Source organism: Acinonyx jubatus, chromosome C1, assembly GCF_027475565.1.
Source record: "Acinonyx jubatus isolate Ajub_Pintada_27869175 chromosome C1, VMU_Ajub_asm_v1.0, whole genome shotgun sequence".
Taxonomy (NCBI): Eukaryota; Metazoa; Chordata; class Mammalia; order Carnivora; family Felidae; genus Acinonyx; species Acinonyx jubatus.
This window is the reverse complement of record NC_069381.1, coordinates 196097941-196242119: the sequence shown is the minus strand read 5'-3', so window position 1 is coordinate 196242119 and position 144179 is coordinate 196097941. Positions and strand designations below refer to the sequence as shown.

The following is a 144179-nucleotide window of genomic DNA, read 5'->3' as shown; positions in this document are numbered from 1 at the left end:
AAGGACCTTGAGGACCTAGCTGCTGTAAGGATCAGGTCATTTACTACTACCTAGTAAACCCTCAGTCATGAGACCCTTCAGATGTGTATCAGTGGGCCATATGCTTGGAGGATGATTGCTGACGTGTATCTTGTGGAGGGCAGGGTAGAGATAAATGAAGTTTCCAAAGAGATTTTTTATATGTTAAAGACTTAGAGGATTCTGGAGGTCCTTTTGCCTCCAGCAAAGCATTCACATTGACAGTTGAGGTCCTGGAGGAAGGTCACTCTGCCTGGTCTCAAGTACTTGTCAATAGGCTATAAATTGTTTTTTGTTTTTTTGTTTTTTTATTTTTTTTTGGGGGGGGGGGTACAGAGAGAGACAGAGCATGAACGGGGGAGGGGCAGAGAGAGAGGGAGACACAGAATCGGAAACAGGCTCCAGGCTCTGAGCCATCAGCCCAGAGCCTGACGCGGGGCTCGAACTCCCGGACCGCGAGATTGTGACCTGGCTGAAGTCGGACGCTTAACCGACTGCGCCACCCAGGCGCCCCATCAATAGGCTATAAATTGTAAGGAAGTTTTATTTTTTCTGTATTTCTTTTGCCTTTGTTCTCCACGTCAGTTTTGTCTTTTCCAGAATGTCATATAATTTGACTCATATCGTATGTAGCCTTTTCAGATTGGCTTCTTTTCTGTAGTAATAAATATTTAAGATTCCTCCATGTCTTTCTGTGGTCTTGGACTATGATTCTCGTCAATGATTTTTGGTTACAAGGAGTCAAAACGTATTCATACTTGCTAAACAAAAGGTGTCAGTAGTGTACTGGGAAATGGTAACAATTAGCTCTCTAACGGAGAAAAAAAAAACCAGGATTTGTTTCCATGGTGTAAATACTTTTTACCTTTGGCTGATTTCAAATTACCAGTGGTGATGTCACTGGCTGCAGAGTTGGGAAAGATGTACACAGCCTGCAAGTGCAGGGAAGCACGGCTCTGGCATCCCACTGGGTGTTTTGAAGTAAGGACACAATAGGCAGCCTCAGGGATATCCAAGGACAAGAAACAAATAATAGCTGGGACTTCTTTCAAGATATTTGATGAGGACTCTTGTACCCTTTTTGTGCTTTGCTTTGGACAGATTCACTGATCTTAATCATGCCTCTGGGAAGTTTATCTTGCTAACGAATGACTTTCAGAGTCCAAAAAGGGCGGGGGGGGGGGGGGGAACCAAGAAGTGGAGAGCTGAGTCATTTACTATGGTATCTTTCTCTTTATAGAGACTGAGTAGGGGCAAGTTGCTGCTGTTAATGGAGTACAGAGGTGGAAAATATCAATGCTCTCCTGCATAACCCAGTGGTGTGCCATGAAGGACAGCCATCTAGTGAAACACAGGTCAGGATCATGCAGCAAGAGGAACTAAAGTTCAGAGCAGACTATTTCTCTTTTCTAAGTTCTGCAACTTTTATCACAGCCATGGTGACAATTCTCTAGTAAAATCCTTTTGGAATCTCCTAAGCCATGGTGGTTGGAAAAGCCAAATAAATTTCTGAAACTACCCCTGCATTCAGCTGACACAGTCAGGGACCTCGGGAACTGAGCCCCTGTGCACGAGACACTCCCTGCTGGCTCTTATCGCTTTTCTTGCAGAGTGGAGGACAGACCAAGGAGCAAGCCAAGGCTGGCTCAAATTAGTCTGAGACATATTGGCCACAAAAATTAACCTTTAACCACCTTTCCTCTTAATTATAATGCTAAAAATCACACCCAGAGGTGGAGACTTAATATGCAAATGAAGCATAGGATGTACAAAGAAGCCAGTTCCGTCAACTGCACCTACATGCCCAATTTCCTGTATTTCCCAACATCTCCCTGCTTAGAGTCCTGCCCACCTTGGGTCCTTTAAAACTTCCCCTGGATGTTGTTCTGGGAGCCAGTCTCACACCTTTGTCGTGGCTGTATTTTCCTTCAGCTGCAGGTGTTGCCCGAATGAAGCCTTGCCTGCACCTTTACATCTTGAGTCCAGCCTTGTTTCAACCATTGTGGGTCCAAGGACCTGAGTTCAGTAACAAAAGCCCAAAGAGTAAATTTAAAGCCATCTATAGCCCAGTTAGAATAGTGGAAATTTGTGCCATCCTCAAAAGTCTTAAAAGATGGACCCCATTATATTCTCATTTAATTCACTGGTATGGCTCCTACAAAAATCAGGTTGATCGCAGCAAATGATAGTGAACTACCACGAAATTGACCAAGTGGTAGCTTTATTCACAGCTGCTGTGTTGCATGTGGTGTTGCTATGAGAACAAATCTGACCTGGAAAATGATTTTTTTTTTAAATCATTATCAGAAAAGAGGATCAAAAACACTCTGCAAGCACTTGGATGGAGAGCAGTGCACATTCTGAGTCTTGCCCTAGGTCTTTGTTAATCCTCCTGCTCACTATGACAATAGATTCTAAAGGCACACTGCACAGAACATCATGTTGGTCCACTGGCAAATGACATCATATTAATCAAACTAGTGAGCATGAAGTGGCAAATGCTCTGGATGCTCTGGTAAGTCATATGTGAATTGGAAATTAGATAAACCTTAGAAAAATTCATGGTACATCGGTGATATTTTTACGGTCCAATGTTTTGAGGAATGCCAGGACATTCCTTCAGTGGTAAAGGACAAGAAAGCATTGTCCAATAACAAAGAAAAAGTCACAACACTTAGCCTTCTTTGAATTTAGGAGATATCCTATCAGTTTGGTTAACTAGCACAGATTCCTTGCTCCCTGGTGGAAAAATTCAGAAACACTTTCCACTTGGTGTCTCCAAAGATCCCAAGCAGGATTGATCCCCATCGTCCACAAGAGTAAATCTTTTATTGGCTTTTCTCCTTTCCCTTCTCTCTGCAACATGCCCTACAATGCTTCCTAGCATCACCTCCTAGAAAAATTACACCCAATAGTAGGATCTGCTATTGAAGGGACCCGAACCAAGACAAGAGTAGAAACAAGGAAAGTAGTTACAAAGCCATTGCAATAATCCAGACAGAAGATGATGATGGTTCAGAATGGTAGCAGTATAAGTAATTGGATATGATCAGGAGTGGTTGAATTGTGGATGTATTTTGAAGTTTGATGAATAAAGTTGGATGTATCATATGAGGTAAAGAAGGAATCCAGGATGTCTCCAAAAATGTTGCCTGTATTAACTAGAGTAATTGAATTTCTTTCCAGTGAGACAGAAGAAACTTCAGGAGGAGTAGACTTTCTGGGGAAGATACAGAGCTCAATTTTCATCGGCTTAACATTGAGATAGCTAGTAAATATTCAAGAGACGCTGTGAAATAAGCAGTTGGATACATGAGTCTAGAGTTCATGAGGAAGGCTCACAGAAGAGATATAACAAGAGAGTCATTGGTATATAGATGCTATTTCAAGCAGTGAGATCACCAGAAGAGTGAATATAAAGAGAAGGAGTACAGGAACAAGGCATAAGTACTGCATCCCCTCAGTGTTAACAGGCTATAGAGAAAAGAGAAGGAACAAAGGAGATTGAAAAGAAGCTATTAGTGGCCTAGAAAGGAAACTCAGAGAATGAGATGTCCAGGAGGACAGTGAAATTAAAAAAAAAAAAAAATTAGTACATCGAGGAGGAGAGAATGATCACCTATATTAAATCCTGCTGGTAAGTCAGGGAAAATAAGGACTGAGTATTTATGAATGTGTTTAGCAATGGGAAGATCATTTTGAACCTGATGACAAATTTTTGATGCCTAAAACACTTCATAAATTCAATGAGTTTCAGTGGGTATCTGAGCATTCCTGGTGCTGAATACAATCCAGCCTGCCTCAGGAAAATGGGGAGGATATGTATGAAAAGAAGGAAGGAAGGATGCAATTTTGCCTGGGGTCAGCCACGCCATTGACAATAAAACGTTGGGAGGAATATGAATGGCAAATGAACAAAATCCCCTCGGTGCCCTGGGGGACTGGGGCAGGGGAAATACAATAATACTAGAATCTCCTGGCAGTCAAGCTAGATTAATTTACTGAATGTTTTTGTGATAGATTTTGCTGTAAAATAAATTGGATAGTAGATTCTATTGAACAGTGGTACCTACAATTTCTAATCTCAGAGTGGTTTTGGCTTATTATAATCAATGGGAGGCCCCTAGATACTCTGGAAATGATGGCTTGGTTCAGGATGGTACAGCTCCCTGATGATAATGCTGGAAGTCATCCAACAGTAAGCCTCAATTGTTCAATGAGAATCCAGGAGGAATAATGCTAACAGGCCTCACTCATAAAAAGCAACTGACTCTCAGAAGGTAGGGGGCAAAACAAGACCACGTGATCATTTTATCCATTTTCTACATGGCAAAAAGTTGTCCTGTGTCTAGTTCTAACTTTGGTTCAAAGGATGGATTTTTCTTTCTCTTGTGATAGCATTTGAATTTGGTCCAGGAACTCCCTTTAGCTTACTTTACCAGTGCCCAACATCATCTCTCCTGATGGAAAATGCTGCCTACTTGATGTTTGCATTTCTTCCTCCACTATCCTTCTCTTGACAGTAGTTGCACTTGAGATAAAAATAGTATCTACCTCTAGGGTTGTGAAGGATCATGTGATTTAATCTAGGAAATCACTTAGAAAAGTACCAGGGAACGAATGTGTGCTAAATGTTACCTCTTATTTTTAGCTTTATATAGCAAAGGTGCCATCTTTTCATTGCCTACCTTTACATGGATTCCTAGGACATGTGACGATGACCAATTGTAAAATATAGAACTTATCAAATCATTGTGATGATGAATACTTCTAATTCTAAAATGTATGAATGTGCCGGAAATGATGATCCTGCAACTGTCAGAAACCCTACAAATTCTGAAGACAAAGAGGAGCATGAGCCATTCTTCTTCCAAAGGCCTGAATCAGACCTTGGAATCTTAAGATCTCTGAGACTAAGATAAGCAATGACATATGCTAAATGAGTCATTATGGCAATTGCATACTTCTAAGAAAAGTAAGATGAATATCTTTCTGCCAACTCCACGCCATCTCAGACTCAACAGGTCATGCTTGGTTCATGTGGGTCAATGCTTACTGTCCACAGCTGAATTTTCTTCGTAAGGAGGCTTTGTTGGTGTGAGAAGGGAGAAGGTTCATTTTCAGAAATACCAAATAAAAGCTGTGCTGTCTAGTTAACAATGTATTGGAAATGTGTACAACCCCCCACCCCCAATAATGGATTCCCAAACCCTTAGACACTTCACTTCCGTGTTCTTCTTCCCCTCTCCATTTCACTGGCTTATTTTTGCGGGCTTTGCAATGAGCATGTGCCAAAGAACAAAGGGAGGAGGGACTGAAAGTCTCTGCATCACCTCAGGGGATGTACATTTGTTCCAATCAGACTATTTTTTACCTTACGTGGGCATAGGTGGTATTGGGGTAAGGCTATAATCTCTGTGGCCAGTGAGAACCAGGGGAGGGACTTGCATGCTAGGAAATAAATTGTCTGCTGTAAGTGCCCCGAGTGTGCCTGTCAGACACCTGCTCTTGCAAGAACATTGATTAAAGCCTCACTTCACTGTGCTCTGAGTCTCTGTGTCCCTCCTTTGATGGGGTCAGCGGGCTTATTTCTCACAGTCGTTAACATGAGCACTGAGATCCTAAGGGAGCTTCAGTGATTCAGTCACCAACCCTTCTAAGAGCACCTTTCAGTTTTTGTCACATCTGGTTCCTGATTGCAGAGTCTCAGAGCCCATTCTCCTTCTTGGACTCTTCCACAAAAGAAAATGTCCTTAACTCTGCATGACAAGCCCCTTGTCCCCATTCCACCGAAAACCTACCTGTGACTAAGAAAGATTTAAGAAGAAATAAAAATAGCTCTTATGCTTCTGGTCCATCTACAGCTGTACAAATGAAACTCAAGTTTTTATCTCAGTGAATTATTCCAGCACATCATCAAATGGGCCATACTGTCTCTTGCCTCTGGCCTTCACACATGTTGCTTTCTCTGCCTGGAATATGCATGTTTTCCCTTCCTCCTTACCTGGCAAACTCTTCCTACTCACTCTTCCTCTCTTAGTTTAAACAACACTTAGCAAACTTAAACTATGCCTTGATTCTTTATTTTTAAAAATCAACACACTGAAAATTTCAAGAACATAAATATACTTTCCTACGTGATGCGCACTAGCATAACTTAAAGTGAGGACAGTGTGGCCTCAGATGATCTGTGAATAAGGTTCTCTTCATGGGCTCCAGCTTCCTTCCTGCAACTTCCTCCACTGAAGGACAACCACCTTGTCAAGGAGCCTTCCTTCATCCTTTCCCAAGGATCTGGAATCACTGGTTTACATCTAAGAGAAAACGTAAATTGACGTGTTAAGTCTCCCAGGTCATTTGCAGATTGAACCTAGGTACCCTTGTGGAATGACAGGAAAGTGATGTTATGCAGCAGAGAGGATTTTACTTATTTCAGTACAAAACTAGGGACTTTGGGGCTGCCCTCACTTCTCCCTGAAAGGAACAATCCAAATGACAGCCCTGCCTTAGTTTAAAGCTAGGTTCTCTTTTCTGCTTATTATGGATCTTTGATAAGAAATACAATTGCTGAGAAGTCTGTTTTGCTTGCTGTTTGCTACGAGCATTGTGAGGCCTTTCCTGAATGTAACCCGCTGTGTGGTAGAATGGGTTGTAAACCTTCCTAAATGTAGTCTGATATGTAATGGAATGAGTGATTGTACCTAAACTAACCGGCATTTCTCGCTTCTGTAAACCTGCTTGCTTAGCACATTCCTCACCTACCCTACCCTCTTCCCCCTACCCCCTTCTTCCTCCCGCCACAAGTAACGGACAAAGCCTTCCCGCCAAAGGACAGACAAAGGACGCCCAATCAGAGAACAACAAATGTCCTTACTTTAAAATCAACTAATCAGGCCCCTTATAATTTGAAACCTCCCCTGTGCTATTTGTCTCTGTCTATAAAAACGCTGTACCAACCCTGATCGAGGCCTCTTGCGTCACCGGCGACGAGTGCGCAGAGGACCAGGTTCGAACCTGCAATAAACGACCCTTGCCGCTTGGCTTTGACTTACGACTCTGGTGGACTTTTGTGGGAGGTTTCGGAACTTCGGGCATTACACTCCCTATCAGTAAAATAACACTAAATGTATTCCAATTTTCCCGACGGTTATTTTGCAAACCAAATGAGATAATGTATTTCAAAGTGTCCATAAACTATAAAGTATTACACAAATGTTAGTGCTATTATTAGTAAGTTTTACAAATTAACTATTCATTGGCATTCAAGACAAATTTGGAGATTTGTTATTCATAAGTCCCAGATCTCTCAAAGTTGCTGAGTTCTGTTCTGCATTCAGTAGAGCTTGGAGTTCCAGGTAGATTTAGGGACAGGTTCTGAATATTTTCATAAAGCAAGGAAGCATTTTTCCTTAAGGAAAAAAAATGATATAGGGGTGCCTGGGTGGCTCAGTTGGTTGAATGTCCGACTTTGGCTCAGGTCATGATCTTGCGGTTCATGAGTCTGAGCCCTGCATTGGGCTCTGGGCTGGCAGCTTGGAGCCTGGAGCCTGCTTTGAGTTCCATATCTCCCTCTCACTCTCTGCCCCTCCCCGTTTGTGCGCATGCACGCGCGCTCTCTCTCTCCCTCTTTCTCTCTCTCTAAAAAATAAATAAATAAACATTTAAAAAATATTTGTAAATGTTCTCTTTTGCCTCATTGAGATTCTTCTGAGCTTTCTTCACTTTTACCCCGGAAGAACATTTTATTTTCCTATGTGACTTGAAAAAAAAATTTTTTTCTGCCTGATCTAAGAGCTGAACTTTGGTATTTATTAAAATAATTCATTTCTTCATTTTCAGTAAAAATTGATTAGATCCTCCATTACCTCCTAATTAATTTTTAAAAATTTACCGTGTCTTATAAGTGAATTACACAGGTCTATAGATGCTTGTCTTTAAATTTTTTTAAAGTTTATGTATTTATTTTGAGAAAGAGAGAGCATGAGAGGAGGAGGGACAGAGAGAGAGGGAGAGAATCCCAAGCAAGCTCTGAGTGGCCAGCACAGAGCCCGATACGGAACTCAAACTCATGAAAGAGTGAGATCATGACCTGAGCTGAAATCAAGAGTTGGAAGCTTAACCAACTGAACCACCCAGGTGCCCCAAAGCTTATCTTTTAAAAAACCTACTTTTTTTTCTGCCAAGCCAAATGTGTGCAGTTCAAACATTAGCATAAATTTAATGTTTATCATATCACTAAGGCACTATATTTTTCCATTTGTCAAGTATTATGAATTTGCATGATTAAAAATGATTATTGTCTACCCATATCAAAAATTAAAAAAAAATTTTTTTTCCTGTTTTTTTTTTTATTTTAGAGAGAGAGAGAGACACAGAGAGACAGAGAGACAGAGAGACAGAGCATGAGTGGGAGGCGGGGGACAGAGAAAGAAGGGACACAGAATCCCAAGCAGGCTGCAGGCTCTGAGCTGTCTCCACAGAGCCTGATGCAGGGCTGTAACCACGAACCGTGAGATCATGACCTGAGCTGAAGTCGGACGCTTAATGGAGTGAGCCACCCAGGCGCCCCTTAAAATTTTTTTTCAAAGATTGGTCATTGTTTAAAGTGGTCTTTGTCTTTGTGAATCTGTTTTTCTCTGAAGTCAGAAAACAGTTTCAAAAAGAAGGCAGTGAATTATGCTAGTTTGAAAAAAGAAACAAAAGCATCTGTTTTTTTTCTGTTAAAAGTGATATATACTAGGTAAGCGTTTGGCTGCTCATGTGCCTAGGCCAGAGGCAAGGCCCTCTCAAGCAAAATCAAATGAGCCACTGAGGCTTGCTCACATCCATGCACTAAAGCACAGTAACCAAACAAACACATAAATAAACAAACCCATCCATCCATCCATCCATCCATCCAAACATCCACCCATCCTCAAACTCAACTACCTACCTCATTTGATCACTTATGTAGTTCATTGTTCTCAGGATCAGAAAAGTAGACTGCAATTCCCTCCATCAGCACTTTTAGACTCTGAGAGTGTTGGCCATTTTTTCCTTTATTTTCATTCACGTATTCATTCACCCATTTATCCAATAAATATTTTAGAGCCCTTCTGTGCTGGGTACCCATTTAGGTGAACAAGTTTTTAATCCAGGCATTCAGATGACTAGGAAAGACAGGATCCCCTGCTTTCACGGAGATTATGATCAAGTGGGTAGAAGCAGATAATAAACAAGTGTATAAAATGAGATCATGAAGGTTAATGAGTGAGACTGATTAGCATGGGAAGGGAGGGCCACTCATTTAGATTGGCTGGCCACGAAGCCCTCTGTGAGGACATGAACTTTGTTTAAAGATCTGAGGAATAGAGGGAAGCAATCATACAAAGAAATAGGAGAAGAGTGCTCCTGGCCCAGAGAACAGAAACGCAAAGTCCCTAAAAATGGACTAGACTTGGCCTTCTCAGTATTTCTGCAAGAAGCCAGGGTGGCTGCAGTTTAGTGAGCAGAGGGAAAAATGGTAGGACATGCACTCATTTCTTCATTTTCAGTGAAAATTGATTTGATTTAGGGGCTACCTCATGAATCTCAAGAAGACCAAATTAAAGGGTTTGTGTTTTATTCCAAGTGGAAGAAGAAGGCATAGGGGAGTTCTAAACAGTGAAGTAAAAGGGTCTATTTTACATTAAAAGTACTGCTCTGGCTTGTCTGCAGTGGCCGCATTAGAAAATTGCAAGAATAGAAGTAGAAAAGCAAATAGTGAGATTACTGCACTTCTCTAGGTGAGAGATGCCGAAGGATGAGAGTAAGGGCAGTGGAGATAGAAGTTAATGGATCTGTGGTACATTTGCAGGTGTACATTTGTGGTATAGTTAGCAAACAGTTGATTAGAGTAAATACCGAGGAAAGGATGAGGGAAAAGAGACATCAAGGATATCTCCTAAATTTTTGAAATGGTGCACTGTGTTGATGGCAGTGCCATTTACTGACATTGAAAGGCTAAGGGAGGAATACACTTTTTTTTAAGGTTTATTTATTTTTTGAGAGGGAGTGTAAGCAGGGGAGGGGCAGAGAGAGAGAGAGAAGGAGAGAAGGACAGAGGATCCAGCAGACTCTGTGCTGACAGCTGCGAGCCCAATGCTGACAGCTGCCAGCCCAATGCGGGGCTTGAACTCACAAACCATGAGATCATGATCTGAGCCAAAGTTGGACGCTCAATAGACTGAGCCACCCAGGAGTCCCAGGAGGAATACATTGTTGATGCACAGTTCTATGAAGAGCATGAAGCCCAGGTAGGAGAAAGTAACATATCGGAATAATGTATTTATCAGGTTACATCAATCAATGTTACTGAACTGCAATTAACGAGGAAAGAAAAATGTTCTTCTAGAGTTACCTTTTTTGTACTTGGAAGAAGACTAAGCAATAGACAATTTAATGAGCTGTAGCTTGGGGAGGGCAGTGATTGTATTTAGATGCAGAACACATGGATTTACAGCACTTTTTATAGAACATTACAAAATATTGATATATTTAATTTCATCATATAAGTTAGAAAACACCTTACTAGCAGATTTACATATATATATATATATATATATATATATATATATATGTAATAGAACTTGAAAAGTAGTTGCTATATTACTATACTATTACTATAGTATAATAATATACTATACTATAATACCATACTATCTTATGCTTAAGAAATATCTGCTGGAATGAATGCACTTATAACGACATACAGTAATTATGTTACATGTGCTTTTGAAAAAAAGTCATCACAAACTGCTTAAAGATGTGTTTGTAGACACTTGCTTGTTAGACAAATGGTAGCAAAAAGCAAAGCTGAACACATAACAGCCAGGTTCCAGTAGGCACTTAGTTTGAGAACCCCTGGCATAGTAGACTTCATTCTGAATCATGACCAAAACTGAACCCTGCTATCAGCTTCTGCACACATTATTCAATGTGGGACCCTCAAACACATACTTCTACAGTAGCCAGGCATCAAATCAGTGAACAAAAGGGTCTAGAGCTATCAGGAGTGGTGGTCAGGGGATAAACTTGAGGATACTTACCTGTTTCCAAGGGGCGGCCCTTTCTCAGCTCTGACACTATTGCTCTGGAGTGAGAGTCTCATCTTGACAGATTTTTCAATTTTTCAACACTTATAAATGTTGGCAGTTACATTTTTTAGAAGATGCTGTGGGGGGCAAACAAAACATGTCAACAGGCCAAATTTGGCTCTGGGGAATCTTAATTTTGACCTTGGACTTAATTTCTGTGGGCCTCAGATGATATAATTCTGCGATAGTGGCATGTAAACTTAATAACATTTTCTCAGTGGTTCTTAACATTTTCATTCACAAGTTCCTTTAAGAAGGTAAGAATCTGATGAAATTATGGAAACCTTCCATAATCTGCATATGAATGATATTTTACAAAACATGTCAGTATGTTCATGGACTCCCTGAAAGTTGTTCATAAAGGATTCCATGGACACCGTTTAAGAATCCCTGGCTTACACTCTGAAAAACAGTATGGAGTTTCCTCAAAAGATTAAAAATAGAACTACCCTATGATTCAGCAATTGCACTACTAGGTATTTATCCAAAGGATACAAAAATGTTGATTTGAAGGGGGACATGCACCCCAATGTTTATAGCAGCGCTATCAACAATAGCCAAAGTATGGAAAGAGCCCGAATGTTCATTGATGGATGAATGGATAAAGAAGATGGCGTGTGTGTGTGTGTGTGTGTGTGTGTGTGTGTGTGTAATGGAATACTAATTGGCAATCAAAAAGAATGAAATCTTGCTGTTTGCAATAACATGGATGGAGCTAGAGTGTATTACGCTAAGTAAAATAAGTCAGTCAGAGAAATACAAGAATCATATGATTTCACTCATATGTGGAATTTAAAAAACACAACAGATGATAATAGGGGAAAGAAAGGAAAAATAAGATAAAAATGGAGAGGGAGACAACCCATAAGAGACTCTTAAATACAGAGAACAAACTGAGAGCTGCTAGAGGGGAGGTGTGTGTGTGGGGGGGATAGACTAAATGGGTGATGGGCATTAAGGAGGTCACTTGTTGGGATGAACACTGGGTGTCATATGTAAGTGATGAATCACTGGGTTCTACAAATGAAACCAATACTACACCGTATGTTAACTAACTTGAATTTAAATAAATTAATTAAAATTTTGAAAAGAGAATCCCTGGCTTAAACAAATGTAAAAATTAAAATGTTATAATGCTATCTCTTCTTCAACTGTCAGAAAGCTCAAATCCAGGTCTAACTGTAAAATTTTATGTCTACTTTTCAGTTTGGTTTTTCTCCTTGGTCTTGACCTTCTAAAATGTCTTCTATTTCTTTTTCTTCTCTCATTTTCCCCTTGTTGGTCACTCCTCTCCCCTTGCCTCCTGATTGTGCTCATGCTACCCTGGCTGCTCAGAAACCTCTACAGCTGCCCTTTCCCAAATCTGTTGTCCACCCTAGAGGTCTGTCTTGAATCTGCCTTGGGCCAACTCTCTTAGACCCCTGAGGATGTCTTTCAGCAGAACTTCAAAAGCACTTACAGACTGCATATCTCATTTTGACACTTAATCATACTCTTGCTTTTTAATGTTATTAAATGTTTCACATGACTGTGCCACAGGGCTGCATAAAGTCTCATGTTTTGCCCCTCTCTTATACACCCCACAGCATTTAACAGAGTAGTGAGAATAGATACAGCCTCAGTAGAGATAGATTAAGTTCAATTGTACTGTTCTTGATTTCAAAGCCCTCTATTTTTCCATTTCTTTTTGTAAATAGGGAAAATCACTTGAAGCACATGTCATTTTTAAAATGAGCTTTCACCTGGTGATGCAATGAAACCCAGATTCACAGGGGAGCATGAGGATTTGGGCGGATGAAGGATATTCCTGTCTGGAAGCTGTAAGAACTAATATGGTAATTGATTTGACTGGATTCTAAGGCCGATTAAGCGGTCATAGATCTTTAGGACATAGAAGAAGATTAACCGGAGAATATGTTCTTTGCTATAGAGTAATAAGCTGTGAGTTTATGGTTTTTGATAATTTCTCAATCCATTTTACATTTTTATTAAATCTGTTATTGGAAAACATTAGCAGACTTTAGATGTAGCCTGTTACTCATTGCAAAATATAGCCTTTAAATAAATGCTAAGATGGCTTCTAAAGGTTAATATTGCCAGTGTCAGATATTTCTAGGCAACAGTTTAAAAGGCTTGACATTTGCTGGGTAGCCCCTGAGAAAGTGCTCCTCCTCCTGAACATAGCACATGTAGACACTAGACTCATTGAGCAGACATTAATTGGGTGTCTACTATACTAGGTATGCTGGTGTGGGGGCAAAGGAGTCCCTACCTTTGAGACAACAGAGATACGGACATTAATAAAACAAACACCTGCCCTTGCCTTCTCCCCACTGTTGAATGGGGAGACAGCACAGCAAGAATAGGCAACCTGAAAGTATGAAGGAATAGTACTGTGCTTACCAGGGGGCACCAGGGGCCCATGAAGCCTTCCTGGAAGAAATAACAAAGCAGCTGAGTGTTCAGAGATACTGAGTAAGACTTCAGGGGTTTACATTGCCGACATCAATCACCATCTATTCACTGTCCACGGTTTCCTACTTGTTTAATTTGTATCGTATAAGTTGTCACCTAAGGATTAATATTGTCTTAACTGAGACTGCGTATTCCAACTTACAAGAGTTCTAACCAGAGTGAGTGTGTGGTTATGTTGAAAACTGTGCTTCAGCTCCTCGGGCCGGCTTGGAACCTGTGGAGGCCTGCTGGGAACAGGACTCCTGAAATGACAAATATGTCTGGAAGGCTGTGGTCCAAAGCCATTTTTGGTGGCTATAAGCGAGGTCTCCGGAACCAGAGGGAGCACACAGCTCTTCTGAACATTGAAGCTGTTTATGCTTGAGATGAAACTGAATTCTATCTAGGCAAGAGATGTGCTTATGTGTACAAAGCAAAGAGTAACACAGTGACTCCTGGTGGCAAACCGAATAAAATTGGAGAGATCTGGGGAAAAGTAACTCGTGCTCATGGAAACAGTGGCATGGTTCGTGCCATATTCCGAAGCAACCCTCCTGCTGAAGCCACTGGCCACAGAATCCGTGTGATGTTGTGCCCCTCAATGATTTAAACTAACAGAAAAGTAAATAAATAAAGGTGTAGATTTGTTCTCTTGTAAAAAAAACCAAAAACCAAAAAACAACAACTATGTTTCACTCACCCAACTGGTGAATTTGGTATAAAGACTGCATTTGTCTCATTACATCCCAAAATATCAGGAAATACCTTTAATGATAAGGTGTACATATGTAGGGGCATTATGACATATCTTAGGCTTCAAGAGACATATTCTATTTCTGGAAGTTTATTGGGAAAGTATTGTTAAATTAATTAAGCAGGGAGGCCATTAGACTGAGTGGCTCTGATGCCAGGATTGTCTACGTAAGCAAACCGAAATATAAGCCTATAAATGCCTTGAGGTTATGAAATGAAAACACTAAGAATAACCAGTCACAAGCAGCCAACTAGTCTTTGAGTTTTAGCCCATCAAATAGTTCCCTTTCTTTGCTTCCACGCCTTCTTATATGAGTCTTCTTGGTTCCTGGTGGTGGAGGGCTCCAACCACTTCCAGCCTGGCACTGCTTGGTTGGAAGGAATCGCTCTTTGCTCAAACTCTTGAAATTTTAATATGCCTCAGTTTCCCTTTTTAAAAAGTTGGTTTATTTATTTATAGTGTTTGTTTATTTTTGAGAGTGTTTGTTTGTTTGTTTATTTATTTATTTATTTATTTATTTAGAGAGAGGCAGAGCGAGTTGGGGAGGGGCAGAGAGAGGGAGACACAGAATCTGAAACAGGGTCCAGGCTCTGAGCTGTCAGCGCAGAGCCCAACATGGGGCTCGTACTTAGGAAGGGTGAAATCATGACCGAGGCTGAAGTTGGATGCTTACCTGGCTGAGCCACCCAGGTGCCCCAAAGTTTCTTTATTTTGAGAGACACACAGAGAGAGAGAGAGAGAGAGAGAGAGAGAGAGAGAGAGAGAGAGAGAGATTATGTGTGTGAGCCGAGGAGGAACAGAGAGAGAGGGAAAGAAAAGAAAATCCCAGTTTTCACACAAGGCTCCATCTCACGAACCATGAGATCATGACCTGAGCCGAAATCAAGAGTTGGCTGCTTAACCAACTGAGCCAACTGGGCACCCCTGCCTCAGTTTACCTTAAAAAAATTTTTTTTTAATTTTTTACATTTATTTAGTTTTGAGACACAGAGCACTAGTGGGGGAGGGGCAGAGAGAGAGAGAGAATCCAAAGCAGGCCCAGGCTCTGACCTGTCAGCACAGAGCCCAACACGGGGCTCCAACCCACAAACCATGAGATCGTGACCTGAGCCAAAGTTGGACACTCAACCGAGTCACCCAGGCACCCCTCAGTTTACCTTTTAATGGTATGAGGGGATAGAAAGCCATTGCCTACTAGTAAGCTTCACAAAGTTTTGAATAATGTTTCTCACTCTAGTAGCTTTCATTTTTTTTTTTTTTAATTTTTTTTTTTCCAACGTTTATTTATTTTTGGGACAGAGAGAGACAGAGCATGAACGGGGGAGGGGCAGAGAGAGACGGAGACACAGAATCGGAAACCGGCTCCAGGCTCTGAGCCATCAGCCCAGAGCCCGACGCCGGGCTCGAACTCCCGGACCGCGAGATCGTGACCTGGCTGAAGTCGGACGCTTAACCGACTGCGCCACCCAGGCGCCCCTCTAGTAGCTTTTAAAATAGAAGCTTGGGGCACCTAGGTAGCTCAGTTGGTTACACACCTGACTTCAGCTCAGGTCATGATCTCACAGTTCATGAGTTCAAGCCCCACATCTGGCTCTGTGCTGACAGCTCAGAGCCTGGAGCCTGCTTCTGATTCTGTCTCTCCCTCTCTCTCTGCCCCTCCCCCCTTGTGCTCTGTCTCTCTCTCAAAAATAAATAAAAACACTTTAAAAAATAAAAAAAAAATAGTAGCTTAACTGGGGCACCTGGGTGGCTCAGTCAGTTAAGCATCTGACTTTGGCTCAGGTCATGATCTCAGGATCTCATAGTTTGTGATTTCAAGCCCCACATAGGGCTTTCTGCTGTTAGCACAGAGCCTGCTTCAGATCCTGTGTCCCTCTCTCTTTGCCCCTCCCCTGCTCACACTCTCTCTCAAAAATAAATAAACATTAAAATAGTAGCTTGAAAAAAAATGTTTCAGAGTCTGATGTTGACTTAAACACATACAAAGATAAGGAGGAGAGGAGAATAAACCTACCCTCCTCAGGTTAACAGCTCCTATAAATTTAAATAAATATATAGATAGAAATTAACAAAATTTTGGGGCACCTGGGTGGCTCAGTTGGTGAAGCATCTGACTCTTGATTTTGGTTCAGGTCATGATTTCATGGTTTGTGAGATCAAGCCCCACGTAGGGCTCTGCACTGACAGCATGGAGCCTGCTTGGGATTCTCTCTTTCCCTCTCTCTCTGCCCCTCCCCCACTTGCACACACGTGTACTCTCTCACTCTCTCTCCCTCTCTCTCTCTCAAAATAAATAAACTTTAATGAAAAAGAAAATGAACAAAATTTCAAGTTAAATATAAATCAGTATAAAACTAATTTAAATTAAAACATCAACTTAATGTGATTTGTGCTACTATTTTGGTAAAACTAAGTAATGAAAAGATTTCAAAGATATGGTCTCAGTCAGATTTTATATTTATGTATACATTTTTTTAATTTTTTTTAATGTTTATTTATTTTTGAGAGAGAGAGAGAGAGAGAGAGAGAGGTTGCGTGCAAGTGGGGGAGGAGCAGAGGAGGAGACACAGAGTCTGAAGCAGGCTCCAGGCTCTGAGCTGCCAGCGCAGAGCCAGATGCGGGGCTCGAACCCACAATCCGTGAGATCATGATGTCTGGTGCTTAACTGACTGAGCCACCCAGGCGCTCCTATGTATACATTTTTTTGACCTCAATAATACTAATACAGAGCATGCCAATTCACATTAGTATTAATAATTTCAAGAAATTACTTGTTAGTTGAAGATAATCAGATGTCATACTTAACCACAATTTGGCCAGGAACAATGCCTAATTCTCAATTTGTTGAATTTTACATTAAATTGGTATGTGAATCTAGTTATTGATGAGGAAAAGAAAAAAAAATCTTTAGTGTGTATCTCCTGTTTACTACATTCAGAAATGGAATATGCACACACACCTTGATGCTAGTTTCTTACTGCCCAATTCGTGGCACACTTGGTGACATAAAACAACTCCTACTTACTCTCTTACAGTCAGTTCTTGGAGTCAAGAGTCCAAAATCAGTTTTGCTGGGCTGAAAGAAAGGTGTTGGCAGGGCCATGCTCCCTCAGGAGGCTCTAGGGGAGGATCTATGTCCTTGCCTTTTCCAGTTTCTAGAGATGCATTTCTTGGCTCGTAGCCCCTTCCCCCATCTTCATGGTTGGCAATGTTACATTTTCAAATCTCTCTTTGCTTCATCATGTACCATCTTTTCATCTGCCTCCCTCTCAGGACACTTGTGACTGCATTTAGGTAATCCAGATAATCTCCCGGTCTCAAAATCCTTACTTTAATCACATCTGCAGAGTCTCTTTTGCTCTGTAGAGCAACTTTCACGGGTGCCAGGGATGTGGACCTGCCTGTCTTTGGGGGCCAGTATTTAGCCTACCACAATCTCCTCACAACCCAAGTATGGTGGGACTGATTGCTGGGCAAAGGCTTTTCTTGAGTTCAGTATGTTGTGGGATCACTCGATATTCCCAACACTGTTCTCAAGTTCCATTACTGAGAAGCTGGTATTTACTTTAGTTGGCCTTTGCTTGGTACATAAAATGCAAATGCAGTATAGACACAAGCATGGAATAGCATGATGGCATTCAGATATTAGATGGCCATTCCAGTGATCCGTGCAGGTGTCATGTATCAGTTTATTGTTTCAGACAATCACATTTTTTAGCACACAGTATCTTTCTGGTCTACTTGTCCATCTTCATGGTGATTCAGCTCTTTCCAGCTTGAGTGTTGACTTCCCCCAAGGAAAGGATCCAATTGGTCAACGCTGAAGCTTCTTACGGGTCATCTCCTTTGGACAGAGCTTTCATGGCAGGTTCCCCAGCCCTTGTCAGTCAGTTATGGGAGAAGCATCTACAGGTCCAGGGATGCATAAGGCACTTCCTACAGAAGCTCCTCTCAAAAAGAGGCTCTGGGCATGGTAGGCAGTTCCTCAAAGGGCACCCTAATTGCAAGTTTAACTGCATAATTTCTTTAGTAAAAGGAGAACAGATTCCAGGATTCTATGAACTATGGAATAATGACAGTAACTACATAGCTATAATTGAGGAGATATGGTACATTCAAGGGAGACTATTCAAACTCATTAAGTCATTTTCATTATCAGTCACAGCTGTACACAAAGCTAAAAGGATTGCTAAATGCTTAGGATAAAGGGGAATTTGAGAAACCTGCCCATGAGTTCTTCTATCTTTACTGATTTCTTGCATGAGAAAAGGTTCTTCTGTTTGGAACAAAGGGGGTGGAAATAAACGTAGAAGGAGTCAAAGTGAGAGAATCACATATGCAAGACCAAGCAGCAATTTGTCTGCCTTAAGCAGACAAGTTAAGTTGCAGCAAGCAGATGAGGGGATTCAATTGAAATTGAAATTTACGAGTATTGTGACTTCGCTTGTGAGTGGGAGCCCTATTTAAAACTCTGGCAACCAGACTCACAATTCAGGGTTTTTCTACCATAATTTGATGTCTGTCATTTATATTGTCATGAGTTTGAAAGCTTCAGAGAGGTAAGATGACAGATGATGTTTGCAGTTTCCGCAGAGATTGTTTGGAGGAAAAATACAGCAGTTACCATAGTCCAACCTTTGTATAATCTTTTTTTTTCATGCACTTTTTGCAGAAATGTATAACTTTTAAAACCTCCTTGGGAAATTTTAAATCATTTGGTAATTTTTACATACTACTAAGTTCCTAGGAACTTACTAAATTTTGATTGTATGAACTAAAATTGCTATGTAACTGGATTTATTGAAAATTTTAATTCAGGGAGTCTGGGTGGCTCAGTCAGTTAAGTGTCCAGCTTTGGCTCAGGTCATGATCATACAGTTCCTGAGTTTGAGCCCTGTATCAGTCTCCATGCTGACAGTGCAGAGCCTGCTTGGGATTTTCTCTCTCCCTCTCTCTCTGCCCCTCCCCTTATCATTCTCACCCTCTCTCTCAAAAATAAATCAATAAACTTTAAAGAAAAGAGAAATTTACTTCAAAACAAGACTAACAATAATTGAGAATCATCTTAAGACAGGATTGCTGTTTATAGGATTTCCCTGACCCAACCTTACATGATGACACTTCTTTGTTACTCATTAATTGAAAAATGAGAGGAGTAATGTGTATGAGACATAAAGTTTTTTGTCTCTGCTGTAGACCAAGATCTAAAAAAATCTTATGGCCACTATCCTAGGAAAATTGGTTGGCCACTTCTCACAATTGCTACAGCATGTTTGCGGCCAACAGTAAGGGAAAAGTGAAGTCAACAAGTCTGTTTTCAGAACTGGCCCTTACTATTTACAGCGATGGGAAGGTTCACAGAATTCTAAATAAAGAAATGATTAAAATGGATGTTTCAAAAGGAGCACAATATGGACCAAATTACTGGAATAGAAAAGCATTAAAGATGGCATAAAGGTGGTGCATCTCTATCTATAACTTTTCATTTACTGATTGCCTCTTGGACACTGACTTGGCTTCTAATACAACCAAAGGCAAAACAATACGGACAGCAAAGATGCTTCTTCAAAAAGCAAATCTTTTTTGCAAAGCCAAACAAATGAATTTTATGATGCATTATGATTTTTCTCCCTCCCATACCAGTAGTAAAAATAGAATGTGGAGATTTAAAAATAAGAATGGAATTTTGTCAAATTATTTATTATTAATGATATTTTGAAAACCATTGAATAGACTTAAGTTTGATTTATATTATCATCTTAATTCATTGTGTTAACCTGATTTGAAAATTCAAATGAATCCAGAGAAACTTTATTTTTTTCCAGAGAAGCTTTCTACATGAATCAATACCTGCCTTTATATAGGAAATTTCTGGAAATACAAATTGGTAGAGATAGCTTCATTTCCTAGTAACAAGTCTCATACCAATGTTATATTTTTCTGACTGTGAATATGCATTGTATCATAAGATTATAATTACATTTCAAACTGTCATAATGTATAGCTATTTTCCTACATATACAAACAACAAAATTAGAGTCAAACCAACAAACTGACTAAAAATTTTTACCAATTTAAAATGCCATAGTGAAAAGCAATTAAAAGTAGAGAATCTTTCATTTTTTTTAAGTTTATTTATTTATTTTCGAGAGAGAGAGGTATCAAGAGAGAGTCAGAGAATCCCAAGCAGGCTCCATGGATAGCCCAGAGCCTGAAGCAGGGCTCGATCTCACCAACTGTGAGACCATGTCCTGAGCCAAAATCAAGAGTCAGACATTTAACCAACAGAGTCACCCAGGAGCCCCTTTCATTATTAATAATAGCTCACCAGTCATACTTAGACAATGAGTAAGCAATTATTATTTTTGCTTTTTCTTTTAAGTTAATTTTTTTTAAAGTAATCTCTGCACCTGTGGGCTAGAACTCTTGACCCCAAGATCAAGAATCACATGCTCTACTGACACAGCCAGTCAGGCACCCAGATTTTTTCTAAGTTAAATTTTAAGATGAACAGTTGTCTTGCTAAAGACTAGGCGTATATTTCCCAAATATATTATTATGGCTGAAGGATAACACAACAAGATTTCAGAAGGTGAAATAAAACACATTTCTCAATGGTTATATTTCCTTTGTACCAAAGTTTAGTCATCTATGGGATGTTTGGAAAGACAGGCCATTCTTGATTACTCAGAGGTCAGAGAGGTCTTTCGTCTGAGCTTTCATGATCAAATTCCTGCTTTATATTAGATCCTATAGGAAAGCAAAATACAAAATATTTACAAACACGTAATACAAAACTGGCCATTTCTAAAATTAGTCCCCACTCAAATAATACAGAATCCTCGATGCCTAACATTAGCCTTTATTTATTTTTACTTTTTTAAATTAAAAACATTTTTAATTTATTTATATATGAGAGGGAGAGAGGAGAAAGAGAGAGAGAGGGAAAGGGAGAGGGGGAGGGGCAAAGAGAGAAGGAGACACAGAATCTGAAGCAGGCTCCAGGCTCTGAGCTGTCACACAGAGCCCAACGTGGGCCTCGATGAGCCCAAAATCATAATCTGAGCTGAAGTTGGACTATTAACCAACCGAGCCAACCAGGCACCTCTAACATTAGCCTTTATATTCCCCATGACTTAAAGCATCAGTATCTGGACAGTATGATGTAAAATGTAATGCAAAGCAAAGTGAAAATGCAAATATCCCCCAAGATTCGAACTTTCATGAAATTGCAGAAAGTGAAGATGGAGAATTTCTAAAACAACAGGGAAATGCCAGTTAAACCATTCAACTACCAGAGGAGGCAACAACAGGGGGAGTGATGACAAAGTCAAAGCTTCAAAAGAGAATTCTTTGAACATAATACAATTTAGAGGGACCTGAGGGAAAATGTGGGTTGAAGATATCAGGTCTTACTCTCGAAAACATTTGTTTGTAATGTTACACCCCAAAGCAATGAATTTTTGGCTCATTCTCTGTTCATTCTAAAGATCAATACACAATTACAAGTTGTAACCTAAATGTTAACTGTGATCATTTATTTTCACAATTTCTATTTCATTTTTCATGCTAAAGATCCATCGAATCTCTTTGACTTTCTCCTTTTCCTTCTCTTCTTCCTTTTCCTTCTCTCTCTCTCTCTCTCTCTCTTTTTCATTCTCCTTCTGGAGTGTGTGTTATGAAATTTTGGCCTCCTGGGTTAAGAGGATCCACCTTCAGTGGATTTTTCCTCCTACCAAATAATGTCAGATCATGAGAACCTTTTGAGCAGAAACAAAAAGGAATAAGCTGGGTCATTTCAAATCTCAGTAATCTGAAAAAGAATGTAATAGAGGTAATGATACTTGTTCTGGAATGTCATCATCTTTTGGGGGCAGATATACTAATTCTGTGAACTTTCTAGGTCCTCAGGCCTTAACCTCTCAGTGCTGGAGGAGAGTCTTTAAAAAGAATTTTTTTTATTTATTTATTTTGAGAGAGACAGAGACAGCACGAGCAGGGGAGGGGTAGAGAGAGAGGGGGAGAGAGAGAGAGAGAGAGGAAGAGAGAGGAAGAGAGAGAGAGAGAATCCCAAGTAGGCTCCACACTGTCAGTACAGAGCCTGATGTGGGGCTCGAGCTCACAGAACCGTGAGATTATGACCTGAGCCAAAACCGAGAACTGGATGCTTAACTGACTGATCTACCCAGGCACCCCTGGAGGAGAAAGTCTTTTAAAAAGCAGAATGTGATCAATTAGAATTTGCAGTCTTTTCCTCCCTGTTTCCACCTTATTCACTTAGATTCCTAAATATAGGTGTTCCCTAAGGTGCCTATTCCTCTTCTCCTCAGTGCTTTCCCTTGAATGTTCTGGAAATTAGGGATCATGTTTTTAAATTGCTTTCTTTATTACCTAGTAAACAGGTATGTTTTCGAGATCTTCCCAAATACTTTTATGGCCCAAAAATAAATAATTTTTTTTTCCACATGGAAATCAGGCTCTACCACACGGGACAGGCAAGATGTAACATCTCAGGAGGTTGTTCTGGTATTACTGTTCTGCAGTGTTTTATTCTGGATTTGAAACTGGATCTCTTCCTATGTAATGTATTCTTTTTGTTAATTCCAACTATCAGATAATGCCATCACCAGAATAAAATTTCAGTTTCTTCCCTGCTTCAGTAATTGAAAAGGAAATATGACTGAACTGTCTTGCTCATTATAATTCAGCCAAGAACATCCATGCCAGTGAGAAATAAGAAATATTGGTACTTTCCCTGCTGGTGCATTCTAATGAATCTCAGGTAATTATTTCTGGATCTTTGGGTCACCCCTAGTTCTAGAATAGGTGCACAATAGAAGTATTAGGTGTGTGTTATAGGTTGAGTTAGAATCTGAAGAGGCTATCCATATTTGCAATGATCTCGGCTCAGATCAAGATCTCACAGTTTGTGAGTTAGGACCCAGCTTCGGGCTCTGCACTGACAGCTTGGGATTCAGTCTCTCCCTCTCTCTGCCCCTCCCCGGCTAGTTTTCTCTCTCTCTCTCTCTCAAAATAAATGAACTTAAAAAATTAAATGTGAAATGGTTTTTCTTTGCAAGAACATGCTTTATACAAGATTTTATTATATTTCACTTAAATAGGTATTAGATAAATTGTGGTTCATTGATTATTATAAATTTTATAAATTATTTCATGATATTCTTCATTTCATTTACACAGAGTATGAGTAATATATTATAGTAAGGAGCTGTTACCCCTCTAAAGTCATGTTGGGAAGCAATACAAAAAGGCTTACTATTCTATTTTTTAATTTGTATTATTGTTTTTTTAATCTTTATTTATGTTTGATAGAGAGAGAGAGAGAGACACAGAGTGTGAGCAGGACAGGGGCAGAGAGAGAGGGAGACACAGAATCTGAAGCAGGCTCCAGGCTCTGAGCTGGCAGCACAGAGCCTGACATGGGGCTCAAACTCAGGACTTATGAGATCATGACCTGAGCTGAAGTTGGATGCTCAACCGATTGAGCCACCCAGGTGCCCCAAGGCTTAGTATTTAAAAAACAAATTCACAGGGTGCCTAGGTGGCTCAGTCAGTTAAGTGTCCAAGTCTTGGTTTCGGCTCAGGTCATGGTCTCACGGTCAGTGGGTTCTAGCCTTGCATCGGGCTCCACACTGATGGCACGGAACCTATTTGGAATTCTCTCTCCCTCTCCCGGTCTCTCTGTCCCTTCCCAGCTTGCACTCATGCTCTCTTTCCCTCAAAATAAGTAAGTAAATAAAACTAAAAAAAAAAATGAAACTAAAAACAAATTCACAATTTTAAAGTTGTTCTTCCTGCACTTCTTCTATTCCAGTGAATTAAAATACTGATTTTCACAAACATGAACATTTTTAACTTTCACTGTATTACAAAAAAAGAAAGAAAGAAAGAAAGAAAGAAAACATACCAAACCTTGCAAAATAATTTATTATATTTTGATTCAAGATTTCTTCTTGGCAGTGTGATATACAAACCGTTTGTACTAAGTAGTACATGGAGAAGGAGAGAACATGTTAAGGTACTTTAAAATACAGAGGCTGTAGTCACATCTACTTGGAATATGATTGTGCTTCTCTTCCAAGAAGCATGGTGCCATTTTTCACCTTAAGTTTTTCCTTTAAGGAGTGCATTGTTTGGAATTCATATTATTCCCTTAGCAAGGTCAGGTTCTTTGTTGTTTTGACAGGAGATGGAGGTCTTGATTCATGTTTGCATAGAACTAAACTATCACAGTATATCACACCTCTACTGAAACTATTTTACTGGCTTTCTGTCACATTACAAATTGATTTTAAAATACATTTGCCTTATAAAGGCAAAAACTGCATTGCCTGTGTTTAAACACCGCATAAACCAAATTTAGTGATCTGTTTATTCTTCATGCTTGCATGGCCCAACTTGTTTGCACTTCCCAATGTCCAATTGTCTGCAGTAATTTACTGCTGAAAAAACTCTTTCCTCTCTTTCTAGAATCTGTAACTCTTTTACCTTATGAATTTAAGAGTGAGTCAGTTTAAGCTTATATCTTACGACAATAATTTATTTAATGTATGTGCTGTTATATTCATAGACATTGGATCTTAGTTGTAATGTATAGAGGTTTGTTCTACGCTTACTTGGTTGTAAATTTAAGTACAGCACAACAGAGAAACGCATACACATCCTGATTTATTGACAAAGACTGTAAACATATTTCAGTTTAAGGAAGAGAAGATGATGTATTTTTCTATTTTATTGTCTTATGAGGTCTATATGGGTATCCTTTGTTTTCAAAACTTAATGGCAACTTTATTTAGGAAACCAATGGATCAAATACTGTTTTAAGTTGGTATTACCACGACTTCAAAATGGGTATGCTTATGAACAAACAATACTTGAAATACAAGAAATATTTCAAGTAATACTTACGATTTTTGAATAATTATAAAACACTTAGCAAAGCTGAGTCAAGATTGCATGTCAAGATTGCTTTATCTGTGTGTTAGTGCTAGAATTTTATTGAAAGAAATAGAGGATTTAAATGAGAATAAGAGGAGATATAGGGCTGTGGTTGTGTTTGATTTGATGTTAAATTTATTCTCTGAGTGAACAGATTAGTTAATTCAGTATGTAAAAATTAAAAAAAATTTTTTTTTATTTACTTTTGAGAGAAGTGAGAGAATGAACAGGGGAGGGGCAGACAGAAGGAGAGACACAGAATCCAAAGCAGGCTCCAGGCTCTGAGCTGTCAGCACAGAGCCCCATGCAGGGCTTGAACCCACACACCGCGAGATCATGACCTGAGCCAAAGTTGGACACTTAACTGCCTGAGCCACCCAGGCACCATGTTAATTCAGTATTTTAAAAATTATCTTTAGGGGTGCCTGGGTGGCGCAGCTGGTTGAGCGTCTGACTCTTGATCTCGGTAGGGTCATGATCTCATGGTTCCTGGGTTCTGCGCTGATGATGCAGAGCCTGACTGGGATTCTCCTTCTCCTCTCTGCCCCTCCCCTGCTGTGTGCATGTGTGTGCTCCCCCGAGCCCCCCAAACGGATAAATAAAGTTTTTTAAAAATTATCTTTAGGAATGCATTTATTCCTGTGTTGTACTGTTGCATAATAAAAAATAACCTGAAGTCTGAGAATATCTCTATTCAAATGAGTTTTTTGTTTGTTTGTGTTTTGTTTTTGTTGTTGTTTTAGTCTGTGGTTCAGATTCAGGAACAAGAGTAAGTGAGATTTTGTGATTCTCACCCAATGTTTCAACTGTTTATTCTGGCACCCTATGATTCAAGAAAGGAAATTTACTACTTGGAAATGAAATATAGAGGAAAACTTTCAAAGCAAGCTGCATTGTCTACGATCGTAATTAGGAGTTGGACAAAACCTTGATAGGTTTTTTTTAAAGAAGGTATTTTCTTCTACAGAGGCAATTGTGCACTGACAATTGAAGTTAATGATTTTGTTTTAATGTTAACAAATGTGGGGTTGGCTAAGTACCTGTTAATTTGAGTTTGGACCAAGAGAAGTATAATAATAAGCTCTCACATGGATGGGTTACAAACTGCTTTTACATAAACTCTTCTCATTTGATCCTCATGGCAACATGAAGAGAAGGCAATTATTATTTCCTCATTTTAGAGTCTATAAAAGAGAAGCACAGATTGTAAACTCTATGAGGACAGGGTCAGGTTGGTCTTATTCACCCCTTTATTTCCAGCACCTAAGATAGGGACTGGCATATGATAAGCTCTCAAGAACCACTTGATGCATGACAATAATTGGAAGGGTGCATTAAATGGCTTCAGTAAGGTTTAAAAAAATGTAGTAAATGGAAGGCCAGGGCATGAACATATGCCTTCTAGTTCCAAGGACACTGCCCTTTTTGTTTTTGATTTTGTTTGTCTATTCATTAGTAGTTATCCCTTCCCTCTTGTTTTCTCCTTCCTGCTCCCCGGCTCCCAATAGATGCTTATGAATTCTTTCAAAACTCTGTGTACATTAAAAATATATTTCTTCCTTTAGGTTTAAATACTCTTAGCCAATAAAAATAACTGGGAAACAAAGGGTATTTTTTCTTTTTCTGTTCTTTCTCAGTTTTGATAATTACTGCTAACACAGCATCCACATTCACCCAAAGCAATAAGGCTGAAAGATGTGAAAATCTTTGACATCAAGTCACTGAGTGTGAAAATAGAACTCTATTGAGAAGATAATATGATCAGAAAAAATTTCAGGCAATATATTTTACCCACAAGGACTGTCATTTCTTGCTCTGGAAGGAAAAGCCTGCATTTCCTGGGTTATTTGGACACTTTTGAGATGATAGAAACCTGAAATACCTTCTAGCCCTTCTAGCCCCAAGGCTTTTGCCCATCCTGTTCTGGTGGCAAAATATTTCCCCTTGGGGGGCAGGAAGTAGCTCATGTAACAAAACACAACAAAACAAAACAAATAAAAAACCCAGAAGACTTTCTTACTTAGCCCTACAGAGGAACAACAAAAGATGAGATTTCAAACCAGACTTTCACAAATCTGAGCTCTTACCATCTTTGCTAATAATTCATACATTTCTAATCATTTAAAGATCTGAGTTTGCTAACCCCCCACTGCCATACACTTTTTTTTGTCCACATAATGATGTGCTCTGGCTCTGATATATAAAAAACAGCGTGTACATGTACTTCACTACATGTTCAGACAAGAGACACCTACCTGTTCTGACAAGAAATATCTTCTTCTTTACATTCAGTTACAGAGCTTATGTGACATGTTCGAGGGAGCCAGTCCCCATAAATCCACAGACCAGGTTTGTTTCCATAAAAGTCCTACATCCAGCTAAAAGCAGTCCAGAGTTAAAGAGTTGTTCTTAAAGGTTCTCAACCACCCAACCCCTGAGACTTTTCACTGGCTGCATTTTCTTGTAAGTCCAATCTCACGACAATGTTGTTGGCTCCTCTCCCTGTCTCTTCTCCTTTTGTTCTCCCTTCCTCCTTTCCAGGCCCCAAATCTAACGTCTCTCTCCTTGTCCCACGGAAAGTAGTTTAAACATTGTCCGTTGCTGCTCTGGCTTTTGCTAATACCCCTCTCAGCCAAACACCTCATCAAGAATTTTCTCAAACTCTTTCAGATGAAATCTGGTCTGAAAATGCATTTTTACATTTTGATTTTACATACTCAAAGGTTTTATTTTCCTTCAAACAGTTCTGTTATATTATAATGTTCTAGTCACCACTTTGGGTATGGTTGGGGGTTGGTGGGGGGAGGGGAATCTAAATAGCACCCACAACAAAGAATTGAGGAATAGAGAGCTTGTGAGGCACAATTGATTTAGAGATCTCTAGGGGGGAAAGAAAAACAAACTACCTTATTTTAAGTTCAGAGAAAGTAGAGCAAGTTTGGTCCAGAAATAATGTCCCCCCATCAAAGGGTCAATCTGGTAACGACTACAACACAAGTCTGACATTTTGTCCTCATTCATTCGTTCATTCATTCATTCATTCATTCATGTGAATACTTAGTATGGCCCTAGTGCTATTCTGGATGCTGGGGACAGAGCAAAAAATAGACAAAAATCCCTTGGAGCATGCATTCCATAAGGAAATACAGATAATAAATTAGATAAGTAAGTTAAATATATAATGTGTTAGCTAATGATACCTGCTAGAAAAACATAAAGGAAGTGAAGTAGGGTCACAAGTGTTCCTCAGACAAGCTTCTCATGGACTTGTGATGTGAATTGTAAAAAGCACAGCAGAACAAAAAGAGCCAATTTCATACAATAATTCTGAGATACCTAGGGCACAAGTCAGCACCAATTAGTTCAGAGTAAGTACAGAAAAATAGGGGAATAGGAATTCTGTTTGAGTAGAGCAGTGTTGACATGGAGTGCGTTCCAAAGGCAGCAGCTAGAGTGAGTTTGGGACTTGGAAGTGTTGTGGAGCTCAAAGGCGTGAAGATCTTAAGACTTCAGAGTATGCCAGGCTTCTGAGTGAGGCAGCAGAGGTCACTGTGGGGCTCAGAATCAGAGCCTGGATGCCATATTGTAGCCAATGGCACTGGGTTTGTGAGTAAATGTCAATCACAGCCTGTAGACTTCCACAGGGGAGCAGGCAGAAGAGACACCAGGTCTGATGTCTGGTAGATGCATAGATGCATTGATGTGCTGGTATATGTTGAACAGCTGGCTTTTGAGTATAGGTCTGACACATATGTTAGTTGATACAGGTGTTAAATTCATGAGTTAGACAAAAGTAACTTGTTTGCCAATGATGTGGGTGAATTGTTTGCTGAATAAGTTTTGAATATTGGAAGAATCAAATTTTTTGTGCTTCTTCACAATATAAAAGCTATGGACTTGACATAGTAATCTGCATTATTCGCATCTTCTTCATCTAAGTATAAAAAACCAGCAAAACAATATATCAAACCCTAATTTGTAGCATTGGCCAATATCCATGGTGTAAATACTTGTAAAAATTCTCACCATGGTTGATTTCAAACTACCAAGGAACATGGAGTCAGCAAGAAATATGCAAAAACGCACTGCTATATACTATAGCATTTCCACCGTAGAGATGAAAAAATGTCAATCACATCAAGAGGATAGATAATAAAAGAAAGGTGGTAAAGTACTTAGGAGGTGATGAGTTTTTAATATTTACTACCTTTGCTTTAAGAAATAATATATTTAATTCTAAGCTTACACAATATGGTTGATTATTTATTTGTTTGTTTTTGAGAGAGAGAGAGAGAGAGAGAGAAAGAGAGACAGAGTAGGTGCATGAGAGCAAGGCATGAGAGCACAAGCAGGGGAGGTTCAGAGGAAAAGGGAGAGAGAGAATACCAAGCAGGCTTCATGCTTAGCATGGAACCTAACTTGGGGCTCAATCTTGTGACCATGAAATCATAACGTGAGCTGAAATCAAGAGTCTAACGCTCAACTGACTGAACCACTCAGACACCCCCACAATATGGTTTTTAATAGTGGCTATGTTTAACAAGCAGCTAATAAAATTTCTGCAGGGTTAATATTGGCTCTTGCAGGCCAATACAAGCCAGCTATCACACGCCACTCATAGATGGCAAACTATATAAATATAGGCTATTATTCATAATGTGACTTAATTTTTATTCTCAGGCTCAAAGTGCTCTGAAAAGTCAAGTTTAAAAAAAAATGCTTTAGTCCTTTAATTTTACTCTGCTTGCTTTGATTGCACTGGGGCTTTTCTTTGAATATCTAAGCAACAGATTTCCAAATCTCTCTTAAGGTACATAAATGAGCAGATAATAATCTCAACCATTATTTGTTGTTTCCTGCTAGCTTTCCTCTCAAGAAGGTGACTTTTCACTGATGACTCCCCAAATTCTAGGAGTTCTTTATTGCATTCAGCTAGGTAGTATCTATAATCACTACTGTCTAATATGTATTAGGTTGAGCCAGATGGAATCACTGTTATCCAACCATTTTTGACCTAGAAAAACAGTAATTTCATACGCCTCACTCTAATATCTTTGCTCCAGTCAAACCAGTGCCGATGTTCCCTGTCATTTGTGTCTGTGTTCACGCGATTTTTCCCATCAGAAATAATCTTTCTCCTCCCTCCTACTACTTCAAACCTCTCATCTTCCGAGACTTATCTCCTAGTTTCACCTCTCCCACAAACGTAGCTATGATCACTCAAATCTTCATTAAGCAATTTTAAGCATTCTCTCCCCTGACCTTTTGTGATACTTCTATGTACACCACATAATTGAACACAATTATGATCTGTATCATATTATTTGTATTGCTTCTCACATTAGTCTTGTCTGTAACTAGACAGTCAATTCTCTGAGGGGAGAAACTATAAGTTTAAGCTTCTTCTGTAGCCTTTCAATGAATAATTGTGCTGAAAATCAATATGTCCTCCGGTATTTCAACTGATTTGGACTTAACATCCTTCGAAGTTGACCTTAATTAAACCTAGGTTTATGTAGGTGCTTAAAAGTTGAACTTTAGAGTTAGGTAGACTTGGGTCTATTTCCTTGCCCTTTCAGTTATAAGATGTATGCCCTTGGGATAGTTACTAACAATATGAAGCCCCATTTGTTCCTCTGTCAAATGGAGAGATAATGATGTCAACACTGTTGGGTGATGTTAGGGCTATAGACTCTTTTTTGGAAATTTAATATAAATGCAATGTATTTTTAATATTTTGAGTGATTCCAGGAAAGGTAAGATTATCATTGTGTAATTCTGGGTTAAGAATGAAAAGTATTGTTATAGTTATTTTAAAGGTAATGCTTTTTGGTTTGACTCAACTTCCCAAGCTTCCAAACTGATACCTAAAAATGGCATAGATAGATGTATAGATAGGTAGGTACATAGATAGATAGATAGATAGATAGATAGATAGATAGATAGATAGATAGACTTCAGGGGAGTGAGGGGCACAGACATTTTTAAAAGTTGAAACACACTGGATTCCTGTCTAGTTGAGTACACAGGATGATATTATGTCTCTTATTACCTAAGAATAAAACTCTCATCATTATATCATTCTTGAACCTGGAGTTTTTTCTTTTGCTTTGATTTTGGAGAGAGAGTAGGCAAGCAGGGGAGAGGGGCAGAGTGAGAGAGAGAGAGAGAGAGAGAGAGAGAGAGAGAGAGAGAGAGAGAATCCCAAGCAGGCTCCCTGCCCAGTAAGGCTCTGGATGCTGGGCTTGATCCCACGACTCTGGGGTCATGACCTGAGCCTGAAATCAAGAAACCGACACTCAACTGACTGAGCCACCCAGGCACCCCAAACATTGAGGCTTTTGTACAGTAATAAGTGCCAGCATTTATTAAGAATTTACTATGTTCTAAGGACTTTACTAAGTGTATTAGCTTATTGTATTCATACAACAGCAATAAAATATTTTCTATTATCCTTACTTCACAGATGAAAAAATATCTAATCTATCTTTTGCTATAGTGAGAAAAGTAACTAAATGAAGGGATTTGCAAAAATATGAGGAGAGATTTAATGAACTATCTCTCACAGAGAGTGACTTTACAACAGTAACTAAATTTTAATTCAGCTTTCTAAAACTCTAGAATGTATTGCTGAAGGGCTATTAAGGGTTATTACCAATACTAGTAAAGTGAATCCACTATGAACAAGGCATAATTTCTAAAGCAGTATATATAGATGGAAAAAAATAAAACTTTGTAATGACCATTGCTTTCAGGGATAATAGTATATAGTCATTCACTCATTTATTCTTCTTTTTATTGAACACATACTGTATACGAGGCATACTTAAACATACTAGTTACCTCTTGTCCATTGAAAGAGATTTAAATTATTGTATGGATGTTGATTAAGCTGATTACAAAATTTTGAAACACAATGGAACCCAAACTAAGGCCAATGCTCATTTCCTAAATGAACATTTTATGTGCAAACAAACAGCTGCTGGAATTCAACAGAATTTAAAACAAGCTGTTTGTAAATTTTACTGACAGCTGTTTTTGGTGATTTTTGTCAACAGAATTTTCCTGCTTTGCATCGCAGCTTTTTTTTATTATCATGTCCCCTCGAAGAATAACTTGCTTGCTTTAATCACGTTTACAGAGATTTATGACTTGATGCTTATTCAGTGGTAGAGCTTCTCAACACAAAATGTCAGTGAGCCTGTTATAAATTGCTTCTGGCATTCCTACTCTATCTTTTATTTGGCTGGGAGTATTTCCACCTGAAAGTGATAAATTCCTGCTATAACCACTTTATGTGCTTCAGTAATTACACTGTACAGAAATAGGGGGTTTCTACTGAGGTGTCTCCTTAAAAATAGCAAGCAATAAAAGGCAGTGGAATGGGCTGAACTCTGAAGTCTATTGAACAAAAAACAATGACCAGTGAAATATCTGTGTCAGGCTAAATTTGATAAATGGTCAGGAAATACAGAAGATACCAAAACCTTTAAAACCACTGCTATAGGGACACATTAATGTAACTATGTCCTTAGACTAGTTACTTTTGAGCCTGTGACAGAAATTTGGCAGATGCCCACAAGAATGGAGTTAACACTCTTTCAAACACCATCTCAGAATATCTAGATGCTTCTAGAGACTTGGGTAATTTTTCAGTAAATGTCAAGGTCTATGTGACGTTCAGACTCTGTCCTTAAGTGCAAGTCTGAGACGGCAGCATGTCAGAAAAGTCGGTATAATCCATTGCAGTCAATAACTCGATCATATGCACAATTGTGCCAATCAAGAAGAGATCCACATTGGTCATGATGGCACGTATGAGTGGTGGGTCCTGATTAGTTTTGGCCACACTTTTTTGTTTGGCCACATACTTTTGTTTTTTGTTTGGCCACATACAGAACAAAAAGTGTGTTCTGTATCTATAGCACACAGAACAAAGTTACTGTTTTTAATTGCTGAGGATGTTTTGCTCTTAGAGGATGAACAAAATGTTGTAAACAATTTCCAACTTAATAGAACAAACACTATAAAGATTTTTTTATTATCTAGTACTAACATCATTCCATGGATGGTGTTAGAAATCCAGTGGACACTTCATTTGAGATGATACTGAAAGAGATTAGGATCGTTAAACAAAATTCAAGCTTCCTTTCAGAGTTATTGAGTCATATTTGCAAAGCAATTACTCCAGCAAGCATCTCTGATCCAACAGTCATGAAATAAGTGGCTCCTTCTTACTCAGAATATGCACTCTTTCTTAAGAGAATTTAAATTTTTTAATTGTTTATTTATTTTTGAGAGAGAGAGAGAGAGAGAGAGAGAGAGAGAGAGCGAGCATGAGCAGGGGAGGGGCAGAGAGAGAGGTAGACACAGAATCCGAAAGCAGGCTCCAGTCTCTGAGCTGACAGCACAGAACCAGATGTGGGGCTTGGACCCACGAACCGCAAGCTCAAGACCTGAGCCGAAGCTGGACACTTCACCGACTGAGCCACCCAGGCACCCCTCTTAAGAGGATTTTAAAGCAAGTATAACTGGCTTAGTGCAGCTCAACAATGCCAGAACTAGTCCTATAATTGGGAAAATGTATTCAATGCCTATTGTGAATTAAGCTTTGATGTATTATTAAAGCTTAGTCCAGTCCATCATGAAGGGATTTCCATTGGTTGAGCTACACTACTGGTTTAGAACATTTTCACAATTTGTAATTCCTTTCTCACCACAACCCTACCAGTGTGAGGTTGGGAGATGTCAATCCTAAATTTACAAGAGATGAAACTAAGTTCCAAAATAGGTTAACACTACGGGCCCCTGGGTACAATCGTAGGAAATGACAGGACTTGGTTTATAACCCAGTTTTGCTTCACTCCAGAGCTCTATGCACTTAATCTTTATGCCACATTGGATTCCAGAAAAAATAGCACAGAGCTTATGACTTTAACTTAGGTTAAGAGCATTTTCACGCAGGAAGGCCAGGTGAGTCAAATGTAGAGAGCACAGACCACACTCCTGGATGCTGTGGAGGTTTGTTCCATTCAAGTGTTCCTTATCGATTGTTCTCAAACTGCATTTTTTGCAGGGATGGGGGGAGGGTCTAGGTTTCATAGAGGTCCTTGCAAACCAAATTTATATCTGAAAAAGACAATGCACTCAAAAGAGTCAAAGCAGTTGATTCCACCGTGTGACACCATAATTAAAAGTCAGAGAAGAATTTGGGTACATGCTGAATTTGTGAGGTAGCTTCGCATTCCACGGGAGGAGAGCCTTGGCATTATGTCTGTCCCATTTTGCTTGTCAAATATGTTTATCCAAGTGCATAGGAGGGAGATTTACTATGTGAAATCCTTCACAACACAACAGAAGAAAGAAATTAGCATTTAGACAGTTTGTTTTCAACAAACTGTTATATTGAGCCTGAAGATCAGGAAAGAGACCAGACCGAGATGCCTTTGGAGTATAAACAGCACTACAGATGGTAATCAATGCAGTTAGGAAGGGCATGAAGAGAGAAGGATATATAAACAGGCTAAAGCAAACCATTTTGTCTGCCTCACAATGCCCATAGGACCCAAATGTTACACTGGGTGGGCTGAATAATTTTGGAAGAGTCTAAGGTACTGCTTAGCTGGAAGAGAACAGACTAGGAGCAAAATGGAGCAAGGAACCTAAACTCTGATGTACTCGGGAGGTCCTTGCAGGGACACAAAAAGGGAAGTAAGACATTTTAGTCCCTTTTAAACTGGAGACAGGATATTGCTAATACACTAAGCTAAGGCTTTTCCAAGACCCCATAGATGGAATGGATTTTCCTGGGAAGTTTTTCTCTGGAAGCAGAGTTACAGGATCTTAGGCATTCTTGGTGTACCTCATCCTGGATTGGCCCATCTTTTGTACACATAAATGCACATGGGAGAAAGGACTGGCTTTTATTTTTTATGTTTAAAATTTTTTTTAACGTTTATTTATTATTAAGAGACAGAACGTGAACAGGGGAGGGGCAAAGAGAGAGGGAGACACAGAATCAGAAGCAGGCTCCAGGCTCTGAGCTATCAGCACACTGCCCGATGAGGGGCTCGAACTCACAAACCGCAAGATCATGACCTGAGCCGAAGTCAGACACTTAATCGACTGAGCCACCCAGGCACCCCTAAAGGACTAGCTTTTAAAATTCAGGATCTAAGCCTGGGAGGAAAGGTTGACTAAAAAACACATATCCCATACCATCCCACACCTGTCAGAATAGCTAAAATCAAAAATAGAACAAAGCATAAGTGTTGGTAAGGATGTGGAGAAAAAGGAGTTCTCATGCACTGTTGGTGGGAATGCAAACTGGTGCAGTCACTGTGGAATACAGTATGAAGTTTTCCCAAAAAATTAAAAACAGAATTATCATATGATCCAGTAAGTCCACTACAGGATATTTAACCCAAAGAGTACCAAAACACTAATTAGAAAAGATATATGTACACCTATGTTTATTGCTGCATTATTTGCAGTTGCCAAAACAGCCAAGTGTCCATCCAGAGATGAATGTATAAAGAAGATTGATCTATCATCTATCTATCTACGTGTCTATCTCTATCTACACACACACACACACACACACACACACACACACACACACACAGTATGATACTACCCAGCCATAAAAAAAGAATGAAATCTTGGCATTTGCAACAGCATGGATCAATCTAGAGGGTATGATGCTAAGTGAAATAAGTAAGTCAGAGAAAGATAAACAGCATATGATTTTAGTCATATGCAGAATTTAAGAAACAGAACAAATGAACACAGAAAAAAAGAGAGAAACTGAGAAATAGTCTTATTAATTGAGAACTGGTGGTTACCAGAGGGGAGGTGGGTGGGTGAAATAAATGAACAAGATTAAGAGTACACTAATTGTGATGAGCATTGAATAATATGTAGAATTGTTGAATCACTATATTGCACATCTGGAACTAATATAACACTGTGCTAATTATACTGGAATTAAAAAGGAAAGGTAGGGGGCGCCTAGGTGGCTCAGTGGCTTAAGCATCTGACTTCGGCTCAGGTCATGATCTCATGGTCTATGAGTTTGAGCCCCACGTGGGGCTCTGTGCTGACAGCTCAGAGCCTGGAGCCTGCTTCCGATCCTGTGTCTCCCTCTCTCTCTCTGACCCTCTCCCATTCTGTCTCTCTCTGTCTCAAAAATAAACAAACATTAAAAAAAAATTTAAAAGGAAAGGTAAAGTGGGGTGCCTGGGTATCTCAGTTGGTTGAGCGTCTGAGTCTTAATTTTGGCTCAGGTCATGATCCCAGCATCCTGGGATTGAGCCCTGAGTCAGGCTCTGTGCTGAGTGTGGAGCCTGCTTGGGATTCTCTCCTCTCTCCCTCTGCCCCTCTTTTCTGCTTGTGTGCTCTCTCTTTAAAAAAAAAATTTGGGGGGAGCACCTGGGCAGCTCAGTCGGTTAAGTGGCCTACATCAGTTCAGGTCAGGATCTTGCAGTCTGTGAGTTCAAGCCCCACATCGGGCTCTGTGATGACAGGTCAAATCCTGGAGCCTGCTTTGGATTCTGCGCCTGCCCCTCCTCTGCTTGCACTCTGTCTCTGTGTCTTAAAAATAATGACACAGCAGCACCAGAGGAAGGCAATGGAAGGGGAAGCTGCAGATGAGAGAGTAACCTTGCTTATTCTCTTGATGCGTTTACTATGGCTGCCATCAACCAGCTGCTGAGAATTTCATGAGATGTAGTGAGAGGTGATGGGGCAATGGGGAAAGAAGAGGAAACTAACAGCAGGAAAACCTCACTGCCCCTGCACCACAACTCATTTAACAGCACTGTACAGATAGTTCAGTAACAACTGTTTGGTCCAAAGTGTGAAATTTGCATTTACTCTGCTCAGTTACATTATGTCCTAATTACTAAAGCATCTGATAAAAATATTCAGTGTTATTCTGTGGTAAGTAAACCATTAACAGTACTGGTTATGTATGTCTCCCTCTCTCTCCCTCAAAAATAAGTAAACATTTAAAAAAAAAGTACTGGTTATATATGTAATCATCTTCATATTACCTACCATATATTGAGCACTTATGATGTAGGTGATTTTACATTTATCTCATATAATAATCCTCCAGATCTACAAAATAAATATTCCCACTTTACAGATAGGGAAACTAATGTTCAGAGGACTTAAGACTTGATTTAAATCACACAATTATTTAGAAGAGGAAGTGGGATTAGAAGTAGGGATGTCTGGCTCCTGAAATCCCCAATTTACTCCATTATATACCATAGCATCTCTAAGTGTATTTAATGTTTTAACTTTTCTAGAGTTTGATTTCTCTGAGGCTCTGCAAAGAGTAAGCAATGGCTTAACAGGGTTAATAATCAAAATCAATTTCTTGACTGCCTGTGAGTTTAAGAAAATATTTGGTTAGTTTAATATGCTATTATAGGTCAGTTAAAACACCCTCTAAGATCTTCCTTAGTTTTACCTATTCTGTTTCCACTAACCAAGTGGTTATTTGGCAATGTTTTAGATGGCTACAGTGTAGCCTAAGGATTGGAGGGGACTTGGGTGGACACAAGGATATCAGCCACAAGGCTACAGCAACAATCTAAGTAAAAAATGAGACAAGGGGCCTGTGGTGGAGTGAAGACAGAGAAGTGGGTAGATTTGAGAATACGTCAGAGGGGAAAATGCAATGATTTGGCAGCGGATTGGATGGAGAGGGTGAAGGTGCTCAGTATGTGTTATCCATAAAATATGGTGAGCAATGAAAGATCATTGTGCGGATCTGATGAAGTTTTGGGGTGATGGTGGGGTGGTTCGAAGCCGACAGCCAAGTAAGAATTCTTGAAGATGTCTTTGGTGCAAAAATGTGATTTTATTAAAGCATGGGGACAAGACCCATGGGCAGGAAGAGCTGCACTGGGGTCCTGACAGGTAGCTCATTATATATCCTCAGGTTGGGAGGGGGTCAGGGATAGAGTAAGTCTTTAAGGAATTTTGGAAACAAGGTTTCCAGGACCTTGAGGGGCTAGCTGTTGCTAGGGAAACACTATTTATTACCATTTAATAAAACTTCAGCCATGAGACCCTTTAGCTATACATGGGGGGCGGGGCACAAACTTGGAGTATGATTGCCAGCATATATCTTGGGGTAGCTGATATAAAGGAAGTTGACTTACAGGATCCTGGAGTTTGGGACAGTGTTAATGTTCTCTTTTGCCCCCCCAAAGTGTCATCCTTGAAGCAGCTGAGCTCATAGAAGGAGGTCACTGCTGGTTTAAAGACTTGTCAATGCGCAGTAAAAGAATTTAATTTTTCATTTGCCTTAGTTTCCCACATTACCACGCAAGCACATAAACCCCTTTCCTTTGTTCTGGGTAGCCAGGAAGTGTCTGAGGATTATCATGTTTTCCACCTGCGCCGGGGGTGGGTGGTGGCCAGCCTGTATTTTGCCTTTAGCTTTCCCCAAGCTCCCTCATCATATCTTTAACAAAACAAAAAAACCTGGAAGGGGGAGGGGAAGGAGAAAGTTAACTTTGTTAGGAGTGAAGAAGGTGGCACATTCAGTGTCAGGACCAAAACTTTTCCAAGTTCTATGGTAGTCAAAACAGCACTCCTTAGAGATTAGTCTCTACTAAAAGTTCCTCGCTCTGAGGTCCCTAAAACCCACGGCTCAGAAAAGTCAAGGACTCGCTTTTTCACGTCTTCTTCCCTCCGGGTTGCCTGGACCCGTCCCCTTTCCCGCCAACTGCAAGCCCCACCCCTCCGGCCCCGCGCGCGGGACTTTTGGCGCGTTTCCGGGGCTCCGCCTCCCAGGGCCCCGCCCTCCCAGCGACCCGGCCGGCACAGAAACAGGGACCGTTCGGGCTGGGGTAGGGTCGGAGGTTGGTCGCGTCTCGGTCGTTGCCCGAGCCCGCCGAGCCCGCCGAGCCCGCCGCGTCTCCAGCTCTGGGAAGAGCCCTTCCGGCGAAGGCGGGGCGATGCCGGGGAACCGGCAGCCGAGGGTCCGGTCCGGGAACGAGCCTCGTCCCGCGCCCGCCATGGAGCCGGAGGGGCGCGGGGCCTGGGCCCACAGCCGCGCCGCGTTCGACCGGTTGGAGAAGCTGCTGCGCTGCTCGCGTTGGTAAAGATGGACCCTCGGGCGAGTTGCCGCGAGGGCGGGGGGAGGGGATCTTTTCAAACCCCCGGTTCTCTCCTTCCATTCCTGCCCCGCAGTCGGGTCGGCGAGCAGACTTTGTACTTGCCCAGGGATCTGGTGTTAGTTGTCCCCTCCCTCGCTCCCATCCCCTTCCTTTCCGCGCTGCTTGCTTGTCTTTTCTTCGTCAAACCCGACTAAGGTGGTAGTTGTCGAACTTTAGCGGGCCGAAGACTCGTCTGGAGGTGTGGTTAAAAAAATGCAGATTTCAGGCCCCGCCTCCATACTTTGAATCTGCAGGGCTGGGGTGGGGCTAAGGCATCGGGACTGTTTACTGGGCTTGGGATCCCTCCTGCCCAGGGCTGCGCAAGTTTGAAGGGGCCCGCTAAGCTTCAAGCAGCTGTCACTCATTGCTGAGCTGACCCTTTGACCCTTACTCCGTAGCAGCTCTTTCTTGGGAGAGGAGAGTTTGGGGGACCCTTGCTGGAGGTAGATTGAAGATGGCAGTGTGATGTTTCTCATTTCCTTGGTTTAGTCAAAAGGCTGTATGGCTTGGGGTTCCGGCTCTTAGAGATGCTATTTATTATCATTTTTTGCTTCTTATTTTCCTTCATGCTGTTGCACCATGGGAGCGCTCTCACTTCAAGGTTTTCATTATATCTGAAGACATCATGTTCATGACTGGTACTCCATGCTTTTCCTGTAGCTTTTCCTAGTATACAAACCAAGAAGGGCTTGTCACTCTTATCATTTCTTCCAAGAGCATTGATTGAGCACCTGCTGTGTGCACAGCTCTGTATTTCTGCATGGATATAACTCAGGTTTTCTCTCTGCTTGTAGCTGGCCTATTTCTTTTTTGGACTTTGTTTTGACCCACCCCCCCACCGCTCGATCTCCAACCCGCAGAACTTACATAAAGCACAAGTTACCGCAGCTGTTGCTTTAAAAATGAGGACTTAACTGTCACCGAGTTTTGCACTTATATTTGGTTTTACAAAAACTTAAAAAATCACCGCGCTCCTTAGAAAATAGGCACTTTTGCTAGAATACATGGAGACATTCTGAGTTGTGTGTGTTTTTTAATAACACAGGGGTCCTCCATCTGAGAATAAGAAATTTAAAACTAGCTCTGCTAGTTGCTATAATAGAAGCAATTATAATAACACCTTAGTAGTTAAACAAAAGTTAGACATTCAGATGGGACATTTCTGTATGGAAGGCACTAAGGCAACATCATAGTGCTTCACTTAGAGTGTAGAGTCAGGATGCCTGAGTTCAGGTTCCAGCTTTGACATGGCCCAAGTCATTTATTTATTTATTAACATTTTTTTTTTTCTTAAATTTATTTTGAGAGAGAGAGAATGCATGAGGTGGGGAGAAGGGCAGAGAGAGAGAGGGACAGAGAATCCCAAGCAGGCTTGTGCTGTCAGCACAGAGCCCTATGGCGGGGCTTGCTCCCAACAACCCTTTGATCATGACCTGAGCTGAAATCAAGAGTCTGACGCTTAACCGACTGAGCCATCCAGGCATACCATGTCTCAAATAATTTAATTTCTGTGCCTCAGTTTCCCCATCTGAGTGATAATTGTGCTCTGCTTATCCACCTATGGGGATTCATTACTAATAAAAGATACTATTGAACACCTGCAAAGTGCTCTTTTGGCGTTGGGGATTCATTAGTGAACAGAGCAGGCAAAAACCTCAGTCTTTAGGAAGCTAACATTCTGTGGGAGGGGGGAAACTAAATGAAATTATATGTGTAAAGTGTTTAGTATGGTGGTTGTTATAGAATAAGTGATAAGTAATAGGTGTCTTATAAAAATACAAAAAAAGCATAGCCTGCTTGCTGAATGGTTTGGTGAAGGCAAAATAGGTGCTTTACAAAAAGAAGAATAATCCGTAGGTTGTCCTGAACTATAATACAGCCAATTTCACTTAAAAAAATTTTTTTTAATGTTTATTTTTATTTATTTTTAAATTGTTTTTAAATGTTTTATTTTTTTAAATTTTATTTATTTTGAGAAAGAGAGCACAGGTGGGGGAGGGTCAAAGAGAAGTAGAGAGAGAATCCCAAGCAGGCTCTGCAACATCAGTGCGGAGCCAGATGCAGGGCTTGAACTCAAACTGTGAGACCATGACCTGAGTGGAGACCAAGAGTCCGGATACTTACCCGACTGCGCCACCCAGGTGCCCCGTAATGTTTGTTTGTTTTTAAGAGAGAGACAGAGTGTGAGCGGGCAGGGGCAGAGAGAGAGCGAGACACAGAATCCAAAGCAGGCTTCAGGCTCCAAGCTCCTATCTGTCAGCACAGAGTCCGATGCGGGGCTGGAACCCACGAACCGTGAGATCGTGACCTGAACTGAAGTCAGACGTTTAACCAACTGAGCCATCCATGCATCCTGCCAGTTTCAGTTTTTATCCCTGCCAAGTATTTTTCTAGTTTCTAACAAAAGTGAGCAGACAATAAGAGCCAGAGGACTGAAAGTAGACATCAGTAACTAGGTCCAGACTTTTATTACAACTTATCCTGTTGGCTGGAGAATAATACTGAACTCTAGTGAATTTTCTTAAAAAGTTAATATATGAACCACTGATGGAATAACAACTAAATCTCAATGGTGTCTTTGCAGATTTTCACCAGGGCTTGGCAAACTTCTTCTGTAAAGAGTCATATAATAACTGATGCTGACCACCATCTGTGTTCTTACTATTTTTTGTCTTTTACAACCCTTAACAACATAAAAAGCATTCTTAGCTCAAGGCTGTACAGAAACAGTCTACTGACTTGATTTGGTGCATAAGCTATAGTTTGCTGAACTGTTTTAATAGGTAGAATGTCTTAAGTCTAAAAATCCTCAGTGTAAAATTTTATATGACACGGGATTTAATATTTAGAAGTGATTTTGCATTCCTGTTGGTGTCTCTGTATGTCTTGGCACTGTCTACAGTGTATAAAGCGTGGCCCATTTCTTCTTACCCGGGGAAGATAACCCCTTTTTCCCCACCCGCGCCTTTCCCTGTAGCTGCCTGACGCCATTGCTTCAAAGAACAACTCAGGATGGTCTGCTTCTTGCTTTGCTACCTACCATTCCTGGCAGTGTCCTGTTACTTGAAATTGTGTGTCAGTATGCCCTTTTACAGAGTTTCAGAGTTCTACCCAGTGGACTAGTGATTACCCCGATTACCCTCACATTCAGCTTGCAGCTGTCATCTATATTGTGTTCCCAGGTGTCACCTGTCTTATACAGCATATTGCATCTGTTTTACGGGAAGCATTGCTTGTGGGTGAGGGTGGATTGGCTACATTACAGGGCATCCTTTCTTGACCTTTAACATAAGTAGGACTCCAAGGTGAAGCTGATGAAATTTTTTCAAGAGGCCAGATGTGACATTTGTGTTAGGTCCAAGCCCCACAACCAGATAAGAAGCTATTTAAAGATTTGGAAAAATGAGACAGGAAGACCGTATCATTTGAGAGGCTGACAGAAAGCATAGTAATAATGTGTTCCTAAAGGAAGTAGGAAAAAATAATAAGGGCTGTAATGTAAACCCCAAGTGTCATATGACACTATTTTGTGAGTTAAAATTAGGTACCTCTTGACATTTTTGGGTGTGTGCAGGTTGACCTCTACTATAGTGTAATTTGGAGTTATAGCATTTTTAAAAAAAATTTTTTTACATTTATTTATTTTTGAGAGACAGAGTGAGACAAAGTGAGAGTGGGGGAGGGGCAGAGAGAGAGGGAGACACAGAATCCGAAGCAGGCTACAGGCTCTGAGCTGTCAGCACAGAGCCCAACACGGGGCTCGAACCCACAGACCATGAGGTCATGACCTGAGCTGAAGTTGGACGCTCAACCGACTGAGCCACTCAGGCGCCCCCGGAGTTCTAGCACTTTTTAAATCAACTTTTAGTAAAGAGTAAAAAAGCAATCTTGTGATTTTTGGCATAGATGATTTTATTTTTCTAAATTATTTTTTGTCATTTTAAAGGCGATCAAGATTATTTTCTCTTATAGCATCGCTTAGTGATTAAGAACATTAATTTTGAACCCTGGCTTGAAATCCTGTTTCAGTGATTTTTGGGTAAATTAGTTTATCTTGTATGCTTCCTTTTCTCATTTGTGAAAATGAATTAGTAGTAGTTTCTATCTTATGAGGTTACCAGAATTAAATGAGTTAATATTTATAAGATTCTTAGAGCAGTGCCTATTATGTTCTATGTGCTATATGGATGTTTGTAAAATAAAGGATAGATTTCCTGACCCCAGCATTAAGCTTTTGTCTTCATTAGCTTTGCTCAGAAGCACTTTAATAGGCCAGTGATCCTTAAGTGGGATGATTACTCCTTTAGCTTGCTCTGATGCTGGTTCTTCTTTAGGACCATAAATGATCACTGATGGACCACATTAGTGGTGACATGGTGAGACATTTTTTACCTTTAAGGAGCACACGCTTAACTATAAGGGGTAAAATGCACACAGAGTTCAGGGTAGGCCAAGGAGATGTAGAGAAGTGTACTTGGATGGTGCCAGTGGAGGAAAGCTTCATGGCTTTTGAATTGGGCCTCGGAAAGAGTTTCGTAGATGGAGACTGGTGGAGTATGCTAATCACAATATGCTAAAAGGTACTGTAGAATAAAGGGGAAGTGAGTCAGATGGGCAGAGAGTAATTGGTAGCCTAACAACTGACTATTCAATTGGTTCACATAATTCCTAAGTAGAGCAATTTGTGTAACTTTCCTGTCACTCTGATGTCATCTATAAAATGAGGAAAATGGACAAAGGGCTTTCTAAGACTCCCTCTAGTTCTGCAGATTCCATAATTATGAGTTTCCTTTGGAGACAAATTATTGTTTAAAACTTTCTATTGACTTTTAACATACATCCAGAAAAGGGCACAAATCATTGGTGTTCAGCATGTATCCTATATCTCTTCTAAATGTAGAATGTATTTACTTATGTGGTATTTTGATTCTTTGATACACATTTCATAAAGACAGGTTCACATTTGTGGCCACAGTGCTGAATTCATGGTTTCTTAGTGTTTGTTAAATTAGTGCATGGAAGAATTTAGGTTAAGTTAGGATCACATTTAAGGAGTCTTTGCAAGTGGAAATACCATAAAGGGCCTGGTTAATTTCACTTGACTCACCTAGAATCCTCTTTGGTTCCTGGGGTTAGTTACCCATAGTAAACAATGACTAGGGTCTTGAGCAGATGTAGAAGCCAAGGTCTTTCGCCCTGGGAGGTAAAGGTAGAACCATGAGTTACACAGACCCATTATAGGCCTCCACATACCTGGTGTTCTATAGTGCTTGTGTCTGCCAGAGAAACTTACCAGAGACATTGAGCACCTGTTCCCCATAGCATTGGGGATGGTCTTACAAGTGAAGTTCTTGTTAATATGAGCCTGGGACTTTGAGGAGAGATTTTAGGCTGGGAGTGCACTCTTGACAGTCATCTGCATTAGAAGGTTTGAAAGCACACTTCTGGAAGTGAGCAGGGAAGAGAATATAAAGAGCCTTAAAATCAACATTTGAGCATTAGGTGGAAGAGGTAAAGCTTTAAGGACAGTTAGTTAGATACTGTTTTGCTTTGGAAGAAAAGAAATAGAGGACAGAATAACCAGAAGTATTTGAGGCAGGTATGCATAATATTCTCTGTGCGCATCTGTCTCATAACAATAGATCCCATTATAATCAGTCATTAATAGACAGGAGTCTATTACCCATTTGGCTTTTGGGATATTGGCTCCTTGATTTATTCAATATTTATCAACACTAAGTAATTAGACATGATTAAAAAATTTTTTTTCCCATGTGATTTACTTGAATCTGGCATACAAAATACACAGAATAAGATGGCTTTGTGTCATTATTCATATCCCTTGTTAACAATTTTTTTATTCTGAAGACAAATACAACAGATTGTTTAATTGGCTTGAAGAGCCTGTGCATTTTGGTGTTAAATGTGTTGGTCCACACTTAAAAATAACTTGGCGATTTTCTAAAATGTAAGAGCATTGTGGTAGCTATCTTGCCTACTGTTAAGTAGCAGTTTATCTCAGTAAGCTTAGGGAGCCATTCTGTTAAGAAATAGGTCTGCCTCAGTATTGTAATCACAACTGAATTTCCTTTTCTTCTTTGCAAAGAAATTTTTATATCAATAGGCCCTTTTTAAAAAAAAAAATTGTTTGTTCTCCCTACTTAGTTCTTCCCCAAGTTATAATCCTCTGACTGCGCTGATCTTTCCAAATCAACTACATGTGAAGTAACAGAAGTATGACTGCAGATTGGAAAAAGTAGAGTAGCTGAATTTTCAGGGTACAAAAATCCTGTTACCATGCAAATGTCTTTTCTTATTCTTCTGGACTTTTTTCTTTCTAATATATATGTATATCAAACAAAGAATAGGGTAAAGATAAAATAGAATTCTTAATATAAATTCATTTTTGCATGTACTCTTCCATTTGCTTCATTCACTGAGGATTTATCGAAATTCTGCTGTTCGTATAGCACCATGCTAGGGAGGTAGTGGGGAGCTCAGAAAAAATGAAAGTCAAGATCTCTTGTTTGTAGGGCTAGAATCTATTTGGAGACCAGGGGGAAAAATAAGGAATCAAGCAGATAAAATACAAAATAATTTAGCTTTCAGCATTGATTTCCAGGGCTCCAACTAGATGCCATCTCTCTGGAACTTGAGAACATTTTGTAATTCTCTTAAATCATACACTAACTTTGCTTATCAGATTACCTAGTTAGATTATAAGCTCCTTAATATAGATTGTATTGCAGTCAACCTTGTGTTCTTTACATGTATGGTGCAAGGTACAGATTTTGCATGAGTCATGGTATGGAAACTAAAATTCAAGAATTTCTGTGCTTTGTTTAGTGTCATTTTTATTATATCATCCTGTATAATATTTGGATAATGTGTTCGGCTTGAATAGTTTTGGGAGTTGTGAGGAGGAAGTGTATTCTAGGATGGGAGAACAGCCTGAGCAGTCTGGTTTTGGATCTTGGGTATTATTTGAGAAATGTTACAGACACTGGCCTGCTGAGAGCAGAGGTTTTTTTTTTTGTGGAGGAGCAGTGCAAGAAAATGTTGCTTGCTTTGGAGTTAACTGGATTGTGAAAAACTTTCTAATATTAAGTTTTTAAAAATTGAAATAATACATGCATTAAAATATTAAGGTATATGGTGATTAAATATTTAAGGGAATGACAGGTGGGCCTGAATCCTTTTCTTTAAGAACCCACTATGATCAATTTATTATGTGTCCTTTAAGAGGTTCTCTGTGTTTGTATAAGCATTGTAAGCCTCAGATGAGAAGATACTATACATCCGGGAGATGTATCATGATTTATTTAACTGTTTTCTTGTTGGTTAAAATTTAGATTGTTTCTGGTCTTTGGCTTTAATAAGCTGTGCTGGAGTGAATATCCTTGTCCATGGCCTTTACAAAGTTTTAGTTGAAATTATTTGTGAACAGCGTGCCTGGCTGGCTCAGTCAGTGGAGCCTGCAACTCTTGATCTCAGGGTTGTGAGTTCAAGCTCCATGTTGGGTGTAGAGAGTACTTAAAAAAAATCTTAAAAAAATAAAATTATGCATGACTATAATCAACAAAGTCATTAAGTCAGAGACATAATAAAAATATTCATTTGCTTCATCTGTACTCCAGATACAACCTCTTTCATCTCTTAGTTCTTCATGGTTTACATCTACATTTCCAAATAATAGGTTTCTATTGCTACCTCTTGATTTTTTCCATTTTAGACATTATTTATTAACTTTCTAACTTCCTGCACTAAAAGATCAGTTTTCTTATATTATCTATTCACTTTCTACTGTGGGAGATGACTGGGTATAAAATTTGAAGGACAAAATAATTTTCAATCATTATTTTGAAGGCTGGGTATCCCTTGTCACCCTTGGGATGTCATATGCTGTTCTGGATCCTTAAAACAAAAAATATTTATATGCATATATGTATATATATGTGTATATGTATATATGTGTATATGTATGTGTGTGTGTGTATACAGACATATATATATGACGTTTTATTCCTTAATCTCTGGAATCTCTTTATTATCATGTCTAGACAGACATCTTTGGTATATTAGAGTTTCAGTTTTGCAAGCACCTGAGTATCTCTGAAGGATAAATTCCCGACACAGGAATAGTTGAATTAAAAGTGGATGCATTTAAAATTTTGATACTTATTGTCTGGTTGTAATAGAAATTGTTTTATTGCAGAGTATCTTCTCCTCTAAGCTCTAGCCATTGTCTGAAAGCCTGGCTTTGACAGAGATCAGTGCCACTCTTTATCTGCTCTGTGAGCTCTTCATTAACAATTTTTTGAACTTGACACCACACCTCCCTCTCCCAGTCTTGGGTATAACACCCCTCTCACTGCTCCTTCCACTATGCATGCGTACATACTTTTCTGCACATGCACATACTTCTCTGTCAGTCTTCCAGTGTCCTTCCTCATCTGCTAACAGCACCAAAAAATATATTCTAGCTCACTAATTAGAATTAGTATAATTTATCAATTATTCATAGATACTGGAATCATTGCTAATCACACTATAGCATCTCATTGCTAGGGTGAAGGGTCAGAACCAGAGATAAAGGGTTCAGAGTTATCGTAAAAAGGAAATTTAAGTTTAGAAATAGAATCAAGGCATTGAGTCGAGTACTGCCATAGAAAGCCAGAAGACTGTGAACTGCATCCTGGGGATAAGCCTACAATTGAGAGACAGGAAAAGAAGCAGCTAACGAAATGCTGGTATAGGCGGATAAATGTGCTATAAGAAAATTAAAACTCAACAGAAGGAAAGGTTTCAGGAAAGAATGTGAGATCAATGTTGCCTCACAGAGAAGTCAGGGAGAACGAGGCCTAAAAATGCTTTAGGGAACAGTTTCAGCAGAGTTGGGAGTTCAAGCTAGGGAGATAAGGAGATAGAACCATGTAGAGCACTTTCTGAGGACTTTACATCCACAGAGAGGGGAAGAGCTGGGGCTGAAGGTAGAGTAAGGCAGGAGCTGAAGAAAGGGCTACTTTATAGGGTGGAGGAGAGAGTACCTGTGCGTGTTTAGTTGCAGATAGAAGAAGAAATTTTGCGGAGTATAATGATGAGAATCGACTACTTTAGGAGACAGGGAAGATACTGGATCTAGGGACAGGGAGAGCAGCACATTTTAAGAAGGAAGAATGACTGCAGGACATCTTTCCCCCTGAGCCCAGAGGGAGGGACAGGGTTATGGGTGAAGAGGAAGGAATAGGCCCAGGTGGTGAAAAGCTCACAGTCAGGTTAATGGGATTTAGGAGCATGGAGATTGTTTTGAATAGCCATCTGTTCAAGCATTTGTTATACAAAGGTGAAGAAAGTACCAACTGAATTTATAGAGACACATGTATATATCTGTCTGTATATATCTGTCTTTTTATCATTGTTATTCATCCCCTGAGAGTAGGCAAGGAAGGAGTGGACTGTGGGGCCTATCTGGTATTACTGGCATCTGTGAGTGTCTAAAAGGTCAGTGCAAATAGGGTGGTGGTGGAGATGTCCGTGAAGTAGTAATTGTGGCCTGTGAATCCAAGGAGCTAATGAACTGAATGGCCTTGTCTGGAGGCAGAGAGCAACTGAAGGTGGAGGTTTGGTCAGAGTGGTAGAATAAAAAAAATATAGGGAGTATATATATAATGATAGGAGGAAGTGAGATACATCACTTCTGAGATCTTAGAGCCAAACTTGTGATGAAGTAGAATTCAACACACTTGATTAGGAGAGATCAGATTAGATTTGGTGGGTGAAATAGTGAGCAGAAATTATAGGAGGAGCGTGAGCATTGTAGCAGAGATCATCGTCATTGCCAGAGTCACAAAAGTGCCTGGCACTTCACAAGTCATATTTTTACACTGTGATCTGTGTGGTGGGATAGAAAACTCAGACATTGTGAGTTTTTAAAAAGCAATGGGTTTTATAATGTCAGTGAGCACCATTTTTGGTATCTTGAGGATAACATTATAGGTGTGTACTCTGTTTTTAGCGTTCTTTCTGAAAGCTCGATTTCACTTTAATGTTCACATCTATTAAATGTGCTATTTGATACTTTTGATCTTTCAAGAAATGTGGAAAACTGTTTTTATTGATATGTGGTACATATACAGAGGTAATTGGATAATAATGCTGTAAATACCTAAAGGTCCTAAGGTTAGTGTAATAAACCAAGCACAAAAAATATTCATCCTTCAAAAGCTTTATTTTCTCCTGTTTGCTCTTGCTGCATTACGCTCTCTGAATACAATGACTTGATGTGTTTATTAATAAGTACGTACTGTTACTTTCTGAGGATTATCAAATGTAGCAGGTATTTTGATGCACAGTAATTGTGTTTCTCTCTCTTTCCCCAATGCCGTGACTCTCATTCAGTCCGTAGAATGTCAACCTGATGATTCCTGTTTGCAGTTGCTTAACGAACAAAACAGTCAGTTAATTGTGAACTGAAAGAATGGCTGTATTTTTGACAAGGCATCTATGTAAAATAAATTGCCTCTTAACAATAGCCAGAAACCAGTGCATTCCTGTGGGAAACCATGAATGCTTATGGTCAAGGTGGTCAGATGTTCTGATTTTCCTGGGTCAGTTCTGGTTTACACCTGCTATCCCAGTGTCCTGTTTAGTTGTCATGCCCTGTCACTCCCAGAAATGTTCTCATTTGGACAATATGTTATATGGTCATTCTGCCTTTTAGGCCTTATTTTGAAATTTATGGTCTATACTTTGAATCATTAAGCGAAGATGTATCTTAGTAATTGAAAGAAGCAGTCAGTGGTCAGTTTTGCCATCCTCTATAAAGGTGTAGGGATACTTACACAAAGTTCCTTCTTTCTGAATTCCCACTATATGCATTATAAAAAATGTTACAGTTTGTACTGAGTTTGCTAGTAGCTATTTGAATTCAGCAGATGTGTGATGATACAATATTTAATCAGGGAGTAACAGCCTTTCAAATAAATATATCCTAATCTTCTGCTTTGGAAAGAGAAATACAGTAGTGTCGGCCCTTGGATTTATGAAATGTTGGGTAATAAGTGTTTATCTCACAATGACCTAAGTCTTGATTGTCTTCCTTTCTTCAAACAGCACTAATATTCTGAGGGAGCCTGTGTGTTTAGGGGGATGTGAGCACATCTTCTGTAGGTAAGTAATTATGACTTGATCCATAGTGTAACTATATTTTTTACTAGGTCATCCTCCTGTAACCATATTAGTAATATGTTGTGTGTTATGTTTGTGTAACTCTCATAGGCTACAAATAACTTACTGTACATTGTCTCATTTTGATGCATAAAACTGTCTTACTTTACAAATAAGAGCATCAAAGCTCAAAGGGGGTGACTTGTTCAGAGTTGCATAGCTTAGCAAGTAGCTTGGGGAGAAAAATCTGTTATGTAATTGAAATACAGCTCTTTTTTTTCCCCCTTCTGGTTACTTTGGAGTCTAGACCTTCCAGATTGTGAAAATCTTGCTCTGGATTAATTTTCTGGGGCTTCTGTAACAAAGTACCAAAGACTGAGTGGTTTGGAATGACAGAAATGTATTGTCTCACAGCTGTGGAGGCTACAAGTCCAACAGCAAGGTGTCAGCAGGGTGGTTGTTTCTGAGGACTGTGAGGAAAATCCTGTCCCATGATTCTGTCCTACCTTCTGGTGGTGGAGAACCTTTGTCTTCTGGCAATCTTTGTCCTTCCTTGGATTGTAGGTCTATCACTGATTTTGACCTTCATGTTCACACAGCCTTCTCTTTAGTGTGCATGTTTGTCTCTGTGTCCAAACCTGCCCTTTTTGTAAGAATGGCAGCTTTCCTGGAGTAAGGCTCACCTCGATAATCTCATGTTAATTTGATCTCGAGAAAGACCCTATTTCCAAATAAGATTAGGTACTGGGGGTTAGGACTTCAACATCTTTTTGGGGGACACAGTTCAAGCCATAATAGTTACTATGGAATTGTGTCCATGTTATAGTATGAAAGCCCTGGCATATAGATTAGAATATTAGATTTTCATCTCATTCTATTTCTTATTCTGGAGAAATCAATTAAAGGACTGAATGTCTTGGTTTAATTGTCTCTGAGACAGGGTCCATGTAGCCTCCTTTGCATCAGTTTTTTAATGACTTCAGTAATGACGCATGACTATCTGGCATGAACGAGTTCGGCATGAAGTTTAAGCACACAAGAAAATAATTTACTGTGTGACTGCTGTGGGCTGATGTGTGGGAAGTGACTATGCTTGGGGTCCCAGTTTTCCTTCTGGAAACATGGATTTGATATATGGGGCATATCCAGCTGGAGGCTGGGATAGGGAATGGTACATGTTGCCCATCCACTCTCCGTTTGGATGATGACAAGGACTTCACATGGGCAGGGCACGTGCGTCAGTCATCCTCCTTTCCCCTGTGCCCACGTCAGGGATCTTCATGGCAATAAAGCGGACTGCCAACTACAGAGCTGCTCAAGGCAGAAACCACAAGTAACACCCAACTGCTCTTTTCTTCCTTGTCACATCATTAAGTTCTGTCCCCTCCACCTCACAATGTGCCTTGAATCTTGAATTTTCCCACTCTTCTCTGTATTTACTACTGTTTATTTGATCCAAGCCACCATTGTATTATCTCTCCTCAGACTAGTATAATAAGTTCTTAACTGCTCCCCTTCCTCATTTTCTACATTCTTAATAGTGATCTTTTAAAAATGTAAATCACATCCATATCCTTACCCTCCTTAAAGTCCTCTAGTGGCTTCTTTTACACTTAGAATAAAATCCTTACTCTTCACTATAAGGTCTGGAAGACCTGTACAGGACCCAATTCCTGCCTGTCTCTCCAGCCACACTTCCTTCTAGCTCACCCTGTCCAGCTACCTTCTCCTTTTAGTTCATTAAACACACCAAAGTCATTCCCGCCTCAGAACTTTTGCACTTGCTATTTCCTCCTTCTAGAATGTACCGCCAAATTTTTGTGAGGCTAACTTTTCATCAGTTGCATTTCAACTCAGATGTCACCACCTCCAAAAGACCTCCCATGATGCCCTTATGAAATATGCCCACTTCCTGTCCTTACTTGGTAGTAAGCAGATTTATTTTGTTTCAGCTGCTGTACTCGCTGTATGTAATAGATCGGTGACAAATTTTGATTATGTGATGCCAAGAATTGGGTAACTGTATTCTTTGCAGATTTGCAGCTGTGTAAAACTGCTAAGCAATGTTGTAAATACCATGCAGTTTTTTAATGTTTATTTACTTTTGAGAGAGAGAGAGAGACGGAGGAGGGAGGGAGGGAGGACCAGAGAGAGAGGGAAACAAAGAATCTGAAGCAGGCTCTAGGCTCTGAGATGTTAGCACAGAGCCCAACATGGGACTCAAACTCACACACCGTGACATCGTGACCTGAGTCGAAGTTAGACACTTAACCGACTGACCCACCCAGGCACCCCGTAAATACCATGCAGTTTTAAAAGATGGTTTGATATATACCAGTCTAGTTGAAGCATTGAAGTGGAGGGGTGCTGGTTGGAGGGGCACAGATTTTTATGTCATTGACAGTGTTATGGTAGTTCCAAGGTACTTTCGTGTCAATCCCTGATAAAAGTAGTCCATGTATTCTCTAAGGTAGAAATCATTTAAAACATATGGCAGACATATGCAGACTTTTTGGCTTTGGATCATTTGACACCTTTAAAAATTGAGGATCCCAAAGCAGTTTTGTTTGTATGTGTGTATTTACCATGTAAAACTGAGACATTTAAAAAATACCATTCACTTAAAAATAACAGTAATAAACACATTACGTAGTAACATAAGTCACACTGTTTTAAGGAAAAATAACCATTTTATAAACCAAAGAAAAACTAGTGAGAGTGACACTGTGTTATATTTGTGCAAATCTCTTCATTGCTTTGATGAATAGAAGACTGTAGATTCTCGTATCTACTTATGTAATCGTTCTGTTGTGATCTAATGTTTTGATTGCAGTATGTGAGTGAGGAAGATCTTGTATTATGCATATGCATAGTTGGAAAAAAGAAGGATTTTTAAATAGACTTTTTAGATAGTTATGGATATTCTTCTTTGATATGACACCATTACTTAGCAAGTGCTAGTTTCTTTAGATTTGTTACAGTGTGGACTTTAAAAGGATACCAGTGAACTTTTTGTATTCTGTTCCAATAAATTTCATTGACTTATCCTGTGCTGTGAACGAATCTTTCACCCAGCATGATTTCCTGACCACATCTGTCGGTCATTTGGAAAATACTGGCTTACTGAGTCATACAGATCTATTGAGAAATAATATCTTTCCCCAGAATTCTAGATTAATGTTTACAAAATAATTTGAGAACATTTATAAGATGAACATTATAGAATGTGTAAAATAGACTGAGTACTGGTGTGGTGCTGGGTAAGTGTCTCACCTAATTGGATCTCATTTTCTTTATCTGAAAATAAGGTAATGATTTCCTGATGAGTGGATTGTGACTCTTGTCAATCATGTTCCTCAAATACTTAAGTATTACATAACAATTGATGATTTCAGTCCCCTGTACAATCAGTTTCCCTATTTTCTCTGTTGGAGTTTTAAGTTAAGGGTTCTTAAGTACAAGCAAAGAAACTCAAAGAAGTCCCTTTCTTTGCTAAAGAAATTTGACATTCATCTGGAAACTCTCTCTTAGCCCAGGTATGTATTACAGATTTGTTTTATAACATTTATTGAGTTACTTTGCATCAGAAATCATGCCAGAATCGAAGATACAAATAATAGAACTAACCACAGGCTTTTTCTGGAAGGATCTCATAAGAATCCTCTGTGCCTACAAATGAGTGGGTCACATGAAAAGGAATGTGGTATTTGGGAGAGATGTGGTTTTTATCAGTTAGGTTACCCAGTCTTGTTGGAGCTCCTTTGGTGAGGCTAAGGGAAGAGTGGATTGTTAGGTTTCTTATTTCTGAATCCACAGATAAGCTTTGGAGGGGGATTGTGACCCCCCCCCTTTTTTTCTACAAGAGCTTATGTATATCTTCAGATTTGCAAAGGGTTTGTAACCCCTAAAGTTAAGAAAATCCCCCTAACTGTGAGACTTTAACTCCTAGACAGATAACCTGAGATGATTTGAGTCTACAGGTTATAAAAATGTCTGAAAGAATCAAGTATCTTTTCTCAGAAACTACTTTAAAACCTTTAGACACTTGTCTGCACACAAAACAAAAATTACCTTTTCCAGTCTCTTTGCAGTAATTTTCCATGAAACATAGTGTTAAGATTTAGGATAGAAAAGGTTGAAATGCATGGCTGTTATGCATTTGGTACTAAATATGTTTCTTTATGTCCCTTTCTGTACTCTTACCCCTTAGAAGCTATAGATTTATTTGCATGAAAAAGATTTGCAGAGTAATGTCTAAGTAAAATCTCTTCATATCAAATGGCCTAAGCGACTTTAGGTACAGATTTGTATGTGTGTATCATACTCTTTCAAAAACATCATTGTAACAAATATTATATGATTGCCCATTGCTTGTTAAGACAACCTTTATTTACTTCTGTTCAAACTGTTTATGTTTATCTTTTGGAATTAAAATTCTGAATGCATTGATATGTGTATATATATATATATATATATTTTAACATTTTTAAAGTAATTGTGTAAGTGACTGCATTGGAACCGGATGTCCAGTGTGTTACACCCCAGCCTGGATACAAGATGTGAAGATAAATAGACAGTTGGACAGCATGATCCAGCTTTGTAGTAAGCTCCGGAATTTGCTGCATGACAATAAGCTATCAGGTGAGAAAGATCACTCTCTCTCTTCATGAAATATCTGATGATGAATTCATATTGATCGCAGAAAGTATGTAAAGATCTGTCAGGAATTCTGATGGCATATTTCAGATTTGAAGATTGACAGCATTTGCAATTATTTTGAGAAGTGACAGATAACTTAGAGATCACTTAGAGAAAGCAGGGTCCAAAGAGGTTAAATGATCTCACCTAACATCACATGTGTAGTTAGTACTGGAAATGAGAAATAGAGCCCATTTCTTCTGATTGTCAGTCCAGACACTTTGCACCACCTACATTGTCTGCTTTTTACAGTTATAATAATTTCTGAATAATATACATGGAAAAGTGATTTTGTCCTTAAATTCACTTAAATACACTTTTACAAGATAGAATACAACCTTCTGTGCATCGCTTTTCTAGACTGAATTAATTAGATGAGCACATTTTGAAAGAGCAAAAATCTAATATTCATTTTCTTTTCTATTTAAATGGGGGTTAATGTTTTTCAAATTGTTCTTAGACTCTGTGTATTAACTATATATCTTCCCATTGTGCTTTCTGCTGAGAACTAATTAGCTGTGGAAAGAAAGTAAAAGGTTTTGAATCTTCATAATTAGATCCTGGAATTGTCTTTTTATTGATCAGATCATGTCATTTTAGCTTATGTTTATAGGATAACCTTTTCTTGATTGGCAGGATGCTGTGAATGATTGATAATGCTCGCATAAAATGGTTGAATTTCCATTTCTAAATCTTCTGATCTTAGATTTCTGACAAGCTGTGTTATTGTCAGCTACTAAAGGTGAAGTTGATTAGACAAATTAAAGAAACAAGGCAAATACTTTGTCTTATTGACTAGGTCCATATTTTTAAGAAGAATTTAAATCATAGTCTACCTATGAAAAGTTTTCTTCATCTCATCATTGTATTAGACTCTATTCTTTTAGGATATAATATGCTATGTGATAAAGTTTTACATGTTTTCAGATGTAATTATATACTCATATACATTTCAAAAAGTATTTACCTTTTTGAAAAAATAATACTGCATTATAAATCTCTTTAAGAGCATAATGAAGAAACTTCATTATTATCATCTGTATTTTTTTCCTTCTTACTCAGAGGTAGGGCTGATAGTGTTTAATTTTCTAATTAAAATGATTAGTGTATGATATGCCCCTCCCCCCCCCCCCCCCCCCCCCCCACAGATACCATTGATTAAAGAGAGTTCATGCATCTTTGGGGGGAGTTGAGGGGGAGGATTAAAATCTTTTTTTTTTTTTTTTTTAAGATTTTCTAATTTTTAAGTAATCTCTACACCCACTGTGGGGCTCAAACTTACAACCCTGAGATCAAGAGTTGTATTCTCTACAGACTGAGTCTTCCAGGTGCCCTTAAACTCTTGATTTAAGTGTACAATATGAAAAATGTTCATGTCTGCCTGAAAGTGGCTTTTGTCAGATCTTCAAGATGTGTGGTCTCTTAGGAACATTGGCCATGCATTGACATCTGAGGTGCTATTCTGAGAATTCTGTCTGTCGTGATGGTTTGATGTGATTCTTCTCCAGTTTCTGTGTAGTAATATATTGGCTTGCTCAGGCTGCTGTAACAAAACACCACAAACTGTGTGGCTTAAATAATACAAATTTATGATCTCACAGTTCTGGAGTCTAGGAGTTCTAGATTGAGGTGTTGGTATAGTTAGTGCCGTCATAGTCTGTGAGGGAAGGATGTCTGTGAGGGAAGGATGTCTGTGAGGGAGGTCTGTGAGAGGAGGGCCTCTCTGCTTGGTTTGTAGATATCAGTCTTCATGTTACATGGTGTTCTCCCTGCATGCGTGTTTATGTTAAATTTCCCCATATTTATAAAGACACCAGTCTTTTTGCACTATAGAGTCCCACTCTACTAGTTTTTACTAATTATATCTGTAATGACCCTGTTTCCTGAGGTCACATCCTGAGGTACTGGGAGTAGGACTTGGATAGATGAATTTTATGAGGAACACAGTTTAACCCATAACAATGTAATGTGTAATGTGACCTTTTTAATGCTAATAAAAAGGGAGCAGAGTAACTCTTGATGGGTAGTGAATTATAGCATAGTGGGGTACGGGTATAGTGCCTTGGGGTGCAAAGAAGAATAAGGTAGGGGACTTCTCCAGAAATTCTACTGTCATTAATGATGGTTGAGTCTTTAGTATGGTTTTCATATTTTGTGGACCATGTATGAAATGTCTCCATATTTAATCACTGCTAAGGATACTTATAAAAATTATCAGGTTTAGAATAAGTTTTTGCATGGGGCCAGAGGCCTTTTAGAATGTTGTCTTTGTCATGTAAAAATAGATTGGGAGTTTGAGGAGAGGATTATGGTGATTCATTTTTCGAAAGGCGTTTTGTGTTCATTTTCCTTATTATAGTGAGTAGTAACTACTTGAAGTAACAGACTTCAGCAGTGCTGGCTTTATCATTACTTATTTTAGCATGAATTGAAATTTCACAATTTGGATAACATACAATCAAAATTTTAGGAGCAGGAAGGTCATCCTAAATCACTTATTCTGTAGGTGAGGAAATTGAGGACTTAGGTTATGCAGGAAGGTCACAGTGTGAGTTTGTTTACTTACTTACACTGTACATTTAGCACAATGCTTTGGTTAGGTGTATAGGTGTTCATTATACTTGTTGAATTGGAGACAAATTGGCAGTGGTAAGGGTTAATTCATACCCCAGAGACTAAACTTAATTAAAGCTATTTTATTTAAAAAACTTTTTTTAATGTGTATTTATTTTTGAGAGAGCGTGTGCATGAGTGCACATGAGCGGGGGAGGGGCAGAGAGAGGGGGAGAGAGAGAGAGAGAGAGAGAGAGAGAGAGAGAGAGGAGAACAGGATCTGATGTGGGCTCTGGGCTGACATCAGAGAGCCCTGTGTAGGGCTTGAACTCATGAACCATGAGATCATGACCCGAGCCGAATTTGGACGCTTAACTGACTCAGCCACCCAGGCATCCCCAAAACAATTTTAAAACAAATTCTCAGGTTTTGATTTCAACAATTCATTTTATAATGGTAACATCTTCCTTTTCTCCTTTTACAGAAGATGGTAAATCTAGAGTGTAAACATATTGAAATATAAATCTCTGTCCAGAGCTATAATTTACATGGTGCCAAGCTTATTCTGCTGATTAGTGGCATCGCATTAACTTTTCCTCCTGAGGTTCTGCCAAAACAAATTAGCCTCAAAGGGCATTGGAGTTTTTTTGAGGGTATTTCTCTGTTTCTTTATAGTGTATTCGATATTTTATGTAGTACCTTATGTTAGTTTACGTAGCCAAGTACCTCTAAAATTAAAGTGGTATAAGGTGTACTAGGTTACTAGGTAGAGGGAACTAACAGTTGGGGACAAATTATGTTTTATCCTCTTTTTTTTTTAATGTGTGTTTCTTTGGGGAGAGAGAACACAGGTGTGTGGGGCGGGGAGGGGCAGAGAGAGAGAGAGAGGGAGAGGGAGAGAGAGAGAATCTCAAGTAGGCCCATGCTGTCAGTGCAGAGCCCAACACAGGGCTTGATGCCCCAAACCATGAGATCATGACCCGAGCCAAAACCAAGAATTGGATGCTTAACCCGCCAAGCCATCCAGGCATCCTGGTTTATCTTCTTTATAACGAGGAAATTGGAAACAGATCTCATAAAATAAGGGTGTTAGATTAAGTGATCCCAAGGTGTAGCTTGAAAATCATCTAGTTCTGTTAAATGGGTGTTGACGATGATGAATTAAGTGGGATGGTCAGATATCTACATCTCTATTTTTTTTTAAGCCCTGTAGTTCACAATTTATCTTTCAAAAGAACCTTGTTAGTTGCATTTACTATGAAATATATAATTACTGTAATTAAGGTGGGTAATTAGGACGAACTTGTCAAATCATGGACATGGTATATGATATACTAGAGATAAAGAAGCCTGATTTATAGTAATGCTTTTTAAAATGAGCTTCTAAATACTTGAACAGGTTTTCCTCAGTTCAGTGTACTTTCAAGAGAAAAGATTGTCACAAATTTTTCTGAAAACATTTATGGATAATTTTACCTTATTCTTTATAATATAATCTGTTTTCTACTAATGAAGTTAAATTTAAAAGTTTGTATTTTATATTGATTCCCATCATATTAAATCAGACCTTGCAGGTGCTGGTCAGGCTCTGTGAAGCATTTGTTGGTATTGGTGGTGACGTCTAAAAAAAAAAAACACGTTTTGATTATGCTTTCATGGGATCACAATTTCCTTTTCTGTTTTCTGGCTTCCAAAGAGATGCTTGTCTTTCTATAGTGAATTACATAGTATTTCATATATGTTATGACTTTCTTATAATAGATGAAGATGAACATTTGAATAGTTGTGTTGCTGTTGTTTTTTTAAAATAGAACTGAATACTTCTTAACTTACAAAATAATCATTCTTGCGGTTGAAGGCGTTAATGTTGCACAGATGGTAGCAAAGTACTTTCCTTTGATTTTTAATAAGGGACTAGTTTGTCAAAGAGATTTCTCAACTTCTGTTGTGAAACCTATAATAGAGAATAATTTGAAAGGCACACAATGTACATCATTATAATCCTTTGATGTAGATTAATGATAGCTAAATCACATTTTCTAATTGCCTCTTTTTTCTATAGTTTATTATTAAATTTTAAGAAAAAACTTGGCAAAGCTGCTTCTTAGCAACATGTGCATCTCTGTTCCTCGATATCTTGTGGTGTCCTCAGAAATATTTATATTCGGGGATAGAATTTTTAAAAATGTCATCATTAAGAAATTTACTATGTGGAGGAAGGACCAATATTTTTCTTCATGATATGAATATGACAGTTTATAATGCTTAGAAGCATTCACTCATAAAAATTGTTGTAGCTGTTAATATTGTGATTTATGTTCCAGCAAGGTGGGGGTTTTGCTTTTTACAGGTTAAACTTAGAAATGCTGTGTAAAATGCAGAATTTACAATCATGTTTGCTGCTGTGGTCCTTGCTTAGTTAGGACAAGATGCATAATTTCAAAAACAGGTCATTTCTGATACAATTGCAAGTCTAGAAAAAAGGTCAAAATGAAATCTTCCTGAGAGTATTTATTGCTACTGGATGATTAGTGAGATTATTGTGTATGTATAAATTACATGAATATATGCTCTTTTCATTCACTTCTTTGTAATTTAAGGGATACATAGACCTGAGTATGAAATTGTGTTTTGTTTGTTTTGTAAAGATTTTATTTTTAAGTAATCTCTATACCCAACATGGGGCTCTGACTGACAATCTCAAGATCAATAGTCGCACACTCCACTGACCAAGCCAACCAGGCACCCTGAAATTCTACATTTTGTAAATTTTATAAGCATTAAGGACTTTAAAAAAATTTTAATGTATTTATTTTGACACCCAGAGAGACAGTGTACCTGTGGGGGAGGGGCAGAGAGAGGGAGGGAGACAGAAACCCAAGCAAACTCGGTACTGTCAGCACAGAGCCCATGCAGGGCTTGAACTCATGAACCTTGAGATCATGACCTGAGCTGAAACCAAGAGTTGGACACTTAACCGACTGAGCCACCCGAGGGTCCTAGCATTTGACTTGTTTTTAATTGAAAATTTCATCATCTATCTTTAAAAGAAATTTTGGAAAATCAAATACAAGTTTTTACAGACTACCAGAGGATTAACCGTTAAGTCTTTGTAATCTAGATTCTTAAAAAGTAACACTGGTAACATTTCGTGTTGACCTTTCCTCTAGACGTGAAATTATATCAGAAATGACTTGTTTTTGAAATCTACCAATCACTGCAGAGGAAAGACCTTGTTAGAAATTAGACATTAAGTCTTCTGTGTGAATGGATACCTCACTCTGATTGTTTTTATTTCCAAGATACCTCATCTTGATTGTTTTTATTTCCAAGATCCTAATATAATAACACTTTGTGGACCAAGTGATGTTCAGCTAGGATGTAAGAAGGATGCCAGAGAGTCTGATGTTACTCAGCTACACACTCCTGGCTTCAGCTGGGTTTGTTGGCTTACTCTCTGGCCAGTATAATGCTACCATTTGCACCAGGAGGAAGGGATGGCTTCTTTGGAATAGAATGGAGTTTGACTGAATTCCTTCGTAGAGATCGTGTCTATGAAATTTCTACAGAGCTAAATACGGATTATTTGTTTTTTAAAATCTATTTTTCATTTTTCTTACCTGTTTAAAGTGCTGTTTTTACGGATCTATTTATAAACATAGGAGCTTTATGCTCACGAAATAGGAGGTGAAAGAGGAATAGAAAAATCAGTTTTGAACTAAAGAGATTGGAGATTTTAGTTCACTCATCCTCTGGTGTATTAATAATTTTAAATGATAAAATAAAAAAATGTTCTGTGTGAATAAAAAATACCTAAAAGGAATTTAAAAATAACTTCTTTCATAATTTCCTTTTCTCTTGTTAATATTTTAAGGCATGAGAATGTTGAGAAGAAATCTATTCCCAGAAACAAATAAGAAAAATGAAACTAAAATTATGTTGTATCTCTTAAGTATTCAAACTTTTCAGGAATAAGCACACTTGGCAATTTTATATAATACCTTAGTAGCATCAGACACATTTATTTCCTACATAGCAGATGTTACCAGTTCTTAGGAAAAAGATACCACTGGTTTTCTTTTTAAAGTAGCATAGTGTTAGAATGAAGTTTGTTAAAATTTTGCTTTAGAGTCTGTAATGGAAGAAAAGTCTTATAAATAAACAGTTCTCTTCATCTTGAATGAGGAGTGACTTCTCAGGAAAAAAACATTAATATGATAGCTTGCTCTTTCTTTCTTTTCTTGCTTTTCTTTCTTTTCTTTCTTTCTTAGGACAAATAAAACATACTCCAAGTACCTTTGTTGGTCAAAGGAGATTACTAATTCTGTCAATTTGGAGAATGAGTTCAGGCAGTAGGAAATTATTTGTTAGGCATTGTTAACCTTGTCAGGTGGCGGTGGTAGTTTTTCCAGTTTCCCTGCCTTTCCTGGGTTCTTTCCTATACCTGAAACAGCATCTTGGTAATCCAGTTCCTGTGGAGAGGAAAGCTGGATTGGGTGACCTCCCTGCCTCTCCTCTCTTTTTAGCTTTAATTCTTTAAGTGAGAGAATTGAGTGACTCTCAAGTTTTCTTCTAGCCTTTAAAACGTAACCTCTCTTATATAAATGCTTCTCAAGATTTAAGAGCAGATAGCAAATAATTTATTCGCCAGTATTTTTCGAGCACCACTGATTGTGCTCACCACTGTGCTGGGCTGACCTGGGTTGGTTTTACCACCCCTGTGTGGGGTGGGAGGAAAGAATTTTGAGGGAATATATATATATTTTTAAACATTTTTTTATTTTTGAGAGAAAAGGGGAACACAAATTGGGGAGGGGCAGAGAGAGAGGGAGAGAGAATCCCAAGCAGGCTTCTTGCTGTCAGCTTAGAGCCCAATGTGGGGCTTGATCTTGCAAACCTGTGAGATCATGACCTGAGCTGAAACCAAGAGTTGGAGGCTTAACCAACTGAGCCACCCAGGTGCCCTGGGAATATTTTTTTAAAGAAAAACAAATGGGCTGAAAGGCAAAAACTAAATAAGACAACTTGAAGGAGGATCACTGACAGAATCCGAAAGTAGATCACTATACAACTCATTCACTGACTGTTTCTTACTCATCTGTTAATGGGCAAGATTGGTAGGTCTAAAAAAATACAATACATATAGAGATGATAATATATAGAGAGGAAAGAAAAGCTCACTTTTCCTGTGTGCCTCCTCTACTTCACTAGATGTGTGGGTTTTCCATACATTAAGTTGTTCTCTGACACTGGCTGGGTGTCCTACAGTTTCACTCTGTTCTGACACTGCCTGTCCGGAGATAGCATTAAGAGCCAACACAGGTTAAGAGCTCAGTCCCACAAGTCTGCCCCCCACCGCCCTTCAGATGCTACCTGGCTGTATCTTGGAGGTTCCCAGGACCTCCTTGAGTTTAATTAATTTGCTAGAGTGACTCACAGAACTCAGGAAAATGTTTTACTTAACTAGATTACTGTTCCCTATAAGTCGATGTAACTAACTCAGGAACAGCCAAATAGAGGAGATTCATAGGGCAAGGAGTGTGGGAAGGGGTGTGAAGCTTTATTGCCCTCTCTGGGTGTGCTGCTCTCCCAAGACCTCCATATGTTCATCAACTTGGAAGCTTCCTAAACCCTTCCTTTTGGGCATAATTGATTAAATCATTGGCTTCTAGTGATTAGTTCAACTTGCAGCTCCTCTCTCCTCTTGAAGGTTGGGGGTGGGACTGAAAGCTTTAACTTTCTCATCTTGATTGGTTCCCCTGGCAACCAGCCTGTATCTTTAGAGGGACTCCAAGAAGTCACCTCATTAATGTAAGCTTAGGTGTGGTTGAAAGAAGCAGTTACGAAGAAAAGACACCCATTTTCTCTTTATCACTCATACTATTTTAGAAACTGGAAACATAACTAAATATTTATAACAAAAGATGCCCCTATAGGTTCTCTTGGGAAATTACAAAGGTTTTTGGACCTTTGTACCAAGAACTGTAGATGAAGACCTAATATATTTTATTACTTTAAATTACAATATCGCATGTAGTGATACTTGGTGAAAAGTTTTAATGTTTTGTGAAAATAGGTATGAGTTCAAATGCCAGCCCTTTCAGCAACTAAGTGTATGACCTTAAACAAGTTTTGTTTTCTGTTCAATTTATATAAGAAATATAAGAGAGCATTCTTTTTACAACAGATTAAGCTATATAAAAGTGTCAAGTGTGAAAGTCCTCCTCCACCGTTTTACCTCAACTGAAAAGTAGAAATTGCTTTCTTTTACAGAGGTGCTGTTTTCATTGTTTAGTTTTCTAGTTCCACGAATTTATGAAGATATTTGGACATAAATGCAATAGAATTTTTAGAACATAAATGAGATTGTGTTACACTTAACAAGTGTCTTGAAGTGGCCACATAAGATCTTGTAGTGTAAATGATCCATAGTTAATTCATTGCCGATTGATGAACACTGATTTCCCCCCCTGATTTATGCTATTAGGAATATTGCTGCAGTTAACATTCTTACACATTTATGTTTGCAGGTACATGGATATTTTCTATATTTGGTAAGATAGATGACTAGAGGCCAAATTGCTTTGTGAAAGGGTGTATACATTTAAAATTTGCAAGTATTTTACCATATTGCCTTTGAAATTCCTGGATTTGATTTGCTGATGTTTTATTTGGCAGTTTTGCAACTTTGATTGTAATTGGCAAAAGGTCCATCGTGGATTCCTGCATATACAGAGTGGGTTGCGATACAGGACATGAACTCTAAGCTTAGGGAATTGACTTTTTGTGGTAAGCCCAAATGGGCTTGCTTTTTTTTCCTGCTGGGAGACACTGCCCAGTCCCTCAGATGTGCGCGCTGCAAACACAGTCCTGAGAAGTGTCTGGGTACAGAGCAGCCAGGGCCTTGCCTTCTTGGCACACCCTGCAGACGCATGCAGGACACTCAGAACCCCTGGCAGCTCGTGTTCCCCCCTCCCCCCCATCAGCGTTTCTTCTCTAGTTGCCTTCAGTGGTGTAAGCCAGAAGCACGTGACTCATCCTTGTCACCGCCACCTTCTTGTATTCACTTCATCACCAAATTTTATAAATTTTATCTCCTAAATACTTTTCAAAGATTTCTTTTTTTTCCCTCCTACCACCTCTCCAGTCTTGTTACCTTCTACTTACACTCCTATTCTGGCCTCTTAACGATTGCCTTCTTCCAATCTCTTTTCTCTCGCTCCACTCAAGACTGATTTTGTAAAACACAGATGCACTCATGCCATCTGACTTACATAAAACATTTTATTGGTTTGAAGAGCAGCGAGGAGGTCCAGTGGCTGGAATGGCAAGTAAGGAGAGAACAGGAGATCAGGAAGGTAGTGGAAGATCAGGTTGTTTCTGGCCTGTTAGGTGGCTACTAAGATTTTGGCTTTTTTTCAGAGCCAGAGTGGAAGTCTGGAGGGTTTTAGTGACATAATTTGACAAGTTATAAAGGGATCGCTGACTGCTCTGTTGAGAATAGACTTATGGGGGAGGAAGCAAGTACAGAATCAGGGAGATGATTTAGGAGGTTATTATTACTAATCTAGTGCATGGTGATGGTGTCCTATACCATGCTGGCAGGAATGGAGGCAGTAAGAAGTAGTCAGATTTTCAATGTATTTTGCAGTTGGAGCTATAGAACTTGCATTTTGCATATAGGGCATGAAAGAGATAGGAGAGGCAAGTTTGATTCTAAGGTTTTTGCCCTAGGCTACTGGATTGATGATATGCCATTTACTGAAATGGGGACAGCTATAAGAGGAGCAGGTTTGGGAAGATGTGGATCAGGAACTCAGTTTTGGTCATGTTCTGTGTGAGATACTTATTAGGAGTAGACGTGCATGTTAAGAGTTGTTGAGTAGGCAGTTGAATATTAGTCTGAAGTTGAGGGGAGAGGTCTGGGTGGCACATACACATTTGAAGTTGTCCCTGTATATAAGCAGATATATATATATATATAATGTTCACATATATATATGTTCACAGATATATATATATATGTATATAAACATATATATGTATATCTGTTCACATGCATATATATATATATAAACAGATATATCTGTTCACATATATATATCTTTCACATATATGTGTGTGTGTGTGTGTGTGTGTGTGTGTGTGTGTGTCTGTATATATGTAAGATTACCAAGGAGGTGATTGCAGGTGAAGAAGTCTCAAGCCCTCCCACTTCAGAGATTGATGGAATGAGGAATACCAGAAGTAATACTTGTGGCTGAGCTCTTTATATGCTTTATATGCTGAGCTCTTTATATGCTAAGCTCTAGCCACGTTGCTTTTTATCCATTGAATATGCTAAACTCATTTCTACCTTAAGACCTTGGCACTTGTTCTACCTTCTACTTGGGAACCACTTTCCTAGATATTTATGTGACTGCTTCCCTTTTGTAATTTGTCATGAGGTCTCAACTCAAAAGTGAGTTTTACAGAGAGGCCTTCCTTGGTGACCTTAGCTAACGCAGCAAAGTGTTTGTACGAGTACTCACCCACAAATTGTGGCACCTTATCTACTTGGGGACAGTGATTCTTTTCTTTTTTAAAGTCTACTGATTCTTTGTGTTTTAATTTCTGATTATTTATTTTTACTTTTTAAAATTATTTTTATTTATTTTTAAGTTTATTTATTTTGAAAGAGAGAAAGAGAGTGCAAGCTGAGGAAGGGCAGAGAGAGGAGAGAGAGAATCCCAAGCAGGGCTTGCAGGGCTCAACTCATGCAGGGCTCAAACTCATTTACCGTGAAGTCATGACCTGAGCTGAAATAAAGGGTTTGGGTGTTCAACCGACTGAGCCACCCAGATGCCCCTAATTTCTGATTATTAGTAAAAAGCTGAAGAAATTCTTATAGTACATATATTGTAACTGTATAGCTTAATGAATTTTCACAAACTGAACTCACCCAATAAACAATACAAGTATCCTAGAAGAATAAACACTATTCTAGAAGCCTCTTGTTGCCCCTTTTTAGTCACTAACTCCTTTCCCCATAGTTATGGGATAGTCAGTATTTTGACTTAACACATCATATTAGTTTCAGCTGGTTTTATGTATTGTTTTGTATCTGGCTTCTTTTGCTCAAGCGTATATTTCAGTACGTAGTTAAAGTTCATTCATTTGCGTTAGGTTCTTGTTTACATAGCTCGAGATTATATGAGATGACACCTAAAGAGTTGTGACTATCTTCAATCCCCTGGATTCATTTTGTTTGAAATAAGTTGAAGTCATGTTGTGTGAGTCCTCCAATTTTGTTTTTCTTCATTATTGATTTGGCTATTCTAGGTCTTGTGCCTTTCCATATTATAGCTCCTTTGCTTTCTTATGTAAATTTTAGAATCAGCTTGTCTATTTTTACAAAAAAAAAACAACTAAGATTTTTATTGGATTATATTACAGTCTGTAGTTCTATTGGGGAGAATCAATGTCTCAAGATTGAGTCTTATTATTCATGAGCATGGAATGTCTTTCCATTTGTATGGATTTCTTTCATAAATATTTTATAATTTTCAGAACTTGTATGTATTTTGTGAGATTTATGTTAAGTATTTTATGGGCTTTTTTGGTACTTTTATAAATGGTACTAATGTTTTTTAATTTATTCTACATTTTTTTGTTATATATCATATAGAAACATAGTTGAAGTTGAACTTGGTATATTGACCTTGTATTCTGAGGCTTTGTTAAGTTAAAGTTACCTGTTAGTTTCATTAATTTTTTAAAAAAATTTTTCCTTGAGATATTCTATGTAGTGATTCAGGTTAATTATAAATAGATGGTTTTATATTGGTGTGCCTTTTATATCTGTTCCTTGGGGTGCTATCTAGGAATTTCAGTATATTTGACTAGGAGTGGTGAGAACAGACATCTTTGCCTTGTTCTTGACAATGGGAACAAAATGGTAGTTGCAGTATTTTACCATTTAGCATGATATTAGCTGTGTGTATTTTTGCCCTTCATCAGGTTGAAGAAGTTCCTTTTTATCCCTTGTTAGTTGGTCTTTTTATAAAGTCATAAATGAATGTTAGATTTTGTCATTTTTTTTCTGTATCTGTTCACAAAATCACATGGTTTTCCTTTAGTTTGTTGATGTAGTGAATTATTGTTGTAATGAATTGTTGGTTATTGATTGGTTTTCAGAAGTCTCAATGAACAAGTGTTAATTTTTTTTACTACTGCTTATTAAATCCCATATCTGCCTGCCTGCCTGTCTATCTATCTATCTGGCATATCTTTTCTCCATGGCTCTTATTGTCACCAGCATGCTGTATGTTCTACTAATTTACTTGTATGTTCTGCCCATCCTCAGTGGAATAGAAGTTCCATATTTTGTTCTCTGCTGTATCTCCAGTCCCTAGAATGTTGTCTGGAATTAAAGTAGGATTCTGTAAATATTTGTTGAATGAGTGAATATCTCCTCTCAAGAAGTTCATAGCCTAGGACAAGGGAAAGGTACACAAATGAAGTGTGATACACCTTAGAAGAACTATGAACAAAATCCTTTGGGAGCTCAAAATGGGGGAGATTAAGTTTGTGTAACAGATTTCTTTTCCTTTTTTCTATCAGATTTGAAAGAAGACACATCTAGGCAAAATGTATTCAATGATGCAGAAAATAAGAAGAATTCAATAAAAATGTGGTTTAGTCCTCGAAGTAAGAAGGTCAGATATGTTGTGACTAAAGTTTCAGTGCAAACCCAGCCTCAAGTGATAGATGATGGGAACGCTCAGCCGGCCTCAGTGTACAAATTTGTCTCTACAAGTCCTCCAACAAGTGTTCCTGAGAGGGCTAAAAAGGCTTCCACGAGGTCCAGAAAAAAACAAAAAAAGAAAACTTTAGCTGAAATCAACCAAGAATGGAATTTCGAGGCAGAAAAAGAAGATGGTGAACCTGACTCCAAAGAGGAATTTAAGGAAAAGCTGGTGTCTTTCTGTAGCCAGCCATCTGTTATTGCTAGTCCTCAGACAAATGGTGACATAGACTTACTAGCAAGTGACTCTGTAACCGAATCGGAGTGTTCTAGAAGCTTAACTGAAGTCTCTTTACCATTGGCTGAGCAAATAGAGTCTCCAGAAACAGAGAGCAGGAATGAAGACGCGACTCCCGAGAAGAATGCTTGTGTGAATCATCTTACATCTAAGCAGCCCTTGCCATCAGGTCATAATGGGCGACCTGGACGTCGCAGCAGACGGTCCAGTCCCATTTCTAAGAGATGCAGAAGCAGCATTCCTGGCACGAGTGGGCAGCAAATGCTGCTTTCAGAAAACAAACCACTGCCTGGCTGCTCTTCACCACCTCCAAGCAAACGTAAAGTTGGTGACACATTAAGGAGGAAAAACAGTAATATATCAGACGAATCCATGAGCCTTTCACCAGGTACACCACCTTCTACACTGAATAGTCCAAGTTACAGACGGATGATGTTCAGCCCTTCAGCAATGAAGCTGTCTCCCGGTAGCCTTACAGCTGTGAAAAGAAATCATAGAGGAGAGACTTTGCTTCATATTGCTTCAATTAAGGTAGGATGCTTGCTGTGAAATACAATTTTAGAATGAGACCGACTATAAGAAACAATTTCTGTGGAGCCTGTGAACAGTGACATGAGATTACTAGGATAATTAACCTGCTCATGTGATACCTCCTTTGAACCAGAGAAGCAGAATTCGTAGGGACTGTGTCCCTACCTCAGAGCAGTGGCCCCTGGGCCTGAGGAACATAATCTTATAAGAGAAAACCAGTATTTCAGTATTGCAGCTTCTCCTTTGCCAAGGGCTTTCATTTCTCTATTCCATAATGATTTTGTTCAGTTTTCACCAGTTTCTCATGCTTTAGGAATATAGACAGGGGCCAAGTTACTGCTGGCAACACATTGTTACCCAGCCAAAGAGCTAGGGACAGTGTGGGAGATGACAGACTTCTGTATGTTTGACACTTGTAGTGGGCACTGCCAGAATTTGCAAGGTTGAAAGATGTGGTCTGTACATTTTTCCAATGACCTGGAAATTTGATTATCAAAAATGGCTCCCGTGGTTGACCCTGAAGGAACGTGTCTGTATCCCACAGCCAGACATTTCTTTTAATAGTGTGTTCATTCAAGTTACCTCTCTTTATTTACTGCCTCAACCCTAGGGCTATGGCAGTGTTAGTTTTTTTGGAAACTAGCCCATTTGTCAGGCATGAGGTATACGTGCAAGGGTTAACCTTTGGAACTGACTCAAGAACTGCATGTAGAGGGGAGCAGTTAGCACCACAGCTTTACAGACTTTGTGATTTCATGCAAGTGTTATACGAATCAAATACAGGTGAGCTTAGTACTAAATTAAGATAGCTTTTATGATCTTTTAATAAGTTCACCAGGAGATCCTTGGGTGTTTTGCACAGATAGAGATCTTTGGAAGATCTGGAAGGAACCCATTGGAGGCCCCCGCATATAAGGCTGATGAGCATCAGGCAACATCTGGGAAGAATATGGAATAGACATTGAGTCCAGACATTCCTGTATTTTTGTATGGAGAAAGGGAAAAGCACAAAAACGAGCTTCCCCAACTGTTAGGGCTTTAATTTTATTTTTTTCCTTGCTTTATCTTCCAATAAATGATGAATATAGAGTACTCTGTATCTGATACCAGTGAGGAGGGAAACTGCAACATGACTACATGCCGGTTTCTGCACACATATCCTTTGAACAACTTGAATTTTCAGTTGGTCCCTGTTATATTTATTTATTTTTTTTTGCAAAGCATTGATTTAAAAAACCAGACTATATTTTTGTCCTATTTGTTATGTAAATAATAGATATGCGAATAAGCTATTATAATCTTAACTTTATATTGCTATAAATGCTTCATAGACACAAGTAACTAGCACAATAATGATGTTTTCATTTCTGACTAATATATAAGAATGTAGGCTGCTTTAGTTTCTACATTTTCCTTTCTGGGAATTATTTTCAGACTACCAGGCAGGATTCCATTTACATGGGTAGAGAATTTTTCTTTTAACCATATCTTTACTAATGAAGATCTCTAAGACCTAGGTCATGGTTTGACAAACTGTTTCTTAAAGGGGCAAATATTTTTAGCTTCCCAGGTCATGTAGTCTCTACAACTATTCATGTCTGCCCATAGTTCAGAAGCAGCCATAGACAATATATAAACCAATAAAAGTTGACATACAAAATCATGCATCTGGTCTACAGGCCATAGTTTGCCTACCCTTGGCCTCAGCAGTGGAAAAAAGACAAAGAATCTTAAGACAGGAAAAATAAGATGCGTCTTGTGAATTTTCTCCAGTGAAGATTGCTTCATACAAGTTTTGTCGTATAACTAGTTTACCTAGGAAGAGTCTTCTTGCCAGCATTAAAGTTACCCATTTGATTCTTTTGCACTTATCAAATACTGTTATTGTCATTAGTTGGCAGATTCTGGTACAGTACCTTTAAGACAAGGTAATTGATTTCTATTGTTTTTTTTTTTAAATCACTGTTATTAATAAGAGTGCTCTCTTAAAAATATGTTGAGTTGAATGTAAACCCCCACCCAGGTTGATTTTCGTAGAACAAATACGTGCGAAAAAACAGTTGATTTGTCAGTATATTTGTCTTTTTATAAGTAGTATTCATTTCATTTTCTGCTCTAATTTTCTCATTTGCGGCTGCAAATGTGTACTAGAAAACCAAATATTGTGATTCTGCTATTTTATTTTTTGTGTCCACCTACTTTAGAAAAAGATTTGAGGCTCTGAAGTTAAAACACTAAAAATGGAACAAGAAACAGGGAAATAAAAGTTACTGCTGCTGAACAGAATGTAGATTTGATGACCTTTCAGGCAGCCAAGCCTAGCCCACTGAAAATAAAATCCACAGTCCTTCCTATGGTCTACACAACCCTGTATGATCCTCCTCCTTCAGGCTTCTGCTCAAATGCCACGTCTTCAGAGAGACTTTCTCGCTTACCTAACCAAGCAGTCCTGCTTGTTTTGTTTTCTTTCAGTTATTTCCTGACATGTTTTATTTATTTATTTATTTATTTTTGAGACAGAGAGAGACAGAGCATGAACGGGGGAGGGTCACAGAGAGAGGGAGACACAGAATCTGAAACAGGCTCCAGGCTCTGAGCTGTCAGCACAGAGCCCGACGCGGGGCTCGAACTCACGGACCGCGAGATCATGACCTGAGCCGAAGTCGGACACTCAACCGACCAAGCCACCCAGGCGCCCCATATGTTTTATTTTTTTAAGATTTATTTTATTTTTTGAGTGCAAGTAAGGGAGAGGGGCGGGGGGAGAGAGACAGAATCCCAGATAGGCTCCACTCTGTGTGGGGCTCAGTCCCTTGACCTGGGATCATGACTTGAGCCAAAATCAAGAATTGGACACTTAACTGACTGAACCACCTGGGTCCCTCTATTTCCTGACATTATTATTATAGATCTCTTAGTTTCTTGCTTCTCTCTTTAGAATGAGAGCAAGAATTCTGTTTCTTCACTGTTAGATCTCCAGGATCTAGAACATTGCCTAGAACATAGCAGATGAATTTGATGAATAAATGAGCAAATTTTCCACTCAGTCATGATCTGAACCCCATTCTCCTGTCACACTGAACTTTATTTAGCCTTATGAACTATTCAGTATGTTCGTTAATGCTACCAATACTTTGCACGTGTTCTTTTCTCTGATTTATATTCTTTCCTCTACATGCTTCCCTTTTCCTTCCTGGCTCTTTGTATGTAACCCTAAAAATCCAGTTTACATCCTACCTTCTTAATAAGTCTTCCTCAGGATTCCTAGAGTTAGTTTCTCCTCTATGGTGACATTATTTTGTTTGCATTTATATTCATTTAGCTTTCTGTGGTTATCCAGAATATATTCTTCATTTAAAATTTAACTTCAAAATGAGTAATAACTGCAGGTTTCAAAAATACGAATAAAAGTATTTATAGTAGAAAACCTCACTCCTGTTTCTGCCCCTAGCTGCACTATTACTGACAAGCCCTTTTTGCTTAACCACCTTGCTAGTGTGTCCTTTGTGAATTTCTTTATGTAAATATAAGCAAGTCTATTCCATATTGGTACACAGCTTTCTGTATGTTTTTATAGTAGCATTGCCTTCTGTACATTTTTATTATTTGACTAGTCCTTACTAATGGATGTCTGTTTGTTTCCATTCTTTTGCTTTTATAAACAGTGCTGTGGCAAGGAATCTTTGTTTCATATGTGACCAGGTGTATTTTTAGGATAAATTCCTAGAAGTCGACTTCTGGGTTAATGTAGAACATCCCTTACCTTATTTACCCTGATAACCTCCATACCTGGCAATAGAAGGGTCTTGGTAAATATCCAGACTGCCTAAATTCAGGCTGCTGGATGTTAGACCACTACTATGTCACCGGCAGATACTGTTTGTACTGTCAGTTCTCAAATCCTTTTTTCCTTCAGGATCCTGGATTTACAGGTGAGCCATTCTACTTTTTGGACATTCAGCCCTGTATGAATACAAACCCTACAGACCCTACAGGATTCTTCTTGAATTCCTTATTTATACTTTCATTTTATTATACTGCAGAATTTCAAGCAGAATATTCATTAATATGATGTCTGGGATATTGTGTGTATTCTCATGTAACCAGAACAAATTTGAGATTCAGTTGGCTCTTTTTATTGCCCGTGTTTCTATTTGAATGTGGATGTCACCTATGGTTAAAATGCTACTGAGAACATTTTGTTATAAATGTGAGATTTTATGAGAAAGTGTTACTGTGCCTAGGTAGAAACTAAGATAAACACTCATTTATTCTTCTGATTTAATTTTTGAAAACTTAGTATTTGATATTTCTCTAGACATAAAGAAAATTTTGATTTGTTATTTTATCATGTAGGATTTGTGGTTGCTGGAATTAGCCTCAGATATCTAGCACAGATTCTTCAAATGGTAATGATTGCTCATAATTCATGCCACAGCATTGAATGTATCATGATATAGAAGGCTTGACGTTGGCATGTCATGATATATTTTTGATGCAGACAGAATGAATCATATTTTCAGGCAACTTATAAGGCATGATACACTTAACATAGCAAAGGTGATGAGGATCTCCTGGGTGGAAAGAACATCCCTTGTGAAGAGTCTCCTTCAGGGTCTGACTTTGTCATTCATCGTATTTTAAGGCAGTCACATTGTGTGAACCCCGTTTACTGCTCGTCCTTCATACCAGCTTCCTGAGAAAGTTGCAGAGGACTCCCGAGCAAACTGGCATCTATGATATTTTCAAGATTGTAATTTCTAGAACATCTCTTGGAGGCAGTATCCATTTTTCCCTCTGTCAACCACCACCTTTATAATACTGAACCTCCTTAATACCAGTAGCTTAACATTACACAGACTAGGTTGTCAGAAGCTTCTGTGAAGTTATTTTATTCAGTAAACTCTTGAAAAGCTAGGGAAATGTTTAATATATTTTAGAGCTTCATTCTGGATGACAAAAAAAAAATTTAAACAATATCTACTTGCCAAAGGAAAAGTTCTAGGTAACTGATTAGTTCATATATGTGGAAAAGCTTAACCATTTGGGATAAGTCATCGTCATTGTAATGCCCTGTACCTTTTTTATCAAGATATTTATTCTTAATTGTATTTTAGAAGAGCTAACCTTTATAATAAGGAAAAAAAATGTGTGTGTGTTGGAAAGTTAATATATATTGCTGTAATATGAACGGATGTGTGAAGAATCTGTTTTTGAATGAAAGGTTAGCAATTAGAAAATTCATTGTGGCACACACGTTCCGTTTGTTTTCAGCCTTTAAGGTATTACTTGAAAATACCAAATCCATTTAAAATTTCTTGTAAGCCTTGGTAAATACTTTCCTTGGATTTTTTTTTTTTTCTTACTGTGGTTTAAGAAACTCTCAGTTACTCTTTTAAGTTGTGGAGAGTCTGAAAGTGAGTGCTTATTACTCAGAATATTTTTTTAGTGAAGAAAGTAATTTAAAGAAATTAGAAGCAAAAGTTCATTTATTTTCCAGAAACCCCATATTGGTTCAAGCTTACTCCGTTACTGTGAACTCTGTCTAATTTTCATAATTTTATTTATGTGCATGACATTAAATTTACATAAAGTAGAACAATGAAAATGTGACAAACTTTTAAGTACTAGGGAAGAGAAAGCATATTGAGTATGAAAAACAAGCAGTTTGCAAATGGGCTATATGTTCCGGGGAAGTCTAGGGGTGCTTTGTAATAGAAGACCCTTTGATAGTTTGACAAGGTTACAAGAAAGAAAAATACCACTGTGTAGCATCTTTCCAAGAGAATCTGCTTTTAGTTTCTAAATGTCTCTGTTTCTATGTGAGTGTTCTCATGTGACTTTTCATTCCACAGTTGTATTTATATTTATGGGCTTTGTTAGGTTTATATGTTTTTGTGATTACTATGTAGAATTAGAATGGGGAAATCTTTCAGAAAGCTTCTTGTGTAGTTTTGTGTGTGGATACTTTCATGTTGAAGGTTGGAAGTGTGTGTGGTTCTGGCAGTTCATCTGCCCCAATAATCATGGGATTGTTTAAAAAAATTCAAGTATCTTGACAGACATTCCTAGTTTCATTGGGAATGGACTTAAATATAGAGCAAAGGTTGCTAAATAAATGGTAATTTGTACTACTAATATAGAATTTGCATCCCTAAGAAACTGTGGGAAAATATGTTTTTACTGGAACTGGGACAATTGATTTGAAACATATATAATGTTTATTTTTTAGATCCATTAAGTATTTAGGGTCATTTTGGTAATTTAGGAACTTAAAAAATATGTTGCAAATGGATTTTTTCTTAGTTTATTTTGAGAGAGAGAGAGAGAGAGAGCATGTGTGGTGGGAGGAGCAGAGAGAGAGAAGGTGAGAAAAAATCCCAGGCAGGCTCTGTGCTGTCGGTGCAGAACTCAACATGGGACTCTATCCCACAACCCTGGGATCATGACCTGAGCCTGGCTGGATCAAGTCATAATGCTTAACTGAGCCACCAAGGTGCCCAAGCAAATGGATTATTTATTTTTATTTTTATTTTTTAGAAAACTAAGTAAGCTACCATCTTAAGATTTGTTGTGCTTGAGAGGCAGCAGCCCAAAACAATCAAATGAGAGCAAATGTTACTGTTTTTAGGAGACTTAGTAACTTCTACATATAATCAAACCAATAGGGGAAAAACTCATTTTAGAATATTGAGGATGGGGGTGAGAGAGGAGAGATTTCCTTCTCCCTAAAGAAGCTCTTCACAAAACCAGTTGAACACCTATGTGTCATAGGTAACTTTTGCTGTATGTAATTTTTAAAAAAAAATTTTTTTAAGTTTATTTCGAGTGAGAGCACAAAAAGGAGAGGGGCAGAGAGAGGGGGGGAGAGAGAGAATCCTGAGCAGGCTCCTCCCTGTCAGCGCAGAGCCTGATGCGGGGCTTGCGAGATCATGACCTGAGCGGAAACCAAGACTTGGACACTTAACCGACTGAGCCACCCAGGTGCCCCATTTGCCATATGTAATTTATTTATTCAGCCTTTTTCAGAGTAAACTCTGTCAGTAATATTTGGAGAAAATAGCCTTGCTTTTACCTAGAAAAATATCTTATAGCAAATAAGGCGAATATAAACTAAATTAATGTATTAAGGATAAATGGAGTAACTGTCGATAAAAAAACAATTTGGAAGTTTCAACTGAGTGGCCTTCTTGACCTTGATTTTGTTTTAAACAGTACTTGGAAATCATTTTAATGCATGCTCAAAAAGGATGTTTTTCACAAATGAAGTGATGAGTTTAAATACTTCATTATCATCCGTTGATTTTTGGTTAGTGCCCTTTATTTGGTATTTTGAAATGACTTTTGATAAGGGTTGCTAATCTTAGAGATTTTGAACTTGATATTCAAGGATGGACCATATGACTTCATGACTTCTTGGTACCTTAGAACAGTTCATCTATACATGACTTATTATTTATTACTCATGAGCAGTAGGCATTAGAGAAGAGATTTAAATTTGATTCTATCTTTAAGAAGACAAAATTTTAAAAATAAAACAGAACTCAAATCTCAATATCTTCTTTTTTTATTGATGATTTTTAATTTCTTTTTATTTTTTCATTCTATTAGGGCGACCTACCTTCTGTGGAATACCTCTTACAAAATGGAAGTGACCCAAATGTTAAAGACCATGCTGGATGGACACCATTGGTAGTTTTCTATTTGTTTTTTCATTCTCGTTTTATGTCTTATAGTTATTATACTGTATGCAGTTGTCTATACACTCACTCTCTTTTTAATCTGAAGAACATACATTTCACTAAGCAAGAGAAAATGATTACTTTTCATCTAGCTTTTCAATTGTGACAGGGAAGAAATTGGCTGCCTTTTCACTGACTACCTTTAGATTTAGGAATCCAGTTACACCACATTGCTGAATGTAGCTAATAACATGGAGGTAACTATTGGAGCCGACATCAGGCCTCATTCTGCCACATTCCAAATTATTGGAACCAGATTTCTTGGAACAAAGAGAGGTCAGAGGGACTGGGTATAGGATTATATCATAAGGCAGTGATTCTTACTGAAGATCTATTGTAGCCTCATTTATACCCTACCCAATCGCAAATATATAGAGGCAGTAGAAATCTTTGTTTACAGTGAACATTTTAAAAAATCTGCTTATTATTACTAAAACTGCAATGTGGAGTATAGTCTGGAAAACGAATAGCACAAATACATGGGAACAAGTGCTGTGTGAGCTAATTGCATGCAATTTGAAGACAGCTATAGAAGTGTCAACAGAGGAGGTAGAAGCCCTTACCCTGTAAGCTGGAAATTTATCATAAAATTGAGAGAGTCTTATTAAGCCAGGTGTAAAAAAGGTTTAAAGTTGTAGAGAATGACTTCTCCTTGCCAAATTTTTAAGCTGGGAGGGTTTAGTCTGGATCAGAGTCACTTTGTTGTTTTTGACTCTGCAGGTTAGTTAACCTTTTCAAAGAAAGGTCAATTTTTTTTTTTTTTTTTTTTTTTAAAAGCCAGTAAGGCAAGTTGTAAAAAAGATTGGTGAGTGATTTATTTGAGCACCTGATGTCTAATTTCTGTTATTTTCTCCTGGAAATAGACCTACAGATATTTGGTGGGGTATTGCCCATTATGAATTGAATAGATGTTCTTAAAAAGCACAGTATGTCAGTGGTTTATTAGAATATAGTATAGTGGCATTTTTAACAGTTCATTAGACATAAGGAAAGATTTGCACACGAGGCATCTTTGAATGCCTTGAATGAATGCCCTGTTAACGTCAGTAAGCTCTTTTTACTCTATGTTATTTGTGTTATCATCGACACCAGCCATACAGTAATCTGTAGCTTCAGCAAATAGTCTTGTCTTGTAAATACTCTCTCCAGGATACTCACTTTGTGGGGTGGTTATGTATACATGTGGGTGCACCACTTAGGGTATGGCTAGGTACCTGATTTAGTAGATTCTATTCAGCCTTGGAGAATTTCACCTTTTATGCGTGATCTAGTTGTTAAATACTTTCTAAGTTTCTTGTTTTTAATTTTTTACTGTGGAACAGTTGAGGAGCTAGAGTTGGTTTATAGCTACATTTTCTTCTTAAAAAATGAGCAGTTGACTGAAGGCTCAAATAAATACCATCTTTTTCCATGAATTGCATACATCTTGATCATCATGTATGTCATCACTAAGATTGGTAATAGGGCTTTTACTCCGGGCCGACACTTATGGTCTGTATGAATATTTAGGTTAGACCAATTTACTGACTGAAGTTCACATTTATTTTTCTAAAGTGCAATTTTATTATGATATGATGCATTATTCTTCCTCATCACTTTTTTCACTTCTTATTTAATTAGCACGAAGCCTGCAACCATGGGCACCTGAAGGTGGTGGAATTGTTGCTACAGCACAAGGCGTTGGTGAACTCCACTGGGTATCAGAATGATTCACCACTTCATGACGCTGCCAAGAATGGGCACATGGATATAGTCAAGCTCTTACTTTCTTATGGAGCCTCCAGGAATGCCGTGTAAGTTGTTCAACTTAAAACCTGGTTTTTAGTTGACTTGTGTTCTTGAGTGAAGGCTGTGAGGAAGCAAGGACTTGAATACCGAAGTTGGTGGCTGTCTTTCTTGTCTTTCACAACTGAGGTTAGACATGACCATTATATTCTGTATTTAAAATCAGCACTCATGCTCTTTTCCTTTGTGATACTTACATATTTGAGGGAGATTTGCTCCTTTAATTCAGAAACAATTGCCAAGTTAATTTTGGACAAATTCACTTACTTAGAGTCTGTAGATTCATACTTATTAATAAGAAAAGAATTAGAAGCACAGAAATAACTGTTTTGTATGCTTCCCAGTATTTCAGAATTTGTTTTAAATATTCTATTTTTTTATGATTTTCCTGCATATTTAGTTAACATATGTAAGAATTTTGATGTTGGGCAAGTGCTATTGAGTTATTTCTTAGATTTTTCACATCATTCAAATGAAGCTGTGGGTAAATTGTTTTGCAATGTCAGGGCACAGAGATGCATTAGTGAATGCTGGCGGCTGCATTTTAAAATCGCTATCGTCAACAGTGTCACAAGCAATTGCCATATGTGGATTTTATATCTTTAATCTATAACTTGGTTCATGTCTCCCTATATATTATTTTATTCTTTTCAGTTAATGAGGTAGTTGAAATGGAAATAGAAGAATTGCCTCTTCATGTCCCCGTTGCTTCAATAGGTTTAGAAAGAGCACCTGAAAATCAGGCTTACTGTGGTTACAGAGGCAAATAAGATTTACAAAATGCAGAACTTCTAGGTTGTAATTTTTTTATAGCATAATTGAAAAACAAATAAATAATGCAGGAATGTACCATATCTTGGTGCTGTTAGTTTTGGTAAGTGTGTCTAATATCCTTTGTGTCTATCACATGTGATGAGATAGTTGGGGCAAACTCAAGGAATACATATTTTTATGTATTTTTATTTTTCCGGTTTGTGAGTGTGTGTGCTCATGCGCGTGCGTGCACACACACACACACACACACACACACACTACACACATATATATACACATGGACCTAACAGATATGACCCTCCTGGGGGGATAGCCAGCCATTTGATAAAGCAAATGGTTACTTGGGTCAGGTGAAACTGAATAGTTTCCATCCGTGGGTTCTTAAATCAGCCATGACTACTTTAATGAATGGAGCACTGGTCAGGGCATTAGGGAATTCAGCTTTTATTTGTGACTCCATTGTTGACTTTATAGCCTCAGGCAGGTTAATTTCTGTGCCTTGGTGTCCTCACCTATAAAACATGGGTGATGCCTGCTGCTTTTCTGTTTTTTTTCAGAGTATAGTGAGGATTAATGAGCCAAAACACAGGGCCTGTCTTGTGGTTTGTACACCATGATTCTTCACTATACTGTGAAGCTTATTAATATACAAGGTGTGGGCATGAGACAGCCTAGTCTGCCTTCACAGGTGCCCCTCAGATAAATATGTTGTTTTTAAATAGGCTTACCTAGCGAAGTGGCAGATTTAGGTATATCTGTAGCCCAGCACCATCCAGTAGATCTTTCTGTATTGATGGAAATGCTGTATATCTGTGCTGAGCACTCAGTAGCCACTAGCCATCTGCTGCTGTTGAAGACTTAAAATGTGGCTGTTGCTACTGAGGAACTAAATTTGGAAATGTATTTTATTTTAATTGAATAGCCACATGTGCCAAGTGGCCACTGAATTGGACAGCTGGTTGATATAGTTAGGATAGTGGGGAAGAAGGATTTATTTGGGGAAAGGCTGGGAATAACATTAGGTAGAGGACGGTTAGGGAACCATGGAGAGAATGCAGCAGTAGATTGAATCTAGGGTTTAAGAGTGTGATAGCTGTTTCTAAATATTGTTATTCCTTTTTTCCCAGACTGGTTGGTGGTCATCATCCTTAAGTATTTGCTGTGTTTTTCGCTGTTTTATTTCCTAGTAGTGGTTGTTCACCTAATTGACTTCACCCGTTTCCTAACTGGTCTCCTTCTTTTCAGATGGCTTTCTTTTGTTCATTCCCCATTACTGCAACCCAAGAACTTCAAAAAAAAAAAAATAAATAAATAAATAACACAAGTCTGGCCAAATCACTTACTAGCTTAAAACCCTTCATTGGCACCTCTTATTGTTTTTCAAAACTTCCAGACATTCATTTGTGGTGCAAGTTAGTAAGTATTTGAATGCATGAAAAGATGGTATATTTTTTCCTCTCTTTTGAAAAAGGGTCCTATGAGATGACAACAGGAATTGCTTCCCTCTGCTCCCTAATTCACTATAAGTGTGGAGTGAAAGTCTAAAGCCATGTTTCCATAAGCTGCACCTTTGCTAGGGTGGTAGAACTGGTTTCCTACGTGCTCCCTGGGCAGAATTGTTAGTCTCTTGTCCACTGGGCATCCATAATCCATAGCATGTTACCTTTTGTGGGTTCATGGCTTTCCAAAGTAATTCCTGTAGCCTTGGTGTTTTTAAGATCTGTTTTTCTGCCAGAGTTCTATATATTGTCTTTTTGAATTAAGTACTGACAAGTGACTATAGATGAAATTCATTCCTTGACTTCCTCCATTTAAGAGGAGCATGGGGAGGGGCATGGGAACTGTATGGGCTTCTTAGTACTCTTTTTTTTTTTTTTCCCCTTTCTGCTGAAGCTCTTGTCTGGTAAGATGGCTCCTTAATGCCACCTTATAAGCCATTAATATCTCAGACTCTGGAATCTGAGTTGGCAAGCATAATACTTTCTGTTGTTTTTTTTAATTTAAATTTTAGTTAATTAACATACTGTGCAATATTGGTTTCAGGAGTGCAATTCAGTGATTCATCACTCACAAGTATATTGGTTTTATTTTCTCTGCTTATTATATCTCTTTTACTCTTTTTTTTTTTTTTTCTTTTTTGAGGAATAGTTGACATACCACGTTACTTTAGTTTCGGGTGTACAACATACGGATTCAACTAGTTTGCATATTAAACTACGCTCGCCACAAGTCTAGCTGCCATCTGTCACCATATAGTGCTACTGCAGTGCCACCGACTGTATTCCCTGTGCTGTTTCCCATGTTCCCGTGACTTACTCGTTCCATAACTGGCAGCCTGTGTGTCCCACTCCCCAACCATCAGTTTGCTTGTATCTCTTTTACACGGAATGGAACTTTTCTCTCAATAACCAGGACTAGGAAGAAGGTTTGGAACTGGAAAGGGCAAAGGCTGTTGTTTGTCCTTTGCTTTTTATGGCTTAGTTCTTTGCTCGAAGTTGTAGGTGGGTAGGGTCTTTCTGCTTCATCTGTGTTTCTAAATGGCAGTCTTCAGCTCTGTAACATTTTGGCAGTCTTCTTCATTCCCTCAAAGTTCAAGTAGTCTGTTTTACTTAGATGCCTTCATTTCCTGGTTCTTCAGTGACATCCTGTTAGGTTTTCTCCTACTCTTGCCCTGCTCCTTTACTTCCTCATCCCCCAGTTGGTTATTTGCTCCTTCTGTTCTAGTGGAGTAAACTGATTATGGAACCATGTGACACATGCCTTCATAGGCCAGTGCACAAGATTGTGTGAAAATCTAGAGTAGGGACTGTAAGTGAGACTAGAGGAAGTCATGAAAGACTTTTTAGGGGAAGGAGCATTTCTACTGAATTTTGAAGAATAGGGGGATGGGCTTTTCAGAAAGAGATGGTGGGTGTACGGCCAAGACTGCTTGTCTATTCAGTTCTAGGAGCTTCGATTAGTGACAGTAAGACTGGTATTAAAGGGACAATGATAAGAGGCTGGAGAAGGTGGCAGAGGCAGACAGAGGCATAGTGTGCCACAGAGTTCAAATGTTACTTTGGAAAGTTCTTCCTGCACATGGGCCAGGACCTCAGTGAAGAGGTGTGTCCAATAACCTGGAGAGGTGAGTCTGAGCTGAGGTAGTGACAGTGAGCAGTGTTGGGGGTGGGGGGGGGAGGGAGAGAATTCACTCTTTTCATCAGCTTCTTCCTTCAAGTGAAGTCTGATAAGTTAAGAAATATCTTACTAGGGTTGTGATTAAAATTGGGTAAAGGTGTGGATTATAGTGGAATTTGATTTTTCATTGAGAAACAGTATGTGTTTCCATTTATTTGAGCCTTCTGTTACACATCTTAGTAAAGTTTTTCATCTATTTTATATGTATCTGCATTTATGCATGCACTTAACTATTAGATTTTTCTAGGCATTTGATTCTTTTGTTGCTCTGGTTAACTGGATGCTCTGTTAATAAATACAACTTGTCATTCCTGATGTATAGGGAAGCTGTTGATTTTAGTACATTTCTCTTATATCTAGCCAACACCTAATTCTAAGGATCTGATTATCATTTATCAATTCTAACTTCTTATTGCATTTGCCAGTGTTTCTGGAACAATGTTATAAAATAATGGTGATAGTTGGCATACTTGTTTTATTCTCATTTTTCAAAAATATTGACTCTAGGTTTACAGTCAGTATTAAAATCAATATTAAAAAATAAAGATATTCTATTTATTTTGCTATTTTTTAAGAAGACTATACCTTATTAAATGATTTTTAGCTTATAATGAGGTGATCTTAGACCTTTTTTCTGTTGGTATCATTAATACATTTTAAAATATCTTTTTAAGTTTTATTTTATTGAGAGAGAGAGAGAGAGAGAGAGGGAGAATGCCAGCATGAGTTGGGGAGATGCAGAGAGAGGAGAGAGAATCCCAAGCGGGGTCCTCACTGTCAGCGCAGAGCCTGATGCGGGGCTTGAACTTAGGAACCATGAGATCATGACCTGAGCCGAAGTCAGATTCTTAACTGACTGAGCCACCTAGGCACCCCTACATTTTAAAATATTAAACCATGTTGTATTTCTGTGATAAATATACTGTGCTATTCTTTAAGCAAATACTTTACATCAGTTTGCTAGGATTTTATTTAGTATTTTTGCATTTCTAGTTATAAGTTGAAATTATCTGTTTTTTTATTTTTAATTTTTTTGCCCACAGATTTTTATATTAAAATTATATTCATAGTTTCTTTTTAAAAATTTATTTAAAAATTTTTAATTCAGTATGGTTAACATACTGTTATATTAGTATCAGGTGTACAATATAATGATTTAGCAATTCCATACATTACTCAGTGCTCATCAAGGTAAGTGTACTCTTAATTCTTTTCACCTATTTCACCCATCTCCACACATCCCCTCCAGTAATTGTCTGTTTGTTCTCTACAGTTGAGAGTCGATTTTTGGTTTGTGTCTCTTCCCCTTTTTTTTCTTCCTTTGTTCATTTGTTTTGTTTCTTAAATTTTATATGTGAGTGAAATCATTTGTTATTTGTCTTTCTTTGGCTTGTTTCACATAGCATTTACTCTCTAGATCCATCCATGTTGTTGCAAATGGCAAAATTATATTCTTTTTTATGGCTGAATAATACTCCACTGTGTGTGTGTGTGTGTGTGTGTGTGTGTGTGTGTGTGTGTGTGTACACATACATATACTGCATCATTATTCATTCATCAAATGATGGACCTTTGGACAGCTTCCCATAGTTTGGCTATTGTAAATAATGCTGCAATAAACATCGGGGTGTATGTATCCCTTCAACTTGATGTTTTTGTATTCTTTGGATAAATACCCAGTAGTGCAATTAGTGGATCATAGGGTAATTCTACTTTTAATTAAAAAAAATTTTTTTTAATGTTTGTTTTTGAGAGAGAGAGGGAGACACCAGAGCTTGAGCAGGGCAGGGGCAGAGAGCTAGGGAGACACAGAATCTGAAGCAGGCGCCAGGCTCTGAGCTGTCAGCACAGAGCCTGACATGGGGCTTGAACTCATGGCCCATGAGATCATGACCTGAGCCGAAGTCAGATACTTAACTGACTGAGCCACTCAGGAGCCCTTCTATTTTTAATTTTTTGAGGAACCTCCATACTGTTTTCCACAGGGGCTGCACCAGTTTGCATTTCTACCATCAATGCAAGAGGGTTCCTTTTTCTCCACATCCTCCTCAACATGTGTGTGTCTTGTGTTGTTGATTTTAGCCATTCTGACAGGAGTGATAGCTCATTGTGGTTTTGATTTCCATTTCCCTGATGATTAGTGATGTCGAACATCTTTTCATATGTATGTTTGCCATCTGGATGTCTTCTTTGCAGAAATGTCTGTGCATGTCTTCTGCCCATTTTTAATTGGATTATTTTTTTTTAAATTTTTTTTTAATGTTTTATTTATTTTTGAGACAGAGAGAGACAGAGCATGAATGGGGGAGGGGCAGAGAGAGAGGGAGACACAGAGTCGGAAGCAGGCTCCAGGCTCTGAGCCATCAGCCCAGAGCCTGATGCGGGGCTCGAACTCACGGACCGTGAGATCGTGACCTGAGCTGAAGTCGGACGCCTAACCGACTGAGCCACCCAGGCGCCCCTTTAATTGGATTATTTGTGGGTGTTTTTTGGTGTTGAGTTGTAGAAGTTCTTTATATATTTTGGATACTAACCTTTTATTGCTATGTCCTTTGCAAATATCTTCTCCCATTCTGTAGGTTGTCTTTTAGTTTTGTTGGTTGTTTCTTTCAATATGCAGAAGCTTTTTATTTTGGTGTAGTCACAATAGTTTATTTTTCTTTTGTTTCCCTTGCCTCAGGAGATCTAGAAAGATGTTGCTATGGCTGATGTCTGACACAGTACTGCCTGTGCTCTCTTAGAGGATTTTTATGGTTTCAGGTCTCATATTTAGACCTTTATCTATTTTGAGATTATTTTTTGTGTGTGATGTGAGAAAGTGGTCCAGTTTCATTCTTTTGCATGCTGCTGTCTAGTCTTCTCAACACCATTTGTTGAAAAGATTGTCTCTTTTCACTGGATATTCTTCCCTGCTTTGTCAAAGATTAATTGACCATATAATTGTGGGTTTATTTCTGAGGTTTATATTCTGTTCCAGTGATTTATGTGGCTGTTTTTGTGCCAGTACCATATTCTTTTGATGACTATAGCTTTGCAATATACTTGAAGTCCGAAATTGTGATGCCTCCAGCTTTGTTTTCCTTTTCAAAGTTGCTTTGGCTCTTTGAGTCTTCTATGATTTCATACAAATTTTAGGATTGTTTATTCTAGTTTTGTGAAAAATACTGTTGGTATTTTGATAGGGGTTGCATTAAATCTGTAGATTGCTGGGGCTCCTGGGTGGCTCAGTCAGTTGAGTGTCAATTTCGGCTCAGGTCATGATCTCACCACTTGTGGGTTTGAGCCCAGCGTCAGGCTCTGTACTGACAGCTCAGAACCTGGAGCCTGCTTCAAATTCTGTGTCTCCCTCTCTCTCCGCCCCTCCCCTATTCATGCTCTTTCTCTCTTAAAAATAAATAAATTTAAAAAAAATTTTTTAAAAAATCTGTAGATTGCTTTGGGTAGCTGGTACAGACATTTTAACATTATTTGTTCTTCCAATCAGTGAGCATGGAATGCCTTCTTATTTTCCATTCGTGTTGTCTTCAATTTCTTTCGTCAGTATTTTATACTTTTCAAAGTACGTGTCTTTCACCTCTTTGGTGAGGTTTATTCCTAGGTATCTTACTATTTTTGGTGCAGTTGTGAAAGGGATTGTTGTCTTAATTTCACTTTATGCTGTTTAATTATTAGTGTTATAGATGTGCAATAGATTTGTGCACATTGATTTTATATCCTCTGACCTTACTGAATTCATTTTTCAGTTCTAGTAGTTTTTTGGTTGAGTCTTTTGGGTTTTCTTTATATGGTATCATGTCATCTGCAAATAGTGAAAGTTACCAATTTGCATGCCTTTTATTTCTGTTTGTTGTCTGATTGCTGTGGCTAGGGCTTCTGGTGCTATGTTGAATAAACATGGTGAGATTGGACATCCTTGACTTGTTCCTGACTTTAGGGGAAAGCTCTGTTTTTCCCCACTAAGTATAATGTTAGCTGTGTTTTTCATGTAAAGCTTTTATTATGTTGAGGTATGTTTCCTTGAAACCTACTTTGTTGAGGATTTTTATCATGAATGGATGTTGTACTTTTTCACATGCTTTTTCTGCATCTATTGAAATGATCATATGTTTTTTATCTTTTTTGTTTTGATATGATGTATCAAATTGATTTACTTGTGAACACTGAACTACCCTTGCATCCCAGGAATAAATCCTCCTTGATTGTAGGAATTGATTTTTTTTTAATGTATTGTTGGATTCAGTTTGCTGATACTTTGTTAGTGTTCTTAAGAGATACTGGCCTGTATTTCTCTTGATGTCTTTATGTGGTTTTGCTATCATGGTAATGCTGGCCTCATAGAATGAAAATGGAAGTTTTTCTTTCTCTTTTATATTTTGGAGAACTTTGAAAATAATAGGTATTAACTCTTTTAAATGTTTGGTAGAGTTCATCTGTGAATCTGTCTAGTCATGGACTTTTGTTTGGTGGGAGTTTTTTTGATTACTCATTCAACCTCATTGTTGGTAATTGGTCTATTCAGGTTTTGTATTTCCTCCTGCTTCAGTTTTGGTATGTTACATGTTTCTAGGAACTTATCCATGACTTCCAGTTTGTCCAGTTGGTTTCATAATATTCTCTTACAGTCCTTTGTATTTCTGTGGTGTTGATTGCTATTTATCCTCTTTCATTTGTGATTTTTTTTTTTTCCTTTGAGTACTGTCTTTTGTTTTTTGATGAGTCTGGCTAGAGGCTTACCAACTTTGTTGATCTTTTCAAAGAGCCATCTTTTGGTTTCATTGATTTGCTTGTTCATTTACGTATTCATTTTTAGTTTCTGTATCATTTCTTTCTGCTCTCGTCTTTATGATTTCTCGTTTGGGGTTTTATTTGTTTTTATTTTTCTAGCTCCTTAGGTATAAGATTAAGTTGTTTATTTGAGATTTTTCTTTTTTCTTGAGGTAGGCATGTATTGTTATAATCTTCCCTCTTAGAACCCCTTTTGATGCATTCCAAAGATTTTGGACCTTTGTGTTTTGTTTTTTTTTTTAAATGTTTACTTATTTTTGGAAGAGCCCAAGTGAGGGAGGGACAGAAAGGGAGAGAGGGGGACAGAGGATCTGAAAGAGGCTCTGTGCTGACAGTAGTGAGCCCATTGTGGGAATCAGATTTAACTGTGAGATTATGACCTGAGTTGAAGTCAGATGCTCAACTGACTGAGCCACCCAGGTCCTCAGACCATTGTGTTTTCATTGTCGTTTGTCTCCATGCATTTTTTGCTTTCTTCTTTGATTCCCAGTCATTGTTTAGTAGCATGTTATTTAATCTTCTTATATTTGTGCTCTTTCCAGATTTTTTCTTGTGGTTGATTTTTAGTTTCATTGTGTTACTGTCTGAAAAGATGCATGGTATGACTTTGATCTTTTTTAATTTGTTGAGAGTTGTATTGTGACCTATGTGATCTATTTGGGACAATGTTCTGTGTGCACTTGCAAGAAATGTGTATTTTGCTGTTTTTGGATGGAATATTTTGAATATATGTGTTAAATCCATCTGACCAGTATGTCATTCAAGGCCCCTGTTTTCTTGTTGATTTTCTCTTTTGATATGGGTCAATTTATGTAAGTGGGGTATTAAAGTCCCCTACTATTGTATCACTATTGATTGTTTCCTTTATGTTTGTTATTAACTGTTTTATGTACTCCCATGTTGAATGCATAAATATTTATATTCTATCTTTAAAAAAAATTTTTTTTTTCTTTACATTTATTTATTTTTGAGATACAGAGTGAGACAAAGCATGAGCAGGGGAGGGGCAGAGAGAGAGGGAGACACAAAATCTGAAGCAGGCTCCAGGCTCTGAGCAAGTGGTCAGCACAGAGCCTGATGCGGGCTTGAACCCACGAACTGTGAGATCATAACCTGAGCCAAAGTCGGACGCTCAACCGACTGAGCCACCCAGGTGCCCCTATATTTGTTCTGTCTTCTTGTTGGATTGTCCTCTTACTAATTATATAGTGTTCTTTGTCTTGTGTTACAGTCTTTGTTTTAAAGTCTGTTTTGTCTTATGTAAGTATTGCTACCTAGGCTTTCTGTTGACATCCATTTGCATGATAAGTGTTTCTTCATTCTCTCACTTTATATCTGCATGTGTCTTTAGGTCTGAAGTGAATCTCTTATAGTCAGCATATGGATGGCTCTTGTTTCTTTAGCCTTGCCATCATGTCATCCTGTGTCTTTTGATTTGAATGTTTAGTCCATTTGCTTTCGAAGTAATTATAGCTAGGTATGTATTATTGCCATTTTGTTACTTATTTTGCTGTTGTTTTTATAATTCTCTGATCTTTTCTTGCTCTCTTCTTACAGTTTTCTGTCTTTCTTTAGTGATATATTTGGACACCTTTGTTTTTATTTTTTGCATGTCACTGGTTTTTGATTTGTGGTTACCATTAGTTTTGTATATAATGTCTTCTGCATATAGCAGTCTATATTAAATTGATAGTCGTTTAAGTCTGAATCTATTCTCTACTTATCTTGCCCCATGTTTTAGGTATATGGTGTCATACTTTACATCCTTTTATTTTGTGAATCCCTTGACTTTTATAGACATGCTTATTTTTACTGCTTTTGTGCTTCCTACTTTTCTTACCCTTACTTATGGTCTTTTCTTCCCACTTAGTTCCATTTAATGTTTCTTGCAGGGCTGGCTTAATGGTTATGTATTCCTTTAGCTTTTATTTGTCTAGGAAACTTTTTTCCCCCCTCCTATTCTGAATAATAGCCTTGCTGTGTAAAGTATTCTTGGCTGCAGATTTTTCCTTTCAGCACTGTGCATATATCATGCCATTCCCTTCTGACCTGCAAAGTTTCTGCTGAAAAATCTGCTGATAGTTGTATGGAGTTTCTTATGTGTAACTGTCTTCTTTTCTCTTGCTGCTTTTCAAATTCTGTCTTTATCATTACTTTTTGCTGTTTTAGTTACTATGTACCTTGGTGTGGACTTTCCTGGCTTGCTTTTGTTGTAGGAATCTCTGTGCCTCCTGGATCTAGATATCTTTTTTACTTCCCCAGATGAGGAAAGTTTTTAGCAGTTATTTCTTCAATTAAATTTTCTGCCTCATTTTTTCTCTTTTTTTCTTCTTCTGGGGTCTCTCTAATATTTGCATTATATTACACTTGATGGAGTCCCTGAGTTCTTTTAGTCTGTTTTCAATTTGTATAATTTTTTTCTCGCCCCTGGTCACTTGATTACTTTCCATTACTCTGTACTCTCAGTCACTAATTCATTTTTCTGCTTCCTGTAGCTTACTATTTATTCTGTGTACTTTATTTTTAATTTTAATTTCATTTATTTTATTCTTCATCTCTGGCTCTTTTTAAGGGTCTCACTGATGTCCTCCACCTTTTCCTCAAGTCCAGTGAATGTCTTTATTATCATTACTTTAAATTCTTTATTAGGCATTTTTTTTATCTCCATTTTATTGAGCTCTCTTGCTGTGATTTTGTCCTGTTCTTTCATTTGAGACATATTCCTCTGTTTCATCATTTTGTCTGTTTCTTTCTTTCTTTTTTTTTTTTTTTAATGTTTGTTTATTTTTGAGAGAGGGAGACAGAGACAGAGTGTGAGTGGGGAAAGGACAGAGAGAGAGAGAGACAGAATCCAAAGCATTGGGCTCGAACCCATGAACTGTGAGATCATGACCTGAGCCAAAGTTGGATGCTTAACCATCTGAACCACCCAGGTGTCCTTCTCTGTGTCTGTTTCTGTGTGTTAGGAAAGTCAGCCAAGTCTCCTGCCTTGTGAAGTGATGGCCTTATGAAGAAGAGGTCCTGTAGTGTCTTGCAGTGCAGTGTCCCCTGTTCACCAGAACATGGCACTTCATGGGTGTCTCCTGTGTGTGTTGCGTGAGCCTGGCTATTGTGTGTCCTGACTGCTTTTTCCTTCAATCTAGTCATCTGCAGTGGTTCTCTTTGCCAGTTGTGGGCAGTGTTGGGTCCCTGGCAAGGGTGGGGTGCACAGTTTTAACAGGATGCGTGATATTCCATGAGGGCCCTCTACCACTACCACGACCAAGGCCCTGTGAAGTCTGCAGGTAGGGAGATGTGGTATTAGCAAGGCTTGCACGGATCTTCTGGGGGAGGGGACCCACAGCACTGGAACTGAGGCCGGCTTGACTGGAGGGAGCGGGGCTTGCTATAGACAAGTTAATAAATGTTGGCGCTGCACTGTTGCCCACAGGTGGCTGTGTGTTCATGCCTGGCAACGGGGGAGGGAAATGTTCTCGGTGTAGTCGCCCTGCAAAACCTACCCCTTGCTCTGAGATGAGTAAATAACTCTCCCGTATCCCCCAGGTGTTTCCAAACTGCTGCTGCAAGATGCTGCTGCATCTCCCCAGGCTGTATGTTGAGCTTTCTTTAAGGCCTGAATTCTACTTCCTAATGCCCTCTGGGCTCTCCCAGAGGGAGAGTATTCAAATTTCAGGCTGTAAGTCCTGCTGGTTGTAAGAACGGTGAAGCTTCTTTCACTTTCAAAGCCAAATGTTTTGGGGATTTGTCTTACCTGTGTAGGCTCCCATGATAGTCCTTCTCTGTGCCTGTGGCTCCCTCCCTCCCAGGGAGGCTGTGGTCCAATTAGCTTCCTACCACTTGTATGCCCTTCCTACCTTCTTCAGTGTGACCTCTACTCTTCTCTCTCATTGTGGGGTTTGTTCTGCCAAGCTTTGGGTTGTTTTCTGGGTTATTTACACTGATATGAGTGTTATCTAGTTGTATCCGTGGGGCAGGGTGATCTTAGGGTCCTCTTACTCCTCCATTTTACCAGCCTCTTCTCTTCACTTCTTGGAAAGATACTCAAGGATGCTTTCTGCCTTCTCTGGTCTCTGGAACACGCGTGGAGTATCTTACAGAAATAAGCTCTCCCTCCATTCGGCACATCATTATCTATTTTGATAATTTGTATAGTGTATAATATTTGAAAATCTCTCCAGTTTTGTTACTAGTAGTTGCCACTCTGAAATAGTAACGTATTGATAGTAGAATACAGGAACTAGAGTGAAGATGGACTTTTTGTTGTCTCATTACTTCATCTTTACATATATTTTATATTTTATTTTTTTAATGTTTATTTATTTTGAGAGAAAGAGAGAGTGCCAGTAGGAGAGGGGCAGAGGTAGAGGGAGAGAGAGAGAATCCTAAGCAGGCTCTGCACTGTAAGCAAGGAGCCTGACATGTGGCTTGAACCCACAAATGGCAAGATCATGACCTGAGCCAAAATCAAGAGTCAGATGCTTAACAACTGAGTCACCCAGATGCCCTTTAAATTTATCTTTAAATATTCCCTGTATGCTATAAAAATAAAGTTTACTTATTTTTCAGTTTTATCTGAGACTGTGATTTTTAGGAGGATGCCCATGAAGATCATCTTACTGTTGCTTTGCATAGGGCATACCAGTGGGACAGGGTCTGTGAGGAAATACTGTATTTATTATATTTCTTATATGTATAGCAGAGTATCGCAAACCCATAAAGGTTTGGATCTGCCTTTATATGATTTAGTCAAATGCTGTGATCGTTCTTGAGTACTGAATGTTAAAAAATACTATCTTTATTTCCACATACTTCAGGGCCCTTTAAGCTAAGGAGGCATGTAAGCCAGCCTTGGGTCCACTGATTTGCACTGTAGTATAGACACAAGGAATTGGTGGTTAATATAGTTCCTATTGAAAGCAACGACTTATGTCCTTGACACCAAACGTAGATTCTTTTTACTCGACATTTGATATATTTTGATTGATTTTATACCTTTTCTGCTACTGTAGGAATTTAACTTGAATTATTTCAATTGGGCGTAAAGCAAACTTGTAGAGAAGAGTAAAGATTTTTATAATTTAGTCTTGGGAGGGAGGAGAAAACCTGAGACAAAATCCAGCCTTAGACTAAGGGTATTTTTGGATGTCTTTGGAATGTAGCAAAGCTTGTATATGAGGACTAAGGGATCCATGTTAGAAAGTTCTGTATTCGGATATGTTCTGCTATTAAGTTGTCATAAATGGTGCTAAGACCATGTGACTTGGCGTGCCTGGGTGGCTCAGTCAGTTAAGCATCTGACTTCGGCTCAGGTCATGATCTCACAGTTTGCGAGTTCAAGCCCTGTGTTGGGCTCTGTGCTGATAGCTCAGAGCCTGGAGCCTGCTTCAGCTTCTGTGTCTCCCTCTCTTTCTGCCCCTTCCCTACTCACACTGTCTCTATCAAAAATAAACAAACATTAAAAAAAAAATTAACCAAAAAGACCATGTAACTTAAAATTTTGGAGAGAAGGCTCAAGAACCATTTTTTTTTAGTATTGCTTATAACGTGTGAAAATAAGTCTTTTTATAGCCCAGGCGGTGGAAAGAGTCAACAACTCAGAAATATAATTAGGAATTGAATATTTATGGAAGGCCAGGTATGAGAAAAGAAAGAATGGAATATGGTTTATCACAAAGCTAAGTGAATTTAAAAGCAATTTGTTGAATACTGGTGGAAGAAATCTTGAAACCTTATAAGGTAAGACTTGGTAACTAGGAATTAACTACGTATAGTACTATCATTGATATTCTTTATCTACAGTCTTCATTGTTTAATTTAAAAAATCCAGGGACTTTTAAAAGTTCACCAGTGAAGTCTTCTAGTCCTGTATTTTCTCATGGAAGCTGTGATCCTCAGCTGTGAACTTCCTACTGTAAGGTTTTGGGGCCCTAAGTCTTTATGATAATGGAGGGAATATGTGTATACTAGAAGGTCATATATATCTACTTCAAACTTTATCTTTTGTTTAGACTTAATGTTATTCTAATACCTTACTGTTTTTTAAATCACAATTTACTTACAATACTTTCTTATTTGCTTTGGCCTTTTGCTATGTGAATTTTGCCACTTTTAAAAATACATTTTACATTTAAATATAATATTAATTCATTTAACTCTGATTTTACTTATGTTTTGCATGAGAAATTACCTCTTATGTACTAAAATAAGAGTCCATTACCCAAGAGGGAAAATTACTTCTGTTTTAACCTCACATAAAAAGTTTCATATCTTCTATGCTTCTTCTTTGTCTGTGAATATTTATATTGGTGACTGGTCAAAACTTCAGTGGCTATCTATCTTCCCTACTGCCTTCAGTGCATCCAATGTGAACCTGAAACAAAGCTCTTACATCCCATCAGAACTATTTTGACAGTATGGAGAATAGCATTTTTTTTTTTTAAGAGATATATAAAGTTTAGAATTTGGCACATGGTCTGCCATTAGCATAGTTTCCCTTGCAAGCGTGTAGAATTCGTAATTAGAAAATATTATATGGACCATTGGACCTATTAATTGTCCCATTGCCCTAGTTAATTTTTTAAAAAATTAATCTCCTATAACAGATAATTTATGTTTTACAGCTTAAAAAATAAATGTTGCTCTTTTGAATTTCTGTGCTGTTTCCTGCTTCACAGCAAGCCAAGTGACTTGAAAAATTAAAATCTATGTGTTTGCAATTTTATAGGATTCATAAAGGATTTCATTCATGTACTGTCTTGGTAGCCTGTCATGCGTGATAGGTTTAGTATTAGTAAAAATGCCTTTTTGCATGAGTATCTGGGACTGAATGATCTGTGTATGCAAATGGAAGTCTAAATTTGCCCATCTCTCCTTCTCCCCTTTTAAAAGTGGTGAGACTTCTCTTGGGAATAGTCATGGGCAGTTTCCACCATATTCTTGGACAGAAAGGACATGAAAGGGTTAATGCTGTGACCTGAACTGTTGCCTTTGGGGTGAAGCTGAATAGTTAAACACAGCAGTTCAACTCTTTAGTAAGAACTTACTTCTCATCAGTCTTAGTGATCAAAAAGAATCCTAGTGAGGAGAGTTATTCTGTCTTCAATTAATAATCAGTCACAGTGATAGTCTCCTGTACGTGTGACATGTCACTTTTCTTCAAGTATTACCCTTTTTTCAAATTATATTTATTTATTTATTTATTTATTTATTTATTTATTTATTTATTTATTTTCTTTAATGTTTGTTCTTTTTTGAGATAGCGGGAGCACAGTAGGGGAAGAGAGAAACAGGGAGAGAGAGAATCCCAAGCAGGCTCTGCGCTGTCAGCACATAGCCCAAGTTAGGGCTTGATCTCCCAAACCATGAGATCACTGCCTGAGCTGAAACCAAGAGTTGGATGGATGCTTAACCAACTGAGCCACATAGGTGCCCCGCAATTATGTACATTTTAAACGGATTTTTTTTACACTAAGTCTGTAAAGAAAATGTTAGTCCATTCAAATATATCATCATGGGGAAAAAGGTGTGACTTTCTTGTACCCATATCACCCATGTGATATGCTGTCTGCTCTTACTCTGGTTTTTTGAAGGTGCCGTATAAAAACTTGTCTCTAATTTCAGATTTCAGTAGTCCACGACAAAGGAGAAACATGACAGGATTTAATAGGCTCTGTCTCCTGTGATGCAGGACTGAGGCTTAACTGATTATCTTTCAATCTGTAGCATTTGTATGTGCCATTCTCCAGTTCATTAGCAATACAGGAGGGCTCAGGGTTTAGTGAACTGTGTATAAGCAGAAGCTGTCCATAATCCAAGTGCATGTTTAAAGACCATATGAGATAGTAAGCTTTGTGTAGTAAGGATTCTAAATGTAAATTAGAATCCTGCCTGTCATTTTATGAAGGAAAACTTCAGTACAAGCATCTTACTTGTGCAGGCAATTGTTTTACTGGTTACTTTTTGTTTGAAGCCCACAAGCTGATGGTGGTGCTTTGAGAAGTACTTTCATTAATATTATTCTATGTTGTCGTAATGGACTTTTATTCATACCTGTGTAAAAACAACTATGCTATAGTTACTACTTATTAAAGTACACTTGATTGGGCTCCTACCTTTTATGTCTGTGAAGTGTGAAATTTTCAGTTGTTTTGTTAAAAAAGTCTTTTTTGTGTATAGTGATTTTTTTGATGGCCTATAGTGTGACATGGTTTTTTGTTGTTTATTCATTTTTGCACTTGGTGGTTTAAGACCCAGAATATGGATTCATTATCTCAGATTTCTGTTTTTTGATTGTCATACTTACAGAATATATGTGTGAGGAGATTGTTTATTTGGTATGTGAGCACAGTATTTTAAGAGAATGAAACTGAGAAGTATCAAGTATAGTGGATGAAGTTAGTTGCCTTTTGAAATAAACTGAGATTGTTTGCTCTAAGTGTATGGGAATTTGGAAAGACCCCAAATGTAGCACAATGACTTGTCACTTTGTTGTAAATCAGAGAGCCAAAACACAATACAGTTCTTGTAGAGAAAGACTGTTGTCAGAGTAAGGTTACAAGTTATTGAACCTAGGCCTAAAGGGAAATCTGAGAGTACAAATTTATCGATATTTACCAGTGCTAATCCAAAAAGAAAGAGTGACTGAACCTGATAGTGATAAGTAACAGTGATTAGAGAAATGTTTGCTGTGGTTCATTTCTTTTCTTGATCACTAGCTTTCTTTTCCTGCTATGCCATCAAAACATCTTTCCCCATGGTCATTAATGACCTTGTCTCCAAACTGGTACTTTTGTCCCTCATTTATGTGCCCTTCATGCAGCATCTGAGTTGACAGCTTCCTCCTCCCTCTTTCTTCCACTCTGTTTCCTTCCAGATCTTTCTCTATACATTCAGTGCAATTTTAAAAGATGGTATTGTACCATGTTCGCCATTTTATATCTAGTTGAACACATTGCATTTTCATGGCTCACTTTAATGGCCATTACATGGACATACCATAATCTTAAAAACTATGAAGTCTTATAAAAGAAATGCTCATTTTAGGACACTTTTCTGGGGGGCTCCTGGGTGGCCCAGTCAGTTGGGTGTCCAGCTTCGGCTCAGGTCATGATCTCACAGTTCGTGGGTTCAAGCCCTGTGTCAGGCTCTGTGCTGACAGCTCAGAGCCTGGAGCCTGCTTCGGATTCTGTGTGTGTCTCTCTCTTTGCCCCTCTCCCACTTGTGCTCTGTCTCTCTCTGTCTCTCAAAAATAAATAAATATTAAATTTTTTTTTTAAAAAGAAAACTTTTTTCTTTATGTTGGCATATTACTTTTTTTTAAATTTATTTTTAAAAATTTATTTATTTTAAATTCAAGTGAGTTAACATGCAGTGTTTATGGGTTTCAGGAATAGAGCCCAGTGATTCATCACTTCCATCTACCACCCAGTGCTCATCCCAACAAGTGCCCTTCTTAATGCCAATCACCCATTTAGCCCATCCCCCCCACCCACCTCCCCTCAATTTGTTCTCTGTATTTAAGTTTCGTATGGTTTGCCTCCCTTTCCGTTTTTATCTTGATTTTCCTTCCCTTCCCCTATGTTCATCTGTTATGTTTCTTAAATTCCACATATGAATGAAATCGTATAATATTTACCTTTCTCTGACTGACTTAACTTTGCATAGCATAATATACTCTAGTTCGATCCATGTTGTTGCAAATGGCAAAATTTCATTCTTTTTTTTAATGTTTTGTTTTTTTTTTTGATTTATTTTTGAGAGAGAGAGAGAGGCAGCGCATTAGTGAGGGAGGAGCAGAGAGAGAGGGAGAGACAGAATCTGAAGCAGATTTCAGGCTCTGAGCCATCAGCCCAGACAGAGCCTGATGTGGGGCTTGAACTCATGAACCATGAGATCATGACCTGAGCCAAAGTCAGACACTTAACTGACTGAGCCACCCTGGCACCCCAAGATTTCATTCTTTTTGATCACTGAGTAGTATTCCATTGTATATATATTCCACATCTTCTTTATCCATTTATCAGTCAATGAATATTTGGGCTTTTTCCATAATTTGGCTATTGATAGCTCTGCTGTCTGTAAACATTGGGGTGCATGTGCCCGTTCAAATCAGCATTTTTGTATCCTTTGGATAAATACCTACTAGTGCAATTGCTGGGCCATAGGATAGTTCTATTTTTAATTTTTTGAGGAACCTCCATACTGTTTTCTAGAGCTGCTGCACCAGTTTGCTTTCCCACCAGCAGTGCAAGAGGGTTCCCCTTTCTCCACACCCTTGCCAACATCTGTTTCCTGAGTTATTTTAGCCATTCTGATAGGTGTGAGATGGTATCTCATTGTGGTTTTAATTTGTATTTCTTTGATGATGAGTGATGTTGAGCATCTTTACATGTGTTTGTTAGTCATCGAATGTCTTCTTTGGAAAAATGTCTGTTCGTGTCATCTGCCCATTTCTTCACTGGATTATTTGTTTTTTGAGTGTTGAATTTGATAAGTTCTTTATAGATTTTGGATACTAACCCTTTATCTGATATGTCATTAGCAAATTTCTTCTTCCATTCTGTCGGTTGCCTTTTAGTTTTGTTGATTGTTTCCTCCCAGAATAGCTAGGGCAGTCAGATTGCCCTGCATCATAACTCTGCTGTGTTTTTTCTTTGGCGCACAGCTGGGATTCAAAACCCAAAGTCTTAAAGGACCTGGCATCACTCAGACTCACTCTCTTCCTCCTCTAGAGCAGAGCCTCTCTGCTGAAGAAAGGCCCTTGGCTGGCACCTGCAAGGTCTTTTGTCCTTAGGGAGGCAGTAAACCCCCTTCCAAAAGTACTCCAGGAAGGGGACTGTTCCCTCCCAGTGTATCCCAAAGATCACTACACAACACTATGCATTCAAGTACCTCGTCCCTTCTCTCCAGGAGCATGCTCCACAGTTCTGCTCCAAAGAGAGTTGTGCACTTCCACAACCTCAGAGTTTGAGCTCCGTAAGCTGTTTGCAAAAAAGAACTGAGACCTCAGTACTTCTCGTTCCCCTGTCCATGGTCCAGGGAGGTTTTCTTCTTGTGCTGTCTCAAATCCATGTACCTCGTACTTGCCAAGCTGTCTCCCTACTGCTGTGAGGTCCTTCTGCCACTCTGCAGATCAATTTCCGGGGTGTTCCAAGTACTCTGACTTCAAAGCAGCTGTGTTTGAGGGACAAGGAAAGCCCAGGGTCCCCTCTACTTCTCCGCCATCTTAACTCTATCATTTTAGAAAACTTTTTACCATAATACAATATATTAAAATTATTTTGAAACCATGTGTAAGGAAGTGGAATAGTAGACAAAAGTTGTACAGTTTTACCAATTTACTTATAATTAAAAAATGAATGATGGGCAGTATTGAATATTATTGGAATAAACAAGGAAAAACACAACCTTAGTTAAGTCATTGGAACCTTTTTGTTTTCTTATCTATGAAATAACAGATTTCTACAGGTCTCTGAATTCCCTTCCAGTGTAATATTCAGTGACTTATGAATTAACACATGCTGAGAAGTCTGCATCAACTTATTCCCTAAACCACAGTTGGTTCTCTTGATGGGTGTGATTACTATATAATGTACATATATATTAAAATTAATTTTAAAAGTGCCCTGTCCACTACTTTATTCATTTGTTTGTCATGTGGCACGGTTTTCTTTCTAGTGGATCTGAATGCTTGTCCTGTGTATTTATCTAATTTCTGTATTTGTTGACATAGAATACAGAGACTATAATAAGTATGGTAAATTATTTTTATTTGCATTTGAAAGCATCCTACACTTGGTGATTAATGATTATAAAGCTATATTAAAAATGTGAATATGAATACAGAAGAATACAGAGTTGTGAAAAAATTCATGTGTAAGTAACAATATATCCAATTAAAAATACTCCCTAGAATGGTGTGATGTCAAATTGAAATTTCACATGTTTTTTTCCATTGAATTCAACAGCTTGTGATACTTGATTCTTATGCTTTGTATGAATTCTGAGTCATTTATTTTAGTATAAAAGTTGTGTATTATTAAGGAAGTTGAAAAAATTCATCCCCTGGTGCATCCATTTAGTTAAATATCAAGTCACACATTCTATTTACTTAAACCCATCTGCACTTATTTTACCAGGAACATATTTGGGTTGCGGCCTGTGGATTATGCAGACGGTGAAAATATGAAGTCACTATTGCTGCTACCAGAGGAGAATGAATCATCATCAACTCGCCATTGCTCAGTAGTAAGTATGGATTAGGCTTTGGGAAATTTAGGTCTTTTATTGAAATTGATTATGAAAGGAACATAATACATCAATTTCCAGTTAGCAAGTTGCTTTCAATCACCAAAAAATTATTGAACATTTTCTTTGTATTAGCTACTGTGAGTTCAAAGACTATTATAATCAGAATAAATCCATCAACAAATATTTATTGACTCCCATATATATTTTAGGGAGCATTCATACTGCAATCAGTGTGACAGATAGAACTCTTATTCTCAAGGAACTCACATTCTTTTTAAAAATTTTTTTTTTTTTAACGTTTATTTATTTTTGGGACAGAGAGAGACAGAGCATGAACGGGGGAGGGGCAGAGTGAGAGGGAGGCACAGAATCAGAAACAGGCTCCAGGCTCCGAGCCATCAGCCCAGAGCCTGATGCGGGGCTTGAACTCACGGACCGCGAGATCGTGACCTGGCTGAAGTCGGACGCTTAACCGACTGCGCCACCCAGGCGCCCCAAGGAACTCACATTCTAATAGAGATGTCTGTAAGACAGAGATGTCTGTAAGACAGATGTCTCTTACAGAGACACTCTGTAAATATGTAAACTAATGTAAATGAAATAATTTCAGGAACTTAAATTGTGTGGTTTGAAGATTTTGTAGAGTATAATTGAGTGGAGCTTAAGGGCTCCAGAAAAGGCACTGCCTTAGCTGGAGTCATTGGAGGGCCTTTAGAGAACTGATGTTTGATTTGAAACCTGAATGAGGAGGAGGAGGTATCCAGGTGAACATCTGGAGGACAGGTGTTCCAAGCAAGTGTATAGGGTCCCTTAGTGGATGAGTGTGGCATATTTGAAGGTTAGAGAGAAGGTCCTACTTGATGGTGACTAGTCAGTGTCTAAGAGTACTGGAAACCGCTGAAAGGATTTAAAGCAAGGGAATGAAATGATTTGGTTTATGTTTTAGGAAGTTCACTCTGGCTGCTTTGTAATAAAGAGACTGAGGTGGGGCAAGAGTGGAGGCAGGGAGATCACTGAGGACTGTTTTCATTGTGACAGGATGAGCTATCATGACCTCCTGGATTAAGGTAATAGTGGAAATTACGAGAAGTATGAAGTTGAGTGTCTATTTTTGAGTTAATGGTACCATACTTTCTGATGGATTATATGTGAAGTGTGGATAAAGAGTAGAATTAATATGACTAGCAAAGGGGTAGTAGATGGTGGGGCCGTTTCCTGCTGCGGGGGAAGGAAATCAGTAATTCTCTTGACCAATTTTATGTCTCTAAGGCAGCAAATGGAGATCTTGAACAGGCACGTGAGTCTGTAGTTCAGTAAAGAGCTACAAGCTAGAGAAAGTGAAAAGAATGCTTATTCCATAGGAATTTACAGTTTAATGGTGAATATAGATATAAAAAAGTTCATTACATACTGTAATAAATTTATAATAGAAGCCATAAAAATGTACAGGAGATGTACAGAGAAGGAAGAAGCTGATTCCAGAAGGGATCAGAAGAGCTTCACAGAGAAGGTAACAAGAAAGCTTGTAAACTTTTAAAGGTAAAAGTTTTAGCAAGGTATCTAATAGAATGCTGTTGGCTGCAGATAACAAAACATTTACTCGAATGCCTAACGGCAGTATATTCTTTTATATAAAGGTAATCCCAATTTAGAATAGCTTTCTTTGGTGAGTTCAGCAATTAAATGGCTGCGCTAGAGACCCAAATTCTTTGTCTTTCTGCTTTGCCATCCTCAGCTTGGTGGCTTTGTCCTCACCAATCTCCCTCCAGTGGTTATAGGGTGATAGCCACAACTGCACATGTGACTGTGTCCACCATTAAAAGAAGGACTAAAACCCTTCCTAGAATCTTCCACTGGACTTCCCCTTATGTCTTACTGGTCAGAACTGGTCACACAGTTCGTGTTGACATACTTCATGGTTGAAGGCAGGGAAGGTTCTTGAAGAGTGGATATCTGGAAAAATGGGATTCTGTTAGCGTGGAGGAAGTGAGCATTGCCGCACTGCAGTCAGGTATACAAAGTGGGGATGGCAGTCCAAATCTGAGGAAACAGACTCATAGACAAGGAAGCATAAAGAATCTTTGAAATCTGAGAAACTAGTTAGTGTGAGAGGAGCACAAGGTATATTATCAGAGAAGAACCAGAGGTCAAGAGTGGAGTTGAGATCAAAATGTAAAAGGCTTTGGCTCCCCCCAGGAGGAGTTTAGACATTACTACGCAACAGGGCACTCTTGTGCATTTTCAGTGTATTGGGACCGCAGAGGACAGCCGAGAGTGGGCCAAGACCAAAACCTGGTTAGGAGGCTGTGTGATAAACAGAACTCTGATGGGAAATGGTGGTGTGATGTGGGCAGGGAGAGAAGAAGAGGGTTTTTCAAGAGAGGGGTGTGGTGGGTGCACTCAGCTGCTCAGATAGGGGAAGAAGAGAGAAAGGGATGAGTTCAGGTCAAAGATGTGGTCATAGCTGCTGTCGCAAGCTGGTTACCTTTGTGCTCTGACAACTGTTTATCTCTTGCCTTCTCCTGGACATCAGCCCTGCAAGTGTGCACCAAGGTGGTTTTCATAATGAACTGCAGGAGAAAATAGAAATCTTTCTACTTTACTAATAGAAATTTACTAGTTTACAAAGAAGAAAGCTGAAACCTAGTATGATTTGCTCATGGTTACCGAGCCATTAAAAAAAACAGAAGAAAGAAAGTAGGGTTTTTTTGAATGGATCAGTGAGAACTTGAATTTCTTAAATCTTAGGTCAGTACTCATTCAGTTCCACCATACTTAACAGTGTAAATTGGCATGTATTTATTCATTTGGACTTGAACTCTACTGGCAGAACGTAGCATAACTGAGTTGTCATTTGCCAATGTTCCTTTTATGAAAAGCTGGAGAAGAATTACATCAAATGTGTCAAAAACAAAGATACCTTTATGGTGGTCTTGGAGTGTGAACATGGCGATGTCCTCAGAGAAGAGGAAGTTGTTTACCCCCCCTCAGTTCTGCCCAGTTACTGCTGTGTTTTTATAAAGTGTAAGAAGCCTGTACCTTCTGCATGTCTGATGGACATGGCCTCACAGTATCATTATTACTATCTTCATGGTAGATTTCTGGTGAAGGAAAAGATAATGGTTATATGGTAAGTCCTAAGGTGAAAGGGTTGTGTCCTTCTGGAATCTGTCTTCCCTCAGCTGCTGCCAGACCCCCTTTCACTCATCATTTTTCCGCCACGTTGCACCGCCTCACTGTTTCTAGAATCCACCAACATGCTCCCATTTCAAGTCCTCAGCACCAGCTGTTTTCTCTGACAGGGACAATTGTAGGGAACTGGACATAGATGTGGCACTCTGCATCACTCCCTTTAAATCCCACTCAGGCGTCGTCCTATCTGAGAGGGTTCTGTACTACTGTTTCTCAAGTGGCAGCCTCCCAGGGCTTCGTATCCTCCCAACCCTGCTTTATTTTCCCTTACCACTGATCATTTGACAAAATACATTTTTATTTTATTGGGTTTCCACCCTCCCTTCCAGTTAGACTATAACCTGCATGAGGTCAAGGACTTGCCTCTTTTGTTAATGTAGCAACCCCAGTACTGAGAACAGTGTCTGGCAAATAGTAGGTGCTCAATAAATGTATGTTAAATGCATGAGAGAGTACTGGAGGGCCCTCCCTGATACATGCTTGCTCCTAAAACCAGGACAAGTACTTAGTAGCTGAGTCTGAATTCCTTCAGATTTGTGATTTCCAAGTCCTGAGAGCTGCTTCAGGAAGAGCATCATGTGGAAGGAATTGGGTGATAAGTGTGTGGGGTTTGAGTGTCTTTACTTCCAATCTAGAATTTTTGTTACATGGTTGTTGGAAGGCATTGTTTGAAATCTGAGAAGCTATCTCTAGTGACTTAAAAGGCTGTTGCTGTGTTCATTTTGTTACTTCTCTGCCCATGATCCTTTTGAGTAGCATTTTTATCCTTTTTCTTTTCATAATTTCAAACCCTATTTTTTATAAACATTAATTAAGAATTTGAGAAAAATTTTCATAAGAGTTTAATGCCATGTACATAGCAACTAATATCTATAAAATCAGGGTATTGAACCCTTGGATGTGTTCTGAACATCTTTTGAACCTCATGGTGAATAACCTCTGCTTATTCAAACCACGTGCCTCCTCACCCGCACCTCCTGCCCCCAACAGATGTGTGGCTTTGGTGGCTGTTTGCTTTATGTTGTTGTTGTTGTTGTTAATAGTATTCCTTAACTATGAGAAATTAGTGTCCGTTTCTATTTTTTGTTCAGACTTACAAACGATGATAGGAAAATGCTTGACCCACTTTGGTGCTCTTCTTGGGCTGATGGAGATAGTATCATATGCTATATATATAGAATTGATATCTTTTCACTCTTGTATTTTGTACAGAGAACTCACTTTGCTGAAGTGGAGTTACATAAACTGGAAAGTAATGTGTTCCATTTGGAGCTATTTTTATGGCACATATTTGTATAACTGACAATTATTGAATCACTATTTTTTCCCATTATTTAGTAATTGAATGATCCATCAAGTGCACTGCACTATTTTCATCTTAGGGAATGTTTACAGTGTTTAGGTTAGACATGGTTAAAGCACCTTATAACTTAGTGAATAGGAAAGATAACATACAGAAATGTGATGTCAATATGTGTGTGATGTGTATAGCATGTCCAGTCAGACCTTTGCAACTTGAACCTCAGATGAATAATTCAGGAAACAACATTTTTTTGAGAAAGAGAGAGAGCGAGCATGTGTATACGAGTCAGGGAGAAGCAGAGCAAGAGGGAGAGAGACTCTTAAGCAGTCTACATGCTCAGCAATGTGGGACTCAGTCTCATGAATATGAGATCATGACCTGAGCAGAAATCAAGAGTGAGACGTTTAACCAACTGAGCCACCCAGGTGCACTTAGGAAACGGAACTTTTTTTTTTTTCCTTTAATTTTTAAAAAAACGTTTATTTATTTTGAGAGAGAGGACAGAGTGCGAGTCGGGGGGGGGGGGGGAGAGTGAGAGGGAGACACAGAATCCGAAGCAGGCTCTAGGCTCCAAGCTGTCAGCACAGATCCCAACTCGGGGCTCGAACCCACAGACCATGAGATCATGAACTGAGCTTAAGTTGGATGCCCAGCTGACTGAGCCACCCAGGCGCCCAGGAAACTGGACATCAACTTTCAGTTTTCAAATAGTTTTCAAGTTTCAATACTCAAGTGCTGAATATCCCCATTAGAAAAACCTTTCATAGAAATTTTTTTAAAATGTTGTGTATGTACTTACTTAATACATGGCAGAATTTCATTGAATATATTTTGAGCGAATGAATGATTGGAATCGATCTGTTTATAGATGTAGCTAACAACTTAGTGTTATATGGTAGGGCATCAGACTATGAATTATCACTACATTGATATGTGAATATTTAAACACTAACTTTCTCTAATCTAGGTGTTGAACTGCACTGGTGATCAGACCTTACTGTTTCACTTTGTTCTTCAGAGCTTTTTAGAACCCCAAAATCCCATGCATACAAAGTCACACACGTCGGAGGGCCTTCTGTCTTGTATTTGAAAATTACAGTACTGTGTTTGGCTTTTTATTCTTTAACACAATAGTGCTGATTTACTTTTTGTTTTCTTCTTCGCCGGGACATTGCTTGTCTTTTATCAGGTAGCTTTTAGCTGACTCTCATTCCAATTCCATTTGTTAAATTCTCTTGGCTGCTGTTGAAGGCATTAGCTCATTGTTTCTTTGAATCTTTCACTTAATGCTATCCATTGGTGTTTTCTCTTTATACTTGTTGTTTTTGTCTCCTGGAAGTTCTACTTCTTTCTGTACAACTGAAAATATTGGTCTTTGTTAGAGCAATTCTTTTTCATAGCTGCATTGAGTTATTACTATTGGTGGATCTGGTCTAACTTCTGTATTTTCTTGTCTGTTTTAATTGTCTTGGTTTTGATAGGTAACTGTTTTGATGTTAAGAATTTGTTTTCTTGGGACACCTGGGTGGCTCAGTCGGTTGAGCGTCCAACTTCGGCTCAGGTCATGATCTCGTGGTCTGTGAGTTTGAGCCCCGCGGCGGGCTCTGTGCTGACAGCTTGGAGCCTGGAGCCTGCTTCGGATTGTGTCCCCCGCTCTGTCTGCCCCTCCCCCACTCATCCTCTGTCTCTCTCTCTCTCTCAGAAATAAACATTAAAAAAAATTAAAAAAAAAAAAGAATTTGTTTTCTGTTTTTGAGCTCAGTGTTGTTAGACGCTTTAGTGTTCTTTGATTTATTTTTTATTTTTTTTAACATTAATTAGTATTGAGAGACAGGGAGACACAGAGCATGAGGAGGCGAGGGGCCGAGAGATGGAGAGACACAGACTCTGAAGCAGACTCCAGGCTCTGAGCTGTCAATACAGAGCCTGACGTGGGGCTCGAACTCACAAACAGCGAGATCATGACCTGAGCCGAAGTCGGACGCTTAACTGACTGAACCACCCAGGCGCCTCTAGTGTTCTTTGATTTTTTTACATAATCTCAGTTTAAAATGAAAAGACCAGAGGTGCCTTGGGTGGCTTAGTCGGTTAACCCCTGACTTTTGGTTTCAGCCCAGGTCATGATCTCATGGTTTGTGAGTTTGTGCCTGGCATCAGGCTTCATGCTTGCAGTGCAGAGCCTGCTTTGGATTCTCTGTACCCCTCTCTCTGCCCCTCCCCTGCTTGCACACACTCTCTCAAAATTAAAAAAAAAAAAAAAAGACCAAACCAAGTTTAACGTTAGTAGAATAAGTTAGTGGAGGGGAGATAGGGAATTAATAATTTTAAGTGGGTGTTTTGGGTTACTTAAGAAGGTGGAACTCCTCACTGGCTTAGTCGGTAGAATATGCAACTCTTGATCTCAGGGTCGTGAGTTCGAGCCTCACGTTGGGTGCAGAGATTATAAATAATTTTTTTTAAGAAAGGCTTACTGGTGACAGAATGAAGTTATAAAATTCTAGAGAGATCCAGTTTAGAATCAAGGAAACAAGATGCCCTGCGTTTACATTACTATTTAGCATTTTATTCTGGGGTGAGGTGGGGAGGAAGGACTATAAATTAACTATTCAAATGCACTGAGCATTAGGTTCTGAGCCACAATTCGATGGAAATTATGGGGAATTACTAGATAGAGGAAGATAAATACCGAGATTCAAGCTTCTATCAAGTGAAAGTTAATAGGTTTCTTTAGTTTTTAAATGATTTTAACACTGTGGTATCTCCCCTTTCATTAATAGACAAACACTGGTCAGCGTAGGGATGGACCTCTCGTGCTTATAGGCAGTGGGCTTTCTTCAGAACAGCAAAAAATGCTCAGTGAGCTTGCAGTGATTCTTAAGGCTAAAAAATGTGCTGAATTCGACAGTACAGGTGAGGATTTTTATATACTTATTTATTTTTGTCTGAAAAAAATTTTAAATAGGCAATCCTATTTTATTTGTAGAATTCCCCTCATCAATTATATGTTTTAATCATTGGGGAATGGCAGTATACTTTGAATCTTATAATCTAAAATGTTTTTATAGACCTAATTTAGTCAGGAAATGTAAAGTTTAAAGCTTTGCACATATTTCAGGACAGAACAGTGTGTCAGAAGGGCAAACTTATGTGTTTGCTAATGACAAATAAATTGTGTGTAATGTAATACTTTAATTCTTTAGTTACAATTTGAAAATAAAAGAAAAATATATGTTAATGTGGCTTTAAGATACATGGTTTATGATCTGGTTTTTCATGCTGTTGGCCAGGATGGAGAGTGATACTTAGTTTAAAAAGTCTTATATCTAAGTATACAAATGGTTGCTTTTGAAGAAAATTCAGATTATGAAGCACAGACTAGTTATAATCATTGAAGATTTTTTTTGGTATATATTTGTTTCTGTTACTTCTTTTTTTGTATTCTAGTAACTCATGTCATTGTTCCTGGAGATACAGTTCAAAGTACCCTAAAATGTATGCTTGGGATTCTCAATGGATGTTGGATCGTAAAATTTGAATGTAAGTATTGGATTTGGGAGAACTACAAAATGAATTGAGTAGATTAATTTCATTTAAAAAAAAAAAATTTTTTTTAATGTTTATTTATTTTTGAGAGAGACAGAGACAGAATGTGAGTGGGTTAGGGGCAGAGAGAGGGAGACACAGAAGCAGAAGCAGGCTCCAGGCTCTGAGCTGTCAGCACAGAGCCTGATGTGGGGCTCGAACTCACGAGCTGTGAGATCATGACCTGAGCTGAAGTCGGATGCTCAACTGACTGAGCCACCCGGGCACCCCAATTAATTTCATTTTTTATGGTATACTACTGCCAATAATTATTTAAGGAACTTAACGCTAATTTTTCTTACCTCCGGTTAGTCGCTGCAGTTTGAAAAAGCTTCCTATGTTGGTGGTATTGTTTAGATGTTCTTGGTGAGTGTCCACAGAATTTTTTAGTCTTTTTTAAAGTCTTCTTTTTCACAATAGGAACTATTTTAATAAAGAGTAAATGGGTTTTAAGCTTCCAGCAATCCAACAATATATGTAACTTAAACACATTTTAAATATACTACCATGACATGAAATAATTTGTTGCTTTTGCCTTATGATTTCTAAAAACTGTGCATGCTTTCTTAGTGATCCAGTATATTCTAGGAAGCTGTTAGGAGTTAGACTGCCTTGTACTCCCTGATTTGGGGCGATTGCACCAGCCATTATCCAAACTCTTACCTGCTTCTGGTTGGTCCAGCACCACCACCTGCAGAGCTGCCTTCTACCTCCCCTGCTCTCACTTGTTTGCTTTTCCTGACCTTAGATTCACTTAGGACTTCAGACAAAAAGAAAGCTCATATGGAGTTACTTCCTATTCTTCAGTAGCTAAAGTATCTACTTTTGATACGACGGCTGAAGTAGGACAATGTGTATACCTTTTCTGTTAACTAATTTTTTAGAAAAGAGTAATGGCTGTAAAGAGGTTGCCCAGGGAGTCTTGTGATGATGCAGCTGAGTGTCTGGACCCCAGTGGTGGGTACATCACACAGGGCTACACATGTGATTAAATTGTATAGATCTGCACACACTCGTGTGCACACATGTAGCTGAGTGCGTGTATAACTATGAAATCAGAATAAGCCCTATAGGTTGTATCAGTGTCAGATTCTTCTGTAGTGTGTGGGGTGTTAACATTGGACACTGGAGGAAGGGTGCATGGACATCTCTGCATCCTCCTATGAATCTGTAATTATTTCAGGTTAAAAAGTTAAAAAAAGAATAGTATTTTAAATGAAACTTTCTTTGTAAGAAGCAAATGATGGATTAGAATTAGCTTTAAGAAACTTTATGTTATGGCTTTGTGCTTTGAAGGTTTTATGATAGAAATGCTTGATTTACCAAGATCTTAATTGTGTTATTAATTTAATCTCAGTTTGAAATTAATTTGGTTTGTAGAACAGTTTCTCTTTAGCAGTTGGTATTCATGTCCTTTTTAAAGGCAGCCGCCAATTTCCTTGCGATGCCCGTGTCCACCCAGGGGTCAGACCCAGCTGAGGCTACGACTAACACTGCCACTCATCTGTTCTCGTCCCTAACTGTTACTAGTCTCTCCTTTAGTCTCTCCTGGTCATGGCCAATTTAAGAAGTATAATAAGCAATTGGACTGGGTTATTACGTGCATAGAAAAAAAATTTCTGCTTTACTCTTATTTTTGAACCTCTTTTTACCTTTCAAATCTGTGGCAAGTTTTATTGGGCTTCAGTCATTTTAAAACATTGATTTAAAATGGTTCCATGATGGTAGATGCTGTTTTACTGAACCTGCTGCAGAAATTTTGCCAGTGGTTATCAGAAGGAGTGGGTTTTCATAATAATAAGGTCTTAACAATGAAGAAGTCATGTGAAATTTTGAATGTTAAGGCATTGCCGGTTAAGTCTAGTTCTTGTGAATATGCTCAACTTGCATCTGGTTAAATATATAGGCTACGTGATTGGTTTCCATAAAATCTGCCTTTAAGAAATGGAAGTTTTGTCAGTTTAATGGCTTAGCCATGTCATTTTCATAGAATCACCATGGACTCAAACTGACTCAATAGGGTGCTTTTTGGTGATTCTCAGTCGTGAATAACACTCCAGTATCAGTGCTTCTGTAGGATAAGGGATGCATGGGATCTCTTATTGAAGTTCATATGCTTGTACTTTCTAACACAGAATCCAAAGAGAAATAGGGTCAGATTTTAAGACAGTTACTGTAAATAGTCACTGGGTTTATCAACAGAAGGCAAGAAACTACAAATACCTTCCTTCTAGTCTTTATTTCTCACTACATTGATCTTAGTGTCAGACGCGTCAGTTTGATTTTTAAAAATGTTCAAATCTATTCAAAACTGTCTGAAAACATCCACATTGAAGAAAGATGAGGTGGACCAAAGCTTTCAAAATTAATTGTAAAGATTTATGACTTATTAAAACTAGGTCTTGTGTTTGAAGATACCCATTAGCTTGCTGGTAGACAAAATCTTTATTGGCTTAACTATACATAAATGTCACTATTATCTTTTTATGGGATTTTCCATAAACCAAGAAGATTCAAGTGGGATTTTTTTGTTTTTTTTTGAGGGGAAGTGACACAAGGGCGGGAGGGAGAGAAGAGAAAGAGAAAGAGAAAGAAAAAAGCAAGCAGGGCTCACCTGAAGTAGGGCTCATGTACACCTAAAGCAGGCCTCAAGCTTATCCAAAACAGGGCTTGAGCTCTCCCAATGTGAGACTCGAACTCATGAACCATGAGATCATGACCTGAGCCGAAGTCAGATGCTTAACAACTGAACTACGCAAGAGTCGTCAAGAGGAAATTTTATCTAAACTTTTCTCTGTGGATAATTGACTCATTTAACAAATTAAACAAATTTAAACAAATGAACACTAAAGAATTACTGCTAAATTTAATTATTGGATATTTTCTGTTTAACCATGTTTTGTCTTACTTGGTCCATCTCTTATTTTTTCCACGTGATATGTGAGAGTATATTACAGTGTCGTAGTTAATGCATATACCAACAAAGATTCTGAGATTAAGCCATAAGTGATACTATTGTACCAGCCATCTGTTTTGTAGTTTTTATTTCGTAGAAATGGGAAATAGAGATAGGAAAAGTTCCTTAAGATTAAGTTTTAGGGCTTAAGCCCTGGTCTGGTGCCAGTTCCTCACAGGCAACATAGAACCATCATTGTACAAAGGTTGTTAAAACATGTCTAGAATGAAAAAAACAGACGATGCATGAATACGTAATTTTTATCGTCCTTCTAGACTGTGAGTAAGGTGGAGCTGCATGCTAAAGATGTAACCTAGCCTTCAAAAGGGGGAAACATCTTTTACTGACCTGTCCTTGTAGTGCCCTGCTTTCAAAATGTCCTCCAGCCTAACCTTTAAAAAAAAAATTTCTTTTGCCTCTTCATTTCTCATCTCAGTGTGAAGAGGAGAGCAGATGGCTGTCATCTTTTCTTTAGTAATCTCTCTCTCTTGCCCACTCTCATCTCAGTTTAAATACAGTTGCTGCTGGAGAAGGTTTGAAATTCCTTAGCACCAGAGGGCATTGCTCGGGGAACGTGCCCAACATTTTACATTGGGCTGGCCTCTGTGAGGTGAGGAGGCACCACATAGGGTACTTTGTTTTTGCTTTTGTTTTGTTTTAGTTGAGGACGATGGAGCCTAAAAGACAATCGTTATACCATCATATAACCTCGTAGTCAGGTTAACAGACTCACACTTTTCCATTACAATGTTTCCTCAAATTTTATTCACTTCAATAAAATAGAATCTGTTTAGTTCTATTTAAACTTTGCTAATTACCAAAAAGTAAATATACCAAAGCATTCTATCAACTAAGATTGATAGGCAACTTCATGCTTACAGAAATCCTTCACCAAAAATGCTCTGAGGATTATTTTTTTTAAGAAGTAACATCTTTCGGGGCACCTGTGTGGTCCAGTTAGGTAAGCCTTTGACTTCAGCTCAGGTCATGACCTCACAGCTCGTGAGTTCGAGCCCCGCACCGGGCTCTCTGTGCTGACAGCTCGGAGCCTGGAGCCTGCTTCGGTTTTTGTGTCCTCCTCTCCCTGTCTGCCCCTCCCTCATTCATGCTCTGTCTCTCTGTCTCTCAAAAATAATAAACATTAAAAAAAAAAAAAGAAATAACATCTTTTGATCTAATAGCCCCACTTCTGAGAATTTGTCCTAAGCCAGAAATACGGAAGAAATATGGAAAATAACATTTTCATTGTTATTTCTAATAGCAGGACATAGGGGGAATAAATATGAAAGAATTAAGAAAAGTTTAAAGATAGTTTCTGAAAAAAAAATCATGTTATTATATGATAATGGTTACATTTGAAGTATTATAAAAAAGGATTGTTTACATTTTAAAAAAGCAAAAAACAATTATATCTTCACTTTTAACCCTAGATAAATGTGTGAAAGCATACAGGCAAAGGAACAATCAAAAGAAAACTGGTGGATTAATAGGCAGAGTCCTATTTGTAACACTTTTGAAAACAATGTGAACAATGTGTGTCGGTTGGGTGAAATCCATGCTCTCTGGAAGAAATTTAGCTTCTCAAATTTGAATAACAATTAGAAAGTATATCTTCTTTTTCAACTTTCCAAAGATTAATTGTATAGGTAAGAGCTTCAGTGTTTATCAGGGAAATTAGAACCTGTGTGTATATTTCTGTAGTCTAACATGCCAGATCTTTTACACCTGTTCTCTAGACTACCAAGGACATTTTGTTATGGTGATTGTCCTGCCAATCAAAGAGGAAATTCCTACATACATAAACTTTAAATATATGACTAAAAAAGAATACCAAGTATGAATTTTTAAATTATTTTATTAAGAAGAGATTTTGGATATTAGACTGAGTTTGATCTTTAACCACAACTCTAAAAAGGGAATTATTTTGATATTGTGAATAATACAGGGTTTTAGAATTGATACCCATATTTTGCCTAAGAAAATTTTATGATACAGCCTATAATACATTTTTAAGATAGAATTTGACCTGCTTCTCAATATACATTAAGTAAAATAAATAAATTCAGCATACTATCCCATGAAGAAATCTGTTTTTATATGTAAATATGTTTGTGGTTAGAATACTGGCCTAAAAAGTAGCCAGAAATAGCCAGTTGTTAACTGGTATTTATATAGAATTACAAAACCTAATGATCTGCAGTAGTGGTTCCTGTGATATCCCAAGTCTAGATGTTGATGATGGCCTGAGTGGAACACTGAGCTTTTATTTTATATTTTCAGCCTTCATTTCATTGTCCTTCCACTCTTTTCTGTGGCATTTTGTAATATGGGACTTATTTCTTCTTGTACTGGCCACCCAGGTTTTCAGAAATTGCAGGGAGAGCATAAGTTGTTTTTCCATTTTTTTGTCACAGTTGTGTAAAGTTTCCTGTGATGATTTCCTTTTTTCTAAAGGTTAGTGATATCATAGGCTCTTTGCTTAAAAAGCCCAATTGAAAAGCATTTGAAAAATAAATTATTTTGTTTGTACAATTTGGATATTCATTTTTAATAGAGTCAGAGGGTAAATTCTTCAATATTTATTTTACTAATATTTTGAGTTCCATAAGTGTCCACTTTGGATATAATGACATATTTATTAGGACTTAATTTTGACATAGAATGATGTTTGATTCTGTATTTTATTTGTTTATTTTTTTAGGACATTACATGTTGGCTGAGAGTGATCTTTAATTCTGAAATTTTCAGTGCTATTTCAGCTATGGATAGCTCCAGAAAAATAGCAGTTCTTTAAAATAAGGGTTTATTTACTGCTCTAGGTTTTGAAGAAAAAGAGCAGATTCTATAGCCCTTCATGGAGGGGTAGTTTCCCCCTCTGGACATTTAACAGACCTCCATGTCAAAGCTTTATTCCATCTTCATTATATTCTGTAATCATTTGTGTATAGCTGTGGTTTCAAGGACCCCTTTTTTCCTACTCCTTCCCATTTCCATGATGTAAAACTAGATTTTTCCCCCCTTCTAAAACTAGATTAAGATAAAGCTGATTAAGCTTAGTATAGATTCACAAACATCATCAGCGGTTTGTGAAAATACACATTCATTGATATATGTGATGTTATGAGATGTAGGAGGTTAAGAGTGGTTACTAGAGATTTAGAATGAAGGAATATTTTTCTGTATAGTACAAGCTTCTCTTAAAGCCATTGTAGCCCAGAATCCATAGGCTGCATTACTATGCAAAGATTCCAGGCTTTACTAAGGTAGCCAGAGCTACCTTAATGACTGAGTTAATGACTTTGAGTTAAGCAGCACTTGGGGAATTGGGCTGCTTTCCCATATATAAAAAAGTAATAAGATTGGGGCCAAAGGAAAGCTTACCTGAAATGGTAGACATGATCAGGAATATATCTGGGCTAAAAGAATTTCTGAGTTTTAATAAAACCGGTACCTCATTCCTATATTTCTGAAAATGGTAGTTTCAGTCAAAATCCCAAAACAATGAACATGTGAAAAGGAAGAAAGGATCTAAACTTTTTATAAGGATAGTGGCTGGACACATTATAAAGTATCTATCATTCCGGCATATGTAGAAATCTGTGTTTACATAAATAACATAGCTTATTCACCTAGTTATTTCAGTTTGGAAATTATTAGCTGAGAAAGCTAATAAGTGGTCTTGTATATGCTGCTTATTTCTTCAAAAGAGAGGATAAGGGATAAGTTCTTTCTGCTGAACTATTTTAGTGACGGATTATGGAATAATGACGACTTTGCCAAGTACATGGTATAAACATAAAACATTTTTTGGTTAAATTTTAAGAACTATCTTTTAATTGGAGGAAAGTGGCCTATTTTTAAAATTTTTTTAATGTTTATTATTTTTGAGATAGATAGCAAGCAGGGAAGGGGCAGAGAGAGTGAGGAGAGAGAATCCCAAGCAGGCTTCTCGATATCAGCACAGAGACCAACACAGGGCTAGAACCCACAAACTGTGAGATCATGACCAGAGCGGAAATCAAGAGTCAGACGCTCAACCGACTGAGCCACCCATGTGCCCCAGAAAGTGGTCTATTTTTAAATTTTGACATACATATAGAGAGAATAAGCATTACAGTATATATTGTATTTTGGATGATTTTATGTAGGTGGATGTTATGAAAGTTCTGATATTTTGTTTCACACAGAAGATGGGTTTAAGAATTTTTGCTGCAGTTTGCTTAACTTTTTATTGAATAAATAAAAATTTGTAAATACCATCCATTGTTTTGACTTGTTAATTAGGTCATATTTTGCCTGGTAGATTCTTCCATTTCATTGACGATGTTAATGTCTCACTTTAAATTGCTGAAAGTTTCTTTTTTTTTTTTTTTTTTTTTTTTTTTTTAGTAAATCTTGGTTTACCTCAAAAGAGGTTCACTAGAAAATTGATACGAATTTGTAATTTTTGTAAATGTCGAGGAGAGTAGCAACTTAGGCATCAGATTAAGTAAAATCATTGATTCACTGAAAACAAAGCCAAATGCATTGTTCGCCCCATTCCCCTCCCCCAGGATAGTCGGCACTTTTTGCCATTTGTCATACTTTTTGCTAATCTCTTAAAAAATATGGATCCTCCTACTTAGTCATCTATTAAGTGGTTATATGACTTATTGTAAGAGAGGTACAATACCTTAAATCTGTGTAGAAAATGCCTGGCATTTCCTTAGATGCTTCATTTTTTTTTTTTTTTTTTTTTTTAAACAAAGAGTAAAGCTTAAAGAAGAAAAAAGATTAAAAACACTGCTCTAGGAATTGGAAGATATCAGAGTTCTCATCTCCATTGTGTCACTGAGAAAACTGCTTAAATCTCTTAAGACTTCAGTCTCTATCTGAAATGAAGAGGTCGATTAGACAAAAGCATCAAGAGTTTCAAATTGGCAGCCTGAGGACCAGAGCAGATACGACTTATGTGGACCAGCTCTGTCCCATGTAGCCATTCAAGTTTCAAGTTTCCTGTACATTTCCTAGTGGTTGCAGTCTCCCCAGCTTCCTACCACTTAACATGATGTTCCTCACACATTTACCTAATCTGAGGGCCCTCGGAGACACTTGACTGGCAACCCTTGGACTAGATGTCACTCCTGACTTTCAAAAATTGATGTTTTCTGTGCTGTGACCGCAATTAACAATACTTAGTCATCATTCAAACATGTTATTAAAGACCTCGACACTATTCTTTAATTTTCAGGGGGAAAATGCTTTATTTTCTTCTTTAACTTGATATAAGTGGCACAGAGAGTTGGCAGATTGTTGCTTAGAATAAGAGAACATCAGAGGAATGTATTCTTAATTCAACTCACTAATTAGAGCAATGGATTTTCCTGTCTTACCCTATAGAACTGTACTGAGCATCTGCTATAAAGCTGTAAGTTTTATGATTTGGGGCACCTTCCCACTACAGAAGCACTGAAACGGCCATGCTGCCCTGTTTGTGACTGCCTGGGCAGTTTGTGACATTCTTGTGTCTGCTGATTGATACTAATGCCAGCACGGTGCCAGCATCAAAAGATACCAGTGTAATAAATAAGGCTTTTTTGACAGTTTAAATAATCAACCAAATAAATTTGCAAAATGGGTAAGCAGCCGGCATAGGCACAGCCCATTTATTTATCCTTGTAGTTAGACATTTGCCATTCACTTGTTACAGTAGTTACCATGGGAGTATTCAGTCCTTGACTTTATATGCTGGCATGTTTATCTAAAGATACTGATAGGAATGTTCTGCAGAGCTATAGGAAAGGAGGTTTAGGAAGCGGGGGGGGGGGGGGGTGGCTCATGCTGAAGACATAAGAAGTAAAAAAAAATATTCACATGTAAAATAATGAGTTTAAGGTAAGTCCACGATTTAGATTGCTAATGTTTTTTAGGTTGGTTTTTAATATAGAAACAGTATATGATGTAAGCACACTGGCAGTGTCTCTGGTATGATACTTTGACCTAGTCAAAATTTTTGAGACTCCTTTTCAATAGACAGTACATATTTTAATATTAGCTCCATTAGAAAGATAGTTTTTTACTCAGTGGGCAATTATTAAAAATTACAGTATTTTTAAAATGCAATTTTTATGCAATGCAGAAACCCAACAGTTTTTATAGAACCATTATATTTATGATAAGTTAGTGAGAATAATAAGATTCAGAAATTCATCATAACAAACTTGGCTAAATATGAATTTTGTATTAAAAACATTGGGAGAAGGCACACCAAAGCATAAGCAAAACTAACAAATTAATAATCACATGATAGGGAATTATAGATATCCCAGAGTTGAATGTTGAATTTGAATATACGTTATTAATAGTCCCAGGTTAAGAAAAAAGTTCAGTCTCTTGACAGAGCTCTGCTTTTGGAGAGATGGAGAATTCGGTTGTTAAAATCTTCCGACTTTTATATATTAAAGCAGCATCTTGGATCATCTCTATTGAAACATCTCTAAAGCATTTGGCATATTCTCCAAGTCGTCCGTGGACTGGAGACTTCAATTGTGTACCTGTCAAATCCCAGACCTGTCCCAGGCTCTGGGACAAGCACTATAGTGTCCCTACTGGGTGGCCAGCTGAGCTGGGTGTATGGACCCACTGAAGAATCTAACAGGAGGGTAGACCTAGGACTGGAAATGAGAGGTGCTGCTGGTAGGCCCTCAGGTTCAAACCATTGTGGGTTGCACTACATGAGGGACTTTTTATTCACCTTCATTTTGGTAATTGGTATAAATAAAAATTTAGATTTGTATAATTGCTGTGAACAGCGTATTGATTTAGGTTTCTCAGAAAAGAAACTAAAGTTAGTGTTCAGTACTACTTCATTGTTCAGTCCTCTGAAGGAAAGATTTTTTTATATTTTCTTTATGTGGAAAACATTTTTAATCATATTTTGTTTTAACATAAATAAGGTGTCTGTTTCTGTTTCAGAACAATACTTAAAACAGTGATGGAGAAGAAAAGTCATCTAGGTAAATTGTTTCAGTAAGAAACAAATACTCACTTGATATTATTTTCCTTTTATCCTTTTTTTTTTTTTTTTTTTTTTTTTTTTTTTTGTTAGGGGTGAAAGCATGTCTACAAAGAAAAGCATGTGAACAGGAGGAAAAGTATGAGATTCCTGAAGGACCACAGCGAAGCAGGCTCAACAAAGAACAGCTGGTATTTTTCTTTTGTTACTACTTTCATTGTTCTTATTATAACTTTATATCATCACCATCAGGAAAAACTTCTCTTGCTCTTTCAACAAGTACAGGTGACTGATTAAAATTTTAATTGTGCTTATTTCAAGCACTTGATTCTGAGAGATGATCACAATGAGCAGTAAAATCCAGAAGGTGATAATTTCATACTGTTAATGGATTGTTGGCATCTTGAACATTCCCATAAACCTTTCAGAATCTGGGGAGAAGTCTCAGATGCAGAAAGTCACTTGAAGGGAGACTTATGGTTGCTGCTTGGATTGAGTTTCCATATGTCTTTATTGCCACATACTGCAGGTTTAATGGATGCTATTCCATTATCCTGTGTACATATATATATTAGAAATGACGAAGAAGAATTTTCGCAGAAGGCAACTGTGAAACTTCTTTATTCAATAGAACACAAAGAAATGTGTTTCATAGATAATTGGATCCCTAGCCATGGCATCATAACATACTCTACCCCAAGGAATATGTATCTGGAACCCTGGAGGCCACCCTCCCGCCAGGACTGTCCTGGAGACCTGAGGTTGGTAACATATAGAGACCTGAGTAAGGATGGGCAGAACTGGATAAAGATCCAGAGAAATGATGTTACTCCTATAATTTTACTAAATGTAGCCCAGGATCCCTGAAGCACATTTCAGATACCCTAGGAATTCTTGAGGCTTTAAGTCCCACCAAATATGAATAACATTCTGTTAAAAGAAGTGTGATGAGCAGTGTTTGTTTGCTTTTTAAAATACATACCCGCACACACTCATTCCCACACGCATATGCGAAGCACACCTAAAATCTGAAGGGGGGAAACTACCTGAGATGGTGACTCAAGGAAGAAATCATAAATAGGAAATCTATAAAGCGAAGTCTTTTTCCTGACCCAATAGTGTACTTGAAATGTAGCTTATCCCAGCACTTCTTTGAAGCAGCTTCTTAACTGCTCATGACTATTTATCTTTATTTTCCTCATTCCTATGCAGTGTTTTTAAATGTTTTCATCTGCTTTTAACAAGTTTTTTCTTGTTATTTCAGTTGCCAAAGCTGTTTGATGGCTGCTACTTCTATTTTGGGGGAGCCTTCAAACACCATCCAAAGGACAACCTTGTTAAGCTTGTCACTGCAGCTGGGGGCCAGGTTCTCAGTAGAAAGCCCAAGCCGGACAGCGACGTGACTCAGACCATCAATACTGTCGCGTACCATGCGAAAGCTGACTCCGATCAGCGCTTCTGCACGCAGTATATCATCTATGAGGATCTGTCTAACCATCGCCCAGAGAGGGTGCGGCAGGGCAAAGTCTGGATGGCTCCTTCCAGCTGGTTTATAGATTGTGTGATGTCCTTTGAGTTGCTCCCTCTTGACAGCTAAATATCGCACCGGATTAATGTTTCAAATTGAATTTACACAGTGTGAGAACCAGCCATTGCACTGTTTTCATCATATACATGTTTACAAATAGGTAGACTCATTCATGCACGTTTTTTCCTTGAATTAAAAAAGAAAAAAAAAAAAACTTATGCCAGGTTAGGAATTCATTCTGTGTTTGCCATTTAGATGCTGAGATTGCTTTGAAGGATGTTTCTTTTTAAAACTGGTGTGTGTTTTGATTCATCATGTCTTTTTATTCAGATTATCAGCTATTAAAGATTAAGGAGAGAGTTTCAGAACTATGGGTTAAATATACAAGTAGTATCATTATCGTCTCAGCCTTTTAATGTTCTTTGATGAAAAAAAAGTCCACACTTGCTGCCACCAGCAAAAATACTTCCCATCCTTTGGTGAACAAGGAATATTGTCAAATAATTGATTCTGGCTTTATTGTAATGAGAGTAGAGTACCTGGTCCGAATGTACCACCACAGGTGTTAAATTCTTCTGTCTACAATTGTCGTCATCTTACGATGTGTTTAGTTTCTTATAATGTACGTGGATGTCAGTTCCTACATTTTTATCTCTTTTTATCTGTTCATCAAGAAATCATGACTTAAACCATAACATTATTCTTTGGTGGTGAAAACATCGGGCTTATGGTACATATTTTTATTGTATATACTTGCTTATTGTTAGCTATCACTTTGTAACTGTGTTTCTCTACAGTATATGTATGTATAGATACACTTAGAGTATATGTATGTATATACACACTTATAAATACATATACACACTTAGAGCATTTTCTTTAACACATTTTAGTATCAATATTGCTTAGAAGGTCTTACTAGACTAGCAAATTGTCAATCAAATATTAACAAATTAGGAACCAGTCTTTCTCTGGTAGACCTTGCTGTATATGCTAAAATAATTGTTTTTGAAGGTCTTAATTTCTTTTTCTGTAAAGTTTTTTTTTTTTTTTCCCCACTTTAGATTGCTGTGGAGGCAGAAGTTGGGGATTACTTGATTTAGAACAGATTTTTGTCCATGTGATACATAAGGCTCTAACAGTAAGTCTAAGGGTAGGAGTGGGAAGGACTTACTTCTAATACCAAGACAGATAAGGTTTGATGAGAAGAGTGGACAGGACACCACCTGAGAACGGGAGGCCTGGGGGAGGTTGCTCTGATTGAAGTGTTCTCATTTGTGAATGAATCGACAAGGTAAATGAGATCATTTAAAAATATTCTTTAAGAAGTAGAATTCTTGAGTAAGTCTCCCTAGAAATTGAATCTAGTGCTAATATTAAAGACATAGGAAGGGAGACACTGTGGGCCCGGCCAGGTTTGGTCCCTGGTGGACTAGAGAACAGTTTAAGTCCTGGATGAGAATACTGAGAGTGTGAAGTTAATAAACCTATTAAAGTTCATTTATTTGTAAGTTTGAGATTCTGTGGATTATTTAAAAATAAGTTTTACTGTAATTCCTCTTTTGACATGTTACTTTTCCATATCAAGAAATACACTATGTAAATGCAGTGATAAACTATGGACCCTGACCTTCAAGGATGAATCGGCTCTGAAAAAGCTCTCCAACCAGTAATGTGTTTGTCCCACATTTCATCCTAATGGAGAATGATGAACACCATAGCACCAAACAAATCTGAGGGGTTAGATAATGTCTGGATTACATAATTTAAGACTCTCTGGGATTTGGGTTGTCATTTTTGACTTATAACTGACTTTTAGTCACTTTCTATTGCCTCATTGGTCACATTTCCTAGACAGGTTTGTGTGTGTTCCTCTGATTCGAATCCCTGTTTGTGAAACAACTTTGACGGTTGCCGCTCACTCTCCTTCAGTCATTTTCTGGGTTTATCCTCCCTCTCCCTTCGTTCTACTATGTCTACCACTATTAAGCAGTTGTTTTGTAGTTTTTCTTTGGTTTCTTTAAATATATTTTGACAGCAGTTGGTTGATGTTAAGCTGTTAAATCTTGTGATTTCCGTATAGATACTTGTAACTGTTTCCATTTTTTGATCATAGATTCCAGCTTCTTTTTTATTTACTACAAATCATTAAAGTTATTTGTGTTTCTGTGTCTCTGTGTCTTCTATAGAAGTAGCTCATTCTGCACCGTTGAAGAACAACACAGGTTAGCAAGACCTGTGCTAACAAAAGCTTATCTTTTGGGACATTAATGCATTGCAATTAATTTTGGATAGAAATATTTCTAAAGTATATTAGGCACTTTATTACCCTACATAAATTTGTCTGAATACAATGTAACCTTGATAGTTGGAATCCTCATTAAGGGCATCAGTTATTACAGGATGATTCCTTCATGGTTCCGTTAAAGCCAGAGGATAGGTGGCTTGGCCACAGTATTACACATGGCTGCTTTCTAGTTCTGCCTGCGTTTTGTAGTTTTTTTCCCCCTTGGCAGCCGCTACTTTGTCACTACTTATCTGTTCCCGTTAATACTTTACCCTAACTTTTTTTTTCTTTTGACTTGCTAAGGAATGAAAACCAGGTGGGAAGTATATTAGAATTATGAGCAAAATGGGGATAAAGAATGTGTGAGGGTTTTGGTGATTCACCCATGAGTTAGATACTTCAATTTTGTAGATAAGATTTACCATTTATTCTACCTGTCTTGACTTCTTTAGAGACTGCTTTGTGAATTTGGTGATTAGGTGACCTCTGTATGTTTTGGGAGGTTTGATGTTCCTGTGGGACTAAGAAGATTCAGGGAGGGGCAGTCACGTTGCACATTACCTGTAATTATCTCCTTGGGTTGGGGCAAAAACAGTGTCCATTGTGATTTGAAAGTTCGTGGACCTCATCACAGTCACAGATGTATATTCTCTTCTATAACCAGAACACATTAAAATGACAGGAAATAATATTTAAGACTGTAAGCCACTTTTTTGTTTGAAGATGGACTGCCCTACAAATTGTGAACTTGACGTATGAGTTTGTCATCAAATCACCCAATAAGTAAAAACTAAGCAATTATAATTTTTTTCAGTCAGCTGACACATATTATGTTTGGCTACTTAGTTGTATACTGTCTTATACTGCACCTTTTGATAACTGGAAGTTGTTAATTAGGATGGCATTGTGGGAGAAGTGGGGAAGGCACCAGACTGTTCTGTGACCTGGCTTAGAAGGTTGATGACTAACTCTCCAGACCCAAGGAGGAATCCTTTGGCCCTCAGTGCTCCCATATGCCTGTGCAGGCCACTTCCAGAAGGTCAGTAAGCCTACTGTCAGGCTTGGAGATTGGATTAAAGATACTGGGGGGGGGGGGGGTGTGGATGGGGGGGGGTGGTGAGAGGGCATGACTCCTGTGCAGGCTTTGAAGTCTGTTAGACCTGGATTTGTGTATCATCCCTTTACTAGTTTAGCTAACCTGTGTCTGCGTTTATGAAGTGGGAAAGATGCTCCCCATCTCACGGAGACGTAAAGATGGAAAAAGCATTGAGCACCTTGTTTGTGGCACTCACAGGATCAACCTCCTGAAACCTTGGTGAGCAATATACATCAGAGACCGCTCTAAAAGCAGCTCATTAAAAGGTGGCATTGGGTAGCAAGGCTTATCTCAGTCCTGAGTAGTCCTGCCTCTTGTCCCCAGCCTCTGCTCTACTGTTTGCTGTCCTGTCTTCACGTTGCTGGGGTTAGTCTTAACAATGAGGACCTGGCCTGTCTAATTTCTCACCTCTGACCTCTCTCTCCATCTCTGAAGTGTCCCCATCTGTGTGGCCTATCCTGCCCATTCAGCGAACACTTGATTTGGCTTTCATCGCATGGATGCATCTATTTTGGGTACCAGGATTGCTTGGGTCTCCACACTTGAGATACACACCCCTTTATTCATTTACTTGGGTTTTGGACATACTAAGTTAATCTACAACCCAGAAAAATCGCTATTACCATTCTTACCTTTTTTTCCCCCCTATTCAAGTGCACACAGCTTTTATAACTAAGGAATAAAACCCTGAATATACTTTGACTTCCCATATTTTTCCACGTGATTAAATATTCTTGTATGTAATTTCCAATAGTTGTAGCCTATCAACAGGATGATGATAATTTAAATCCCTGCTATTGTATATTTGGGTTATTTCAGTTATAGGTAAGTCTGTATAAACATTGTTGTGATAAACATAGGTCCTGGGGGAAGGAGGAGGTTTTCTTTACAATGTCAAGCTAAGTTACCACCTGTCGTTACTATCTCTAAAAAATGCAGTGTGCACCCTACACAATTAAATTAAGACCTGTAGTTACACTTAAAATACAAAAATTAGAAAATGAGCCTTAATTGATTGCTATGATTTTCATGAATTGCTGAGACTTTACACATAAGGTTCAAAACACTCCCACTCTTACAGTTTAGAAACTAACCAGAAGGGGTGCCTGGGTGGCTCAGTTGGTTGAGCGTCTGACTCTGGCTCAGGTCATGATCTCGCGGTTCGTGGGTTGGAGCCCCACCTCCGGCTCTGTGCTGACAGCTCAGAACCTGAAGCCTGCTTTGGATTCTGTGTCTACCTCTCTCTCTGCCCCTCCCTCTCTCCCTCTCTCTCTCTCTCTCTCTCTCTCAAAAATGAGTAAATGTTAAAAAACCTAAAAAAAACCAAAAAACAAAAACAGAAAAAGGAAGGGGGGAAAAAAAAAGGAATCTTAGGCCTTTCGGTAGAGACCTCAGAGATCACCTTGCCTGTGTTAAGATGAGGAAACAGGCCTGGGGAACTCAAGAACCTTTCATTGGCAGGGCCCAGATTAAGTGTGCGTGTTCCCTTTATTGTGCCAAACCACCTCCCAACCTACATTGTTTTAAGTAAATTGAAGTGTTTGCTATTATAGGAGCCTGTCATCTTGTACTTAAGTGAGCTTATTGGGCTGGTCTGGACATCCAGAAGGCAAGATGGCATCTACCCCAAATGGGCTGCAGCCCCCACTTTTACCTCAGCAAACATTAATTACTACATCTGTTTTGAGAACAAAAAGAGTCTTAAAATCTTTTTTAGCTTGTGTTTCAGGCAGCCACAACCAATTGGTGAAGTTGGTTTATCAGAGGACGTTTTTGCCATCGCTAAACTGAACCATGCCTTAAAAATTGAAGTGATCTTCATGTGTTTATTACTTTCCCCACAGCATGTCAAAAGTATAGGGACATACTGCAGTCAATAATTGTGGCTCGGTACAGAAATGGTTCTCAACTGGCAGGGCATGTCCTCTTAGTTGGGAGTTAAAGGGGTTAAAACAAAAACAAAAACAAAATACTCCAAGATAAGGAAAGAGTAGGAAGGAGAAATATATTTGAAAAAGCTTTCTAGGTGATTTTTAATGCCATCATTTACCACAGCTGCAAGTCATTGCCTGGCACCATTTATTGTTGGAAAATTCCTTTCAAAATTGTATTTCTGATTCAGGCACCTAGTGCAATGCAAAACGTGTGTGTGTGTGTGTGTGTGTGTGTGTGTCCAAACGTGATCATATATTTTGTATGTAATGTGTCTGATTCCCTAGGACAAGCATTTCTGAAATTGAGGTATGTGGACTTTGATGGAGAATACAGTGATGCATATGCCTCACCATCGCTACTGTTCCCATCGTAATAATGACTTCTTTTCCTGTGAGTGCTGATGTTCTGACAGCTGGTGGTAAGTTGGGATTATTTTTCTGGGTGGTGGAGGTAATGGTTAGCAAGGGTGATATTTAATTTATTTTAAAAGGGAAGTAATACATTCTTAAAATTTTTTTTTCAACGTTTATTTATTTTTGGGACAGAGAGAGACAGAGCATGAACGGGCGAGGGGCAGAGAGAGAGGGAGACACAGAATCGGAAACAGGCTCCAGGCTCTGAGCCATCAGCCCAGAGCCCGACGCGGGGCTCGAACCCACGGACCGCGAGATCGTGACCTGGCTGAAGTCGGACGCTTAACCGACTGCGCCACCCAGGCGCCCCGGGAATTAATACATTCTTAAAAGTAAACCAAGTCTGAAGGCTTTCTTCTACTAACCTTTCTTTTGCAGCTATGTGACAGAAGCATGAAGAGTAGGCAGTTGACTTTCAGTAAGTATCCTCTTATTTAAAGGGCTATGCAAAGATTCACTGGCATTATGCACAGGAGTTTTCTCTTTTTTTGAAAAAATATACATCTGGCTTTAAATTTTCAAAAGAGGTTGAAAAAGAGTCTGATACTGGTCTACTCACTTGTGTACATTGATTCATTGGATATTTATTGGGAAGCTACTGGATATCAGGCTCTGTTCACTTCGAACAACTAAGATGAATAAGACATGGCTACAACCCTTAAGGGGCTTATGCTCTAGCAGGAGAGCCAAACAAGTAAAGGAGTAAAGTAGAAAGTAAAGATTGCACAGGCATTGCTCTTGGGGAAGCAGGACCCTGAGACCTATGCAGGAGAAACGCCTTGGTGGAGTCCTGCACACCAATGGGCATGTCTATGTCAGGACATACTTCTACTTTTTTTTTCTTTAATGTTTGTTTATAGTTTTTACTTTTGAGAGAGAGAGAGAGAGAGAGCAAGCGCGAGCGAGCACGAGCAGGGGAGGGGCAGAGAGAGAGGGAGACACAGAATCCCAAATGGGCTCCAGGTTCTGAGCTGTCAGCACAGAGCCCTATGGCAGGCTTGAACTCACGAACTGCAAGATCATGACCTGAGCTGAAGTCTGATGCTCAACTGACTGAGCCACCCAGGCACCCCAATGTTTATTTTTGAGAGAGAGAGACAGAGCGTGAGCAGGGGAGAGGCAGAGAGAGAGAGGGAGACACAGAATCTGAAGCAGGCTCCAGGCTTGGAGCTGTCAGCACAGAGCCCGAGGCGGGGCTCAAACTCACTAACGTGAGATCACGACCTGGGCAGAAGTCGGAAGCTTAACTGACTGAGTCATCCAGGCGCCCCAGGACATACTTCTAAAAGTCTACCTCACCTACTTGGCAGAAGAAACAGCCAGTGCTTGTTCTGGACATAATCAAGTATTTTTTGAAAGGGTACTGAGGACTCGTTCTTAGGATCAGATGACTTAATATTTGCCATGATATTCACTAAGCATTTTTTGATTCCCCTTGAGTGATATGTCTTGTTTTTTGCAGAGGAGAATGACATTTTATCCATATTTTATTAGAGGGATTTTTTAAATTATTTTTTCCTTTAATTAGGAAGACAAGTCAGAAATAGGAAATGCAGCTTGCTGAAGCCATGAATAGGAAATGAGTTTTTTGCTATCAGTGTTTAATTTGCTAAGTTAGCAAGTTTAATCTCAAGATAATTTAAAGAGTAGTTGAAGTTCTCTAGATTTATTTCATCTACCTTTTGAAAAAGATGCATCATTTTAATAATCATACTGGTTTTCTATGAATTCAGATGTAGTCATTAGAAGGGAGATTTTCTCTTTTTTAATGTAAAAAACATTTTTAAATGAATTGTTGCTATTTTGAAATTTTCCATTTTATAGGGAATTAATTTGTGTACATAGTTTAAAAAGTGAAGTAGTACTAAAAGGTTTAGACCAAAATGTGTCAGTCTCCTATATTTCTGAGTTTCTACTCAGAAACAATCACTTTGTACTCTTTTAGAAGTTTATATTGGCATTTACCTTCTACATGAGTAAGTACGTATATACTGCATTCTTGTGATTAATCTATTTTAGACATCTGTGATCTATTATGGTAGCTCATTCATTCATTCATTCATTCATTTATTTTTGTGCTCCAAGATTCTTCTTTCCTTTCCAAATCTTTCCAAACAGGTAACTTAAATTTCTTCTTGGACTTTCACAATGATGGCTATGGGACATATTCCCTGATCTTCCAAGTTTTGTTGGTTTTTTTTTTTTTTTTATAGTGATTGCATTTCCTTTTTATAAATATTTTTTGTTTCTCTTAAATTTTTGTAAGTTTTTTTTTTTAATTTTTAAGGTTTATTTATTTTTGAGAAAGAGAGAGAATGCAAGTGGGGGAGGGCAGAGAGAGAGGGAGACACAGAATCTGAAGCAGGCTCCAGGCTCTGAGCTGTCAGCACAGAGCTGGACATGGGGCTCAAATTCACAAGCCGTGACATCATGACCTGAGCTGAAGTTGGATGCCTAACCATCTGAGCCACCCAGGTGCCCCAAATTTTATAAGTTTTTAAATGTCTGTCTAAAGGTTTGAACCTATGTCCACATCTTCAGTTACTTTCTGACATCTTTGAAAAAAGTCTCACAATATAACTTTTCTCTGAGACAAAAACTTGTTTGGGTAACAGACTAGCTTCAGTTCTTCCCAGAAGCATTCCTCGTGAAGGCTTCTGTCTTCTCTCTTCAGTGTGGACTGGACTGCTTGCCAGTGAAATCTACTGCAAAGCTTTTATCTTGAGACTTACCTGCTTTCCCAGGTCCTGGAAAACCCCTTTGCTTCTCTTCTCTATTGGGCGGGGGTGGGGTGGGGTGGCCCCTGTTCACTGCTTTACACATTTATCATGACGAAGCATATCCTCCAGCAGCTTCAGGAGAAAGAATACAATGTGCACATATTTTGACTGAAAATGTTTTCATTCTGTTATCCCTCGTGATTTTGACTTTGGTTTGGCAAGTAATTCTTATGTGGCAATTGTTTTCCCTCAGAGTGAGGTTTTGAGAAGTGAATTAGCATCTCTTGTCTATGCCTGTCTGCAGGCACTTGGTTTTGACCTTTGTTATCTATGAAGCGATTTTCACCTACCATATGTTGTGTCCAGGGGTCAGTCAGATTACTCAGTGGATTTTAGCCAGAGGTAGCTGCAAGCACATTGGTACTCATTCTTCTGAAAACCTTTTATATATAATTATATATAACTCTACCTTTTACATAAAGTTAACAAAATGATGCTTCGGTTTACTTATGCCATTTGGAAATAATTGGACATACTCCTGTCTTAAATGGTATAATGTGACCCTTTGAGATAATGTTTGATGAAAAAAAAAAAGGCAGGTTAGTCATGTGGGGCTTAGGACAACTTACTAACATAACTTATAAACAGTTTCTTTTCTGAATGCGATTTGGGCCCTTGAATGATGATTTTAAATGGTTGAATCGTTTCCTGCCCTGATAAGCCGACTGATTCTATTCATAGTACTCTATATACAAAATATCAGTACTCCATGGATAATCTTTTTAGCCTTTCAATCTAATGTCTCTTGGCCAGGGACTTTTTTCTTTAGGTAGAACTGTTGGGATTTATAACTCTTCTAACCTAAAAGTAAAAGCAGTATTGATAGGAGATCTAAAAGATCTATCTAAAAGTTAGGAGATCTTCTAAAAGAAAGTCATCTAGATGTAGGGGAGGTAATGGGAGTTTTTAAAAAGTATAAGAGAAAGAGCTATCAATGATAACACAAAAAGATAAGGTCAATTGATGATGACCAATTGGGCATTTTGGCTGGTGGAATATCAAGTGGAAACCGTATTGATCTCCTATAACCATGGTTGAGGAAGAAGAAAGGACAAATTAAAATATTTAGAATAATTGTTTTTTGTCTTTTTATATTACACTATAATAATTTCTTAAGAATTGGTAAGTATCCAGGGGTGGCTGGGTGGCTCAGACAGCTAAGTGTCCAACTTCGACCCAGGTCATGATCCTGTGCTTCGTGCATTCAAGCCCACGTCAGGCTCTGAGCTGTCAGCACAGAGCCTGGAGCCTGCTTCAGATTCTGTGTCTCCCTCTCTCTCTGCCCCTCCCCTGCTTGCACTCTGTCTCTCTGTCTCCCAAAGATAAATAAACATTAAAAAAAAAAAAAATGGCAAGTAACCAGAATGTGGAGGGGGTGGTCCAAGATGGCAGCCTAGCAAGATTCTGAACTCACCGCCTCCCAAGAACACACTGAATCTACAGCTGTGTGTGGGACAGTTCCCTCTGAAAAAGACCTGAAAACTAGCTGAGCAGCTCCCTCATAAAAACTAAGTTACAATTGACTTAAAAAGAGACGGTTGTATAGATAGGTTCATGATTACCACAAAGCAAAAACCTATCGCAGATACACAAAATATAATGAGAAAGGAACCTAAGCATAGAACTAAAGAAAGTCATCAAACCACAAGAGAAGAGAGCAAGAGAAGAAGAAAGGAAAAGGGAGGAACTATAAAACAGCCAGAAAATGAACAAAATGGCAATAAGTATGTACCTGTCAATAATTACTTAAAAAAATTTTGTTTAATAATTATTTATTTTTGAGAGAGACATGGGGCTCTAACTCACTAACCACGAGATCATGACCTGAGCTGAAGTCAGAAGCTCAAGCAAATGAGCCACCCAGGTGCCCCTATCAATAATTACTTTTAATGTAAATGGTCTAAATTCTCCAATCCAAAGACACAGAATATCTGAATGGATTAAAAAACAAAAACAAGCAAACAAAAACAAGACTCGTGTATATGTGCCTATAAAAGACTCACATCAGATGTAAGGAAACACAGACAAAGTGAAGGGATAGAAAAAAGTATTGCATACAAATGGAAACAAAAAGAGAGCTGGGGTAGCTATACGTATGTCAGACAAGTGGACTTTAAAACAAAGACTGTAATAAAAGACAAAGAAGGGCATTACTTAATGATAAAGGGTCAATCCAACAAGAGGAAATTACATTTGTAACTATAAGTATTCAAACATAAGAATACCTAAATAAATCAAATATTAACAGACTTACAGGGAGAAATTGACAGCAGTACAATAATAATAGGGAACTTGAATGCCCAGCTTACATCAATGGATAGGTCATACAGGCAGAAAATCAATAAATAAACATTTGCCTTAAGTGACACATTAAATGGATCTAATAGATACAAAGAGAACATTCCATCTAGAAGCAGCAGGACACACCCTCCTCTCAAGTGCACGTGGAACATTCTCTAGGATAGCTCCTACGTTAGGCCACAAAACAATCCTCAATAAATTTAAGACTGAAATCATGTCAAGCATTTATCTGACCACAGTAGTATGAAACTAGAAATCAATTAGAAGAAGAAAACTGGAAACATCACACATATGTGGAAATTAAACAACATGCTACTCAATAACCAATGGGTCAATGAAGAAATCAAAGGAGAAATCAGAAAAATACCTTAAGACAAATGAAAATGGAAATACAACATACCAAAATGTATGAGATGCAGATACTCAAAAGATTTTTTTTTTTTGAGAATCTATACAACAGTTCTAAGAGGAAAGTTCACAGGAAGCAAGTCTACCTCAAAAATAAATAAATATATAAATAAATAACTTTATACCTAATGGAACTTAAAAAAAGAACAAAGGAAGCCCGAAATTAGTTGAAGGAAGGAAATAACAAAGATCAAAGTGGAAATAAATGAAATAGAGACTAAAAAGACAATAGATCAATGAAGCTAAGAGTTGATTCTTTGAAAAGATAAAATTAATAAACCTTTAGCTAGACTCATCAAGAAAAAAAGAGGATTCAAATAAATAAATGAGGAAAAGATACAACTGATACCACAGAAATACAAAAGATCACAAAAGACTACTTTCAACAATTATATACCAACAAATTGGACAACCTAGAAGAAATGAATTCCTAGAAACATAATCTTCCAAGACTGAATCATGAAGAAATATAAACTCTGAATAGACCAATTACCCATAAGGAGATTGAACCAGTAATCAAAAACCTCCCAACAAACAGATGTCCAGGAACAGACAGCTTCACTGTTAAATTCTACCAAACATTCAAAGATTTAAATCCCTATCCTCAAATTCTTCCAAAAAATTCAAGAGAAGAGAATACTCCCCAACTCATTTTACAAGACCAGCATTATCCTTATACCAAAACCATACAAGGACACAACAAAAGGAAAATTACAGGCCAATATCTCTGATGAACAAAGGCACAGAGAGTCTTAACAAAATGTTAGCAAACTGAGTTCAACAATACATTACAAGGCTCATACATCATGATCAAGTGAGATTTATTCTAAGGATGCAAGGATGATTCAACATCCACAAATCAATCAAGATCATGCACCACATTAACACACTGAAGGATGAATATTATATAGATGTAAAAAAAGTTGACAAAATTCAACACTTATTTATGATAAAAATTCAACAAAGGGGTATACAGAGAATGTACCTCAACATAATAAAGGCCATGTGTGACAAACTGACACCTGACATCACACTCAGTGGTGAAAAACTGAAAACATTTCCTCTCAGATCAGCAACTAGGCAAGAATGCTCACTCTCACCACTTTTATTCAGCACAGTATTGAAAGTCCTAACCAGAGCGCTTAGTCAACAAAAAGAAAGAAAAGACATCCAAACTGGAAAGTAAAACTGTCACTGTTTGCAGGTGACATGATTTTATATAGAGAAAACCCTAAAGACTCCCCCCAAAAGTGTGAGAACTGATAAACAAATTCAGTAAAGTTTCCAGGTACAAAATCATTATGCAAGAATCAAGAAAACAACCTCATTTATAATTATTTCAAAAAATAAAATGCCTAGGAATAAATTTAACTAAGGAGGTGAAAGACCTATACACTGTAAACTATAAAGCAGTGACAAAAGAAACAAGAAGACACAAGAAATTGAAGAAATGGAAAGATATTCTGTGCTCATGGATTGGAAGAATTGATACTGTTAAAGTATCCATATTAATTAAAGCTATCTACAGATTTAGTGCCATCCCATTTGAAATTCCAAAGGCATTTTTCACCGAAACAATAAATAATCCTAAAATTTGGGTGGAACCATGAAGCATCTCAAATACTCAAAAGCAATCTTGAGAATGAAAAAGCTGAAGGCATCATGCTCTCTGATTTCAAACGATACTAGAAAGCTGTAGTAATCTAACAGTATGGTATCGGCATAAAAACAGACACATAGATCAGTGGAAAAGAATAGAGTCCAGAAATGAACCCATCCATATATGGTTACTAATTTATGACAGAAGCCAAGAATGTACACTGGGGAAATGGCAGTCTCTTTAATAAATGATGTTGGGAAAACTAGACAACCACAAGCAGAAAGAAGAATAAAACTAGACTACTATCTTATACACAGAGATCAACTCAAAATGGGTTAGGGACTTGAATGTAAGACCTGTAAATATAAAACTCCTCAAAAAAAACCTCTTTGACATTGACCTTGACAGTGATTTTTTTGGATATTACTCTAAAGGCAAAGGCAACAAAAGCAAAAATAAACAAGCAGGACAACATCAAAGCCTTCTGCACAGCAAAGGAAACCTACTGAATGGGAGAAAATATTTACAACTCATATATCTGATGAAGGGTTAATCTCCAAAATATATAAAGAACTCATACAACTCAATAGCAAAAACCAAAAACAAATATTTAAAAAAATTTTTTTAATGTTTATTCATTTTTGAGACACAGAGACAGAACACGAGTGGAGGAGTGGCAGAGAGAGAGGGAGACACAGAATCTGAAGCAGGCTCCAGGCTCTGAGCTGTCAGCACAGAGCCCGATGTGGGGTTCCAACCCATGAACCGTGAGATCATGACCTGAACTGAAGTCAGACGCTTAACCGACTGAGCCACCCAGGTGCCCCCCCCAACAAAAAAAAATAAATAAATAATATTTTAAAGAAGGCAGAGGCTCTGAGTAGACATTTTTCCAAAGAAGACCTACAGATGGCCAACATTACTAATTATCAGGGAAATGCAAATCAAAACCACAGTGAGATATCACTTCACATCTGTTAGGATGGCTATTATCAAAAAGAGAAGAAATAACAATTGTGGAGAAAAGGGAACCCTTGTGCATCATTGGTAGGAATGCAAATTAGTATACCACTATGGAAAACAGTATGGGGATTCCTCAAAATTAAAAATGGTACTATATGATACAGCAATTCCACTTCTGGCTATTTATCTGAAGAAAATGAAAACATCACTTTGAAATGATACATGCACCCCAAAGTTCATTGCAGCATTGTTTATGATAGCCAAGATATGGAAAGAATGACATCTTGCAATTTGCTACAACATGGATGGACCTTGAGGGTATTATGCTAAGTGAAATAAGCCAGAAAGACAAATACTGTATGATTTCACTTACATATGAAATCTAAAAACAAATAAACAGAACAAAATGGTGGTTGCCAGAGGGGAGGAGGGTTGGGGGTATATGAAATGGGTGAAGACGTATAAACTTCCAGTTATAAAATAAATGAGTCATGGGGTTGTAATGTACAGCATGGTGACTATAGTCAATAACATCATAGTGCATATTTGTAAGTTGCCCAGAGAGTAAATCTTAAAAATTCTCATCACAAGAAAAAAGTATATGACCATATAAAGGTGGATGGTAATTACATTTATTGTGGTAATCATTTCTCAGTGTGTATATCGAATCATGTTGTATACCTAAAACTAAGACAGCATTTCTTGTCAATTAACCTCCTTTTTAAAAACTGTGTGTGTGTGTGTGTGTGTGTGTGTGTGTGTGTGTGTGTGTGTGTGTGGAGAGAGCATGAGCACTGAGCCCAAGCTGGGGAGGGGCAGAGGCAGAGAATCTTAAAGACCACTCAGCACACAGTCCAATGCGGGGCTTGATCTCAACGACTGTGAAATCATGATCTCAGCCAAAATCAGGACTCAGAAGCTTAACCAACTGAGCCATCCAGGAGCCCCTCAATTATACCTCTTTAAAAAGACAGAATTGGCAGGTAAGATAAGCTTATTCACTGTCATCTTGTGGCTTTTCATCTATAAGAGAATACATTCATTCAATTTCAAAATATCCCTACATCGTGGAAGTTAGGGGCAATAAGCCAGTGATCCTACTATGGATAGTAAATAATCTTTAGAAATACCATATTCAGGTAGTTACATCTGTGGAATATCTTAAATAATATACAATAATTTTTGAAGGAAAGGAATCTATAGAAAAAACAAATTTAAGAGTTGAATATGTCTTTCATGGGACTATCCCTACTAAAATTGTTAGCATGTGCTGAGTGTCAAGAAATTGTGAATTAGAATCTTGATCCTGAGCCATTAACTTCTTTTGCTTTGAAACTTTTCCAAAATTTTGTTCCTTTATAAATCATTTCCATTTGTAGGTGATCTTCAGGACCTCTAAAAATAGCACACTGCTTCAGTTGTCTTGTTTAAAATGTTGCATCACATCTGAGCAAAAACGTTATAGAACCGGAGTTCAGAGTCTTTGATTAGTAGATTTTCCTTTTTCTTCTCCATTTTATATTTGGGTGTTTTCTTCTTGCTAATTCTGTCACCAGATATTTTTAATAGGTTTTTTCTTATAGTAAGTTATCTGCTTCCATCTCTGTCTTACATCTTGAACAGAAGACTGATCGTGTTGTCCTTTGCTTACTGTTTTTTGTTTTTTGTTCTTTTTTTGCTTCTGCCAGACTTCCATTGACTTTGATACTACCATTCTGCTTTGCTCCGTGTTGAGATCCTTTTGTTGTCTGTTCAGTGGCATTCAGTGTCAAAAATTCTGACCTTCACTACTCTGCAGTTATTTTCTAGCTTTGTCATCCAAGAGGAAAATATGTTTCTCAGGATTCTTGGAATTATCTACTTTTAGGAAGCCATCAGAAGTTCATCCACCTGAGTCAATGGAACACTACTCTCCACCCCCCTCCCATCCATTATTGGTTTTCTTTTCCTGTACCCTCCACCCCAGAATATGGCTTTTACTTCAACATTCACTCAATGTAGCTATCAAAAAATTACCAAATTTTAATTTTGTTATTGGTGAAAGTCAACAATCCTTTGGCTTTTATTACAGAAACTGTGATCTGACTTCTACAGACTCCTTAAAGCTAGGACTACATGGTCACCGTAGCCATGGATGCTTTCTTGCTGCATGCTCTACCAGGACTGGGCACCATTTTCATTGCTTTATATGTGCTAAATAATTCTTGCAACAGCCTTCATTGCCTCAGGACTATTTTTGTCCCATTTTAAAAATGAGAGAGGCTCTGAGAGGTTAAGTAGTAAAAGAATCTTCAAGAGTTCCAACGCAAGATGGATGAAACAGATAGAAATATAACCCATGTAGAATAATGTCCAGGTTCACTGCTAATGGCAAATTTCCTATAATGCTGGGAAATGGCCTGGCTGAAAAAGATAACTATGATGTCTCCCCATCTGCTTTAAAATATGAAAGTAATGTGGTTTTAATATGCCGACATTTGAGAGAGGACAGTGGCCTGTATACATTTCTTTTGCCTCAGATCTGATAAAATTGATTTTTTATCCTCTCATAGGTCATTTCAGAGAAGGTTCTTGCTTATTAGGTAAAAAATATTTTAGTAATGAAAGAACACATAAAAGAGGCAGACTTGTCCCATCTAGTGAAAAAAGTACATTAAAATTTTTGGAGAAATATTTAAGGGCTGAGCTGTCTGGATTTTACCAAAAATCCAAAACCAAGTCTTTAATGTTGTAGGCTTGAGTTGTCATTGCCCTTGTTGGAAGATAGGCATATTTGTTTTCTGCATTTATGAGTACAGCCAGTTTCACTGTGGCATTGATGAGTTTGCTGGCTTCAGCTGCTGGGTTTTTGCTATTATACAGATAAGAGCTGATGCAATCGTACAGAAGCTCCTGGTATTTATGTAGATGTATTCTATGGCTTGAAGGATTCTGCTCTACCTAATTTCAAATCACTGCCAGGCATGGTTGGGCCAGTACAATGTTTCTCAATTTCTTAAAGCTTTGCTACATATTTCTGCCACATAAAAGTCAAGGATGTATTAAATTAAATCACCCACCTCCTGATAATAAGATTGGTGACTGCCACTCTTATATCAGAGCACACTCATATCCACGACTGAAGATGTCAAGCATTTCTGTCTCTATCAGAACAAACTTAAGTATTTCTGATACAGGGTTCAAATATAACATTTTGCCAAATATTTATGTTTATTTTATATATTAAGAACATGGCATGGAAAACATTATATTTTTTCCTTAACAAAGAAGGATTCCTCTTGGCTTATATATCAGTGCCAACCTGTGGTGACTCTGAACTCAGAATTTAATAATATTTTTGATTCATGAGAGAGAATAGCACACGTTCTGCCCTTCTGTAGCAATATTGGTTCTGCACAGGAGGTGGTAGTAAAAAATTTATTTTTTTCTGAGTACACTAAGCATATGTGAATCAGGAGACACATGGGAAGTAAATATATGTTCTTCTGAGCACTGTTTTTGCAAAGGCTCTTCTTGACAATAACCACACTTTATGTTCCTGTCCTTTACAATATTCTATAATTTCTAACACCACATAAAATAAATTTACACTTTCCTCTTTAAGTCAGCAGTTGTAGGTTCTGCTATCAATCCCTCAAGGTAAAGGATATTGTGTGTGGTTTGAAGCAGCATAATATAGTAGCAAGAGCATTAGACCAGGAGACGGAAGTTCTGGATTGAGTTCCCACTGGGCCATTTACTGTCAACCAAGACAAGGCCTTTCAAAGTCTGTTTTTGGTTTTTTGTGTTTTTTTTGACCTGTGTCAAAAAATAATCTTTCACTATCCCAGGGTGGCTTCATATATCAAGTAATGATGCATGTGTAAGTTTTTAGATCCTCTGCAGATATAAGGAATTATAATTTAGGAGGCTTTCGACAACATACTAGCCTTTGTAAATTCAGGGCTTGCTTATTCTCTCACAGGGAGTAAACATCTGATAGATGTACTTGACCAAAGCAGACAAAGTTATTGGCCGTCAAGAGAAATGAGAGTTTTTGACATCAAATAGGTCTGATATTTTAGAGGAGAATGGCATCTCCAGAAGCTTTCCAGTTCCAAGACAGATTTGTAATAATTGTCATATTATTATCAGAATATTTACAACCTATCTAAATTTGAAATATTTTATAGATGCCATGTAATCACAGATAAATCAAATGAATCTTTATAAATGCCATATGCTCTTAAAATTATGGAATGCTTTGTTGTACACCAAGATACAACTATGATGTAGTTCTGGTAATAGATTATTTATTATGCTTCCTTCATATGATTTTAAGGCAGTGAGTTATTTCTTAAAAGAGGCTATTTACATTTTTAAATAAGGAGATAGATGAAAATATTTTTATTTTTAAGCCTCAAAATTAAAAAAAAAATTAATGTTTATTTTTGAGACAGAAAGAGCATGAGCAGGCGAGGAGTAGAGAGGGAGACACAGAATCCAAAGCAGGCTCTAGGCTCTGAGCTGTCAGCACAGAGCCCGACACTGGGCTCAAGCCCATGAACTATGAGATCATGACCTGAGCCAAAGTCAGACCCTCAACCAACTGAGCCACCCAGGCACCCCTTAAACCTCAATTTTTAAAGACAGAATATAAAGGATATTTTCTTGAGCTAGTCATAATTACATACTCTCAATGGCATAGGAGAATCATAAATTCTAATCAAGATTAATCTTTACACTGGATTCTCAATCACGCATAGATTCAGTATCTCCTTCAAAAATTAGAAAAGGAGACTTTAAGTGGCATGGACTATTAAATTCACAAAATAATCACATGAAAGTGATCTAAAAAAATGTCCGTAGTCTGAAGTTTTGTTCTTAAGAGTGTAGTAAAAATATGTGAAATTGAAATTGGGCTCTGAACTTGTAAACTTGCAAAATTCTACATAACATTTCAGGAAATATGTTTTGAAAAGTAGTAAGAAATCCAAGGTTAAATCAATATGACTAACAAAATAAATTATCAGGAATGTGTTTCTTTTCTTCCTGTTGTGTGTGTGTGTGGGGGGGTATTTTTTATTGAAGGAAAACATTCTACCTCTAAATGCATTCTTCTTAAAATGCTCAAAATAATTTCCAAAAGAGTAAGTCCCTCATTGAAAATTTTACACTGCTTATCAAAAAGTCTTTACTCTTTACACCCCATTTACTTTTCATATTATAAATACGTATCTGTCCAAAAGCATTGTTTTTTTTTAAATTTTTTTAATGTTTACTTTTGAGAAAGAGGGAGAGAGGGGGAGAGAGAGAGAGGGAGAGACTGTGAGCAGGAAAGGGACAGAGAAAGAGGGAGACACAGAATCTGAAACAGGCTTCAGGCTCTGAGCTGTCAGCACAGAGCCTGACACGGGGTTCAAACTCATGAGCTATGAGATCATGACCTGAGCCAACGTTGGACGCTCAACTGACTGAGCCACCCAGATGCCCCCAAAAGCATTGTTTCTTAAGTAAGTATTTACCTGTTGACAAGTTCTACTGTTAGTCATATACAGGCACTATAGAATTAAAGATGAGAAGACATAGTTTCATTTTTTTTTTAACAGCTATGATTTTCTAAAAAAGGTTTTATTTATTTATTTTGAGAGAGAGAGAAAGCACAAGCAGGGGAGGGGCAGAGAGAGAGGAGAGAGCAAGAATCCCAAGCAGGCTCTGCACTGCCAGCACGGAGCCCAATGTGTGGCTCGAACTCTCAAACTGTGAGATCATAACCTGAGCTGAAAGCAGATGTTTAAGCAACTGAACCACTCAGTTTCCCTCAGAAGACGTAGTTTCAGATTCATGAGGATAAATTTTCTTGATGATTTAAACATGATTATTTTGAAAAGCAACAAAACTTTTAAATCTAAGTCAGACAAATCGTATTTTTATCACTTATCTAACATGGAAGGGTATATGTGTGTCATTTACATATTAATATAACAAAATTTAGTGACTTAAAAAATGGGTCATATTTCACGAAACTGGTTTGACTAGATTCACCTGGTTGGTTCTGCTCAGCATGGTATCAGCTGAAATTGCAGACATCTGTAGATTTGACTCATTTAATATGTGTTGCTCATGTGACTGGCAGTTAGTATTGGCTACACCACCCCTTTGTGTGTTGGTTCTTCTCCATACGGCTCTCAACTTAGACTTGGATTAGACCTCTAAGAATATGTCAACTGCCTTTCAAAAAAAAAGGGGGGGAGTAGTATTTCAAGCAGTGAAGGAAGAAACTGCTCTTGAAACAAAATCTCTTGAGGCCTACCCTCAGAAGTTACACATTATCACTTGTGCTGTATTCTATGAATGGAAGCATACCATAGGGTCAGCCCAAGTCCAGGGGAGTGGTAATAAAGCCCACATCTCAATGGAAGGAGAGATTGAAGAATTTACAGCCATCTTTAATCCACGACAGGGAGATAGTTCTCCATGTCTGGTGAGAAACTATCATGGCATCCTAAAAATTGTTTCAGATTCTGCCATTACTTAGACGATTAGTTGCTTTTTCTTAACATCCTTCTTCATTGCTTCTGAATTCAAAATAAAGTTCATTTGTATACATAGAACATTGTGATTTTTTGATCTGGCACACATCTTTGGGGAAAATATGTGTAAAATGGCTGCAGAATAGTTACCACCAGCCCATAAAAATAGACAAAAAACCTTACATTGTTTATGCTCATTATTTGTTTAGACTTGATTGGACCAACAGAAATTTTGATCATTGTTACAAATAGCTGAGATTTCTAGCTGTTGCCTCTTACTACTCATTCTGCCCTCCTTAGTATAGATATAAAATCTTTTAGCCCAACTAAAAGACTACATTTCCAGGTATCCATTGTAGTTAGCTGTGTGATTAAATGCCAATGGTCAGTCACAAGAAGTGTTGGATGAGCACTTGTCTTTTTTCATCATTGTGGAGAACCTATATCAGCCCAGGACTGGCAACCTCATAGTCTCTTTTATGAGAGATATAGTTGTGTCTTCTTGTATAAGCTACTTCTGTTTAGTTTTTGTTATTGTTGTTATAAGGAGCCAAGCTTAATCCCACTTGATTTATCTGCTAAGCAAATCTGCCATCTCGTATTTAAATTTAAGAAAAATGTAGTCAATGGTGATAAATAGCTTCTCTATGGGTGATGTTAAACACAATTCTTGTTTTTTTGTTTCCTTTTGGGTCTGGAACTTGTTTGGTGACTTCAGTGAAAGAAACATTGTGTACACACATGCTCATTTACAGGCAAGGAACATTAAGAAAACTTTAAAGCTGACCTCAGATAATATTCTGATTGTTGTTTGCCAACTCATAATTTTCCAAAGACTACACCAAAGAAAGTCGATTCTTTTATGTTTATTGATTATCAGAGCACTACTGAGTCACAAGCAGAAAATGAGTAAATTTAATTAAAATCAAATAAAAAGGAAAATACAATTAATATATAATCAATGTTTGATACAAAGAAAATTATGCAATATTTTTATGTAAATAGAATTTTTTTAGGCAATGTTTAAATTTTATTTTTCTTTCTATAAGGTGGCACCTTTCCTCAAAGAAGCGATGCAATTTTGCACATTACTTTATAGTGAAAGGAATTCCATTTGTCTCTGCTTGTGTTTTGGTTTGTTTTTCAATAGATGAACCAGTGCCCATGCCTCCTCACCCAGTAAACAGTCCCTGCAGGGTTCCTTGATGACACCCTTGGTCTTGAACCACAGGGTAAGCTGCAGTTTGGGCAGGAGGTGGATGGGGAGAAGCAAGGCCACTGTGGCCGTGCCATGTTGGGCTTTGCACCAACAGACCTGCAGCTGAAGGGGTCCTAGAAGGAGAGTGGAGAGTGTGCAGAGGGTAGGGGGGACGGGTTGGAGAAGGTTGGCAGGGGTGTTGGGTGGTTCACTGGGAAATGATTTTGATGGAGCAGAAGGTTCAGGGCAGACAGCATCATTTTCCTTACAAATACAGTTGCCATGTTGTGACTGAATCTGGGAAGAGGGTGTCCTGGAAGGCTGGCAGTGCCTCACATGCACTTCCTAAATAAAAATATTTCAATATAATCCTGAAAATTTATTTTCTTCAACTGTGTTTTTATGTTCATTTTGCCTACTTTTTTTTTTAAATAACAGATTTATTGAGACATAATTAATTCGTATGTCATAGAAGTCACCCTTTTAAACTGTACGATTCACTGGGTTTTAGTATATTCATGGTTGTGGAACCATCACCACCATCTAATTTCAAAACAGTTTCATAACCCTAGATAGAAACTTCACAGTTGTTAGCAAGCATTCCCTATTTAGCCCTACATCCTGTCCCTGGGGAACATTAATCTACTCTTTGTATCTATAGATTTACCTATTCTAATAGTTTCATATATGTGGAATTATACAATACGTGGCCTTTTTGACTTGTTTCTTTCACTTAGCATAATGCTTTCAAGGTTTATCCATACTGTAGCATATATGGGTACTTCACTTCTTTATGACTGAATAATTTCCATTATTCAGATCTGTGTTTTGTTTATCAGTCCATCAGCACATGGATATTTGAGTTGTTTCCACATTTGTGCTATTATGAATAATGCTGTGAAAAATATCTGTATACAAGTTTTTGTGTAGATATATGTTTTCATTTCTCTTGGGTATATACATAGGAGAGAAATGGCTGGTTCACATGGTGAACCATGTTTAATCATTTTCGGAACTTACAGACTGTTTCTCAAGTAGGTTGTACCATTTTACATTGCTAGCAGCAGTATCTGAGGGTTCTGAGTCTCCACATTCTCCATAACACATATTATTATCTGACTTTTTGATTCTAGACATCCTAGGAACTGTAAAGTAGCAACTCATTTGGGCTTTGATTTGCATTTCCCTGATTACTAAAGATACTGAACATTTTTTCATGTGCTTATTGGCTATTTGTACATTGCCCTTGGAAAAATATCTGTTCATTACCTCTGCCTATTTTTAAATGGGGTTGTCTTTTTATTATTGAGTTGTAAGAATTCTTTACAACCTAAAGATACAAGTCCCTTATCAAATATATGATTTGCAAATATTTTCTCCCATTCTGTAAATTGTCTTTTTATCATTGGTATCTTTTGAAAAAAAAAAAAAAAACCTTAAATTTTGATGATATCTGATTTATTTTTTCTCCTGTCACTTGTGTTTGTAGTATCATGTCTAAGAAACTGTTGCCTAATCCAAGGTTATGAAGATTTATTCCTACATTACCTTTTAAGAGTTTTACACTTTTTGCTCTTACATTTAGGTCTTTGATCCGTTGAGTTAATTTTTATGTATGGTATTAGGTAAGTTCCCTGCTTCATTCTTTTGTGTGTGAAATGGTCCCAGCACCCTTGTCAAAAATTCGTTGGTACCCTTGTCAAAAATCAACTGATCATAGGGGTGCCTGGGTGGCTCAGCTGGGTAAGCCTCTGACTTCAGCTCAGGTCATGATCTCGTGGTTCATGGTTTGGAGCCCTGCTGATGGCTCAGAGCCTGGAGCCTGCTTCAGATTCTGTCTCCCTGTCTCTCTACCCCTCCCCTGCTTATGCTCTGTCTCTTTCTCTCTCTCAAGAATAAATGCTAAAAAAGAAAATTAAAACAACTGATCATAAACATAAAGGTTTATTTTTGGACTCTTAATTCTATTCCTTAATCTAAAAGACTAGCCTTTGCTAGTCTCTGTCTACTACAGTCTCAATTACTGTGGAATTCTAGTAAGTTTTGAAATTTCTCAGGGTGAGGTCTCCAACTTAGCTTTTCTTTTTCAGGATTGCTTTAGCTATTTTGTGTCTCATATATTTCTACATAAATTTTAGGATCAGCTTGTCTATTTATGCAAAAAAAGGCAGCTGAAATTTTGATAAGAATTGTTTCAATTCTTCAGATAAATTTGAGAAGTATTCCCATCTTAACAATATTAAGTCTTCCAATTCACAAACATACATGGGATATGTCTTCATTTAGTTCTTCTTTAACTTATTTCAGTTAAAAAGACAGAATCTGAAGCAGGCTCCAGGCTCTGAGCTGTCAGCACAGAGCCTGATGTGGGGCTCAAACTCACAAACTGCAAGATCATGACCTGAACCGAAGTCAGTTGCTTAACCAACTGAGCCACTCAGGTGCCCCATAGAAAATGGAATTGTTTTCTAAACTTCATTTTCTGATTTTTTATTGTTAACATATAGAAATACAACTGATGTCTGTATATTGCTCTTGTATCCTACAACCTCACTGAACAAAGTTATTAGCTTTAGTAGTTTTTCTCTGGATTTGTTATGATTTTCTATACACAAGATAATGCCATATGGGAGCATCCTTTCCATCTGGATGCTTTCCATATGGGAATAGAGATAGTTTCACTTATTCCTTTCCATCTGGGTGCTTTTCATTTTTATAATATATGATTGATTGATTGATTGATTGCCTAATTGCCCTGGCTACAGCCTCCATTACAGTGTTGAATTGAAGTGGCTAGAGTGGGCATCCTTATCTTGATCTTAGAGGTCTTGCACCTCTAAGTGTGATGTTAGTTACAGGTATGTAATAGATGTTCTTTATCAAGTTGATGAAAGTCCCTTCTATTCCTAGTTTTCTGTTTTTGTAATGAAAGGATTTTGATTTTGTCAATTTTTTTTCCCTCTATTGAGATGATCATGTGTTTATTCTTATTCTATTAATATTGTGTATTACATTGATAAATTTTAGTATATTGTAAGACCCATTCATTTCTGGAATAAATCCCACTAATCATAGTAAATAATCCTTTTTATATATTGTCAGATACTTTTTGCTAATATTGTGTTGATTAATTTTATGACTATTTTCATAAAGGATATTGGCCTGAAATTT

General features: G+C 38.2%; 1 protein-coding gene and 1 pseudogene across 4 annotated transcripts; both read left to right on the top strand.

The window, feature by feature from the left end:
* Positions 1-13746: 13746 nt before the first annotated feature.
* Positions 13747-14252, top strand: LOC106977058 (60S ribosomal protein L35a-like; annotated as a pseudogene).
* Positions 14253-39107: 24855 nt separating this feature from the next.
* Positions 39108-121686, top strand: BARD1 (BRCA1 associated RING domain 1). Of its 4 annotated transcripts, none has more exons than XM_027051493.2 (11): positions 39108-39418; positions 50589-50645; positions 55135-55283; positions 68496-69448; positions 77060-77140; positions 78811-78983; positions 99849-99957; positions 107233-107365; positions 107900-107992; positions 118081-118178; positions 119252-121686. In XM_027051493.2, the coding sequence occupies exons 1-11, from the start codon at positions 39276-39278 to the stop codon at positions 119582-119584; spliced, it is 2322 nt and encodes a 773-aa protein (XP_026907294.2). In that variant the 5' UTR covers positions 39108-39275; the 3' UTR covers positions 119585-121686. The 4 variants fall into 4 exon arrangements, with proteins under 4 accessions (XP_026907294.2, XP_026907311.2, XP_053071732.1 ...); XM_053215757.1 differs by lacking the exon at positions 39108-39418 and adding an exon at positions 44002-45754; XM_027051510.2 differs by lacking the exon at positions 55135-55283 and having other exon boundaries at positions 39345-39418.
* Positions 121687-144179: the final 22493 nt, after the last annotated feature.

Excerpts from the sequence above, each read along its gene's own strand:
- BARD1 (XM_027051493.2), top strand. The coding sequence starts at position 39,276 with ATGCCGGGGAACCGGCAGCCGAGGGTCCGGTCCGGGAACGAGCCTCGT. Across the intron at positions 77,141-78,810 it reads ATGCTGGATGGACACCATTG|CACGAAGCCTGCAACCATGG; the intron begins GTAGTTTTCTAT and ends TTATTTAATTAG. Across the intron at positions 107,993-118,080 it reads TTGGATCGTAAAATTTGAAT|GGGTGAAAGCATGTCTACAA; the intron begins GTAAGTATTGGA and ends TTTTTTTGTTAG.